Genomic DNA, 142,098 nt, shown 5'->3' on the forward strand with positions numbered 1-142,098 from the left:
TAAAATATTTCGTCTGTTGGAGAGTGTTCGTAGAACAGTCTCTTGTTGTCTCCAACTGTGTTTTGGGACGCCTTTCTTCCCCTCGGCTCTCCACATGCATCTTCTGGCTCTCTGTCAGGTGTGCAGCTCCTGAGGAGGTCAGCAAGGTTGCCTACTGCTAGACTAGTAATTATCTCCCTAAGGTGGTGGGATTCGAGTTGTTAAGTAAAGGCCGTGATGCTACTTTAACAAGTCATGCCTTGGGATTTGTAGCTCCTTTGGGGAGTAATGTTGAGTGAGTGTATGATGTTGGCCTCTTAATTGGCTTCCTTTTAAATCTCTTAGACAGGCATGTTCTTTAGACATGCCATCTTCTCTCCTATTTGTAATATCATTGATGTTTCATTGACTGGCCTAATAAACGAGCACCTCTTTCATGTGTGAAGCGTCCATCTTCTTGGAGAGCATTCTAAAAATCGGAAACTTCTGGAATGTAGCCTTCTCCAAAGTGCAGGAAAAAAAAAAAAAAAAGGCATTTCAGAGCACTTGCCTTACTAGGAAAATGTTGTGAAAGGCAGCCTGGGACATGGAGACTTCACGTAAATCCTGGAAGGTCATTTGGAATTTTTAATTTTTCTGTTTGTTGCCAGTAGGGGGGGCGGGAAGAGAGGGAGGGAGGCATTAACTCTTCGTGGTAGAATAAGTCATAAACCAGCTTGAATTCTGGAGTGACCTTGAAAAGTGGATGCAGTAGGCACACCGTGTTTTTCTCACCAACGTGAGAGGAAGTTGGGACCGAAGCACCTGGGCCTATCCTACTCCTAGTCCCCTCAGTCCAGGGATCATCACTGATAAAGGAATCCCACCGACAAAACTTATATGCAGCTCCAATGGGATTTATACAAGCAAAAACACTTTATGAATTCTGTACATACTCTCTTTTTGCTATTATCTTTGAAGCCATTTGGAACATTCAGTTCTTCCTGCTCCTGTGCATGTTATATTAGATCCATATTAGATCCCCTATAGGGCAGAATCAAGGCTGGTTTTGTGTCGTCTGTGGTAGGCATTAGTACTTTTCTGCTGGGAGCTGGCCAATTTGATTAATATTGAGAAAGATTCTTTCAAAGAAAGATAATCAACCCAAGCCTAAGTCTGTATCAGCCTCTTAATGCGAGAGTCATAATGGCTAGTGCTGCCATCAGAGCCACATTTATAAATCTGTACAAGGGATTTGCTATGAAGGAACAAAACCCAGTGATATTAGTGCTTATGCTCATTACTGGGAGAGCTGATGCAGCTGAGCAGGGAGAGAGCTTGAGACTATCACTGAAAACAGATGCGGTTTTGGTTTCAGCCCTTTTACATGGTGGGCAAAATTATACCCCTTGTACAGGCTAAATGAGGCAGTTCTATCTTTTCTCCTAAATCTAGATGAATTATTTCAGCATGGTTCTGTCTGAAGGAATACCTCTGCTGTATTGATAATGCAAAGGATAATTACAAAGGATTCCTGCATATATCCTGCAAAGGATTCTTTCATACACAATTTTTGTTTGTTATTTTTCATGCATCCATGAGGGAGCTTGAACATAAATCTATATCTAAGAACACCCATTTTCTGATCTTCAGAGTGGGCATTGTCCATTTGAGGACAGATAAGACAGTAGTAAAAGTGCAAATTTCACTTAAAATTTAATTCTAACTCAATAAAGCAAAATATGAGGATAGAAATGTGCCTGAAAAAAACCCCATCATTTTAAAAAACAACTTTGGTGTCATTTACTGTTATCATCATTTTTTTTTTGTCTTGAAGATAAACAACAGCTTCTCCCAGTTGACAGCCATGAAATTATATTACCAGATAGTGTTAGGCTTATTTTGTCCTGAACCACAGGCCTGAACTAGAATTGGCAGTTTAGCTTTGATTATTATTTTTTTTTAATTGGCTTTCTCCTTCAGACAAAATTGTTTCACAAAGATACAAAGATCTTGGTCAGCCCAGGTTCTAGTGACACAGGTAAATTTTTCAGAGCCCCCATGAGAATTCCGTTCCATAGCCTTGTAGATTGTCACCATTAAACATTTTTTTATTTTTTTCCATGCTTAAAAGTCTTAAATTTTCCATTGGTTAATTTTATTATACTGTTCATCACTAGTGTATATACATATATATACATAGCATTCTAAGTATTACTTATTATTTTTTAATACCTGTTTCCTATTCCTTTTAGCCTTCCTTTAGCCAAGTTCTGTGCATTCAAGTTATTTCCTTTCTCCATAAATAAAATATTATTTTCCACTTGTTTTGGACTTGAATAAATGAGAGCTTAAATTGTGGTTTGGGGTTGTTTTTCATGAGTTTCTCTTCAGTGATTTTGACCCTACCTTTTTTTGCTCTCCCTGAAATTGTTACCAAAGGGAAACCGCTTTCGTCCTGTAATTCAGGTAGCTTAGATAAATGTATAGAACTCTTCCTAGTATGATTAGATCCTAGATGAGTAATTACTAGTATCCTAGTATATCCTAGATGAGTATCCTAGATGAGTAATTACTGAGAAGACAGGTATCACATAAGATGTAACCCTCAAAATTTTTCGGAAAAGTGACATTGAGAAAACTGGATCTCAAATTTTTATGTGTATTCTAGGACTTTGCCCATTTTTTCTTCTAAAATTTGCAGAGGCAGCTGCCTGCCTTTGAAACTGTCTAGCACCTTTTAGAAGTCTGTACTTTGGCTTTCCCAGCACCAGAACACAGTGAAACTACACCGCTTTGCAGAACGATGACCCCTAAAAGAAGCTGCTTTCTGGCTTCTGTTGGCCCATCTTCAAAGACAGCCTCATTTTCATTGCCTGGAGATCGGGAAACCCAGAGGATATCCTTTGAAGCTTCCCAGGGATTTTTGTATTCCCCACCACTGCTTCAGCCATCCAAATCCCTTGCTGTTTTCTGGCTCAGTAGTTGGAAGCACAGCGAACAGCGGTGTGCCATCCAGGGGCAGCATAGCTAATGTGGGCTTGCAAGGAAACCGGGATTATAGTAGTTTGAAGTAGTTTGTTTTCTAAATGTCCGGGATGAATGTGGGCACTGAGAGATGAAGTTCATGAATATTTGTGAAGTACTTAAGCTCTTGGAAAGTACGTTATGATAGAAGTGCATGGTAAGATTATTTTCAGAGGAAAAACTAATCTCTTTGAGGACCATCTGTGCTGTGACAGTAGAAGTCAGTCAGTTAATGATTGAGAGGTTGGAAGGCACCTGAATAGAAGAGAAAGAGAAAGATAAAAATCAAATTAAACTGTATATTTGATACACGCTTTTCCTTTGGTATTACTGGCCTTAGATTGAAAGGTCTTCTAGGCAGTGTGTTGTCTTCATATGTATTTAACAGTGTTTAACAGAGCAGGACCTTTTCTACTTGGTACTGCGAGGGAATATTAAATTTAACGTGGAGATAACTGCTTAAAACAAACATTGCAAAATTACAGTTTTAATAAGGTAGTGCGTATAAGAATTCAAATAGAGTTACAGTCTTCATATATCCTTCCTGATGTTTTACATTGCTCCTTTCGCTTAAGGTAGGATCTTGGTCAAGAACAAAAACCTGTCTCAGCTCTGAGCCTTTAAATTTATTCTGTCTCTTGAGTATTTCAGCTGGCAGTGTCAAGACCCAAAGAGAACAGAAAACGCTCTCTAGCATATAAAAGCTAAGGTATTTTTACCTTTTTTTTTTCCCCTCCTTTCTTCTTAAACTTATTTTCCATCCCTGAGATGCTGGTAGCAGCAGGCAGCAGCAGTCCACTTGATTCCTGCTAATACCAGAGTGCCCAGGGAAATACAGGTACAGACTTCTCATCTTCCCTCTTCTCCCCAGGCCATGAAAACGGGAGGAGGCTTCTGCATTCGCTAGAACAACAGGTCTGAGGAGACCTTTGCTTATTATGCCAGGGAAGTAAAAATCCTGTCATCAGTGTGGCCAGAGATAATAGTTACATCAGTCAGGCAGTTCGAGGGAGATTGCTTGTAGCAGTCCATCCTGGTTGTGTTTGGGTTTCTCGTCTCACTTTTGCAGTCCGGGCTGAAAGCTCCTCTGTGTACCCTAACGGGTTAATTCAGCCCTTCGCACAAATACATGCAACACACGGTGTTGCCATGTAGGCTCTCCTCAGGATGTCAGGAACAGAACTAGGATAATCTTCCCCCACAACACCATTTTTAAACAATTTTTCAGAGAGCTGCTAAATCTTCCTGGAGGAAATTTTCCCTGGGAGGTTAGTGCCCTGCCCGTACCCACCGATCTGCGTGATCCCACTTGTCACCGTTCCAGAGATTTCTTTTGTTTGTTCCTTTAAGCATTCTTTCTTGCCTTCATTGCAAAGTTTCAGTAGCCCCGGAAATCATATCCTTTCTGAAGGGTTGGACCCTCCTGCACATTTCATAGCATAGCAACGTAACTCTATTACCATGGATCCCAGACACAGGCGTGCAGAATTTATCTAACTAATCGAGTGGTTAAGGGACACCAATTCCAGCTACAGGCAGCTTGTAGCATAAAGTGGTTACAGCTAAAAGATATTCTACAAGCACTTCCCAGAGAGGCAAGACGTATTTTTTTTATTATTATTTATTTTTAATGGCGAATATAATGGGTATAGTCTTAGTAAACAAGAGGGCAGAGTTACTCATTCATCCCTAAAATGTTTCCCACTGAGGTAGCACACCTGCATGTGGTATTTGAGAGCTGGGAGCTCTTTCTCTAAAATATTGCCATGCTGTAGAAGTTTATTATCCAGCCTTTACTCTAAATGCGATTATTATGCCTTGCCATCTTTTGCCCAAAATCACAACACTGTAAAAGAAAGATGCGCTTGGTTGCTCTCCGCAAGGCAGCTGGCATGACTGGTGTCAGATGGAATATATACCTCTTGGTCTGTCTTTTGCCATTTAGCAATTAATGAAAACGTATCAAATCCCAACAAGCAGATAATTGGAAATCTGAAAAAAAGCCCTCTATAAAGCACAGACATAGGTCTTCTACAGTAAAATAAACCTGATAAAAATATAAAAAGCTTCTCATCCAAGGAAGAAATCTGTTCATCTGCGTTCTCTGACTTCTAGCACCTTTGGCTAGACATTTGGGACTATGTGCTGAGCATGTTATTCAAAAGGTACAGTTGAAATGAAAGGAGAGGGGTTTTATTTCTGTTTTTACATGCACGTTGAAGCCCTGACGTAAGACCTACTTGTTTAAAAGGTCCAGAGTCTTGCACAAGGAAGTCAAATGGATGCCACGGTGGGCAAATCTGCTTTGTACTGACTTGCAGAAAAAGAAGCGTCTTGTAGAAGTATTTCAAATGGGAAGGAAAGACACTTAAAGCATTGCTTTGAAAAGTACAAAAGGATAATTCTTACCGAGTTGAAATCGCAAATGCATTTCTCATGAGGAAAATTTTAGAACAGAGTTGAGACCAGCTTATAATGAACCTTGCATTGTAAGTGTAACCCTTCTTCATAGTAACAGTCTGCATCCAGCAGTGCTGTTTGGTCAGCAATGGGTTCTTTTGTTGTTGGAGATGGCTTTGAATTTCACGATGTTGCAATCGGAAAGCCTTGACCGTTTCAGGATCAGCTCTAATATTTTCCTGTTGGTAAGCCATTTTAAAGTCAATATACGGTTTATGGTTATTTTCCAAACACGGTTCCAAAACAAAAAGCCCAAGAAAGCCCATCCCATAATTCAGGCTGATGCTAAGCGTACCCTTCGCCAGTTTTGGCAAAGTATGTTGTGTACACTGGTTGTGTGATGAATTAACGTTTCCTCTGAGATTCTTCTGTGCCTTCCCTCCCCTGAGGTATTTCTGTTTTCTGCTGTTTCTCTTTTGTGAGGGCCTCGATACTGTTACAGTCATTCATGTTTGACTGGGTTATGTGAGTTGTGAATGCACAGCTAACACTGATCAATATAACTGTGGTCTTGAAGGAACACGGAGGTTAATAATGCAATGGAGGCAAATCCAGGCTTTTAACTATTATATCCATTGCATCTATTTTCAAGGTATTGTGATTTATTTTATTTTCCTTGATCATTTTTTTTTCTTCATGTTTTCCATTTCAGATCCTCTCTATCTTACCTTTTCCTTCAGAAAAAGTTACAGTATTTTTTCTTGGTGTTTCAGCTTAGATATTCAGTATGCCTCTCCTCAGCTGGCTGAGGGAAAAAAGCCAAAACTACTAATTTGCCCTGACAAGTCTTCACTCTCCGTGTTTTTGATGATTGGTTGTGCTCTGTGCTTGACTTCAGCAGCAGCTAATAAGTAACTCCTGATCCAGCAAAAGCTTCCAAAGGTTGACAGATATCACTTGAGCTCTCATTTCAGAGGTAAGTGACAGCCCTTTAACCCAATTACAGTACAGTGCAGCAGAACTGGGCTCACTTGTGATCTTCTCCCAAGCAGCTGCTGCAGTTACGTTACAGGGAAAGGGGCACTATTCCTTTCTCAAGGGGAGTTAAGATCTGTTGTGCTTTAATTATCTATCATTTGGAATGCTCCAAATCCACCATAGTGCCATTTTTTTTTCCATTGCTGCATCTGCTTGTCATTTCCTAAGTCCTTTTTTTATATTGAAATCTATTGCCCATGTACTAACATGTTTAACAGCAGTGTTCACTAAGACATTTGCAAATTTTACTTTTGTCCAGCTAGCTTTATCACAGTGTTCCTCTAATTACTATGACCGATTTTGCCGTAACATCAGTTACTTTGTTGAGAATGTAGCTGTAACTGTGACCATCATCTAAAGCTGTTCCTTATCATGGTGGTAGCAATCCAGCAGACCTCTGTCACTAGCACCAAACTTTCCTGTAATTCTGACATCATCGTGAATTCCTCCCCAACTGGCAATAAGAGGGTCTTGTATGGCTTTTTCTCCGCTTGAATTCTCTGTTTTCTGGATTGTGAAATTGCCCTCTGCATAATTCAAGAATCATTTCATGATCTATGTTTAGCAGAATTTGTTACCCAACAGATGTCTGGACAGTTAATGACCTCTGTAAATACAGCCCTGTGATTTCTTGCTATTGATGGCCCAAGAATTTTTAATCTCTTCTGCTACAAGTCAGCACTAAGGGCAGCATGTCACCTCTTACTTAAAAAAAAAAAAAAAAAAGGCACAAAAAGTGTATAATTTCCCCTTCAGAATAATTATGCCTGGTCAGAAGTGGTATTTCTTCCTTATTCTCTTGAATTTTTATGTTCATCTATGTGTACATACATAAATGTGCATACTTACATTTTTTTCCAGTCAAAAAAGGACATGGATAAAAAAACCCTGAAATGAATCAAAATATAATTCAAAGAAAAAGTGCTGCTATAAATACAAGCCAGAACTCACACTGTCAGCCCTCAAGCTGGGGAAGGGGTAAATGCCTAGAAAAGTCCACGTCAGGAAAATCTTTGACTGTCACCTTTATGTGTCTGGCAAATGTGTTACAAGAGGATTTTGAGGCGCTGGTGCCAGATCATTAGCCCCGGGTAGTGATGTGTACACACTGTAATATTGCACTGCAGCTGCACAACCACCCCCTCTGTCCTCCTCACCATTCGGATCAGGAGCTAGCTGTGCACAGGAAAGTTGTCCTACCTTGTTTTTATTCTCTCTTCAATTGCCGGCACTAGGGAGCAGAAAAGTGTCAGGCAGGACTGTATCAAAGAGGAGGTAAGAGAGTCCCTAACATCTGGCATTCGTCTCGCAGGGGAGGGAACAGAGGAATTGAACGCTGACTGGTCAGACATCTCTACAGGGGGACTCTGCAAGCCAGATGCTGAAGTTCCTAGAACATGAATACGCACAGCAAAGTGCTTGAGAGGACAGCCCATGCTTTGCTGTGTGCCACTGAGAAGGAGCTAACTCAAGACTACCCACACAAGTGCTCCTGGAGCACTCAGGCTCCTGAGCAGCTGCCTAGGATTGCAAAAAACTTTGCTAGATGTCTTGCTGGTCCCCCCTCCTATGGTGGATGGGTATCTGCGGCCAAACTGCTGGGTTGGGAGGGACCAAAACTATGGAGAGTTTCATCATCTAGATCTATGCTGGTAAACTGCGGAGGCCAATGCTCCAGCAGTGCTATGCAGAGCTCTTAAAACTGAACTGTGGGCACGTTACCTGGCAGTTCTGGCACTTGACTTTTGGCACTCTCTCAAAAGGTATCTGGATATGGCCTGGAGAAAAACATGGGGGGCTGGAACTAGATGATCTTTGAGGTCCCTTCCAACCCAAGCCATCCTATGATTCCATGATGGAATAGGGACCATTCCCCACAGGCAGTTTTACATCATCACACTGTCTTGGGGGAAGATGAAAATTTAGTTCTGTGATGTTAGCTGGGCCACACAGGCACAAAACCAAAAGAGCAAGGTTTGGGGGGAAAAAATAAAAATAAAAAAAAAGAAAAAAAAAGGTCTGGTTTATTAACCAATAGAACTGGACCTATCCTGGAGCAAAACTTATTGCTGCAGTTATGGCCTCAGGCTCTCTGGCCTCTGGGAAAGGTTTCTTCATTTCAATGTGTTTAGGTATGTGCATACATACATACATATGCATGGGGCTTTTCAAATGAAGAAACCTGTTTCCAAGGCTGGCGCATTACAACTTGAGGGTCTTTACATGTTTGTAATTACTCTGTCCCTTATCCAAGGTCTTCGCATTTGAACACTTCAGCACTAGCATGGCCAATTTTTACAGTGTTTCTTGCCATGGTTCAGTAAAAAATAACTATTGCCTTGTTCCCTCCCATTACTGGGAGCTGACCTAACACAGCAGATGAGTTCTTTTGACCTCAGAGCATCACTTGCCCTCACATGGAATCTTTTGAGCACCTTCTTGTTGACACTGATATCTCATTTAGAGCCTCTGTGTGTGAAAATTTTCTTGTTCTGATATTACATATGGAGGCTATTCTGGTGCCAGTTAGCCTGAACTCAGGGGCTAAACTTCTGAGAGTGTCATACTTTTTTTTCAGTTGGTACCAAATGGGCCAACTTTTTTTTTCCCCTCCATTTGGACTTTCCTTATCCACTTTCAGAGGTACAAGATGCACATTCACCACATTCACCTCAGTCTTCACAGAGACAATTCTTCTGAGTCTTCATTGAGGTAATTGTCAGATGGTATTTTTACACAAGTCACCAAGTTACAGATGAGGACATGACTGAATAATTGGTTTTCCTCTCCAAACATGTGTGGCCTCTGTCTCTAGAGCATTTGCTATTTTAAAAATAAAAAGTATTGCTCCCACTTTCACAGATTTTCTCATTAGGTGTCTGCCCTGGAGCGGGCCAGTGCTTCCGCATTCACTCTTCTCCAAAGGACATCTCCCCAAAGCAGCTAAATTTGAGTTAGATACGGTTATCATTTCAAAATCAAAGTGCACTCTGTAGATTCTGACTACAGACATATGGGCCTACAACTGTGCAAGATGTCCAAGGCAATCAGATATTCCGGCTGTAATCTATCTAGAATAAAAAAGATGCTGATCAGGAATGGCCATGAGGTAATCAGAACCAAATGCTCCACAGCACCATCTGCAACAGTGCCATCTGAAGCTAGCATCACTGGGATGTACGTACACGCTCATAGACTGAGAAACTTCTTGCTTCAGTGAGGGCCACAAATGCCGGCTTACCTGCTAGAGTGGAGGTGACTCATAACATTTACACAGAATAACACATGAAAGAGTTTGATTAGATGATCTGGGATGCTTTTTTAACTCCACAAACAGCCCTATCGTACTGAGTCATAAGCTGCCTCTCAGGACGTTTTTGCAGGAATCCTTTTCCACTTAAAGGATGACTTTACCCAGCCTGGTTCAGAAACCACAAGCTTTTAAATAAGTCTTTTGTTACAGGTTTGAGTTGAAAAAAAAATGACATTTTAGAGAAGGTCTCCCTATTTTTTTTTTAAAGACTCAGATGCTGTTTTTTTACAATTCGAAGCTTTCCGTGTAATTGCAGTAAGAGGTAATCTACAAAGTGGTTCAACTTCAAGAAAACTGCTCAGCTTCATAAAACTTCCTATCAAAAACACAATAGCACTGTTGGGACCTTTTTGTACCAGAGTTCTTTGCCGTTTTTTTTTGTTTGTTTTGTGGTTGTTTGGTTTTAGTTGGTCGGTTGGTGTTTTTGTTTTTTTGTTTTGTAAAATATTCCACCATTCTACTTCTAACTTTCAATATTAGCAATCAAAAAAAAAAAAAGTTGGTTTTCTCAAACCAGACTTTTATATGCTCAGCATCCTGTCATCCACTGTTGGGCCACATGACTGGTAGTAGAGGTAAGAAACTTGAAGAAAATAATTAAAAGACACAAGTTGTAAGAAAATGTTCTTTGATATTCCCTAGACACATTCTTAATTGTACACTTCAGGAAAAAAAAAAGAAAAAGGAAATACTTCAAAGCTTTCATATAGTTAGTGTATTATGTAAGAGAAATTTATTTACCTTTCAAGCAAGTTACATAATTTAATCCATTTTCCAAATAGAAAATATATTTATTGATGCTATTCCATGATTCTTCAATATCACAGAGGGAAGGAAGATTTAGACAAGCAAGTTCTAGAGTCCCGAAGCCTAGAAAAATACAAGAATAATGATCTTAGAATTAGTGATCAGAGAGTTCCACTAAAAAGACAGTGAATAAAATTAGAGAGATTTTTGACAGCAAGTTGGAAGCCCAAAATGTGAGTAATACTATAGCTGGATCAGTGAGGACAAAGGAAACAGCAATAAGACTGCATACAATGCCAGAACTGCTTATGGGGCAAAATGCATGAGCCAGGAGTTCTCATTTGCAGCCCACACACTGACACAGCATCACTTTTTTGTTCTCACATGTTCACAGTCAGTTACAAAGCCAACAGCACTTGCACAGCAGCTAGAAATTAGTGTACTTCTCAATAAGGTTCTACAGAGTGCCATGCACGGTGCCTTGCCCATATTTTAAAGCTAATCAATTTTTTCCAGAACTTCGACATACAGCAGATTGAATCCGTTTATCAGTTTTTGATAGGTCCTCATTTTCTGAATGCCAACATGAAACAAAAACTAAAGGTCCTCATTTTCTGAAGGCCAACATGAAACAAAACTCATGAAATACAGAAGAAAACTGTCATAATGAGCATGTAGGGTTTATTATCAGAAATGTGATGGGCAGTGTTATTTGTTGTGTGAATGATAAATACCTGGAGCAAAATAAGGGTGCATTTTCATAAGGTTTTGTATTTTTAAGCAAGATGGGCAAGTGTATTTTCCACAGAACGCTTTGGTACTCTGTGAAGTTTGCCTTTCTATATAAAGAATGGATCTATATTTGTTTCCCACATGCTTCTAAGAATGATGTAGCATCTGAAATTAAAAATATTTTTTAGTAACTATCTCATGAAGGCTATCACTACTGACAAAACAAGGGAACTGCAAAGGAGAGTGTTTTAAGCACAAAGCTTTGCAGTTGCATAGCTCATCGAGTTTTGAAGAAATAGTAACTCCCATGTACTGCAAAGTGGGAAAACATTTAATTTACCAACAAGCAGAGAAGAAAAGCACGGGAGAGGGTAAACCGCTGCTGCATTCGATGGCTATTGAGAGGTGGCTCTATTTGTTGCCAAGTGTTCTTACCTTTTTTATGTGGTTATCCTTTGTGTGTACAGGCCTTTTGGTTTTGCATGGGTAATTGAGGAAGAGGCCTCAGAAGCTGAAATCTGGCTCGCTGTCAATGGAGCACTTCTGAATCTAAGCACCGACGCGGGCAATGTGCAGTTTCTCTCCCACACTGGTCCCCCTCTTGCAGAGGGAGAGCAATTGCAATCGGTTTATGTAATGGCTCAAAGGGGCACAAGTTAAATAGTTCTTAAATTTTAATCACCATAAAATAGCTTTTTCTTTATGAAAGGCTTGTTCTTGGGAATATAAATATTACTCTAATTATTGTTGAGCACTTTAGAAAAGGACAGTTTTTGTTAGTACCCGCAAAGATGCCAACATATTTATTAAATTGTCCCACTCCTACTGGGTGGCCCCAGTGCTTGCCAGTTTTAGCTGAAAGGTTTGCAAGATGTCACGACGTTGCCAGATCATGTCACAAAAATTGTTTTGCAGAACAGTTACCCTTATGCCAAAGCAGTACCTATTGCTGTGCTTTTGGGGCTAGGGATTTCTCCTCTTGTTCTAACAAGAAGTAACAACCTTGAAGATACAAGTATCCAAAAATAGGGCTGACAGCAGAGCTGGGAGAGGTCCAGGTCCCTCCTCCCCGGGCCCCCTGCTCACCTGCACGTCCAAATCCTCTCCATGTTGCTGCAACTGTCATGTGAGAAGTGATTACCTACTTTTCAAGAGAAAATTAGTTCCTAAAACTCAGAAAAATCTCACTCGGATATACCGAAATGAGAAAACAAAACCAAAAGTCAGCAAACAAGACAAAACGGAAGATGGAGCCAGAGAGCAACTTTTAAAGCAAAGTGCCAAAGATCGGGAATTGAATTTGCTCCAGCTCACAAGACTGCAGAGGAGGAACCGGAGAAAGTAACCAAGACTCTGGTGTGGTACGAGGGCATGGAAATTGGCTCCGCTGTGTGTGAACACAGTGATCCAAAGCAGCACCCTTTCCCAGAGCTATTCTGTCCTCACCCAATCCAAGAAGATATGGACCAGTCTTATTGCTAGCAGGCAGGCCGGTTCAATCCACTCCATCCAAATCAAAGGAGTGAAAGTCAACCCATACCAAGAAAAAAAGGCTGAGGAGAACGCTTCATTTACCGTGTGGCATGCCAAAAATGCAGAGCAGGAGGAAGGACGCTAAGAAACAAAGATGAGGCGATATTAATTTGATATAAAGTTGCCTTTTTCAGTTTGTTTTTTTTTTTTTCAACCCATGCTAATGGCAGATGTATTCTTACAAGAAAGTTCAAATAATCCAAGCATATCACATTTTTATGGAAGTTGAAAAAGAACTGAATATGCTTGCTTTGCTTGGCTTCTAGTTCAGTTACAAGGAGTCATCCTAGAAATATTTTCAACCCATGCAATTTTACCATAAAGCTCTGATAGAAAATGAAAAAAAATATATCTGCTAATAAGTAGTGGTAAGATTTATTTTCTTGATTTTTTCCCATTATATGGGGAAACACTTTTCTAAACTACCCTAATTTTGTTTCTGCAGGTAGTCATTAAAATTGATGACTACAGCTATTCTAGCTTGAAGTCTTTTTGTCCATTAGTTTATGTGGTTATAAGAAAATCGTTGCTAAAAAGTGAATCATTTTTGATTGGATTGTGTGTGAGAATGGTAGATCTGGGAAAACACTCAGATCTTGTTGGTAATTTCAATGCCTTTTCCACCATTACAACCACATTCTTTTAGCCTGTCGGGTACAATGCAGGAGTAAGCTCCAGGTTTCTGGCTTACTGTAAAATCTTATTTCTTCTCTGCTTTCCTTTCTCCTTTCCCCAGCTTTTCAAGCAATGCTCTTCTTCTCTCAGTCACAGCAAGACAATTATTTGTGCGCAATAATTTCCCAAGCATATTTCTCTACCTTATAAGGGAGATGAGAGCACTGACCCCAGATTTGGACACCTGGTAAAGTGATGTACCAGAGCTCAGGATTTCATTTTCTATTATTTAAGTACCTTCCTGGTCTTGCTGAGGAAGTAACCATTAAAGATAAGCTTTAAAATAAGCCCTTAAGATTTTTATCTTGACTGACTCTAAGCCCACTGGAGCATCTCTTGCATTGTGGGCTTTTCTTTTTTTTAAACGGTAAATCATTACCAAAGATTAGACCTTTATATAAAGCATAGATTTCATTTCAGAGTGTCATTATTTGGCTTTGATCCAAATGCATGCCCCTGGCGGCCAGGCTGTTGCTGCCTGTGAAACCTGCATTCAATGGGTGCACCTGAACAACCATGTCATAGCCACCAAGTGGAGTATCTTCTGCACCTTTTTAGAAACAGGAAAGTAAAAGAGAATGTCCATTTAGGACTGTTTTTAGTGTTTTCCTCCAGAAGGGCAGTGTATTAGATCTTGAAGGAGTAGTGTTGTGTCCAAGAATGTTTAAAGATAAGGGAGAGGCAAGGGAAATAGAATTTCTCAATAGGCAATTGATGAAACAAACAAACAAACACCAGCTAATTTGAGGGATGCATAGGACCAGCTCCGGGTCCTGTGAACCATACCTTGTTAAGATAATCATTTCCCCCTTACTCACTTCCTTGAAGGTCTACTGGGCAAAAAATATTCTACGTCTCCCTAGAGCCTGCAGTATGTTGCCTCCAGCATACTTTCAGACCATGTTTATCTATGAATAGTGCATAGTGCCAAATCCTGAATGCAAACAAACTGCAAAGACAGCAGCCCTTGCCAGATTTCTTCAGACTTTAGTTTTCAAAGACATTTTAAGGTATACATCCATTCTGAAAATTGTCAAGTATATCAGCATCTTCAAAGAATATTTCATACATCATGTAGCAATGCAAGCTTTTCTGGCTGTAGGTCTAGCTGTAGGTCTAGCCTAGGACCGCAGGGTCATCTGTAGCAGTAAGAGGGCTGGTTTCCATCTTCAGTTCTCTAGTAGCAGTTCCCTTCTAAGGATTGTGAGAAAGGGATGTTATCTAATGTGATCATACATCCCCTGGGAAACAGCTTGAGATTGCAGATGCATTTCCTACAAGCCATTATCTGTTGCTGACCAGACATTTCCCTCCACAGTACACTTGTGAACTTCAAATAGTTCAGTGAAGTACAGCTTAAATGCCTTGCTGTGGTCCTGCAGGCCTCCAGACCCTGTTTGTCTAGTATAATATGTTCAGTTTACTAAACACTATCTAGAATTTAGTTTTCACTTCTATACGTGACAGTCTTGTCACAAATTGCACAACAAATATACGCCTATCTGCTAAACTCATAAGCCTCCTCAATTTCTCTGCTGATGGGAAGGACTTTTTTTTTTTTTTTCAGAGAACTGCCGCACTTCATCTTACCATGGGTAAGTTTAAAGTTATACTTGAAGTAACGCTTTCCAGCCTGCAAATCACTTCTGCGATGTAGGACAACTGTTCAGATACCTAGAATTGTTTTCCGGAGTTCTCCAGACGGATTATGAAAGATTGCCTTTGGCATACACTTCAAGAGAAAGCGTGTGTTTGTTTGTTTGTTTGTTTGTTTTGCTGACGTTAGCACAGAGCTTTGGGTAAGTTCCCTGACCTTCTTGGACCTCAATGAACCCAACAGGAAAAGTGAGCAAAAAGCAGAATCTCGCTGAAAAGCAGTTGCTGGAGCCCCATTGCATTTCCCTTAGAAATTCACCACGAGAGAGTTCGTAATCTAAATACAGACAAGCCTTGGTATTGCGAGCGAGGAGCTTTGCAACCAGCCGGCCACCGTGTGGCGACCGGGCAGGGAGGGCTGCCCTCCGGCACCCGGACCCGCACCCCCGCTCGGGAAAGCAGCCATCTACACCCAGTTTTTAACCACCATTACCTGCTCAAGGCCTCCCTTTAGCAGCCCGGCTCCTGACAGCTGCCTGCAAGACCCGAGGTTAATCCTCCCCGCAGCGCTCAGGCAGGCTGGCCGCCGGGACACCCCTGGGGGCGCTGCGAGATGGCGACGCCGCCCGCCGCCATTTCCCCCCTCAGCCCCCCGCACCGCCCGGCCCGGCCCAGGGGGGCGGCCCGGCCCGGCTCGGGGGCGGTGCCGCCGCTTCCTCGGTTCCTGCTTCCCGGGGAGCCCGGGGGATGAGCGACAGAGCCCGGCACCGTGCACCGAGTCCCTCCTTCTCCTTCTCCTCCTCCTCCTCCTCGGTGCGGCCGCCTCCCCTCGCCGCAGCCTCCCCTCGCCGCAGCGGCGGTGCCCATGGCGGCGGAGCCGCAGCCCAAGGCGCTGACCCGCAAGCCCCTCCTGCTCAACAAAGTGGAGGGCTCGCAGGAGGTGGTGAACATGGCAGCGATCGTGCCCAAGGAGGACGGGGTCATCAGCGTCTCCGAGGACAGGTACCGGGAACGGGCAGCCGGGCGCTGGCTCCCCCGGAGCAGCCGGGTTGCAGGGCGGCGGTGGTGGTCCCACCCTGGTGGTGGTCCTGGTGGTCCTGATCCTGATGGTCCTGGTGATGGTGGTGGTCCTGGTGGTCCTGGTCCTGCTGGTGGTGGTGGAGGTGGTGGTTCAGGTCCTGTGGTGAGGGTGCTGGGGGTGCCGCGGGGATCCTTGCTGACCTTGCCTGAAGGTTTGCGGTGCTGCTGGCGAAGGCAGTTCTCGTTCCCCTTTCCCCTCTCCCAAGTGTTTCTCGGTGGTTGTTTAAAAATGCCCTATCGCGGTGATAAGATCTTGGAGTTCAGTCCCGTGCTGTAAAGCTGCCAAGGAGCAGAAGGTTTTCGGGCCCTTCAGCTGCGCGGCGTGGGGTGAACGCGTGGCTGACGCTGCTCGGAGGCGATCCGCTCTCCCCTGCAAGAGCCTGAGCTTCATGCAGCCTTCCAGCTGAAGTTTCACACTGAATTCTGAAGGTGCCTTCCTTTAAAGTCAGAGCTCAGTTTTCCTGCACAATCCATACTTAATTATTTTAAACAGAATTTCTTTACAACTCAGGTGCACCTAACCTGTGCCCCCAGCTGTCTGCTTGAAAGGCAAACGCGTGAATATGTCGCGATTCTCCAGGTTTTTTGGGGGGACTATTTCTCTTGGACACCCGTTATCCTGTTCAGTGTCTGTTTTTATTTCTCTGTCAGCTTTCCTGAAAACTGTGAGTATTTCTTTCATCCTGTCGTTGTCCTCACTGTGCGTTAGTTTCCAGCTAGTTGTCAGACATGTGAACCGTGTAAATCCAAGATGATTTAAGTTCATCTAAGCCATGGTCTCCAAGTAAGTTGTCATGGCTCACAGCGAGAAGAGCTGCTTCAAACAAGTACACTGTAGAAGCGTCTTTAAACAGAGTTTTAAAGTGCTACATGGCCATGATTTAATTTTCTTTATGTTTTTCACTTACTTGTTGTGAAACTGAATAGCGCTTACTCAGCTAATTCTTTTTATCAGTAAAGACGTATTCCTGAAATTAATTTGCTCTCATATGGGTCTCTCTCAACTTCTGTCGCTCCCCCCCACCACAGAAAACAATTAGTATCTAGCTTCCGCTATTTTAGCAGGTATGAATTGGTGAGAATAGGTGGGTGCCGCAAGTCAATATTTCTTGGTAGAGAAAGGGATTGGTGACATGCGTTTGCTTCACTAATAATTGAGATGTTAGGTTCAAGAAAACAGCGGTGAAGCGGAGCCCAGAGGTTTGTCACTCAGCAACTTACTAGTTTGACAGCAGCACCCCCTCTCTCCTGTCCCAGCACTAGCCGCTAATGTAGGACCCTAATTTATGTCCTGCTTGCTGCTGCAGCTGGAGAAAGAAATCTGCTGCTAGGTGTCTAAAGGTGATACAGGATAGCTCAAAGGAAACAAGAAGTACTGTGTTAAGTCTGGGGGCTCCCAGGTCATTTTCTGTATAAAGGCACTAACGAGGTAACCTACTTGCTCACGGGCCAGTTTGTGGTGTATTTGAGGTGCTATAAGCTATGATCTTGCCTTTTATTTCTTTAGGCATGAAGATATTGATTGATCCTTTCTCCTTTCATTTTCCATCTGCATTGGCATTTTTATTGTAATTAGAAGATTCAGAGACTAAAACTTATTTGGAAGGAATAGCAGTTTGGAATTCAAACTTGGAGGCTTCCAGATACCTGGGGTTGGAGAAACGTTTACCAGACTCTCAATACCTGTGCCTTATGATCAGGCTTCTGCAGATCCTTCCTGTTTGGACCTGCCTCCTGGTGTTAGTGTTGAGGCTGTTGTTTAATGGCCTTGGAATGTGGAGGGCTTTTAGAGATTCCTGGAAACTGCAAAGGGTGGTTATGGAGATGTTATCTGTCTCTTTACTTGGGGAAATTAAGTGAGTTTTGGCTGAGTTTACCAGCCTGTGATATGTTGGTCATATGAGAGAGATGCTCTGAAACTTTTGCAGAGGACTTTAGCTGGAAGGACTTGCTGTTCCCAGCATGTGCTTTGGACTGGGGAGGTCATCTGGAAAGAGAAGGCAATTCTCTGTTGGCTTGCTAGTTAATAGCTGAGCATATCGAAGTTGAAGCTGCTGGTAGTCTTTTAACATATGCAACAAGTAGGCATCGCTTTGCAGTTTTCTTTAATGCATTATATGGCTCTATAGCTGTAAATCCTTCAAAGCAGGAGCTTGGCCTCCAGTCTGTATTTTGTGTGACACCAGTGGTTTTATCTGGTTTTAAAAGACTGCGGAAGTGGTTCCAGCTATAGCTTGCAGACATAGCCACGCATTATGTAGCCCTGAATTGTTTGTGTTTATAGCACATACATGCACATATTTTCAGGAATAAAATGAAAACTGAGTAATAAACCAGAGTATGGTCGTTCCTCATGAAGAAGGGCATAGATGGGAAAAGAAGGAACCTCAGGAGGGCTTATGTATTTAATTAAGACTATCTAAATCATACATAACCTGCAGGGTTAGAGTTTGTTTTCAGCATGCATCATCCGTATCCTCAACATAATTTTTCTTCTGAACCCTACTCAGAATCACAGTAGTTAAACAGTATGCATCGTCTCCTAATCTTAATTGTTTTAGCTGATTCCTTGTTAGGGCAAAGTAGATTGAGCCAGTATCTCTTTGCAGGACAGCGGGCGTACATTGGGAAGGATAAGATGTAATTTTATTTTGTATTTTCCTTCTAAGGAAAAGGGATGCAGCTGTCTAGGCAGGTGAAGGTTAAAGGAGTGGCAGCATTTGTTGTCCAAGAACGTATGTATCTGATGCAGTAGGGCTATAAGAAAGAGATTATTAGCTTTCATGCATGCTCTTTTCCTTGGCAGTGAATGGGTGGAATTAGCAGGCACATACATCAGACATGTAGAGTCTTGAGGGATCCATAGCACTGAACACACTAGATTCTACACGGGGAGCTAAAATGGGATTTTCCTAATGTGCACAGCTGGCCCTAGGCTATCGTTGGCTTCCTATGTTAAAAGCATGCACCACCATTTCAAAATTGCTGAGTGGCCTCGTCTTTTGTTGACTTCAGAGGGAGATGTGGGTGTTGGGCACTTCTGAAAAGTAGGTCACCGGCATGTCATGTTCAGGCACATCCACTCGGTGCTCCGGAGAAGGTTTAGTATCACTAATCTCACCTGAGCATGGGGATACGGTGGGAGAAGTGTACTGACTCACCCAGCTTTCAGTGCGAACAAGTCTGCTTGGCGTTGACACGTTTCTGTATTTCCCACGAGCCTGCCAGGGGTGCGAGTGCTGTTTCAGCTGGGTGCCCGATGTGCTGGTCCAGTGACACCATGAAGAACTGGCAGGAGGCGGCTAGGTGTCACGGTGGTAATCCTGCGTTTGCCTTCTTTTTGGGGTACCACTAGCTATATTGTAGGAGAGGAAATCAGATATATACTGGTGTAGACAGCTTCCCTGTAAATTGCTAACTCTGGTCTGTGCCCTCCTTTAGGTGGGACGTTTGTGCTAGCTCCCGTGCTACAGACCTTTAAAATGTCGGTGTTGCGGTCAAGAATTGTTTCCCGTAAAGTATTCATGGGAGGCAAAAACCTTCATAGTCTGCAACTGAAAGTTGTCAAAATTCTTCTGGATTCTTTTTTAAAAAAAAAAAAGAAAAAAAACAGGCACTCTTGTCTCCTGGAAGGAGACAAAATCCAGGAGTAAATTTTATGCCACAGGAAATAGTTCTGTATTTTTAAATAAGGGAAGAGAAACCTTTGCCTTCTGCACTACCCTTTATCATCTGAAGTTCCTTGTGTGCTGGGATGTCTTGGCTTCTTTGTGTGGATCACTGTATAAACACAAGTGGCAGCGAGCCCAGGCTGTTTGTCATGTGCGTTCATATTAGTGTCTTTGTCTCGCATGGAGAAAACGGCACAGAACTTGTATTGCTAGGTTTGTTTTGCAGTTTGTGGCTTCTAAATGCAGATGCACACTTAAGCTGTTCTTCTGGACAAGCTGACCGGCATTGTTTTTAGGGTTAATAAACGTGAACGACAGCCTGGAGTTATAGTTCATGCCCGGGTGAGGTGGGATTCATCACGCTGTCCTGCATCCAGGCAGGAATTAAGGAGCAGCAGGCTCCTGGTAAACTCTCTGGATTTCTCTTCTCCTGCACGGGAGCGATGCAGAGCAATTGCTTTGCAGAGCAGTGGTTGCAGAATGGGTTTATTGTGCTCTTCTAAGCACAGGGTTATGCCACCGACAGCAGTTCTGCTTTGCGTGTGGCTGTTGGCTCGCAGCAGAAGTACAGGTGGTGCGAGAAGGGATTCTGATGGGGGCTGTTTGTGTGTCTGTCAGTCCAAGCCTGTAGGTTTCACACACAGTTTATTGCAGTGTGAACAGCAGTACGCAGGTTTAGATGTTCTTCACAGGTGTAAAAAGACTTGTCCCTGCTGGAGGTTCTTTAAATTTTGATTAAAATCGTCAGTCGCAAATAAAATTGTTGAGAGGAAATGGAGGAACTCTACAAAAACGGTGTCAAAGTTTGAGGCCTGTTGTTGCAGATGCAAACTTGTTTGCTCAGACTTTTTGTTTCAGCTAATTGGATGCGTTGCAACTGGACGGCTGCGTTTGGACTAAAGCTCAGGGTGGAGGTTAGTGCTGGCTGCTCGAGTGGATGTTGGCAAGGCGCTTAAGAGAAGACAGGAGGCCCAAAAGCTCATGGAATCCAAACTGGTTCCAGATGTTGAAGAGCGTCTGTTCCTGATTTGACTAACATGTATCCTGTGGAGATGCCAAAACCCTGGGACTAGAACATAAAACGTTTCGCTGAGCACTTGCTGGGGATGATGAACTCTGCTTAGGAACATGTAGGGTACTGGGTGACCTTGCAACGCACTTTGTGCCACCGGCAGATAACTTGTTGGAGGTTGGCAAAGCTTGCGTATACCTTGCCTTATGATACTCTCCACTGGGTATCATTTAAAGATTTAAAGCACAAGGATTCCGTCTTGTTTTTCTGACATGAGCTCTCCTGCTACTGCAAGCTCATGTAGGTCAGTGCACAAATAGATGCAGCTCCTGCAGCTGTATTAAGTTCATGCCTTAACTGCAAGGTGGCAGCTGCAAAAATGTGATGTGAAAGCATGGCTTGGACCACAACTCGTACAAACCCAGCTTCAGCGCAGCGGTTGGGCATCAAAATACAGTGGGAGATTAGGCGCTTGAGCATTTAGAGTCGGAGATGCGGTGGTTTTTAATCCCCTTTCTGATTTAAAGATTATCCTTTATACAAAAAGTGTAGATGTGTGTTTCATATCTGAAAAGCTCTGTTTGAGATAGAGAGCTGCCTAATACACCTTCCATTTGCCTGACAGCAGCCTAGTTTTCTGCCACTTGCTGCACAGTGCTCTTGGGTTGCAGCAAGTTCTGGGATGGCACATCCATCTCCCACGTTAACTGGGTTTTGTTTTTCTTTTTGTCTTCCCTGACCCCAGCTTAATTTCACTGGCATCTCTTTACACAGATCTCTCATCACCGTGTCTCGCATCCGTCAGGCTTCGCTCTGTGGCTCGGTGACCTTCCCCTGCACTTATTCCAGCTCTGCAGCCGAACAATGCCCCTTGCAGAGAGGGGACAACACAATGCCACCTCTGTGCGCCCTGAGCCCTTGGCAGAAAAACAAATGGGCGTTACGGAGTGGCTATGCAGCACGGGGCTGGCATGTAACTCCAAAAGAGACTGTTGCAGGAAACCTGTTGGTTTTTCTCCTAAAGCTGAAGATGTCTAGAGGAGACAGTAATGCCGCAGTGTTAAATAACTGCAATATCATAACATTATGAATTGCAATGTTTTTGAAGCTACCAGGCTAGTTCGGTAAGGTTGGCTTTTCACTGAAGGTCAGTTAGCGGATAGAAGCTCTCAAATAGCAGTGGCAGAAGCTGTGGCGCCATAAAAATATGTCAAAAGCCTGTCTGACCTGCCCTGAAGGATTTGGGTTGTTGAGGCAGACTCCTCTTTTCTTTCCCTCTCTCCAGCTGCACTGGTTTCTACAAGCTGTGTATTGCCTGTGATCTGTGCACAGCAGCTGCCATGTACATGATAATGTATGCAGGGAAACTGCTGAAAAGTAGTGCAGGAGGGCTTCCAAAAACCTGCTGTCCCCTGTTTTGCAGAATGCCATTCGTAACGGTCTTAAGTCAGAATATGCTTGGCGTCTCAGAGAGCAAATGGGGAGGAGAATACGGGACAGCGTAATGCGCTGCTCCTGTGCTAGGAAGCTTTGAAAGCTTCGTACGCAATGGACAGTGCCCCAAGGAGAGAAGCTGGCTTTTGCACAAATATCCTCTGTACATCACTGCATTCTGTGCACCGTAGCCTCTCGGACGTTGAACGGCCATTCACATAAAAACTCTCCAGAAGCTGTGTTTAATTGCCTTGCCCATGGTTCTTCCATCACACACCTGCCAAATACGGGTGGCATAATGTAAAACTCTGCAGCTATCTACATGATCACACAGTAATCCCTACCGTAAGCTCTTGCAAAACAGGAGTGAGGATAAAAACAGCTGTTTCCCTTCTGCATGTGGTTCGGGGGAGTGATGGATGCAGCCCCGGTGCTGTAGGATGCAGCAGGCTGGGATGGTGGTGGGCATAGCCTTGTGTGGTGGCAGGCAGCCTGCTCAGCTGAGCTTCATCCCACGTCGGTCACTTTAGCAAAGAGAAAATACAATGGCCTTCTTTATATTTTCATGAGGTGAGGTATCAAATGCAGTAAATGTTATCCAAGGTTGGGTGAGTGGCTGGAGGAAGCCTGGAGAATGGGAAGAACAATTATGTGAGAGGAGAAGCAGGCAAGGGTGAGTTTGCCAGGCAGCCCTCCAGGGAGGGAGCTTTGCATAATCACAAAACCATATGCATCTCCTAGGACTCTTGTGTGTCATAGCCTGTGTGCCTAATGACTTGAAACTGCAGATAAATAATGGTCAAAATGAATATCTGTGTATCAGAAAGTAGATAATAAGCTTTGAACATTAGGCTGTGCTGAAATTTTGTATAGTCAAAATACAGCCTTTATCCTCATTAAAGGGAGAACAGTTGTGGGGGCTGGGTTTAAAAAAAAAAAGTGTTGTTTTAATTTTTCTCTTAGTCAGGCTGCAGGAAATAGTGTTGTGTAACTAACCTTGGCCAGACTTTGAACATATGGGCTTTGCTCATCATACCATGTGTATTCTCCATCTAAATCAAGTTTTTCAGGGAACTCTTAAGGTTTTGAGCACTGAATCTAAGGCGATGCCAAAGCACAGTCCTGGGTAGAAAAGCATGGCTGTTCTGCTGCCAAGTTAACTTTAGATCAAACTTCTCGGTAGTCTTTTATTCTTCAAATTCTGCATCGTTACGTCTAACTGTGAGGTGAAAGGTCAATGATCCTAGCAGGTTTTTGAAATAACAGTAGTGGTCGATCAACCCCACAAGGCAATGCTTTTGACCTTTACCAGCCTGTAGCAGCAGTTTCCTTCATGCCGAGTCCTGCAGAGAGAAATCTGAGAAAAGGCTGTCCTAATGTGAATTGGCCTATTTTGCCACCAGGTTGGATTCTCTGGATTCAGATGATAGAGCAAATGCGTTGCGCTGTCTCAAAGGGGCACAGAAGGAAGATCCATCCCTGTGTTTAAAATGTGATAGATAATGAGATTTTGCACCTCCAGCAGTGAGTACAAATTTGATGAATTTACCTTCAGCTTCAAATTCACTTGAAATAGCAAATAAAGGCTTAATTGTATTTTTAAGCAGGCAGTGCATCTGCCTTGTGGAGTACTTTAGGGTCTTAAAGTAAACAGCTTTTCTGCTTTTGAAGGTCTAGTGAGGTCTCATCATGAGTTGGTGCTAAAGCTTTTACTTAGCTTTAAAGGTAATAAGGTAGAGCAAACACATAATTACGTTTAGCCTAACTAATGTATGCCAGCAGATGAGTGATTAGAGAAGGCTCTGGTATGGCTTCAGAACACCAACAGCGGGGCATATCCTCTGCGTGCAACGATTTCAAGATTTGGAGATATAGGTACCAATGGGCTCCTACTTCGACACTACTTAGCTTATCCATGGTTTGTAGGGTTTTTTGTTTACCAAAAAAAAAAAAAAAAAGATTTGGGCAGTGATTAAGAGAAGAAATTGGTATGTTTATTGTGATACACTATAAGATGAAGCAGGAGAGCACTGAAAATTCATCTGCTATGATGCTTTCGTTTGGGTTGCTGCTCAGCCTTTCTGAAGCAGCACAGCAAAGCTTATCTTCCAGATGTCCTCTGATTTACATGCATCTCTGAGAATGTACGCATTGAGGTTTCTTTCTTTACAGATTCTGGCTGAATATATTGTCAGACTCAATAATCTGTAAGGTATTTGCCTATATGTGTTCTTTCTAGGCCTGTTTATTATTCAAGGATCTAGAAGGGATTGCCTGCTTATATCATCGAGTTGCCTCTTATCTCAGAAAACCATGTAAAGTAATCTCCTCTAATAGATGGCTCCTTATTAAGTGTGTTGCCCCCTTTATGTGTGTTGGAAACCTGAGGAATTTCAGTGCTGTGAAACTGGAAATGATGGCTTACATTTCATTTGTAACTAGTTTGCACCCATTTTATTTATATGCTGAATTAACTTTAAATATTTCTTCTTGGTCCTTAGTGTTATTAAGCAGTGTCTTCTCATTTTTTTACTCCATCCCTGCTTCTGTGTTTGACACAGGGTCAGTCTGGTTCCCCCTTCATGTTGCTAGAGCAGGTGTAGGCTACAGTGGCATCCAAAGAGTGGTTCAAATTGACATTGTGAAAGCCTCTTGTTCTACAGCAGCACATGCACAGGATAGTTTTCCACACACAACATAGTAAAAATCACCCACAACATTTTGGTGGTGGTGGGGTTTCTCCTCATGGTGTCTCGGTTGGCATTACGGATCATGTTGTTCTTTCCCCAGCTATTTCAGCAGCTCTAGCACCAATAACCTCCTGCCAAAGGCTGACCGCACTTCCACAATTGCCAGGTGACCAGTAGGAAATCTTGTGCTTGGACATGTAGTTGCTGGGGCCACTTTTGTCCCTCAGGTCCTGTCACTTCAGGATCTCCTCAGCAGCCAGCGGCCCCCCCGAGGCCTACTTTTGCAGGCCGGCAGCTGAGGGGGAGGTGGAAGGGCCTTTGCTGAAGAGCCCTGCGTTTGGCTTTCAGAGCCAAATGACTGCTTTTAATAAGCCGTTATGACAGTTGTTGTTTGTTTGGTTGGTTGGTTTGTTAGTTTGTTTGGTTTTAATCAGTTTCTGCTTGTGCTAAAAGCCAGGGGGAAGAGAAATAAACTGGCTCTATATTAATCCTTCTGAGGGAGAGGGGTGAAAAAATAATGTATCTGTCAAGTCAGAATGGACACCTTTGGCTTTATTGTATCCTAAGCTTGGGCTAAAGTTATTTAATGACTAGAATTAAAAAGTTGATACTTTTTGCTTCTGGGAAATGATGCGTTTTATTCTCTGCCACAGAGCCCTATTTTATGTTCCATTCAGTCAGACTGTCTGAATTATAAAGCTCCAAAAGTGTGTGTTAGGTCCACCAGAGCCTTGCCCCACCTGTGCTGTGTGCTGCCTTAACAGTTAAGGCTTTTAGCGCTGTCTGAAGGGCAAAAGTCTGTCTAATGGTACATCGTTTTTCTAGGTTGCATTGCATCCGAACTCGGGAGTAATAGGGGTTTTGAAATTGTATTAGCTGCCATTACCAGCTAAGAATAGACATATGCTGGATTTCTTCAGGCAGGAGGGAGCAGGGGAAGCAGTTAGCTTCAGCATATCAGCTCTGATGCGTGGTAGACCACTGTAATTGGCACAGTATGTTATGTAGAAGGGGCTGGTTACACAACATATAGACACTAATCCATTTCCTAAGAAGAGCGCAGGCTCTTCCCTTCAGGAAATGAATCAGACTTCATAAACAAATCTCTTCTTGCTGACTTCTGCAACTGCCAGTAAATGAACGGGAATAGTTGAATCTGTTATCATGCTTCCAAAATACCAGTTAGCAAATGGTTCTGCCAGACTTCAGCAGGGGCATCGACTTGGTCTCATAAAAAATCTTACTGAACTACATCCTTCAGGTTCATATTCATGTTGTCGTTACATTTATTTGTAGCCAAAAAGCAAAAGCACTGAAAAACGTGGAGAACCTGTGGTGCTTGGAGTCCTGCAGCAGCTGAAGCTATAAAGCATGGGCAGATGAGGAGCCCTGTTGAGTGCAATGAGCCATTGCAGGCATGGTTTCTCCAGGCTGCACAGATGGGCATGTTGCTTTGGGAGGGATCAGTGGGGCTCTGACACTGATGTTTGGCACCTTATCTTCCCCTTTCTGTGCTCTTTCCTCCCTGTAGTTGCTTTTATGATGAGGGAGCACAAGACCAGCAGGAAGGTAGGAAATCCCACAGTAGCTTGTAGCACTACTTCTGTTCCAAAATCTTCATTTTGAAGGAGAGGGTTAAAAGTAAAAATAGGGGGTTTTGTTTTAACCAGAAATTCTGTGAGTACTGGTTGACCTGGTACTTCAGTTTCCAGTCATTAATTTTTTTCTCAAATGCTGTGGCTAACCCATATTAGATACCAGAGAAAGCAGTAGGGAAGGAGTAATGAATGTGCTGATTGTTTAAAAAAATACATGCTGTAATGCTTGGAAATGCATCAAGTTTATCTGAATTCTGAAAGGTCCTCTATTATTTAGGATGCTTTGACACCTCCTCTCTTTCTTTCCCAATAGGTTCTTTGGTAGATAAAAAGGTGAGCATGGTGAGGATTTCCCTAATAAGTTTTTATTAACAGAAAATCTAAGAAGTCTCCATCCCCAACTAGTTTCACCCACAGCATCCTTTTGGTCACAGCTTGTATTTGTCCTTCTAAAGCTCTGATGACTTGAAACCTGTTTCTGAATAATCAGGGATGAACATAGCTGTCTGCTTTTTACAGGGTGTAAACAAGTCTGAATGAATGGCCCAAGTCCTGCAAACTTTGAGATGACCAGCAGGAAGTTTGGGTAAAGCTAACAAATGGCCTGGGGTACCTAGGTCAGTGTCTCCCATCGTCTTGCCTTTGGTTTGCTCTGAAGCTGAGCTTGTGTTCACGTGCACTTTTTTATGTGAACAGACACTTTTACATGGCTTATAGAGTCAGATTCACTTAGAAACAAGTATAATTGTTATTCATCACTTAATTACAGAAATGTGCCCATTAATATGTAGGCAAGTGTTTTTCTATAGTGGGTGTTATGGAAGAAGTAGGTAAATGACCATTTTGACCAATTAAAAAAAAATGGATGTGGGAAAACAAATGACATGGGTTTTTTTGTGCTTAAGAGTTTTGCATGCAGATTAAAAAGTGCAAAGTGTGGTTTCAAAAAGTGGTGTGTGTGCATGAATTGACACCTCAGATTCAATGGTATTCTTCTGTCTGCTGCAGGCTCCTGATTTGCAAGCCAGCTGTTGATACTCTGAAGCATTATCCTGGCAATGGTCTGCCCTTCTTTTGTTGTTGTTCTTGTCTGATTTTTCCCTTTATGGCTGCGAGTCATGACTCTTTTTAATCCAGAAATTGCTGCTTATTCAGTTGCTGGCTTATACCTTTACAGTGACCTCAGGCTAATAAAAATGAAGGAGGAAAAATGGGAAAATAGGGACCAGCTTGGTGTATTACTGTGGTACAATGTAACCAGAAAAGGAGGGCTGTTGTGGGTAGAGACAGTAAACCCCAGGTTGTTCCAACTTTCTAATTCTTGTACATGAGCACAAAATTGCAAATAGTGATACGCATAGGAGAGAGTTCAACAAGATCAATATTGCTCCATCTTTCCAGTAACTACGTGAACTAGCTGGGAGAAACAGGCAGCTGAACCCAGAGCGAGTAGCTCTAATGGCTATATTGCTAATAAGTTTAACAGCGCCAGTGTGTTTTCAGGCAGGGGAATCTGGCTGTCCGTCCTGCATAACTGTTGGTACCAGGCAATGTTCGTGCTGTGAGCCAATTCACTTGGTCGCAAACCATCCAACCATGGAAATTAGGTTGGGCCAGGGACCATTTCCAGTCCACAGCTTGGATGCAGCCACTATTTTCTGTGTCTGATGGCCTTGCTGCCAGAGTCTTGTCCCAGGCCTTTATCATTAATTAATCTAGATATATTTCACGCATCCAGGGCACCCACCTCATGTGGCTGCCCCCGTTGTTGAGGTGTCAATTTGCCTATGAGATATTGCTTCTGTGGTTAAAAAATAAAACAAAATTGCTGGTTTAAACAAGGCCTGGGCCTTAAAAATGGTCAATCTGTAAGCATTTCTGCTGTTTTGAGATCTGTAACAATAAGTTTGAAATGCCTGAATCTGAGACCAAAAGTAGCTTGAGATTCTTAAGACTAACTTTAACCAGATGTCTGGGGGAGGGCAGACCTTTGGAGGCTGCAGCGCTGAGCAGAAGTGCAGGCGCTGCCAAATTCCTGCCTGTGACATCAGCCAGCAAAGGGAACATCTCTCCGTGAGCCCTTTCCTCTGATGTGATACCCAGAGAAGTACGGTTGACTGGTCTGAGCAGAGCATTTCTTCATCGTGTCCTGTAGATAAGGGAGAAGAGATGTGAACTCATCTTTACGTACCAGCTCATGCCCTGCTTACATCATCCTCTGGTGGCGTCTTCACGGCAGTGGGGCTGCTCTGAGGGCTGCCAGTAGAAGAGCCCAAGCCTCGTTTACAGCTAGGGTAACAGCCCCTCCAGCGTTTCAGAAGATGGAAGTTTTGGTTGTGTGTTTTCAGGGCAGCTAACAGAACAGTGCCAAGCTGTAGTACAGACAAATTTTTGAAATAAAAGCCACTACTCATCCACTCCTTTGAAACAAACGTACAGTTTGGGGTTGGGTGCTGAAGGGAGAATTCTTCATCAGGGTGATCCAGCTGTAGAGCAAAGCTTGGAGAAGATCTAGGATGTCAGGAAACCCTATACGGGGAGGCTTTACCTGAACTTTTTGTCTTTGAAAAGACCTCTGGCCCTTAAATTGATACTTCTGCTCCTTCCAGTCCCTAAAATTTTTGAAATATGTTGGGCATGGAGTATCCACAGGCCTTACTCCAAGCATTGTTTTCACCTCAAGCATCTCTTACTGTAACTCAAGGCTTCAGTAAGATCTTTGGTTTTGCTGCCAAGTGACTGTAGAGAACTCTCGTACATAGGCTGTCCTAAAACTTCAAGATGGACAGAAGATAAAAAAAAAACTTTCATTTCCTAGTACAAGCTGGTAATGCCACACAGGAACCACGAAAAGGAAGTGTGCAACTTCCATGGCTTGTGAGCTTCTCTACCTGAGAAAAGCACAGGAAATTTTGAGTACATTTAAATGAAGTATTTGAGAGTGTGTTTGCAATAGAAAGCACTGTCCAGGTAGAGAGACATGTTCTGTAGGTTTTTCTGCCTTGTCCAGTTTGCCTGCCACTGATAAAATTGTGAGGATAAATTCTCTTTTCTGTAGTCTTCCATAGCTTATTTTTGTACAGGCTGCTTTCCTACCCCCACACCACTCTATTTTGCTTGTTTGAATTTTGTACTATTAGAAAAGAGTCTGGGGGTTGGGGAAGACGCTATCCTGAACTGAAGCGTGCTTTATCCGCCTCCCATCCCAATAACCCTGATGTGTCTCCTGCTAGGAAGAACAACCAGTTTGCTTTGCTCCCATATGTAAACAAACACGAGAAGTACCACGGTTGGTTTCACCCCCCTCTGATGTCATTTGAGAGTTTTGCTGCCGACCTCGTGAGCAGGATCAGGTGAGGGCTGCTGAAGCACAGCCGGTACCTGCCTGACTGGGGGAGTGCAGCCACAGCTGCTGCACGAGGCAGTGGTGGTAGGGGTCCTTACCTGCCACTGCCACGGTGGGGTGTTCTGCTCTAGGAGCCTTTCGTGTTGATTCCTCTTCTATGGAAAGTTTCTTGTTCATTTTTTAGTATCATTTTAACTGTTCACAGGACGGCTTATCTGAAACTATCCTCTGGTCTGGGTCCTCTAGTACCAAGGAGATTGTGTGAGATTATTTTAGCTCAGCCAGCTACAAGACTGATTGCCTTTTTAATGTCCAAGATCAGAGGATCAAGAAAACAAAAAGACTTCCTTAGAAATATGTGTACCCTGAACACCCAGGTGATAATGGTTTTACAGTAGTTTTTATAGCATTTGTCTCCAAAATCTACCTCTTTTGCTGTACCACAAAATTGCACTTTCTCCCTCCAGATACAAATAGAAGTTCTGCTGAGGACCCATTGCATCACATCTTATGGAAACAACTTTAACCAGCTACTAAGGGAGAGAGGAGAAGGTTTGGAGTCAGATATACTTAACTGGTAGCTACTCATAATTTATGCATAAGTAACATGAAAATAAACAGAACAAGATGTCTGACTTGGCTCCCCTTCCTCCTATGCAACTAAAGTGATATGATTTGTAGAAATCACAGATCAGAGTGACACTGGTGTTGCTGTTTGGCGAGGTTATCTATTACCTGAAAAAAAAATAAGCAGCGTGGGTGAAGAGGGGTGGAATCAATTGCTGAAACTGAGAGTAGAAAGTTTCTTTGCAGAGGGAGGAAAAAAGGGCAAATATATGGTTATCCCTCCTGCCCAAGAGATAAATTTAATTCTTGTTTAATGGGAGCATATCCAGTCTTGGTGTTATGCTTTTACCTGCTGTTGGTGGTAACTGCAGCAACCTTGATGAGTTTGTGTAGCGGCTAGTTGTTGTCATAAAAACTTAGCTGGCACAGGTGACCTCTGGGTCTCCTGGGCTAATGGCCATCCTGCCAGGTGACTTAGTATCAATTACTCATTTCATTTATTTTTACTCCCCCAGATTGTTTGAGCCTTGATTCTGGGGGGTGTGGTGTCAGTGCCTGCACGATGAGGAGATCTTACAGCCCTCCTGGTCCTCCCCACTCGGTGTTCTTACAGCTGAGCTGTTGTGGAGTAAAGGTGTCACGACTGTCAAGAGGAGGCAGGTTGGGATCCCTGTGCTTATGCAGTCCAAGCTACAGTTGTAGGATGTGTCAGGGTCTGGGGAAAACTGTGGGATTTCACATCTTTTAGGCATTTTGCATTGGTTGGCTTGAACTGCCCTGTTTATTGAGCCCCGTTTTTGAGAGCCTCCCTCTTTTGTTGGGATAGTGCTACCAGATCTGTGCACTTGGTTAGACCTGCTCATGTTTGGTATCACTGTGCTTAAGTTCTCTTGTGGAGCAGAATCCTGGTGTTTTTTTCTCTACCCACCCGGGATTGTTTTAGAAGAATCTCAAATATCTATGCTTTGATTTTTTGTTTATTTTTTAAACTAATATTCATGTTTTGTAATGTTTCCTAAACAGGACCAAGTCTGATTCCATGGTGTGTGGTTACTTATTGTTAGCTAAGCTTTTTTGAACAACAAAAGTTTTTATTCTTGAGTCTCAATAGCAACTTGACTGAATCTGGGAGGGCACAAGAGGAGGAACTTCCTAACAGCCAGTGCTGAAACTCGAAACTTTCCGTGAGCCCTGCAGAGGAAGCCATTTAAACTGAAGCTTTTTCTCTCCCTGAAAAAATGCACAGTGAAAATGTTTTCTTTCAAGTACAAATTCACTGTTGGGGCAGAGGGGAACAAACCTTGAATTTGAATTTGGGTAAATAGTCTTCATTAGGCTCCCTTTTTCAAACTTTAAACTATTGCTTAATTTTCTACATGCTTATTTCACAATGGTGGATAGTGAACCTTTGTTTGCCTTAAATCCCGTTCCCCCTCTCTCCCTCCCCTAAAAAAAAATTATTCTGTTAACCAAAAGCTAATACAGCCTAATGTGTTTCCTGTCCCAGGTAGCAGTGTCAGAACCTCCTATTTATGAAGTACTGAGGTAAGTGCCAGTGCACCATGTGGAGAAGCCCTAATGGAGGAAATACTTTCCATGTTACATATTTGGAGATTACATGCAGGGAAATATTCAGTTGTCGAGTGCAGCTGGAAGGGTTTTCATTACCACGTCTGTCACCACCGGACTGCTTCATAAACACAAGTTGAGTCCTCCCTTCCTTCTGGTGTTGGGTTGACCTCACACAAAATACCTTCTCGATGCCCCAGCAATCTCAGTAACTGGGGTGCAGGGAGAGTTTTGGGTGTCTTGAAGTGTTTTGTCTGCAGCCTGTTGCCTCAGTTGGATAGGTCTGTTATTATCAGAATACTGTGCTGTTTTAGTTTCCTTGCCTAGGGTTTGCTAAATCAAACGCTCACTGCCATCCTTACTGCAGGCTGTGTGTCATTTGTAGTTTATGACCTGTTCCCTACTGCTTTTTCTTCCCATTCATGTTCTATCAATAATACGTCTCCTCTCACCTCGCTCTCTCCTTTTCCTCACCTTCCTGTTTATTCATTCTTTCCATGGCTCTGTCCTACCAATTTGAAATTCAGAAGAGGCAGGCTGAAAAAAGACTTCCTGCATGAAGTCTTGGAGCAGTTGCACATCCTTGGTATTTAACAGCATTCAGCATTAGCAATATTCAGCAGTCATCTGATACGAAAGTGAGATGGGACAGCTTGGATTGGAAAAACACTGGCACCAGAAATCTGGTTTGAAAACAACACAAAAAAGCCTTGTGCATTGGTGATGTGAAAGGTATTTGGCATGTTTAGCTGTTTTTATCTGCCAGATGTCGCCTTCTGAAAACCTGAAGTACTGTTGCATCTTTGTGTTCCAGCATCTCTTTTCCCACCAGCAGCCCGTAGTAATTCCCAGTTTAGCAATGGACTTTATTCAACCTGTTTATTATTGAAATGCATTCAGTTGTTTTGAGTAATTGAGAGACAGCAAACGCGTGATGCCTCTCAGGCAATGGGCAGTGGGCTGGGATGCTGAGCTGTGTTTTTCTACTGCTTTTAGATGGGAAGAGATTTTCCTTTGCAGTAAGATGAAGGGGATGGCAATATCTGCCTTTGCCTCGTAGCTTCCAAGCCACGTTTGACTTGGTGAGGAAGGGGACAGCAGCTGCTGGAGCAGGTATGGGGGCTACCGCTGCGGTTGTTTGGGGATGCACAAACGCTGAAACCTCGCTGCTGACAAGGAGAGGGGTGACCTTGGTCATCTGATAGCTGCTGGTTAATGGGCACTGCTGAACACAGGAAGGCTGGGATGCAGAGGCAGTGTCTGCGCCTTTCCCCCATGTACACACACATCTGAAATCTATGTTCTTGCCAATAGTGTGAGTGTTTTTAAATGGCCAAGCCTAGCAGGACGTGTAAATCACTGTCAGCCCTCGCATAACCAGAGTGCTGGAGCCAAAGCTCTGGGGAGAGGAACAGCATGGCTGAAATGTGCGTGAGCATGAGGGGTGCCAGAGGAGCAGGCAGCGTGGGATGACTGGGAGAACTGATGGGAGTCCAGAAAAATGTCTCTAAGCTTTTAAGTGATTGATTTGGAAGGGAAGGAGACTAATGGACTGTCTTTGGTGCCTATATGTCTTAAATACAAGTTAGTAGTCAAGCACTTGGGAAAGTCAGGATGTAAATCCCTAACAGTCAGTGCCTTCTGATTAGCATGGAGCTGCCATACCATGAGCTCTCGTTTCTTTACACTGAAGTATTTTCCTTTAAACACTTGATCAAAATAAACTTAAATTCTCAAGATAAAAATAAAATTAAATTAAAAAGTGAGTGGGAAAAGCAAAGACAAACCTTGATCTTTCAGACTTACGTGAGCGAAGTAAGTATTTAAAGGTGCAGTGCAAGGAAGGGAAAGATGTGTTTGTGAAATCGTCTGGTTGCTGCATTTCTAAGAGCCTTTGTTAGCTTGCATTTAATTATACTGTGCAGTGCAGATGACGAAAATCTGTGTGTATTTCCAAAACAACCCATTTGTTCACTTCAATGTTCAAGGTCATAACTGTTTTGGGTCTTCCTTGTAAACTTGCAGTTGCTGTTTGTTGGTGTAATTTAGAGCAAACTGTCCAGCTGATCTGTTTTAGGGGCCAGATCCTACCCACGGGACAAACAAAAATGTTTAGCTCCCAATGGCCTCTGAGTAAATTATTAAAATACTTCCACCACCCCGTGCATTCCCTCCCTCCAGATGCTGTAGTTGGGACATCGCTGAATTAAGTAAACCGCTTAATCTGCTGAAGACTGTTAATGATTTACGTCTTTGATAACTGCTCATGGGTTACATGTATTCCTCCAAAGCTCTGTGTGCTCTCGATGAGACAGAATTCACTTGTGTTAGTTATGAAATGTGGAAGAGGCTGACCGGACCGTCAGGTTGTTTCACCTGGATGTCTTCGGCATGACTCAAATGCCAGAGCAGAAGAGTGGGAGGAGGGACTGCTCGATACAGCAGAACGTGCATGGATTTTGAAACCCAAAGGGTGTTGTTTAAGCTTGTGGGAAGCACATCTCCTGGCTTGAGATAACTGGCTGTGTCCTCTCAGTATTTTTGCATGGTAGCTTAGCTGTCTGCAGGGAAAGCTGTTCCTCTCCCCCGTGCCCTCCACTTAAGAAGCAATCCTGTCTGATCTGTGAAGAGCTGAGCCAGAATTACAAACCTGACTTAGTTTTTCAGGCAGTGCTGAACCTGCAAGGCAGCAGAATCGTAAAGTACCCTTCCCATATTCATTGCCTTTACCTCCTCTCAGCTGATTTTTCCCCCAGCAGATGCTGTGAGCTGATTTTGTGCTTTAACTAACACCAGGATTGACTCGCCTACTGGGTGGTCTCTAGCTGGCTTCTACCTTGCATTACCACTTAAAATCTGGTGTCCTCTGGCAAGGTCAGTGGTGGATCAGGTCCGCTTCGATCTGCTACTATCCCGTGGTTTTGATGGCTCTCAAATACCCCATGTCATTACTTTGGGCACTTTTCTTTGCGTTTCTGTGCTAACTAGTAGTCTTCTGGTGGAAGGCAACATCTCGGAGTAAAGTGGTGTGGAACAAGCTGTGTTCATCTGCATGCAACATCTCTTCATGTAATTCCAGCCACCGTGAAAATACTTCTTAACCCAAAGATCTGTGTTGTGTATTTGTCTTGTTTTACGCCACGTTGCCCTTTCCTAAAAGGAAATCATACAAGTCATCCTCCAGTTGCTAGTAAAATAGCTGAGTGTCTTCAATCTCTACTTTTCTTTCGAGAGGACTGCCTAGTTTGTTAATAGCAGTAACAGGCATGGCACCACGCTGACCATGCTGTGGATGAAGCTACGATGCTGCCTCTTACAGCATTGCACAGCTGATGATGCGCTGTGCTGCTGTTACAGGCCAACTCCATGCTATGTGTTTTGAAGTAGTTTGCATTTGTTGTGAACTGTGTATCTGTTAGCTCTCAGCGTTTTTATGTGAGTTCAAGAATCCTTATCTGTCTGAATTTGGACATGTTGGGAAGGGAGCTTACTGAAAGTAAGCTTTCTGGTGAGGAACCTTGTCTTTATTCAGGATGGGCAAAGTGGATCAGATTTCCCCTGAAAATGTGTAGTTGCTCAGGAGCTAAATCAGCAATGAAGCTGAAAGTCCTTGCTTTGAAGTGCTCTGCCTCAAATACCTGATTCCTTGCAATATATAAATATTAACACCTTTATTGTTATCCCCACACCCAGTAGCATGCCCTTGTAAGAACTTTTTACTTTTGAACTTCAAGATGTTACCTTTTGTATTAGCTTGGAATAAGATTTAAATGCGAAGGGCTGCAAAACAAAGAGGAAGATTTTTCAGAGCTGATTTTATCTTGAGACCTCAAATCTGTTTCTTCCAAGATAAGACCAGTACTTCCCCAATGAATGGCAGCAATCAAGACGTGGAGAATACAAGCAGAGACAGCATCTGGACAGGAACTGCAGAGGATTCTTCTTGTAACCCTCTAGAGAAAAATAATTCAGGAGAGTACAGTAGTAACACAGTGCAGATTACAAGGTGTAGTAAGTAGTAAAAAAAAAAGTAACGAGGTGCAGGGAGGCTTTAATAATGTTTAATGGTTTTGCCGTGAACAGGAAGCTGTCTCAGTGCAAAGCAGTAGTTACCTGTAAGGTAGCAATCGGATAAACGAACTGGAGCTGCTGCAGGCGTTATTGGTTTGGTAGAGGGGTAACAGCCGCCCAAGCAGTGGCCTCCTATCAATAGACAGTTCCCCCAGACATCTTTACAAAGCTGCACTGTAATGCATTGCACCATTTCACATGTTTAAATGGTGTATGTTTCCAGACCTGATGGTGGAGTCGGTCTTGTGTCCTCCTTATGCTTATGCAACAGACTTTGCTTTCTGGGCTCATCTTTACAAGGAGAAAACATGATGTATACCGTCAAGGTTTTCCCTGGGATGTGATTGCCTCTGCCTGTTGCTCTCATTTCTTATTTTCTTTCCACCTTTCTTGCAAGGAACATGTGGTTCTGGGATTGCCCCTTGGGGCTGTAGCTGGTGAATCCTCTGTTTCCTGCCAGCCTAATGCAGTCTGGGCCAGTCATCTGCCCCAAATTAGCAGATAAGCTGATTGGGACTGGAGAGTTGGGAAGAACTGTGGGAGAACATAGCGAGTGGATGACAGCGTATTGCAGAGAGAATCTAACGTTGATAAATATATCTTTCTTCTTCTTTCATCCATATGCTGTAAGTTTTTAAATTATGCAGGTCTGAATAAAAAAACATGCGCAGCCGCTGTCAAATAAGCAAACACTGCTGGGGTACATAAGGGAGGGGGGAGATGGATAAAGAGAAGAAAGATAAAGCTCTTACAATTCAGCAGGTTCATCTGTGTCTGGATGGCTGTGTCTGATACAGAAGATGCCAGTTCAGACTGGATATTGCCTGGTAGAGGGATTGGAAGACGGGTGAGGAGAACAGGACACAAGAACAGCCTTCCCAAGAGACTGGAAAGATCAATTACATTAACGAGAAAGCATATAAGAAATTATAGGACTATACGTAGCAACTAGCATATGGAGATAGTGGGGACAACAAACTTCCAATCTTGTAACCCAAGAGCAGGAGGATGTTCCGTGAACTTAGCAGTTAACTAACTTCAAAGGTGATAAAATAAAATTAGCTCACTATGAAATGGAATACCGCAGGGTGGGAAAGCTGCAGTGGGGCTGTATGAAAGAGGTGTCTGGATGTGAAGAGGCATCGCATGTTTGAAATTTATTTATTTTTTTTAAATAGTAACGTCTAAAGTTTAAGGTGGGATGTTCAGTCTTGCAGTACAGGTTTAAAAAGTTTCTGTTTACGTGTGTTGTTTTCCATTCCTGCGCGCAGCCCTCGTGGGAATGCTGAGGTGACAAGCTGTGACTGCCCGCTAAACCCTCAATGTCAGATCACCTCTGAGTTACACACGCAGAGGCCTGGGCTTTGCTGGCACCTCACAAGGCACTTTTCAGTCTGTAAGCAAAGAAGAAATCTGAGAACACCTGGCATGGCACTTGAGGGCTGCAGTTCCTTTGCAGCTGAAGAGCAAACCCTTTAGGACTGGGCTGGGTTTGTGTTGCTTTGCCTGCCTTTCTCTGTTCCTTTTTGCTGGCACTGAAGCTGCTGGGCTTGCTTCTTTCGTTCCCAGATGATCACTTGAGTCCCCAGCCAAAGCTGTGCTGCTGATCGGAGCTTCTTGCCTCCTCTGGCAGACCAAAGCAGGTAGGAGCTGGGTTTGTGCAAGGACAGTGAAAACATCTCTGAGTCAGGCTGCCCTGAGAATGAAGCAGCAATGAGCAGAAAAGCTGAAGGAACATTTTATCACCTGTGAATCATGGTTCAAGTTCAATGGCAAACTGGACAAACTGGAAATGGGGGGACTGCAGAAAGTCCTTGATGCCCCAAGGACAACATTTCCAGAGGCATCTTGGTGTGGTGCAGAGCAGGGCAAACACATTCCAAGAAGATGTGTTTGCTGTCTCTGGAAAAACAGTGCCGTGATTGTTCATTACTATGTGAGAAACAGAGCCCAGCTGTTCTTACAGAGGGCATTTCAGTAAGCCTTCAGCAGCTACAGCCACATAGGACAATTAGCTGGTCACGTTTGTTGAGTAAGGAACTTACCTGTACAGTATAGGTATAGGGGTGTTCTTTTTTGCACAGAGAACAAAACCAGAAAAAATGGTTAATTAAAGTTCATAAAGTGACAGAAATACATGTGTAAATTGGGAGATAACAACTTTAATGGGAGCTATGTGGGTGTTAGGACTAAAAGCTCCTGGATTGAAAAGGAGTTTGTTTGCGCCAGGGTATGATTGATGCTGTTCTTGAAATCTAAGAAACTCATGGAAACAGGTTTTCCCCTACAACTTTGTTGTGCTCTCCTCTTTTAGAGGCCAGAGCCCTATTTCTGGTACGCTTACGCTAGTACTCTCAACTATCTGCAATAAATGGTCATACTCTGTTTAATACATAAAATATCCTTCAAGAAGTGGTGAAGTAGTTCACGACTTAATTTACTCTTTTGCAGCAGATGATGCAGATGACTTACACCCAGAAATTAAAATGCTGAGAGAGCATCATCCTGTGGAAGTGGAACTGTGGGTTCCTTCCCCCGCAGTAAATACATAATTCACCATGTGCTGCACTGTATAGTTAACCAAGGGAAACATTTATATGAAAAATAAATTGAGGCCTAAGGGTATGGCTGTTTGAGCCAGGATCTCTCGTCGTCCTCCATATCCCTTTATTACTTGCAAGCTTTGTTCTTCGGCGCTCATCTCTCCTCTCAGGTGCTGTGCTGTTTTCTCGCTGATGCGGTGGTATCATTTCAGAGCAGAATGGGAATGAAGAGTAAAACTGAGGCAATTCTTTCTGCCCCATCTGTCAGTCATTTTTGTTATAAATTTCGGCTAGGGACTTCACTTAGTCCTTGCGATCAAATATCAATCTTCTCCCTGTAGCCCATACACAAACACTATTTCTTAGAAACGTAATGCTGATGGTGTATATATTGAAGTAGGTATATCCAACTTTCTCTGTAAAGATTTAAAAGCATCTTCTTTTAAATCTGTTGTGTAATGAATTTGTTTTTTTCAGAGTGAAGCATGCATAGATGACGAACTTAAAATTGGTCATTAACTTAGTTGACAGCTCATAGAAGCTCTGAAGGAAAAAAAAAACCTGCTGGAGAGGTGTTCCTGCAGGGCAGCGTAGAAGCAGGCTGATCACCTGGTAGATTCTTAATCTTCACCTCTTGCTTCATGGGGAACGTAGAGGAGAGTTGGAAGCTTGCTTTCTTGCAAATCACTGATCCTCCAGGTATTTTTAGCGTGGTTCCACTGAGTCACTTATTGCATAGCAGCCCTCTGTTCTAATCTAATGAGGATCTTTCTAATAACTTCCATTACTTAGACGTTTGAATGTGGGAAGGAGGTGAAAGTAATTGGGTTGAAATAATTAAATTATCCAATGTGATTACCTTCAAAAGGTTGTGTGTTTATGCTTCCCAAATGCAAACAGGAATCGATCAGAGCAAGAAGCACCAAAACTGCATCTGATCTGGAAGAAAATCGTTCAGTGGGATGCAGAGGGGGGAGATCTGTGGGTGAGTGAGTGATGAAATTCATTTTGTTTCCCCCAAAGACCTGTAAGGAAGATTGATGCACAGGTCTTAATGAGGGAGTTAATTCTGAAACTTTGCTGGAAAATAATTCAAGCGTGATATAACACTTTGGGTTGAATGGTTTCCCAAGCTGTAGGCTGATGCTTACTGAGAACTTCATCCCTGCATTTACCTGCATTTGCAGATAAAATTAGTTTCCCTACAGCATTTATGCAGGAATGTGGTGTAGTCACTGCACTGCTTCATGTGGTATGTGATTTACAGTGCTTCTGTGGAGCTGCTTAAGACCTGAGGCAGCTCTGCATCCTGAACTTTGCGCTGATAACCTCAACATAACATTACTTCTCTGTGGTTGTGACTTTGAGTCCATTTTGGTCAGTCTTTGCTTGCCCATATTCTCTGCAGTGGAAACCGGTCAGAATCTGATTCTGGTCCAGTGCCTGAACAGCAGAGCACACACAGCTTCCAGGCATACATGCTCCAGTAACTGGAAAAATCACTGAACTGCGCTGCTCGTTGTCCAGAAAGCTGAAAAATGGCTGGAAACTCTTTCACAGCTGAGTAGAAAAACTGTCATGTTGCTATCATTTTTTTCTGAGTAATAAAATTCCACTTCTCCTGAGATTGACTAGAAAATGAAGGAGACACTTTCCACAAAATAACAACAACAAAAAAAAAGAACTAACAATCTTCTTTGTAAACTGAACTGTGTTAAATAAAGAGGTGTCTCTTTCTCTTAGGTCTAAGTACCGCTGATAGTCTTAATTATTTCTGTGATACGTAATTCCATGGTTGCATATAACCTACCAAAACTCTGAAATTTTCCCTATTATGCAATATGCATTTGCATTTGGTTTACAGCAGCATGAATTAAATGGGGAAATATCTTGAAAAGCAAGCTTTGAGTTAGAATATTGTGTCATCTGAGTGCGAGTTGCAGCTGTTCTTGAAAATGGCTCGAATCCCTCCAAACAGAAATTTGTGTGAAAAAATCCCACCTTTTGATACATCTGCCTGCTTGCTTGGCACGCTGCTTTGTGCAGTGTGTTTTTTCTGAAGATAGGTGGTGGATGTACAGTACTTAAATTCTGCAGTTTTCTTCCAAGTGCACTTCAGCGCAGAGCTTCATTCCAGGACTCTTCTGTTGCTTCCCTCCTGAGGGGAGAGGAACTAGCAAAGTGCTTTGCAAGGTCAGTAACCTCTGAGCTTACTTTTCACAACTCTTAAGTAGTTCATTCCCCGTCTTCTCAGCAGATGTTGGCTCAAAATGAGATTATTCATGACCAAAAGTTTCATAAAACATATGTCTTCTGATTTTTGTGGGATCCAGGGTCTTGCTGTGGTCCATGGCAAGAAATTATGCTAGTTACTCGGAATGCATGAAGCAGGAGACATTCACAGGAGGCAAAGCAAGGAAAACAAAGATTTAATAATGCTATTTATATTTCATAAGGAGAATCATCAAAGATAGAAAAAATCACATTCATTGCCACCAGCTGGTGGTCAAACCGAGTACTTGACTAAATCCCCTCGGCCGTTTCTACCCAACCCTACTCTTTGCACCAGGCTGTAGGGCTGTAGTGATGAGCCTCACCTAAAAATCACAGAATTGTAGGGGTTGGAAGGGACCTCAAGAAATCATCGGGTCCAACCCCCCTGCCAAAGCAGGTTCCCTAGAGCAGGCTGCCCAGGTAGGTGTCCAGACGGGCCTTGAATATCTCCGGAGAAGGAGACTCCACAACCTCCCTGGGCAGCCTGTTCCGGTGCTCCGTCACCCTCACCATGAAGAAGTTCTTTCGCATGTTGGTGCAGAACTTCCTGTGATCCATTTTGTGGCCATTACCTCCTGTCCTGTCCCACAAACCACTGAAAAGAGGTTGGCCAAATCCCTCTGTCTCCCACACTTCAGGTATTTGTAAACATTAATAAGATCCCCTCTCAGTCTTCTTTTCTCCAGGCTGAACAGACCCAGGTCTCTCAGCCTTTCCTCATAGGGAAGATGCTCCAGGCCCTGTATCATCATTGTGGCCCTAAAAAGTTCTCTGCTAGCCTGGGTATGGACAAAAATTGGGGCAGTGGGGTTTTATATCACTGCATGGGGTTCACTGTGTGCTTGAACATTGAAGGAGTCATCAGAGTCCTTTCCCTGGCAGAGCTGATCCCTGTGCTACTTCTAACAGATCCAGCTCTTCACCTCTAGGACTGTGCACAGCAATTCTTTGCTTCGGCTCCCCGGCAGTGGTTGCGTTTCTTTGGTGCTGAGAACAGTCCTGCACACAAGGATTGCTGGACTGCTGGCAATGGTGGTGGGAGTTTGGATACACCAGGAGGATGTGCAAGGTGCTGGCTGCGGGGAGTTGGCCCAGGTCTTACCACTCCTACAGCTTTGTTGCGGGGCGGGAGGCACACAGAGTAATGAGTGCAATTATTGCTGCTCGAAAGTCTTTTGTTTAATAGGAAGCCTGATGACTGAGTTACAGATGGAGTTTGCAACAAAGACATTGTATCTTCTCAAAATGTATTTCTGTAGTCAGGTCTGAGAGAACCTCTCTCTAAAACAAGACCTGAAATAAAGCCAGCTTTTCAAAACTTTTATCTTTCTCCCACCCGCTGTCTCCTTTTCCTGAACCAGTGTTTCTTGCACTACATTTTAGAAACCAAACCTGCCCTTTTATTATGAAAGGACCTATAACAGATCTACAGGGATGAATAGCTGTACACCATAACATACTCTTAGAAAGAGTCCAGTTAGTAAACCTTGATGAGTTCAGTTTAAATCACGTTTGTTCAACAAAACCAGTGAAAATGAATCGGAACATGAAATGTGCCCCAGTGTTGTATGGTTCCTGCAGAACCATCCATCAGAGTTGTGTGATGGTCTTCATGGGGACCAAAATAGGTGAGCCTACGAGGGACAGTCGTGTGCTTCACTGGGATGGTGGTGGAAGTGTTGGGGGGGTTTTGTGGGGTTTGATTTCCTTCCAGAAAGACAAGAGGATTGAGGGTCTATAAGATATACTCCTCCTGGTGCCTGAGGTTTTGGCTCTCAGCTATTGAAATTCTTTCTGTTTTCCCCGAAACACAGGCTGCTTTGGAAATCGGTTCTGGTTTTGGCTTTTGCTTTCACATCTTTACTTGCGAAATCTATCAGAAATGAAACTCTCTGTTACTGGTCCCGGCAACTGGCATTGGTCCATGAGCTGCCACTAAACATGAAAGGTCTTTTTATTGTTTCAGAAAACCCCAGCAGTGGCTCGTATCATTAACTGACAGGAGCCAGAAGCTCTTCACATCTCACGCCCACAAAAGCCCCTGGAGAAGTAAGGGGGGAGGAGAGGGTTATAATGCTGCAATATCTTTAGTGCAGTGGTTAAATATTTTTCTTTATCGTGCTTCTAATGACAATGTCTGTCTGTTAAAGGCAGTAAAACTGTCAGTGCTGTGCTTGGATTTTTGAATACTACTATTGTCATGTTTATTTAATGACAGCAGATAAAGCTTTTGCTGTTTCCAGTCCAGATATTTTTTTTTCCAGAGGTGTGGCTTTGGAATACTCCTAAATTGTCTACTATTGGATATCTAGGAACAGGTAGTCTTTTTAGTTTTTTGTTTCAACACTAAAGAAAACTTAAAATACTGGTGGTGGGAATATGTGCTGATACTCTACTAGGCACACAGAAAACTTCACAGATAGCACTAACCCTGGATGTAATGTTATGCTAAACTCTTCTCCTGTGTTCTGCCAGTTAAATATCTAGCTACAAGTTTTAAAGAATTTTCCAGAATAGATCCTTTCCCTGTTTGCAAACTTGTCTGTACGTGGGTTAAATCAGCTCTGTGGTTAGGGCAGCTGGCAGAAGGGGATGCCTTTATTTTTAACCATGTAACGTCATTAACACCGATGACCTCCCTCCCTTTCCAAAGAGCAGCAACAGGGCAGGCTTTGATCTCTGGATGAGCCTGACGCCTTAGAAGGTGACAGGTTAAAATTTCCTCTGCTAGGCACTCACTACAAATGGGAGTATAGCTCAGTCCATACCTTGTGTTGGGTCTGATGCTTACCTCTTCCTTCTCAGCCCTTTGGTAAGACAGGAGGTTTGAAAATCACAGAATTATCCAGATTGGAAGAGACCTCCAAGATCACCTAGTCCAACCTCTGACCTAACACTAACAAGTCCTCTACTAAACCATATCACTAAGATATATAATACACATATATACAATCATGTACAGATTGTATATATTTGTATTTTATATATATATACACACACATACATTTTATTTATATACACATATATACAATCTAATGTATAAACAATGATGAAGGGTATGTTAAAATGCTATTCAAAATGCCTTCCTGAAGCCCAGGAATACCTACAAATATTATAGTAAATAGTATGGGGTAAAGGTTGCCCCTGCTCTTTTGCACAGCTGGCAGCCAGTGTGTCCCTGGGGCAGGAAGGCAATGGTGCATTACACGTGTGCATCTCCGTGAACAGAATCGTTTAAAAAAGGCAGGAGCAAGGAAGAAAAATGTTCACAAAGAGGAGAGGTGGGATCTGTTAAACAAAACCCATACCCTACATTTCTGTACCTGCAGTCTGTATGGCTGGAGCCAGTGTTTCTCTGGGTATTCTGGAGAACTGGAGAGGACAGGATAACTCGTTTCTCTAGGTAATGGTGGCACTGGGCCTCCAACATGCAAACATCCAGGCACAGTGCTTAGACATGTACGATGTGGCAATACTGCATGCAGCACCCGTATTTGTTTTTTCTCTTGCCCTCACCCAAGGCAACCACTAAATGAAATCCAGGAGCCCTGCCTGGGAGTCAGTCCCAGAGGCTCAGCTCCGCAGCTCCAAGTGACAGGCAGCCTTCCAGCAGTGAGCTGACGAGGACCTCTGGCCAGAATAGGGATCGAGGAGAAAGTTTTGCATCCTGGCCAGTAGCATTGTGCAGAGTTTTGTGGAGGACACTGCAGCCTGAATGCACAGACTGGGCAAAATGTATTTATCCGAAAGAAGATACCATAGTACGTACAAGTACTTGTATCAGTTTTTGTAGGTGATGAAGCTCAGAGCTCCTACGCTGAGGTGTGCGTGTTGCTGTAGATGTAAGCACCTCCTCAGCAGCACCATGACTAGCACCAAGCAGGTAAAGCCCAACTCCTGCACATGTGCACAGCCGAGCAGTGCGTTTGAGACCTGCTGGTACCACCACAGTAACCTGGACTCGAGACACCTGCTCTCAAGTATAACAGAGAAAAAGCAATTTTTAAAATATGCATTATCACATCCCATTAATATACGAAGACTAAACCCGTCTTTTGTATGGTAGGGTTACTTCTGCGTAGCCTGGCTCATTTAAAAATAAATCATCTCTTTTATAAAAGTGGCAGAAGAGTATCCATTGATTTGACAGGTTCAAAAAAATCTTTCCAAACCAATTCACTGGCAACAAAATGAAGGGGCAATTCATTTCCATGGTGATGCCAATTGAATCACTCTAGAGCAGTTGAAGGATGGATCCTGACCTGGGTGGGTGCTGGGTTGCAGTCCAATAACCATGCAGCTAGCAAGTACCCTTCATTCTATATATCCATTAAAAAAAAGGATGTTTTCATTCGCGCATTTTTTCTTTGCATTCTTTAGAAGCTTCAAAAGGTCAGGCTTTCACATCTACTGGGTAGTATTGTATCGAGAGGTATACAAAAATGTGCAGAACTTGAGCTGAAAAAAAGATGCTCCCTTCTAAGGGCTTCTTCTAGCTTCAGTTGTTGGTGCTGTTTGTTCTTCAGCCTGAGCCTACTTTTTTGCGAAAAATGTCAATTACCCAGAAAAGATTAATGAACCAAGGTCAGTTTTTCTTCTTTCAATACAAGTCTTTACCTAATCCAGTCATCTAAGAGAAGAAAGTCATGATTCGTCGTTTCCTGATGTGAAGATTTTTATATTTTTGTATCTGCTTATACATAGGTATTAGAAGTCTGTTATAATGCTTAACATAACTTTTAAATAGTTGTTTTGAAGCTATGCATAGTAATCATCCTTAATTTAAAAAATAAATTGTTTACAAGACCTTTTGTTTTTCTTTATTTAAAACGATTTGCTGGGAAGATGAGCATTTCTGTAATGAATTACATGAACTGACTTGCTGATTATGTTCCCTTTCAGACACCTTAGAGGAAGATAACATCTTTTCATACTCTTTGTTCTTACAATATTTTTTCTCATTTTATATGAGCAGTCACTGAATAGAAATACATTTGACTGTGTAATGAAATGAATTTACTATGTGCCTACAGAAGAGGCATACGCTAGTAAAAGCAGTTTCACTCTTAACAAGGAACCTCCACCAGTTATTGCATTTTTTAATGTAGGCAGAAAATATATTTTGTTTCAGTATAACTTGGTTAACAGTCTTAACCGTGACATGATTGTCAAATTAAACAGTAAGTCTACAGTGGGTACAGTTTCAAAAACAAAAACGCAACCACCAAAGCATCCAAATTATTGCTATTTTTGCAAATAAATTTGATTTTTTATCTCTTGCCACTTTTTTTTTAACAAGTTAAATAATATGTCATATGTCATAGCCCCCAGATTTATTATTTGCCAGAACCCTAAAGTGGAAAGGAGAGGCAACCTTATCTAAGCCTGGGATTTTGGAAACCAGTGGCACTGAATATATGGATTGGGATGGCTGAGAGAGACGGGTCTCTCACAGGGAGCGTATTGGTGCATTTCCTCAAGGCAGTTTCAAATCGAGTTATTTCAGTTCCCTGTGATTCATCCCATTATTTTTTTGTGAGTGCAGGTTCATTCTCACAATAAACTCGGTTGTGGAGGATAAACGCGTTGGTGAGAGCTCATCCATTTGTGAAACAATGGCTGATCCAATTCCTGAATTACCGGGACCTTCTCAGCAGGCTGTGCTGGACGCATCCCAAACCTGGGGCACAGCTGCAGGGGGATGGTGTGTCTAAAGCAAGGAGTGACAGGAGGATTTGGTCCTCTCGCTATCAACAGTACAGTGGTATCGTTAGCAGCTGATGAAAAAGTATTGGTAGTTTTCCTTCAGACCTGCTGCTGTGTTTATTTCCAAAAGGACATTGCAGTTAGGAAGCAATTACACTGAATTTCTTATGTTTTGAGCAATTGTGAGAGCTTTCTAACAATGGGGCTTGCTGACCCAGTGGAATTTTATTTTTTAGGGCCACATACAATGTTGAAGTGTACAAACAAGACATTTCTAAAATGATACAACTTGCATGGTGATGAGATATGCAGGTCTCTGAATTATCGGCTCAAAAAGCAGTTTGGATTCAGGGCACGATGAAGAGAAAACTGATTTGGGATATATGTAATCCAGGAACGGAGAGTAATGCAGCCCTTAACTTGAAGTTTGCACACTAATTTGTTGACAGGACAAATAACTAGTTTTTGAATTGCATTATTTTATCACGTGGCATCTCTGTTCAGACGTGATTTGTACACATAACATTTCAGATCGATTTATATTATATTAAAGTATTGCTCTGAACTTTTACTGGGTAAAAAGGGATGAAATCTGTTTTTTCAGGGAAAAAGGGTAACAGTAAGAATAACAATGTAGTCCTCTCCATAACCCCTTATTTCAATGTGTTTCAATAACTGGAAAGAGCCATTCTTGACTGATATATATATATGTATTTTTAATACTATCAAGTGTAAGTTATAGACTTGCTGCTAGAGAATAAGGCTTATATTTAACAATAGTTTTTTTAGATCCTTCTTGTATCTATTGTTGTATCCTAACTTTGGTAGAAAAAATAAACAGGCATGGATTAAAATGCATTGTGCTACACTAACTTGATGCTGTCTTGGATAACTAAGTTGTCTAGATAAGGTTAATACATTTAGTGTAAATCAGTAAACATGGAATACAGGTTTAGATGGAGCAATCACTAGTTAAAACTAGTGAATATAAGGCTCTGAAGAACAGTAAGGCAGGTAAGAGTTGGCAGAAATAGAGATGACGGTGATATGTGCAGCAACAAGCAGGAGATGACTGCTGAGATTAACTAGGGACTGACTGCCAGCTGTTTTAACTAGTGACACTATTAGTACCCCTGTTTTGATGAAATTAGCAGATGTACTAAGTTTGAGAGAGTCTCATTAAGAAAGAAGTTTTAGAGATTGGGTCAAAAGAAGTAAATGATACCGAGAGCTGAAATAATTAGTCTTTAATGACCTGGAAGGTGCATCAGTTCAGTCCTTGGTTCAGGAAGCAACTAACAAACGTCTCAGCTGTGCGAAGGGCATGCTGATTGAGTGACAGGGGGCTGCAAATATGATACGAGCATGAGAAACCTAAAGCCTGGGAAAGTTTTCTAGCTAAGGAAAACCACTGATGTGTTTGCGGAGAGGCTGGAGCACTTCAGTAACTCCGTACTGATGGATCAGAGGAGGGCTACCAAGCAGCCAACTGTTACGAGGCGTTCAGCTTAGTACTGCATCATGCCAAGGAATCGGCTACCCTCATCGCCATCTGAGCTTGATATATAGGCCTGCTGTAGGAGTTTGTGCATTTATTGTTCTTAGTGAAATAATTCAGTTTTGAAGATGGTCTTCCACATTCATCACCACCACTTTGTTTTCTTTCCTAGTTTTCCATTCTTCCTCACATGCGTTGTGTTTGTTCTTTTGTAGAACTGTTCGTGTCTGGCTGAAGAGAGACAGCGGGCAGTACTGGCCCAGCATATACCATGCAATGCCATGTAAGTATAAGGAAGCATTCATTATCTACTGTGTATTTACAAAATGTCTCTTCTGATTTTGATGAAGCTTAATGTTTATGACCATTTGCAAGCTTACCAATCCATATTAAATTCAATGCTTGAACAGTCCCCTTGGTTTCTGTGAAGCCTTACCAAGTTGTATGCTAATGCTCCCAAGAGACATCAGGGATTACAGCAGCAAAAGAACACAAATATGCTAGCAAGGGATGAGCATGTAATGCAAACATAGATCAACACATGTGGGAGCTCAAAATGTAGGCTTGCATTCTGCCTCTAATGGAGTCCATAAAACTTTGTAAGTCTCCAGTATAAATCACTCTGCCCTTCCTATTTCATGTGCTCAGTCCATTAGAGTGCAATGGTAAATGGTTTTATTTGATAAGAACTTAATATCCTGTAGTAGCTAATATGATAGAGGGCATACTAGGCAGATTTTCCAGTGGAGGAGCAAAATCATTTTACCCCCGCAATTAGATGTGGAAAAACCAAGTCTCCCTGATGGATCCTTTCAGTATGATCTGCTGTAGGCCTCCTCTCCCAAAGAGTGTGTTCATGCTTTAAAAGAAACTGCAGATCGATGTCCATTTTTCCAGGAGGCAGTTGAAGAAAGTACTGCCCTGTCATAACCTGTGTTGAGTGCAGGGGTATAACTCCTCAGGTCACCAACAGCAGGAGTATGCTAATATTCTTCTGTCGCCTTCAAATGTGCTGGGTTAACCCATCTTTAGAAATCAAACAGATCAAGGTGCATTTATCAAGTCCCATTGAGGTATTCTGTCTGGAGAAGGTAGTATTTTAAGCTAACATGGCTAGATTTGGAAAAGGGCATCTGCCTCCATGATGCATAAAATACTTAATAGATATAAATGTTAAACAGTTTTAGTAGCACAGCACCAGCTTGGGGCCACAGAGTGGCCCTGATGTTTGCCTGCCCGCCCTGAGAAAGCATTCATTTGGTAAATGGAGAGGAAGATCTCTTTCCTTTGGTGATGGGCAAACTCATAAGAATATTTGAAGCCTCAAAAGTATTTTCTGTTCAAGATTTTACTGAAAAAGGTATTGGAAAGCAACTAATGATGTGGCAGTTTGTGGATCTCTGTCAAACAGTTATGAAATGGTTCTTCTCACAGTTAGGCATTGATGCTTCTCTTTTTCCATGTGGTGTTTTTGCATATGCTTGCATTTTAAAATCTTGTTAGCTCTTCCTCTGGTCTTAGAGAGGCCGCATTATTGCCAGTAATAACAGCTACATTGGAAAAGATTGAGTAGATTCAGACCCACTCAAAGGGGGCTGTTATAAAGTTCCTTCGTGAATTTGAACACCTGACACTGTTCCTTCACTTAAGGCTGGTAAATTTTTGAGTCATGAGACATTTGAGTTATGCTGAATTATTCACTGGTTTTAAGAATGATCAGGTATAATTAAAGACTGGAGCAACGTCAATTACATTGTTATCAGCCATGGCTTTAAGCTTGGAAATCATAGGAAGGGCTCCAAGTCAGCCTCTGGACATGTTTCCACTTGACTGGCAATGATTGTTTTGATTGTTTCTGCATGGATCACCTTTTTGATGGTCCTCCGCTTTAGGTTCACATTGTTTTTTGTTGTCTAGAGAACAACAACTGCCCAGAGGTTCTCTATGGAAAAAAAAAAAAAGTAGTAGCCATGGTGGTGTTTTTGTTCTGCTTGGCAAGCTGTGAGTGGCGGTCCCACCTGCAGATACCCCATTAACATGATTCGTGACTTTGGTTACAATGGCACATGACCCACACACCCTTTTATAATTTTTATAAACTGAGTTTGTAGCCTGGGTACTCTGGAAGGTGAAAAGGATGAGGTGTTGGGCTGAGCCAGCCACGTGCTTTGGTCAAGCTCTGCACCCTAATGGGGCCATCAGGGTGTTCTGACTGTGAAACCCATTAAATAGCTGCAAGAAAGATCAGGCTTGCAGATTGCTTCTGACTAGGGACATTTTCTTCTGTTTAGAAGTGGGCTTCCCCAATTACAGTGTTATGCCCTGCCTATGGGTGTTTCTCTGATCGGAAAACTGTGGCCACATTTTTGATCATTTCCTCCAGCCCTCGAGAAAGAGTGAGCTGTGGGTGTTCAAACCAGATCGCTGAACAGCCAAGCCTTTACAAAGAGAAGGGGTAATGGAAACACCCTGCGGTGGATATAGTTTCTGTGGTCTTTTGCTGGCTTTCTCAGCCAGCGTCACAGAAGTGTCAAGCACCAAAAGGCCTTTTGGGAGCACTGCACAGAGCATGGTCACGGAGACTGGTGGCTGGAGTGGGTTGTATTCAGCCATGCTGAACCACTGGTTGAACTCGGTCTGCTTTCAAAAACCACCACAGGCAGAACCCCTATTTAAAAATACACGCTGAGTATTGTCAGTATGGCAAACTAGCTGAACTGGAAGTCTCACTAATCTATTCTCCTTCATGTCAGAGTTGTCTCAACATCTGTGTTAACAATGGACCTCTGATGAGCAAGTTAATCCTCCTCATGGATATATGTGTAACCTTTAAATTTTTGGGTGGTATCTGTACAGGAGGGAAAAAAAAAACACATTGCTTTTCACAAAATTACGAAAGAGCATTGTAGTCTGTAGATATAAGCTTTGCATAAAAATAAAACACACAGAAAGACCCAAACCCAACTAGACAAAAAAACTCTCTCAGATGGAGAACTGACTACAGGTTTTATTGAGGGACAGTAGAGGACCTAGGGTTTGAGTCAGATAATATCTTATGATGTCTGTCTTACGATGGTTTTCATAGTTAACACTTTGTTTTGAAGAGGAAGGTCAAAAACTGTGCAAAGCAAAACATGCTTCTTAAACTATGCCACTTCTGGCAATTCATGGGGGCGTCCCTGAAACTGCAGACGCAGAGTTTGTATTTCTCTTCTACTTCTGTCAGCCTCTAATCGAGCTGACGCACTCTTGGGTGCATGAAGGACATCATGTTTTCTTTTCCCTGCATAATTCAGTTTCCAAATACAAAAATCTGAGCATCAGTCTGTATTTGCCCTGTATTTAAGGTAAAGAATACACCCAGACCTCTGTGTCAGGAATATCCCACCCATCCTCTGTCATAGTTCACACCAATCTTTTTCTGGTCTGAAATCCAAATCATAGCTAGGCATTAAAGTCGAGAGCCTTCAAAGTGCTATTATTTTTCATGGTTATTATTTTGAAAGGTTCTTAAACATCTTGGAAGCTTAGGGTTTTTTACATTTTACCCCTCCTTTTAATGAGCCTACATGCTTAAGTATCTGAATGTCATTGTCTAATTTTCATCTGAAGCATAAGCTGCAGCAGTCTGGTCACAACTGGTATCACTTTAACCACATTAGTGTAGCTAGTGTGGACATAAGCTTAGTGCTGACGTGTTATTTTTTCAAGGGGTAAATGTTACTGAAGAATTCCCTTAGGAAAACGATTATAGCAAAATCTCTTTATGCTGCTATGACTATGTACACGTGGGTTTGGAACTCACAAGTGACTTTTTTTTTTAGCAGCCTATCTCAAACAGTTGCTTGCACCTTTTGTATCTGAAGTGTTTCAGGCTATTTGGAAAAAAGCATACTTGAAATAGCTTAATTTACCTGAGACTTTTTCTTTGTGAACTCCTCATCATCTTCAGAGTTACTAATAGTTCTTTCAATGTATGCACACTGTCTGGCATTTTAAAGCTGGAATGTAGAATATGCCTGTTCTGGCATAAAGTGCCTATTAAAAGGATTTGATGTTTACTCTGCTCAGAATTGCTTTGTCTCTCTAAGCTTTTTCTACAGCTTTCTAATTCTCTACAACCCTAGAAGTCTGACTATATAACAGTAATGCACCACCATCTGAAGGGAAGCTTTGAATTTGCCTTTTCTGGGGAAGGGGTATAGAAATGAACAATTTCATCACTGCTAGTAGCCATAATATACTGTTTCCATCCTGGCAATTTCCTTGAATTGAAGCCTTTTCTTTGGTTTAATTCAGTCAGTCTGGATGTGAATCTGGTAGGCTTTCTGCTTGCAGTTAGTTGTCCTTTAGGAAATGTACAAGGGGGATAGAAGGGGAACAATAATGAAAGTAGAAGATAGATAGATAGATAGATTTTATTTTTTTTAAACAGTCAACATAGACTGTCCTCTTCTTGATATAGCTCTGTGGTCAACTAATGAGGATGAACAGCTGACTTATGAAGTGTTTAATCCTAGGTGAGACATTGCTCAAATAGAGAATATACCAAGTACAGGTTACCGGGAAGAAAGAACTCCAAACTTGCTAGTAACTGAAACACTGCAAGTAATCGTAATGGAGAATAGAAAACAAGGGGTGCAGGGAGCAGAACTAAAAACACACCTGACTGTACTCTATCACAAGAATGCGGTTTAGAAAGCACTCTTATCACTACAGAAAGGGCAAGAATGCGTGCCCCTAGCTACCTGTGGCAGCTGATGCTGAAAAATTATTTCTGAAGGTTTTGTTGGGACAGCAGGACCCCCAGCTGCTGTTGCTGTGCTGAGCAGTAAAAGCAATCCCTGCCTCCTGAAAGCAGCTTCACAGTTTCTCAATTAAGCCAAGCATAGCTCTTGAGTTTTTACAAGAAAAGTCTGTTATACCCTTGATACATACCTTTCCAGGTCCTCGAGGGACTGATGACTTACGTGCAATTTAAGAGTGTATCCTGATGTTTATTAGAGTAGTATCGATGTAAGAAACAATGGCTAGTTTTCAACAGAGTCTTGGCCACATATGTGCTACTTTAATAGTGTTGTTTGTGGTCAAACTGGAGTAGGGGGCAGCTGGACTCACAGTCCATATCGGATATTGGCTGATGGCTGATTTCTGTTAACACTGATTCAAGTCAACTTTCTTACCGCAGGTATAGGATGGGAGCCTCTGACATATTACAGTGCTTTCTTTTATTGTTAGCAAAGTAAAACAAAAACAACAATAACAAATTACCTACCTAAATTATTCAACTAAGTAACTCTAAGATTCATACAGAAATGTCAGGTACTGCTTATATCAAGACATCAGCACTGTTCTTGTATGACATACCTCATGACTGTTTTCAGATAACTTTAGTAAGGAAAAATGAAAGAGCTGGAGCAAGAAATAATAGTTATTCCATGTCCTGATAGGATAGGACTGACTGAATTGCACAAACACTGTTTTTTTTTAAATGCTTGTGTATTGGAAGGGGGCAAAATGATGAAGCATCATGAAGCATGCTAGCTACTTTTAGGCTTTCCAGAGCTTCAAGAAAATGAGAATCGCAGTTTTGTTAACTTCATCATCATGTTCATTTTTTTCAGCTCCATGTTCATGCATGTCTTTTAACCCGGAAACCAGAAGGCTGTCCATAGGTCTAGACAATGGTACAATCTCAGTAAGTACATACAAAGATTTCTAGTTGAAATGCTTCCCATGTGTGCTGTGGTGAGGATATTTTTGCTAGTGTTTGGGAAAGATAATTTTTACTGCTAGTGGAACTGAAGTTGTCGTGTGGAAAATGGTAGATTATTGCAAATTTTGCTCCAACCCTCACATAGAGATTGAGTGGAGTTTGCAATAAGTTTGCAACATTTATTAGGCAACTAAATAAACTGTCTTAATTTGCATACATCTTAAAAAAAAACACAGACAACAACAACAGAAAACAGCTGTTGTTTTATTAAATGAGTGCCTTGTTAATCATGTCATACCAAAGTTTTCTGAAAGCAGCAATTAAGAGAGGAAAAATAATCTTCTGAGAGGCAGAAGGTGGTTTTCTGCTCCATATTTAGCTGCTTTTCCAAATTTCAGGGTTCAGATTTTGTTTTCATCTCATTTCCTTCATAGGAGTTGGCAGTGCTGTTGCTGAAAGATTTGGTTCATTAGCATCTAAGAAAGATCTGTGTACATGGAAAGGAAGCAGGATATTAAAACAAGAGTCTGTCTTTTAGATATGGGACAGAGAGTAACAGTTGATCTTAATCATTGGATTTTTTCTTGTGGAATGGTTGGTGAAGTGCTGTGTCACCTTGTAGAAGGGAGCCATGGGTCAGAGAGGGTCTCACCTATGCCTCATCAATAGACTCCTCCTTCAGTTTAAGAACATTTTATCCTCATTTCAGACTCCTACTACTGTTGTCTCTGTCTCATGGGCTTTATAACTGAATGAATGTTTGCAGGTTGACATAAAGGCAGCTGTCAGCACTAAAGCCAAAATGGCATTTGGGAATCGATGTGTGACCCTTTTAGCTGTTGCCTGTGAGCTGTATCAAAGATGTGATTTTAACCTATAAAAATATTAATGGCTCAACACCAGAGATTTTGGGTGCCTGTAGGAGATTTCTTCATTTGTATCTAGGAGGTGGGACAGCTGCCAGAGAATTCCCTGAACTTCTGAAATTCCCTCCTTCCCACTCTCTGAAGTAGCTTTAATTTTCCAGTCCTACTGGAGACATTTGTTTTTACCAGGCCTTTGAGGAATGTGAATGTGACTGTAAAGAAAGCTTTTAAGTACTCCAGTTCGATGGAAGAGATGCGTCCTTTGTCTTTGGGGCATTTTGCTCTGAAGAGTCAGAGAGTCTGAATGGAGTCAAGTATTTTCCATTCTAAAACAAAAGAATGTGAATGAGACATGCAGATGGTAAACCAACATGTTACTTAGGGTACTTATACTGCCATATCTGAGGCAGATTGTATTTGTTGCCATGCTGCACTTTTCTTTTCCCCTCTTCTGGATACAAGTACATAAGATGGGGAAGGGCTGGTCTGTGTTGCTTCATTTAGTCCCTCCTAGCTTTAGGCAGTTGTGTGGTGGAGGCTTTTGCAGAAAATATGCTCCACAAATTTCCACAAGCAATTAAAAGTTTCCCACTGTAGCAAACCTAAGGCTTATAAGAAAAGCCACAGCTGTAATATGCTATAAGAAGTGCTGAAGGTGGTGATGGAAGCAGAACAAGGAACAAAGGACTCCTGGTAAGGGCTGTATAAGCTAACATAGTTCACATATTGTCAAATGAATCTTTTTGCAGTGAGAGGGAGTCCTGATATTACGTTCAGATGTAAATAGGGATAAGAAAGTGAAACTGCCTTTTACATGAAACTTTTGAAAGTCATATGGCTTTTGGTTAAGTCTGGTGCTCCAGAAATGTTGATGATGCCTTTCAAGATTGATGGGCAGCACTGCTATTGTCAGAGAGATGTTCCAGCATTGGCACCGTGGAGTGAGCTTTTATGCCCTGCTTTTCCTTGTGAAGCAGGGTGACAATTTTTGCTCCTACAAAGATGAAGATTGTTTTCAACCTTTTAACTTCTCAGCATGAAGCTGCACAAACATTTGTGCAGCACAATGTACTGTTCTCTTGAGTGAAAGTTTGTCAGGCATCTTACTTGAAAAGCACTGGTACCTAAAGCAAAACCAACCAACAAACAAAAAGTCTCCTGTGATCTTCATATAGATATATATATATATGTATATGTATATATGTGTGTATATATATATATATATATATATGTAATGTACCTTGCAATCCCTTTTTGAGGAGAAATGGCACTCTGTTACTTTGTGTCTTTGGGACTGTCTCTTTTTGGAAGCCAAAAGATGCTACAGTGGTCATAAATTCCTTGCTCTGAATGGGAGGAAGAATACTTTAATGGGTGCAAAGTCTCTCAAGAAATCACAATGAAAAGCAACAGAGGAACGGTCTATTGCTTGGAATAAACAGGAGGCTTCCATAGCCACGATGTAACTCCTCACCTAATTTCATCCAAAAGTCAGCTTCCTAGACAAAGTCAATCACTAGGCTCTGCTGCTGGTAGAGAGGTGAATTGCCCTCGGACATACCCATCTTATTTACCCTTGAAACTGTCATAGAATGGCATAAATCTCCCTTCGTATTTCTGGGAAGATTTAACTGAGGCATTTAGGTTTTAGATAGACAGAGCTGAATGAAAATGATCTTTCTGGCCCTGCTTGTGTCCAGCTGAAACTATTACACACTTTGAGAAGGGCCACAAGGAGAACAGGGCATCAGAACAGCCCCCTCAGAATTCTTCCTTGGGGGTGGCACTTAAGATAGATTCATTGTCCACATCATTTGATCTTGCAGGTGTCCACAGGTTTGCTGTAAACAGCACTTGAATACCTAGGCTCTACCTGCTGGTATACACCTCTGCCACAGTGGGAAGTTTTGTGTTTTTTCCCCTCAAGAAAACTACATAATAGTTTCTATCCTCTTCCACTTTTTGCACTGTATTAAAGTGAAAACCCTGTAATCGTTTTTTAGAGCTTTCTTTTCAACAGATGTAGGCATGGGCTCTGGCAGCAGATTTAAGGGTCTTCATTCTCCTCCATTTATGAATCCAGTTTGCTGTTCTCTGGCAGACGTGGTGAGAGCGCTGTCAGTCACTTGTGTTAATAGGATGAAGTCAAACCTCTAAGGAGATCCACACTGTGCTGTCGAAATGGCATGATATATCAGAGCACAGGCTGTAAATTCCCTGGGGTGGAAACTCAGTTGTGAATGGGTAACACACGGCTAATATATAAATATTATTGACTCTCAGAGGGATTCAGTTGCCTGTGCAGAGGTCTCTAGTGCTGTTTTGTGATACATCACTTGATACCCACCTGCAGCTTTGGAAGGGCATGGCTCTTCTTTAGACCTTGGGTCATATCAGTCAGCCCCGTGACCAAGCCCTCTGAAAAGGCATACGCGCGAGAATGGGTTTTGTTTACCTTAACAGGAATAATTCATGTTAAAAAGATGTAGTCAGTGTTTTTGTAGTGTGGACAACAATGTATGTGCAACAGGGCATGAATTTCTGGAGCAAGGTGCCCCGTGTTAAAATACCTGTCTGTTGACGTAACTAAAACATTTGGCCTTGAGAGGGATAGGGGAATGAGGGCAGTGAAGAACATGTGACAGCGTACAGGGGAGCAGGAAGGAAAAGAACCGGAGGAAGATTAGAAAATGCAAAAACAAGGAGATGCCTCTCAAAGTAACATGTGCTTTCAGGGGAGAAAAGGAGAAGCAAGGAGTCTTTGGGGTCATAAAAAAGAACACGTGATATCCAGTACTCGTGTTATTGGGACTGCGTTCATCTCTTTGTAAGGAGTGGTGTATCAATAGTGTGGAACCATGGTTTGCATTACAGCAGACATAGCTAGTCAATACTCAGGTAAACCTTACTAATTGCGCTTGTGTTTTGATTCACTGCATTGCAATGGGGAGTTTCAAACACCTTTTTCAGTCTTCCACTGCAGGTAGCTGAACAGACCGGCCACATCAAGTTTGTCAAAGGCAAAATGCCAAAATAAAGTGAGAATGCAAACCACATTCTTCCTCTCCTCTGACGCTCTGGTCACCAGCATCCGTGCGTCACCACAGTGAAATCTGGGGGCAGTACCAGTACAGGCACGTCGGTGGGGAAAGCAGACATGATCTCCCACCACACATTGCAGCAATTAAAGCTGTTGTTCTTCAGGCGACGACAGCAGACAGTTAATGTTCGTGGCAAAGCGTGTTGCTTCAATCGGGCTTTGTAGCGAAGCATTTCATGTGGTGGCTTAGCATTCTGCAGGCGGTGGTTAATGAAAACCACTTCCCCCATAAGGAGGCAGGGAGGTGCAGCAGATTTTTAACGCTCTGTAGTTTGTAGAGTTAAGGTGACCCTGCTATACAAACCCAGCTGACTTAATTGATTTGTTGCTGCTGTTTAGATAACGCTCCCCGTTGTAGGCCTCGGCTGCTGGAGGAAAGCTGAAGGGAGGTAGATCAGAAAAAAGGAGGGGAAGATGAAATAGCGCAATTCAAGAGGACGTATTTATAACTAATTTACAAGCAGAAACCTAGTAACAGCAAAATACATAAATGCCTCAACCCACTCACAGTTGTTTTTCTGGAAGCTGGGCTCTGTAGCTTTTCAAAAGATGGCTATGGTAGCCTCTCCACATTGATGGCAAGCATTAGGTGTGATGTGTTAGGGATAATCCTGGTGCTGGAAAGTCATGCTAGTCACCTAACGACCCCGCAGGAAACACAGAGTGACCGTTTTTGTTCCAGTTTAGAAAATGTGGGTAAATACCAGCTTTCCAGTGGTTAAAATGTCTTCTCATACTCTTCTGCACGAAGCATTTGGTTTGCTATAATAATAGTTTGTAGGCTCATGAAGCCCGGTCCTCTCTACCTGTCTGCTGCACAGTGCTTTTGGCAGTGCTTATACATGAATATTTCACAATTGTGTGCTTTAAAATTTAGTTTATCTTCTGTTTAATGATGTTCCTCTTGTTTTCGCTCTCTTTCTAGATTAAACAAATTAGGTTTTACTTCTGTCCCCTAGGGAGATTAGCCCAGGGAGTTTCTGTATAGATAGTTTATAAATAATTAATACGATGTGTTTCCAAGCTCCTTGTTTTTTCTTGTGTTTCTCTGAATATGTGGTGTGTGCACACAGATACCTGAGAGTGGTTTGAAAGCTAATTCATGTGGTGGTGCCGCAGAGCCTACCCTTTGCCTGGGTTTTTCCTTCAGAGTGACGTTGCAGGAGCTGTATTGTGGCACTGTTTCCAGTGCTCTGAGCAACTCCCCTCCCCAAAACAAGTGGCAGAAACACCCAGGTGCTCCTTCAGTGTAACCATACGGGATTTTTCCAGGAGCTGAGACTGCCATGCAGACTCTTTACTGCTGGTTCTCATCATTCCCTCCTCTGAAAGCAGGATCAGTGGTTAAACCAAGGCAGCAGGAGGGCAGACCATCTCCCGTTAGGCGTGCTCTTCCCTGGCAGCCGGGGAGCAGGATGGGTCACCCCAGGCATGTGTCCCCAGGCAGCTGAAGTCCCCTCCCTAAGCCACCCTCCCTGCCCGTGCACAGTTAGCCACAGTGGAGCAGTAGCAAAGCAAGAATGTCTGCTTCTGAGATACCAGAGTAAATGTTAGCCAGCAGTGGCATGAAATCAAGGAGGAAAAGGTCTGGGTTTATTTGCCTGAAGTATTGAGAGACTTCTGAACAGAAATCTGAACTGCATCCCCCTCCCAGATTACTGGTATGTAGTTTGGAATGAGCAACTTCAGGGGGAACTCGCGCATACCTAAATTGATTTTCCTGTGTGTACAGGTGGGGGTGTGCATGCACATGTGCACACACATGCATTTATAGCTGGATGCACATACAGATGTCTGCCCAAGCAATCCTGAGCCAGGGGGTGTTTGCTCTGTGCCAGCCACTTTTGGCAGCTTTTAGAACTTCTTTTCGTTAGTTCCCCTCATGTCTCCACCATCCTGTTCAGAAGCACTCATGAAGAAGCATTCATGAAGAAGCTTTTTTAGGCAGTTTAAAAAAGTGAAATAACTTGTGGGGTTTCTTTTAGATTGAGTTATCCCATATTAGCAAAAGTGTAGGTAGTACTGTGGTTACAAAGGGAGAGCTTACATTGGTAACAAATTCAAGTGAAAACATTCCCAAACACTTCACATAGCTAAGCACTGTTTCTTTGTTTTTTGTTTTTCTCTTCCTTCAGGAATTCATTTTATCAGAAGATTACAACAAGATGACACTAGTGAAAAGTTACCAGGGTAAGAACTCAGATCCATATTAATTAGTCTGTATTGTCATTAATTTTTATTAATGTGCTCTTAAGGTCTATGAATTGAAAGAAGTCTTCTTTACTGCGATTTTGTTTTTAAACTAATATAAATGCTGTTTTTACCAGTGGATCAATAATATGCTTTGTTCTGAGATTGCAAGACTTTTAAAGAGCTATTTCATGTTCCATGTTTCATTTTAAATGTTCTTTAGGAATATTATTCTAGACAGCAAACTGTCCAAAATCCAGGCTGTGCAGAGGGAAAGGGAGCATTAATTTTTAATGTTTAGTAATATAGTGTATCTAATGAAGCAATTTAGAAGACTAACCATCTTTTAGGACTGAAGCATTTAAGACTGTAGCTTTTGGGGTCAGTCTGGTTATATTTCAATAAATGTTTGCTTCAGTAATCTCAAGATTGGATACCTGTCATAGTAAAAGGCCAAGAAATATTAATCCATAACTTCTCTGATTGCATTCTCATATTCAATAATGTGATGCTTTAAGAAGCCTGGCTATTTATCCTTGTTAAACTTCTAAAGGATGCTGCACTTGGGGTAGGTATTCTTATAAAAGTAACAAATACATGCTACAATTTTGTCTTTATCTTTTATCTCCTTTGCTATTAGACTTGGGTGATATATGATGAGCATTATGCTTCCGTACGAAAGTCTCTGTATGAAAATCATAAGATTGCTGCAGTCTCGCTGTACAAGTCTTTAGTATCTGAGTTTATGGTTTGCTCCACAGTCACCAAAGTTTGACCCGGCTGGGTTTCATGTTTGAATTGTTGCAATGCAGAGTCCTATTATCAGTTCTGCAACTCCTTTTGCAATTAGCTTATCCACTTGCATGCTTGGATTCAATCCTGCAGGCTAATCACATCCTAGGAAGGGTGAGCTGAAGTGAGTTTTTCTGTGTATCCCCTTCACACTGGAAACTGGCAGTCCATCCCTTTTATTTATTACTACTAACTTCCACCTCTCTGTTGTTGCTTGGTGTTGCTCTTCATTTCTGCAGCCTTCCCCCAGCAAAACCTCTTGCCCTGCACTGTGCATGGCTACGTGCTGGCTGTGTTTGTTGGCTTTTTTCCTTTACATGCAGTGCAGAACCTCGTGCCTATTTTCTCCAGGCATGGCTCTTCCCCTTTCCATCTTCTCTCCAGCCTGCTCCTTGCACGGTGCTTGCTGCTGCTTTCTCTTAGGAGTACAATTCAAATCATTTTTTTTTGCACACCAACAGTGGTCAAACCTGCGAATGAAGGACCAGCTTTCTATTTTTGCTGCTTCATGTTCCTGAGTCTTTACTAATCCTAGGGCTCAGACTTTTTCCGTGCTCTGCTATCAACTTCCAAATGTCTGAAATTTTACTTCTTTAAGCCTCACATGGGCCAAATTCCTTCAACTTCTGTACCCAAATTCCTGTAGGGTAGACAGCAATCTTTCCATATTGTTCCGAGGAACTTCTCTGCATTTCAAATGGAGAGTTTGGGGTGGTTTTTATGCTTCCAAAGACGTTTAATCTTTCCAGAGTGTCAGCTTTTACACAAACAAATGTAAGCAGCCTTCTTTGTGCAACACATGTTGCTGGGTCCCAGAACAGTAATAAACCAGTAGGCCTGTGGATTGAGGAGCGCGGCAGTCACTGTTCATTTACAGCTGGGAATAATTCAGCACATCTTTCAAGCCACTTGTTTTATTAAAATGTCAGCTCAATCAGCACTTCACAACCAAACCCACTGGTCATTCATACAAAAAGCCCTCTCTGTAGAAGCCTGGGTTCCATTGCTTTAATGAAAAGCTTTTGAGGGCTTTATTTAGGTAGCAGCAGCAATTTATTCATTCAGCTGGTTTATTCATCTTGCCCAGCTGTGATCTTTTCCTTTTTTATTTGTTATTTTTCCCATTTTCTTTTTAGCTGATTCCCATGCAATGCTAAAGCTTCCCTCTGGTGTTGGGTTGTGCCTGCACGTAACTCCTTATGCTGCTGGGGTATGGAGGAGCAGCAGCATGCTGCCACATGGGCATCTGCTGTCATAAAACCAGCTCAAGACAGGTTTAAACAGAGCCTTTTCCACAATGGCTGCTTTGTTGGTGATGGTACAAGGATGGAAGAGAGACTTGGGCTACCTTAAAAGATAGATGGCTAATGTAGGCGTGGAAGGAATAAAGTTTTGCTTCTTCTCTTCCTCGTGCAAACATTGAATGTGCAGGGGAGGAGTCTTACAGGCTTTCATGGTATCTCATGTCAACAGGGTTATCGAACAGGAGCTTCTTCTGTAGGGAAGGGCGAGCAGATGAGCAGGGAATGGCAGAGCTGCGTGCAAGGGGTGCTGTTTCCAGTGGTCTTCTACCTGCGTGTTCTTTGCGGTGCAATTATATGTCTGTCTGCTTAATTTTATGTCTGTTTGCTTAATTTTCAGCTCATCAAAGCAGGGTCATAATGATTCTGTTCGTCCTGGAGATGGAGTGGGTGCTGAGCACCGGACAAGACAAGCACTTCACGTGGCACTGTTCAGAGAGCGGCCAGCGCCTGGGAGGGTACCGCACCAGCGCGGGGGCCTGTGGCCTGCAGTATCCTTTGCTGAGCTCTTTGGCACTTAAACAGCCTTTTTGTTTGTTAGCTTTCTTTTTTTATTTCCCTAATTGTCCTCCGACTTTTGTGCCCTGTGTAGGTTCAGTGTTTTGTAAGAGAAACCGTTATCTAAAGCCGATTAAAAAAAAAACAACAACCCAACACTAACTGTTCTCCTTGCTTTGTCTCCTTAATACGTGGTGGCATATTTAGGTCTTAGCATTTCTGAGCAAAACAATGGGCAATCTGCAACCTGTTGTGGTCTGCTATTGTAATAAGTAAGGACAGGGCCTTCGTTCAAACATGCAGTGTATTCTTTTTTTCTAAAAATTAATGGTAGCAAAGTAGGTCGGCGATCAGGTCAGTGTGTGTGTGTCTATGCATGGTAAGAATTAAATGACTTTAATATGAAATAATGAGTACTTGTCTTTCACTCTGGAACAGCCCACTGTGCATTGGGAATTTGGGCCAACTAAAGAATAAATGGCTCCAGAAATGGCACTCAAGTGGCTTATTCACCTAGAGCTGCCCCAGCTGCCTGAGAATAAAAGAAATATTAATTCAGCTTTATTGCAAATGAAAAGGGAAGTAGAAAAGTATGAGCTCTTAGGCTGAAATCAGGGGTTAGCATAAACAGACCTTTTAGTGCCCCGTAGCATATGTGCTAGAGATGATGTGTGTTCTGCTAGTTCATGGGAAATGAGACTGACTCAAAATTACACTCTGAACAAGGGAAATATAAGCACTTGCTTTATATCTTCTGGTTGAATGAAGGGCAAACTAATCTAAATGGCATAGTGTGTGAACTCCATTTTTAATTAATTAATAAATATTTTAGAAAGTGTGATATAAAAATTTGTTCTGCATTTCCTAAAGCTCTCTAGAGAGCAGACTGGTTCAAGTGATTGCAAATTTTGGAGGACACTTTAATTTGGGTCGTTGGGTCATGCTGGTGGAGGGCCAGGGAAATGACAACCATTGACAAATACTGAAAAACCTTGGCAGAACCAGGAATGTTTGGGTTTGGTTGTTTTTGTTGTTGTTGTTTTCCCCAGTGTCCTGACTGCATTTGATCAATGTGAAGGAATTGATCCTTTAATATGCAATATGGAATCTAAATGTGCAATTAAATCAGATGAAGAGGTCAGAATCTGTTGAGATAGATGGCTCCAGTAAGTGGCTGAATGGGTCTGGATTTTATTCAGTTAAGAATATGGTGTGTGATACACCTGATGTAACTGACAGTTCCCCACATATGTTATAAAACATAGACTGGCTCTTGCAACATGAGCATTGCCACCAAATTGCTATTAAAAACCGTTTAAGGAGATAATCTTCTGGAGGACTTCTATGACACTGGCCAGTGGTCTGGAAAAAAGATGAAAGTTTTATTTGTATACATAAATATAACAAAGAAGCAGGAAACAAGTAACAGTTATTTTAAACACTTTTATGGAAGGAAAGAGGAATAATAAACACCATGAGACTCTAGCACCTAAGCTAGAGAGCCTGGGAAGATGAGACTCCTCTGTTCGTGGCAAAGGGCTACTTCCAAGGCATTTCATAATTTGTGTTTTTATTATATTATTATATCTTCAGGAAGTCTCTTTTTTCTTGCTATTTGGTTTACTCAGACTGCTTTATTAATATGAACAGCTATGAGTTTGATATCTAAAAGTACACCCTGAATACCTCCTTGAAACTGGAGCACTATTCATGAGGTTGCAGTACGCTCATGTTAAAAGCATTAACAAGTCATGAAAAGCAGTGCATTAAACAAAAATTGTGCGCAAACAATGTATATTCCTCAGCATTTGTCCATCAGATTCGATGTGGAAACTCGGCACGTGTTTGTTGGTGATCATTCTGGGCAAGTAACCATACTCAAACTAGAGCAAGAGTCCTGCAGCCTTGTTACAACATTTAAGGGACACACAGGTAAGGCTTGAGGAGGAGACCCTATTTGGTTCTTCATCTGTGCTCAGCATCATGGCAATGTAACTCTCCTGTGAAACAGTAAATAGCATGGAAAGGGAGCTCAAACTGTCCCTATAGCTCAGGGAAGTTTATTCTTTATTGCTGAAAAGAAGAGAGGGATTAGACTTCTGAAAAGTGCAGGAAATACCCCTATCAGTTACTGCTAATTAAAGTAGAGTGAGGACAAAAGTTGCAGTATCTCTGGGGGTGGAAAAGATGCTTCCTGGGGAAAGACCCATATTGGTACACATTATTGCCCAGGTGGGTTATGCACATCCAAGATGTGCTTATTGGAGGAGCTGAGTGGTGGTTTTGCTACTGGGGCTTGTGCTCCATCATGCTTTAAAAACAGCAGCCCTGGGATGTGAACTTGCTGTCAAACAGAAGAAACGATCATTCCTCAGCACCTTCCCTTCGTATCCCTCCTCTGTGACTGAATGCTGATAACTCGAGCACAAGGCAGTTCAATCCCCGTACTAAGAAACTGTGAAGATTTCTGTAGATTTCCCACTTCCTTCTGTTTTACTGTAAAATCTGTCACCTGGGAGTGGTGGAGATGAAAAGCTGTGCAGTTACACTGTGACCATCATATGATGGCTTTCCTTCTGCTGCTCTCTGCTGCTCAGTGGGTTCATCCACACAAGCAAGCAGCAGCTGAGCCCTCTGGCTGCAGAAGAGCAGGGTTAGGGCTTCAGTAACATTTCCAGGCTGCTGCTTATCAGATGGGCAGTACAGTGGCTGCATGGCCCTTGCTAAAGAGACCACTTTTAATCACTCTCTCTCTGGTTTTGGTGTTATATTTAAATATGTATCTGTGTATTTGGTGATATCTTCAAATATGTACCTATATATTTAGCTACATTCTTCTGTAATAAAATGACTGTTCTGTGCATCTCTTATTTCAGGCGGTGTCACTGCTCTCTGTTGGGACCCAATACAGCGAGTTTTATTCTCAGGCAGTTCTGATCATTCCATTATAATGTGGGATATTGGAGGAAGAAAAGGAACAGCCATCGAGCTGCAAGGACATAAGTACGTTCAAAGCCCTTCCTCCTGTTTTTATGAGAGAAAAGCTGAAGGCAGAAGCCACATCTGGAAACAGAAACAGCCCAGAGGTTACGGTTTTCACATGCCTCAAGCTTGTATGTGTGACTCCCTGTGGTCCATATACAACCAGAGTAAATTGTTTAAAGTGAGTTTTTCAGTTTGGGGCCCACAGGCTGCTTTAAAAGTCTGCAAAGGGTAGTGAAAGAAAGCACAATTATCTGCAGTCCTGAATGTGTTATGTGAGAGTGCACCTCTGCTGGAAAGGAAGGGTCCTCAAATGAAAACAGCTGCAGGGAAATTCTTGCTTTTTAGGTGTCAGGTTCTTTCGTTCCCCTAGAGGGAGCATCAGGCTTGGACAATTAGTTATGTTTTACTCCATGCTAACCAGGTGTTTTCCATCTCACTTTACCTCCAGCCTGAATTACAAGTAATATGCTTTACCCATATGGGCTTTCAACATCTCTGTAATGCAAAGAGGCTTCATCTCTGCACGTACAGACCTCACACTTGCATTGTACAGTAGATGTCTTTGAAGAAGAGTAAGCCTGTGCTGGGCGTTCATTAGGCTAGAAGTAGAATGGCTGTTGTTGCAATGACTTCTGAGCCTTTTAAATGCTGGCATACATGTTAGGTAGGTATGGAGAGGCAAAATCCCATGGTGGTTTTGGTCTGGCAGTATTTACAGCTTCTTACATATTCATACATTTCCCTTGAGTGATGCTGTGCTCTGCTGAGTGGTTTGGTTGGGCCACTGGGACTTCGGAGCACTGTGGAGTTCTTGTGGGAATTCCCAGATCACTCTTGAACCCTAACGCTGGCACTTGCTAATGCACTTCTGCTATATTTATTGCTGGGGAAACAAGTTCTTCTGATACGAAGTTAGCCTCTGGATCTTAATGGGTAGCATGGCTGTTGGCAGGCTCCATGCAGTATAGAGACCTGGTCCTAATGACAATGGGGATCAGGAAACATTTCACTTAATGCAGGTCAGCACTGTGAAGGTAGACTGAAGGAAGAAAGAATCAAAAAATTCTTTGTGGGTTTAAACCATATTGTTTCTTAAATGCTGCTTTTTCTTCAAAGAAGAAGCAAAAGCACCTAAATCATCCACCTTAGCTTGGGAAGGCTTAGAAACAGTTTAGCAATTCCTGTATTATTTTTGAAACTCTCCATGCTTGTTAGTGCTAAAAGAAAATCTTCAGCAGTTATTTAGTGCTTTGTTTCTAGATGTTGCAGAGTGTTACCAAAACACAGAATCACAGAATGGTTGAGGCTGGAAGGAACCTCTGGAGATCATCTGGTCCAATTCCTCTGCTGAGCATGGTCACGTAGAGCACATTGCGCAGGATCACATCCAGGAGAGTTTTGATTATCTCCAGAGAAGGAGACTCCACAACCTCTCTGGGCAACCTGTTCCAGTGCTCTGTCACCCTCACAGTAAAGATGTGTTTTCTCCCATTCAGCTGGAACTTGCTGTGTTTCAGTTCGTGCCCCTTGCCTCTTATCCTGTCTCTGGCACCACTGCAGACAGTCTGGCCCCATCCTCTTGACATCCTCCCTTCAGATATTTATAGACATTGATAAGATCCCTTCTCAGCCATCTCTTCTCCAAGAGAAACAGGCCCAGCTCTCTCAGCCTGTCCTCATGACAGGTGCTCCTGTCCCCTCATCACCTAAGCAGCCCTCCTCTGAACTCGCTCCAGTAGTTCCATGTCCCTCTTCCACTGGGGAGCCCAGAAGTGGACACAACACTCCAGGTGTGGCCTCACCAGGGCTGAGAAGAGGGAGAGGATCATCTCCCTCGACCTGCTGGCAACACTTCCAAATGCAGCCCAGGACACCGTTGGTCTTCTTGGCCACGAGGGCACATTGCTGGCTCATGGTCAGCCTGCTGTCCACCAGGACTCCCAGGTCCTCTCCAGCAGGTCACCCCCCAGCCTGTACTGGTGGTTGGGGTTATTCCTCCCTAGGTGCAGGACCCTGCTCTTGCCTTTGTTGAACTTCATGAGGTTCCTCTCCAGCCTGTCAAGGTCCCTCTGCATGGCAGCACAGCCCTCTGGGGTATCGGCCACTCCTCCCAGATCTGTGTCATCAGCAAACTTGCTGAGGGTGCGCTTGGTTCCATCATCTAGGCCATTGATGAAGAAGTTGAAGAAGACTGGTCCCAGTACTGCCCCCTGGGGCAACCACTATGTAGAGACCTTCAACTGAGCACAACCCTCTGAGCTCTGCCATCCAGCCAGTTCTCAGCCCACCTCACTGTCCATTCATCTGTCCCACACTTCCTGAGCTTGCCTATGAGGATGCTGTGGGAGATACCTACTAAGCTTCTGAAGAGAAGCCGCCTTACCAGGGCACTCAGATGTGAGCGGGCGAGACCCTGCAGTTGCAGCCCTGTTCTGGCTTCCCAGCTCAGCTCCCAGTCTCAGGAGCAGTGAAACCAGTTATCAGGACAGGTCCTTGCTTTTGTGGATGCTGCCCAGGTGAGCAATGCTCTGGCTCTGGTCCCACCTGGACTGCAAAGACTTCAATTTGCATCCAAAGAATACCAAGAAAATTCAAAACAGGGAAACAAAAAACACACAACATACAGGCAAACGAGTGATTTATATTGCTTTATTGTACGTTTTGTGCTTACTTTTGTGCCAGCCTTAAATGGTTGATTACTAACTGTCTTGTTTCTTTTCCAGTGACCGAGTTCAGTCTCTCTCCTATGCTCACCACACTCGGCAGCTCATCTCGTGTGGTGCCGATGGGGGAATCGTTGTCTGGAACATGGATGTTGAGAGACAGGAGGTAGGGACCTGTTCTTGCTGATTCTGTCTGAAACAGTCTTGGGAAGAAGGGGTCTTTCTAAGGTGTGCAGCTTTCCATTCAAACAAGATCTTTCCAGGCATTAAAAATGTTGTTGGACATGCTCCAGTTATTATACAGCAATTATGCCATGCCTTTGATAATATGGTACCGGGGAAATTATCTGGCAGAAAATGTGTATTAAGCTGCTAAATGGTTTCTGTCCTTTACTGCTCTGAAAGACATCCTCTGAGGAGGGTATCGTGAGATGTTCTGCTTTGTTTTTCGGGACATCATGAGAAATATTTCAGAGGTAAATGGATAGATTAATTTTTTTTTAAGGAAACAGAATAAGAAAGCTCTTTGTCATCTCTGAAAACCTGCAACCCATGTATTTTTTTTTCTTTTCCCTTTATTCTTGCTAAAAAGGCGTTTAGTTATGGCTTCAGTCTCGCCTGCTACCGGGTCTTGCTCCCTTCTGGTATCAGCACATATAACTGGATAAATGATGACTTTGGTGATCCAGACAGTAAGATTTCACCCACGCGCTCCCAATTCCTTTCATGCTGTGTGGCCAGCAAATGCAGACAGGTGCAGAAACGTACCCTGGGTCTTCTGTGCTGTGGGAGCTGCCTCCGCTCGGCAGCTTCGAAGACCTGACTCAGCGGGGTGAGCGAGTGAGTCAGGCTTCAGCCCTAGTGGTGAATGTGGCACATTCTGGCAAAATGAGTCACGGCAAGCCTCTGCTCTTTCCTGCACGGAGGCAGCAGCCGTGCTTAGTGCTGCGCCCTATTCCCACAGGTGGGCAAGGCTGTGGGTGGCACCACGAACACTCCCAATGCCCGCGGTAGGCAGGTTGGGGTAAGGAGAGGTTACTCCCAGCCAGCGTGGGGCCGTGGCTGCAAGGGATTCAGCTGAAAACACGCTTCTGGGTGCATTCCTTCACCTCATCCTTTCAGCACGTGGGGAAGACCGCTGTAATTAGAGAAAAGCGAGGAGGGATAAGGGCGGTGAGTTTCTCCCAGAGCAGCCTGTGCTTGTAGCAGCACCGTCTGTAATCAGCTTTGCTGCTTCTCCACGAGGGTTTTGGTCTCCCCGGGCTGTGCGTGTCTCCCTTGAGCAAGGAGGAACGATAAGTGGAAAATTGGATTTTAAAACCGACTGAAATAGGCCTAGGCAGGAACCGAGCTACTCCTGCTCCCTTTTTTTTACGTGAATTAGCATTCCAGTTGGCTCTCTTTAATTGCTAATCTAATGGCCAATTATGTCATCAGCTCCAAAAGTGAAACGAAAGCAAAGCAGGTTCCTCCCTCCCACCAGATGTTTCCTTTTTGCTGCAGCCTGAACATCCAGAAGTGAAAACCTTACTTCATACAAAATGAAAACCTTACTCATCCGCCGCCTTCGAAAGGCTGCAGGAAGGGGTTAAGATTGGTTTGTTGCAAAACAGACAGAAGTGGTGTGAGAAGACTGGTTAAAGAGTGGAGGAGAAATATAATTAGCTAAATGAGGGCTTAGCAGCAGGTGCTACTGGGTGCGCTGCTTTCCCTGACTACAGCTATTTGGACTTCTTCTTGTTACCCCGTAGCGCAATAGGGTGTCCATTGTGCTAAAACGCCTCCAAAACATAAACCTTTGAGATCTTAGCACCAGTTCTTGTTTGGGGGGTCCTACAGCACTTTCTTTTGGATTTTGGCTTTGGTATTTTTCCCCTGATTTTTTTTTTTTCACTTGATGTTTGCTCAGCATTCACTTTGATACCAGGTTTTCCCACATCTCTGAGATTGCATTAGTGTGAATTAAGCCATTTTATCCCTCGATTCCTTATTTTAATCTCTATTTTTAAAAAGCGGTGAGAAGAGAACATCTGAAAAATGCTAGCAGTGTGTCTCTGTTTGATTACAAAGCAATTCCTTGTCATGAGCAAAACATCTTTTTCATGTTTAATGTTCAGATGCTGAAGAGATGAAAACTTTATTCATGCAGATCTGTAGGCATTAATCTAAAATGCTGTTGTGGGTAGAAAAGACAGATTTGCCCTTGCAGAGTGAACAGCCTTCAAAGCAACTGACAGAAGAAGCTGAAGCAGGCAAGTTGCTTCGTTGTTGGAGGTCAAACCTATTGTGGGAGTTGAGGGTCTCCATCAGCCTTACCTTATCTTTGCCTGGCTGTCATAGTATTTAGGAATATGGAAATACTTTCGCAGTATTTAGGAATATTAGTACTAAATACTAATATTTAGGAATATTCCATAATAACAATTTAGGAATGTTAATACTAAACACCATGGGGAGAAGGGTTGCATGTCCACCACCAGCTTAATGCACGACACGTGTTAGGGGATCCAAATGTAGGGGAGGAGGTCGTTTGCTCCCTCCACGAGCCCCCCTCTGCCATTTCAGGCATTTCCTGAGATCTTCCAGATCTGACAAGTCTTGCTTCCCTGTGGGGAGTCTGTTCCTTGCTGCTCTTCACAGCAAAACCTGGCTGCAGGAGAGAGAAAGGCCTTTGACGTTTTCCTTCTTTTTCTTTAAATCTTTTTACCCTCTTCAGCCACAGCGTGAGTGCCAATCTATGCATTGCATTAGGAAATGGAAGGCTTTCCTTTCATCATCTTTGTGTGAAAGCAGGGAAAAAAGCTGTTTTGGGTTTTAGGCTTGTTCAGGAGACTCTCATTTTGCCTGCCTTGTGTGATTTGCAGCACAGATACCTCTGACAGCAGGAACGCCTCTTACAGCATTAAAAGAAAGAAAAGGAAAGAAAGAGAGGGAGAGGTGGAGGGAGAAGCCAAATTTCAGATACCTCCCCCTTCCCTCCAGATAAGTAGCTTGGCTATTGGAAGTACTCATTGCCTCCAGTTCCTACCAGAGGCATCAGCAGATGGTAAATGCTGTCCAGACAGGACATTCATTTTTAAAAGCCTAATTCCAAAAGTGAAGAGGTGGGGGGACGTTTGTTTCTTGCTGGGTTATTTTTAGGGTCTTATAATCAAACTCTGCTTCACGTGGTGGGTGAGAAGTGTTCCTCCTGCGTCCTTCAAGGCTCAGAGCTGAGCCCAAATAGATGCCCCCACAAACAGGTAAAATGGCTTCTTGTGAAAATGGTTTTTAATCCAGTTCAGTTGACAACATTACTGCATGCCAACACGTCTTTCTTGCCCTGTCTCTGCGCTCTTATGGAAGTTTGTTGCTCATTCCTTCTGTTTGTGTTGCAGACCCCTGAGTGGCTGGACAGCGACTCCTGTCAAAAATGTGACCAGCCTTTCTTCTGGAACTTCAAGCAAATGTGGGACAGTAAGAAAATAGGCCTCAGGCAGGTTTGTATGGGTCCTTTGGTGCGTTAATGTGATGCAGTTAGGCTTCTTCTCTCTCATTATGTATTTTGGTATTTTTTCTAGTCCCTAACAGCTTGAGAACTTGCACTTTGTTCTTCTGCTGAGTGCTCAGTAGTGAGCTGCCCTCAGTGATCAGCCTTGGATTTCTGGTTGGGAGGAACACACTGAGAGCCAAAAACCTGGCCCGTCAGAAGCAGAAGCTTTTTCTCCTTTTTTTCTTTTTGCAGCCAGTTCCAATAGCCAATGCACATAATAGAGCCTGGGCTGAATAAATTGTTTTGGGGCTGTCTGTAGCTTTAGCCATGTGGGATTTTGCTTATTGTCAGTTGAGTCTGTTGTAGAAAGAAATTTGCAGATGATTTTTGGAGATTGTGCTGGAAGCAAAGCTGTTTTCAATGGGCTTGGGTAAACATCTGTAACTGCTCAGGCTGTGTTGGAAACGGCTTACTGGTCTGCTTGGAACACGCCGCTGCATTTCCCTGCCCAGCAGGAGGGGGCTGTGGATCCCAAATTTTTAGGAGGATCAGGGAGTAAAAAAGCTGGAAGAGATGCTCTTGTGGAGCTTGAAAAGTCTCGAAAAGTTTCAAAAGTCTCAAAAGGTGTCTGAGCCACAGCTGAGCTGCCTTTTCCTCTTTCTTTTTGCAATGCTCATCACTACAGAGCCTGACCCTCTTATGGCAGGCAAGGCAGCCCTGCAGTCCTACACAGTCCATGTGTGAGAAAACCCAAGGCAGGTGGTAACAAAACGCAGAAACACCAGGGCTTCTGGGGCTGAAAGAGGCCAAGGGGTTGACTGGGATGATTAGGTGATACGTGTTAGGGGAGAGGCTGGGATAAGGCTCTAGGATGACGCTGCAGCACCGTAGCCCTGTCCTGCTGTGACCTGGACGTGCTTTAACGTGGCATGCGTTGCTCAGTGGTGGTGTAGTCCCCTACAGCCCCAAAGCGAGACTCAAAAGATGGGCATACCTAGGACAGGACGGACATGCTCCTTGTCCTGTCTTCCCATCTCTCTCTCTCCTAAGAAAAAGAGGACAGCTTGGACAACTTTTTTCACCTTCCACCCTGTTAAAAAATCCTGTAGTACTGGTCACTCGGTGAAGAAATTGTGACCCACAGATGCCAAGCACCTACTGGGGAGGAAGCAGTGATTCCCTGGGCATGTGTGGTGTCACCATGCAGCAAGGGGGAGAGAAACAGGGCCCCCCTGGCCTGTGCAGTGCTTTAACTGCCAGTTCCCGGTGTCCAAGCTGATGATCAGCTGCTGCTTGCCCCAGGTAGAGGAAAAAAAATTTTTTTGGTTGGTTGGTTTTGACCTATTTATTCTGAAGCCCTTGCCTGTTCTCTTTCATCTTTCCTGGAAAAGTAGCTTTTCTGTTTGCTGCAGCCTCAGCTGTGTCCTGCTAAAGTGAGATGGCAGAGCCGGCGCGGCACGAGCAGTGCTCTGTCTCTGGGCTTGTGGCTGAAGAAGTCTTTTTGCCTGTTGTCTCCTACAGCACCACTGCCGCAAGTGCGGGAAGGCCGTCTGCGGCAAGTGCAGCTCCAAGCGCTCCTCCATCCCGCTGATGGGCTTCGAGTTTGAAGTGAGGGTCTGCGATAGCTGCCACGAGTCCATCACGGATGAAGAGTAAGTGTGGACAGCCTGGAGCAGGACAAAACTCCCCATCTGGGAGGGCCTGTGGGGCTGTGGGAGGGAGCAGCCGGTGGGGTGGTCCCTGAAGGAGGGGCAAGAGAAGCCCCTGAAGTCCCTCACAGTCCGGGGGGGGGACAGACGGATGTACACCCCTGCTCTTGTCGTGCTGGAAAGGTCTCAAATTGCAGTTTACAGAGAGGTTGCTGAGTCGGTGGCTTACAGAAGCACTCAAATGCTTATTTGAAAAATCCTGCAGACACATTTTTTGCTGATTTGGTATCTCTTTCTTCAGGCGGGCACCCACAGCTACTTTCCATGACAGCAAGCACAACATAGTTCACGTACACTTTGATGCCACCAGAGGATGGCTCTTGACCTCGGGGACAGACAAGGTTATTAAGGTAGGAGTGAGGAGATTGCTCTAGCTCCTCTATTTCATTTCCCCTTTCTCTCCCATGTGGATCCATGTGCGTCCTGCCTGCCTTCTTCCACCCAGAGCTCTCTCTCACCAATTGATGCAATTCTGTCCGGTAAAGAGGAAAGAGGTCCTGGTCTATGAAGTGACTGCCTGAAGGGACAGGGACGACACTACAGCAAAGTCAGTGCTCACAGTGACTTCTCTTCAAGGAAGACAGACTGCTTTTTGATGTGGCTAATTAGTTTGTGTGGCCGGGTAAAGAAAGGCCCCACAGACATCAAATCTCCGTATGGAGAAATAGTTAAAGTGATAAGTTTGTAGCAAAGCTCTAGCAATTAAAAACAAAAACAAAACAAACAAACGAACAACAAACACAACCTCATAACCATAGTATGACTGCTTATCATTCAAGTTAGCAATACAGCGTGGGTTTTTGTTAGTTTCTCTTAAAGCCAGTTATGAACTCAGCTTATTAGAATAAAGTGTAAAGTGACATGAGTGTTAGAAAATGAAATTAAACTTTGTTGGACCATTGGACCTGGTGCATCCAGCTCTGGCCAAGTAGCCTCCCGTAAGCAAAAATAAAAAAGTGCAAATTCCTTAGATATGACATTACATACTGTATTTTATTGTATTTGCCACTATTCACTATGTTATTGTATGTTGTTATATCAACAGTTGTGGGATATGACACCAGTAGTGTCTTGATGATGCACCAGTGGAACTTGAAGGGTGACATTTACAGAAGAAACAGATTTCCTAACCCTAATCACACTGCAGAAGATAGATAACGCTGGGTGCATACGGCAGATGAGAAAGGAACTAATGTGTTTACAACGATTTTATGTCCTCTGCTTGATCAAGGCTGAACATTTGCACGAAGACTCTTTCCACTTATTCTCAAAATATCCCAGAAGGTATTTTTTTAACTAATGGTTTGTACGATCTGACTTCAGTTGTCTTGAGTTTGTTCGGAAAATCCGTGTGCGGTGCAATTTTTAGTTTTTGTATTTCCTTGTGTCAGGATACTTGCTGCTTTGTACAGAGGGTTCTGGGTTTGTGTCTTACCACGTACGTTTTCGGTATCGACAGACTGCATAAAGGCAATCAGCTCTCCCCACAGCGAGCACCTCTCTATTTGGGATGTTCCTGCTGACGATGCTCTCTTCCATGGAGGAATTCCAGGCATGGTGCTGCACGTTCTCTGCGTTTGATGCACTTGCCGTTCCTAAAAACGGCTCTGCCGTCCACTTGTCCTCGCAGACATCAGCCGGAGAGCGCTGGATTGTTTCGCAGGAGCTGAAGAACAGCTTCCAGCCGCTCTCCTTGCTGCACAAGTTGCAAAACCAGGGGGCCAGGTTGCATAGCAACTAATTTCTACAAAAGCTGAAATAGTTTTCCAGCTCAGAGCATTGCAAGGAGCACACAGACCTGCTTTGATGAGGCTGCAGGCTGATTCTAATGAAATTATTGACAACTGTGAGCAGCTTTTGGGAGGGTGTGCATGGGGGCGTGGGGAGCGGATCTAAAGCTGGTCTGGGTCTGAAAAGTCTGTTTTACCTCTACCTCTACCTTGCGCAGCAACATTTCAGCATTTATATCTGTCTGTGTTGTTGAACATGAATTTGTTTTTCCCGTTTTCCATACGGTTAGTCATATTTATTTTTTAAAATGCTGATGGTTTTTATTAATTTCCTCTCTAGATCAGAAACTGATATTGCTGAATGACACCCATTGTCCTGTTGTCATATTTGACAGTTTCTTTTAAAAAATAAAAAGTATTTAAAAACCTGGATTACTAACTTACCTTTTTAAAAGGAAATTGTCAAGATGAATAAAAAAGAACAAAAACCCACGGCTTTTTTGTTCCAGAGGGATGTTATCTGAGGAGTCATCTTTGTGTTCCTCTACATCCATTTCAGTGTTTAACACGCTATTGTCAATGCTCTTGGAAGAAACTGGCACGGAACAGCAGGCTGGGAGTTTCCTGTGTCTCCTCTTTAAGCAGGGTTGTTGGTCCCTACCTGCCGTGACACAGCAGGTCAGTGGTGCTCAGTCTTGCCCCATTTTGTACTTTACTTTTCCCTGCTAAATGGGAGGTCACGGTGTCTAGGACTACAATGCACATTGCTACATAGAGAAGAGCTTTATGCTTTCGCAAAAGAAAACAAACCTTCTCCTTTGCTTGCCTGGCAGTAATTCACTTTCGAGGAAACAAAAAGGTAAACACAATCCATGGCATTAATGTCAGACTGATGAGCTGCCTCAGTAAAGAGTGCATGGACTTTCACATGTGCGTGGTATGACAGATACATGTTTTCAGGGACAATTCTCTATTTATACAACCTATAAACGGGGCTTAAGCATTCTGCAGTTGTCTGAAATGATGCCACCCTGGCTTTCCTGGTCATACAGCCTGGTGTCAGCTCCCCTCCAGGCAGCATTTTTAAAGCATATTTTCAAACATAATTCACATAGCACTAAAAAGACTTTCTTTCCTACTTAAATGTTAATATTTTTGTAAGCCCGTATATATTTTTGTAAGCCCGTATACTTTCTTTCCTGGTGACTGGATTTGGGAGCAAGGTTTGTTTGAATTCCTGCAGTAAACTCGCATCCCTATCTTCTCTTCCCATGCAGTTGTGGTTTTAGTGTTGCTTGTGGGTGGATGTTGGGTACACGAGCCCATTTTGCAAAATTTCCTCTGTTATTCTTTCCAAATAAACTATCTGGAGGGTTATTTGAATTTAACATGAATGCTCTGTTACCTTGCAATCTCAGGTCAGACCGGTCGCGGCTTATAAAATGATTTAAGCTGAAAGTGAAGCTGGAGAGGAAAGCAGACTGTTTTCCTTTGCTCTGACCTTTAGAGCTATAATGTAGTGATATGAAGGGAAAATAGGTCTGTTTAACAATAATTCCTCTACATCCAAAATGAAACAAGGAGAGTTTGGCAGTGGGAGAGGTAAAAATACTTACCTCCCTGTCTTGCACTGTTTGTGTAACCATACTGATTTCTTTTGTCTTCTAGATCAGCACAAAAAGGGATGCCTGTTGCCTGGTACTTTTCTTTTTAATTTAATTTTAATTGCCAAATAATGACTCTGAGCTGTTTTTCAAGAATTACATTATTTTGGGGTGTTGGGGGGGAGAGAACGGAGGGACAGAGGGTGCAGTGTCTTTTGGTACAGATGTAAACCATGGAATACACCCACACACACTCAAGCAAAACAAAGTCTCTCATCCCAGGGGCTGCTGAATTACAGCAGCAAGCTTTTAGTGTTATCTCCTGCTGTGCCAAAGGGCACACAAACAATGCTGGCTTTCCCCTGCTCTTCATTTTTATAAAATTTGGTTTTCATTTCTCTCTTAGCTGGTATTTCTTTGGGGGAAGAAGCAGTGTTCTTCAGAGAATCTATCTGCCCTTCCTGCTCTTAAAGTGAGCGGTATCTGTCGTGGTCGTGCAGGTGATGGGGCAGGATTGGGCCACGCACACAGTGCTTGAATGGCTGATTTGAGCCCCGTGCGTTCTGGCTGGCTGAAGGGAGATGGACCTGAGCATTGATTCTCTCCCCAGCCCCCAGCTTCAGTCCTTTTAAGCTGAAAATACTTAAGGGAAGGGAAAAGTATGTGGGCAGTGCAAGGATGGCACTGATGGTCCTTCTAAGACTAACGCCATGGTTAGACATTTTAAAACAGGCTAATGCACGGGGCTGAAAGTCTGACGGTGTTGGAACAGTCCTGAGTGGTGACAGTAGTGTCCTCATCTGTTAACACTTGTTTACTTACTCATTACAGTGAAGCCCAATTGACCTCCCCACCTCATCCTCTTGATCTTGAGGATATCCTATTGATGAGGATATCACTGTCAGAAAGGAATAAACAATGTTTCCCCCAGCTCTCCAGTTCTGGGCATACTGGAGACAGTGCATGGTAGGGCCACCCAGGTGAGGAAGGGCCTGGAGCACCTCTCCTGCGAGCAGAGGCCGGGAGAGCTGGGACTGCTCAGCCTGGAGAAGAGGAGGCTCAGGGGGATCTCACCCAGGGCTGTGAATCCCCGCAGGCAGGGGGCAAAGAGGCCGCAGCCAGGCTCTTTTCAGGGGTGCCCAGCGCCGGGCCAGGGGCAGTGGGCACCAAGGGGCAGGCAGGAGGCTCCCTCTGAGCACCAGGCAGCACTTGTGTGCTGGGCGGGCGGCTGAGCACTGGCCCAGGCTGCCCAGAGAGGCTGCGGGGTCTCCTCCTGGGAGAGCGGCACAAGGCGCCTGGACGGGGTCCTGGGCACCCTGCGCTGGGGGGCCCTGCTGGAGCGGGGCTTGGGGCCGGGGGCCTCCAGAGCTCCCTGACAGCCTCAGCCATTCTGAGAGTCTATGAATAAAAGTCCATGTCTACAACTACTGCATGACTTAGAAAATTAAAAAAAGAAAAAAAAAGTATCTTGAAATATAAAATACTAAGTGTACTAACAAAGCTGGAAGTGCTACATGTGCATGTCCTTGCTGTTCACAAAACAGTTTGGGTAAGAACAACCAAAATTCTGTTTAGTAGCACATAGCGGGTAGTTCTACAATGAGTGGTTTTGCAGGGCTGTGTCCTTACCAGGAAGCCCCATTGAGCAAATAGGATGTTTTAAATTAGGACCTAAAAGACTTTGTTTCTATAGTAGTATGCAACGGGAAGAACAAATCTGATCCCTTTTCAAGATGGATTAATGTGCTGAGTCCCTTCAATGTTGACCTCTTGTTCAATAATGAGGAATTTCTCAGATTTTCTCTTTAAAATCAAATATGAAATTTTGCAGGAAATCTTTGACCCTCAGAAGAAGGAAAAAAAAAAGTTCCCTAGTCTGACAGTAACCTGAACTTCTGGAATTTCAGTTTCAGAGATTAACCCTGTGTGGTTACACGTGATTTTTCATTACATTTTCCCAGTTTGTGGGGATTTTCCACTGTGGCTTTTTGGCCATATCTGAAATTGTGTTTGCTGCAGGACAAGAGGTTGAACTCAAAGACATTGACATTTCTGCCACATGTGGACATCGAACTCAAGACAAAATGAAAACAAGAGAGACCAGTCTACCAGCAAAGTATTTGCAATTATATATATATGCTAGGAATGAACATTATAAGCACACCAAAAAAAGCCAGTAGTGTTGAAATGAGTACTCACCAGAACTCTAGAAAGCTGAACCATCCCCTGTCCTAGCGTTATGAGCTGAGCAGCAGCCCTGGTCAGGATCCTTAAGTCGGGAGGAGTATGCAGTCGTTCTGGTGATGGGGTGGCAGATGGAGTCTGTGAAGATCTAACTTCAGTTTCTCGTTCTTTGTTTTAGTTGCCCAGTAGTAGTGTTTATCTACCTCAAGCAGAGCAGTAAGAAATGCAGTAGATATGGAAGCACTTTGATATTTCAGCGATGGCAGAGAGCCCCATCACTGCTGCGATGGTGCTGAGAGGTGTCAGGCCTTATGGAGGTATTCGTTTTGCCCTTCTCCAGCTGCTTGTTCCCTATCCGTTAAGTAATCTGAACTTATTAAAGGCTTTATCACTTTTGAACTTTCCAGGCTTCTTTGCACAATTTTTTCATCCCTGTTAACTGAATTTGGCATTTTTGCAGGTGCTAACTAAATACAAACATTTTATAGTGGGTCGGGGCTTCCTTCAGATGTGAAAGACCCGTTGCCACCTCAGCTGTGTCCTGTCCCAAGAAAATTCTGTGGCGTTGCCACCACCAAGTAACTCATAAACTTTCAGCAAAAGCGAGTGCATGAACTTGATTTATCTTTAGTAATTAACACCAGGTACAAACTAGTTTCTTGAAGCTTTCACCACTGTTCTTGATATTGAGTAAATGCTATTTCTTCTCCTCCCCCCCCGCCTGGAGCCCATACCCTCGTTCCCTGGCTTACAGCCTGGGGCAGACCCCGCTGTCTCTGCTTTGGGCACTGAGGTTCCCTGCGCCATGCCCAGACAGTGCTGTAGCAATGGGGATGTACAGGATGAATTTTTCATCTTGACTACCTGGAAGTGGGCCAACAGCCAAGGGAAGCAGGATGTCTGGGCAGTGAGCTAATAACTCAGTTTTCTGCACTGCTCCAGAGCTTCCTTTTTCCATTTCCAATTCCTGATTGTGGATTCGCAACTCTTACTGTACCTGGAAAGCAAAGGGAAAACAACCAAGAGGATTTTTAACTGGCAAGGCAAACCTCACTTCCCAGCAGCTCCCAGAAGTTTGTACTTGTTCTGGTTCTTCCACTCTTCTGTTCTTCCGAAATTTTATCTGTGCAGTGCCACTGGCATTGCTGGCACGGCAAATACGGCTGTTTCTCTCGACAGAAGGCTGAAAAGCTGGCTGGCTGAAGACCTTTGGCCAGGCTGACGCCGTGTCTCTCTGTAGGCTGTGCATTAAATTCTAGTTTGGTAGAGAACAAGTTTTCTTCATAAGAATACACCATTTTCCTAACATTTATCTGATGGCTCCCCCTAGGGAGAGAGGAACACAAATACTGACCTACTTCACAAGTTGGAGCTCTTGGATTCAGTCACTTTTAGTCCCAGAAACGCTTTTGTTACACTCCTCTCCATTCGATTTCTTGCCTGTTCAATGCCTTCTTTCTCTTTCTCATTGTCTAGCTCAGAGCTAGGATGAGTGCTGCTGGAATACAGATTTTTTCAAGTTATCTTCTTTGCATTTCAAAATTATCTTCTGTAACCAGCCACTGGGTCTGCCCATATGCACCCAAACCACCTGTCCCAGCAAAACATGAAGTGTTAAGACTGACAAAGAGGAAAGAGGAAAGAGGAAAGAGGAAAGAGGAAAGAGGAAAGAGGAAAGAGGAAAGAGGAAAGAGGAAAGAGGAAGGGAAGGGAAGGGAAGGGAAGGGAAGGGAAGGGAAGGGAAGGGAAGGGAAGGGAAGGGAAGGGAAGGGAAGGGAAGGGAAGGGAAGGGAAGGGAAGGGAAGGGAAGGGAAGGGAAGGGAAGGGAAGGGAAGGGAAGGGAAGGGAAGGGAAGGGAAGGGAAGGGAAAAAAACAAAAAAAAAAAAAAACAAAAAAGAAAAAAAAAAAAAAAAAAAAAAAACAAAAAAAAAGAAAAAAGAAAAGAAACAAACAGGGAACTATTCTGAGCCAAGAGAGATTTGAAGCTTCCTGCTTCCATTCAAAGTGTCAACAGCTCATTGAAAAAGCTGCTGGGTGAATGTTGACCAGCGCTAACTTTACGAGTAGGATCTGGTATCATCATCAGGAGACCTTTAGTGTTGCAGGGAATGTGAGCTTTAAGAGTGACTCTCAATATTGTGTCTTAAAAATGCTCTGTCATTCCAAAAAGACAGCAGTTGACTGAATTGAAAATTGACATGTCTGGCCCAGGACTGTGTTCCACCAAATAAATAGTTTAGGTTGAGTTTTTCAGCACTGACTTAGCTGTTTACATTAAAGTCTATAGAAAAACTCCCATCAATGAGCTGCCCAGGGAAGTGGCTGAATCACCATCCCTGGAGGTCTTTAAAAGACGTTTAGATGTTGAGCTTGGTGATATGGTTTAGTGGAGGACTTGTTAGTGTTAGGTCAGAGGTTGGACTCAGTGATCTTGGAGGTCTCTTCCAACCTAGATGATTCTGTGATCTTTGGGCCCAAGCACAGCATGGTCAACATCATGCTTGAATCCTGTTTAACAGGAAGGGCTGGCCCTGCTTGAACCTTTTTTACCAGCGAGTGGAAACAATGTGAGTGTGCACAGCTAGGACAGCACAAATGCTGGTGAACACGTTGGTGCAAATGCAACAGTTGGTATTTGCAGTTTACTCCAAAAAAGAGATAGATAGATATGGGCATGTCCTGGCATTCAAAGACAGACTACAAACAATTGTTTATACCTTTAACCAAACATAAATTTGTTTTGTTTTTAAGAATGAATAAACATGGCCCAGCAATGAAACTTTAGGAAAAGAGGAAATGCCATGTACATGATCATCTGTTGCACGAACCTCCTAAAATTTTCACTGATGACTGAGAAACGTTTCAGTGGCAACTGCATCGCTGCGGTCAGTCCTGTTCACTGCCGATGGGGCAATGTGGGGAAACGACTCTACGTGTGGTCTGTGCACTCTGGCTTGTGCAAAACCCCCAAGAGCAAAAACCTTCTGATTCAGTGACATTAAAAAATGAAGAAAAATGAGAAAGCCTTCAGAATGTGAATAATTAAAGAACTGAGGTCAGAGTCATATAAGCTCGAAAGCTGATAGAAGAAGTGTTGGGCTGAGCATAGAAAAGGAAGGAAGAACAACTGTTGTGCTTCTGTTTCAGCTCCTATAAAGCAGGTGTGTACCAAAGTCCTTAATGTGCACTGCTCAGCAAGAGTCTGTGCTACCTTGCATTTCTGATGTCGTCACCAGATGCCATTTTTCTCTTGCCCCTAAAAATTTTACAGGTGACACCAAATGTATTTGCTTAAACAAAAATTTATTCAGAATTGCATTAACACAAAGCATCTGGCTGGCTTTATAGGTACATACCTCATTTGCTCTTGTGGAAAGGGGTGAAATAAAGCAACACTGTGAATATAACAGCAGTACTGTGGGAGATTCCAGGTTTCATTTCTAACTGCTGTCCCGTATTTATTTAAAATCACAAGTGCTCTTAAAACACAATAGCTGGCTATTTTTAATGCTGTGACCAAACTTTGATTAAAGCAGTTTTCTTACTGTTGGCCTTATTTCCAACTTAAGGCGTGACTATAATGACAAATATAGGATATTTAAATACATTGGTAAAGAATGTGGATTTAATATATGTTAAGGTGCATTTTTGATTATTTTTATCAACTTTACAAATATCATTGTCATTGAACTTTTCTTCTGCAGAGCAGCAAAGCAACTTGGCTTAGACACACAAGTAGACAAACATTGTCTTTATTAGCTTTGCAGCTACTAGATTGGGAAGTGCAGTTACTAAATCCTTTTTCAGCTGTGCTTTTGATTTCAGTAGCTGTATTTAGTTCGAATAATCTAAAATTTTGTTAAAGACTTTTGGAAAATAAATGTCCAAGCCTTGCCACTATTATCTTCCAGTGCAGTGTACGAAGGAGTTAAGTTTTTAAAATAAAGCAACAGTGTGAATGATGTTCCAGCCTCTGCAGGAAGAGCTGTGACAGCCTGAAGTATTTCAGTGCTGCTTATCATGGGAAAACTTATTTCAGTGCCTCTCTGACAGTAAAGCCATTTTTCTGAGGAGACTGACAGAACGCTGAAAAGGGAAGTTTTTTCTAAATTGATAATAGAATGTTTCTGAATAATGAGTGAACGCAGAACTCTGTGGCATTGGCCAGGAGGATATCTTTTGTAAAACTAAATTATGTAAAGCGGACATAATGAGTTCTTTGTCTATCAGCATGGTCTTTAGCTACCAGTCATTGTAGAGAGCCCCAAAGAAAACCCGTGGGTTTTTTAATGTCTAGTCCTTTTGCACTACCACATTGGTCTACAGCCACGTATAGAAACAGTTGTGCAGCTTTACTGGGTTTTTATTGTTTGTTTGTTTGTTTTTGCCATCAAACACACTTGGTTCAGGAGAAAAACATTACCACTACTGCTATTAACAATCATGGCTTTGCAGTATATTTGCAATATATAAGATACGATACTACAAATGTCTTTGTCTGAGCTAGTTGTCTTTACAGTAAGCAGAAAGATGTAGGAATGTAGGGTTGTTTCTTAAAACAGATCCAATAAATCACAGTGAAAGAGCCTGTTTTCTCTCTACTGATTTACGGTGAGAATCCCAATGAGTTATTCAAATGTCCGCAAGTCAGGTAAGACAAATCCGATCCTCTGTGTCTGGAAATAAAACAGTTCCAGGCAAAATACAACCCTCTTATCAGGAGGTGGATTTCGCCTCTAAAGGCTGTGCCTCCCAGCGTTCCCTTCCCTTTCATATTCCATTCACAATGACAAAGCAATTCCCTGAACCTTCACAGAAATGACAAGTGCATACAGCTTAGCACCTTATTTCTTCTCATGTGCAGTCTTTCAGCCATTTCTCTGCTTCCTGAAGGGGAGGGATCCAGCCCTGACTGGGTGCAGTATATATCGAAGCTTCCTACTTCATGGTGTCTTGACATTAACGGGGTAATGCTCAGCCCTGGCTCCATAAAGTAATGTGGAAGGCATTTGGCAGCGTTCCTAAATTCCTGCTGTTTAAACATGAGGAAGCAGATCACTGTTGCATACCAGCATTGATTTATAGAAACCGAAGGCTGTGAAGAATCCTTCCATTTAAACTAAGCAGGCGACGCAGGAGTTTTTGCGTTCCCAGTTACATGTTTGAGCCTAGTCACCCACACGAAGGAGGCCACCAACCTGTCAAATATAGTGTTTAAACGTTGTTTAAAATATTAACCACTTCTTTGCTAAGTCCTTCATGAAGGTATACTCCTTTGCATTTGCGCATGTGCTGAATGCTTTAAAGATTTTGGATAACTTCACAAAGCTTAAGAGTTAGCACTTGGGTTTTATTTTGATGCCTCCACATTTTCCTTCCAATTCAAAGACCACAACCTTACTGAGTCTTGAGACAGCAGCCGCGCATTGACCATGGTCGATTCTCTCAGAAAGAAAACAGATTTGCAGGCACCACTACTCCCCATGATAAGCACACCTGAATACAATTTAACAGGCCTACAGCATCCTACTTCTCCGCTACAGCACTGTTACTCTGTAATTAGAAGCTTTGTGGTTATGTTGCGTCAACAGTGCTGCTAAGTTCCTGAAGAAGGGGATTTAAACTTCTGGGAGAATTCTTCCAGCAGCTCCATTAGCTTCTCCTCGTCTCCTGGTGGACTGTGGGTGCTTGCTAACGGTAAGTGTGTAGGGACTGGTTGCCTGTCTGGAAGACAGAAAAAACAAAATCCTTATGAATATATTTAACTACCTCTTCTAGCATCACACAGGAGATTTTTCTGCTAGACTTTATATTTTCCAAACATATTTTATGGACTTGAAGCCAGAAAATTTACCTTCTAGGTTTCTGTAAACAATGTTAGTTATGTATACCTTCCAAACCAGAAATTGAACTACTTTCATTTGTATTCGGGAACTAGAATTACTGTCCTTTTGCACAATATGGCTCAAGAGTGGGAAGTGAGATCTCTTTTGCAGCTGGGACAAGATAAAGGAATGTCTTGTGGGGTTTACACCTGCTCTCTGTCACTAGTTGAACTCCTGTAGGACCAGTAACTTGAGGTTACTGTTGCAGGAAGAGGTTGCTTTTTCAACATCAGACATGAATTTTCCTTGTCTCATGCATAGAGCTTCTAGTGCTACACAAATTCCCCAGCTGCGACGTTGTAGCTTAGATTATTTTCAGTCTTAAAATGCTTATTTTCATCCTTAATAATAAATGCTTAAATTCTAAATGCTGAAGAACTGCTAATTACTCAACTGCCAGAAGTAACATATATCCAACATAAAGGTGTGTGACTAAACTCAGGCTGTTACTTCGATTGGTCTTCCAAATCTTGTTCTTCTCATTCACTCAGTGTGAATATATCACTGCCCATAGGAGGGGATGTTTCTCTCCAAAAGCACAGTATCTAGAGCCTAGGAGCCTAGTGGCAATGCTCTTAGATGTCTGTGAAGCAACTGTCAGGGCACTGGTGCAGTGCTGTTACTCTGTTTAACAAGTCCAAGGCCTGCAGTAGCCAGCTGAGACTAGAAGAAGAAGCTGTTCCAGCACTGGGCAGCAGATTTCTCTGAAAACCTATCGAGCTTCCCAGGGGAGCAGAGACGTTCGCTCTCTTAAGAGCAAATGTTATAACTGGCTGCACACACCACATAGCCTCTGCTCGTGGAAACCTGAGGAGAGAGAGACATGCAGAGGGACGTCCCCTTTTCAACCACCAAATATGAATTGCTTCCTACCTGAGCGGAGTGTTTCAAATATCTGGTGCTAAACTTTGGGAACTGTGTGTGAAACCCAAACTCAGCATCACAGGAAGGATGCTTCCGGGCTTTGGAAAGCAGGGCTCCATCAAACATTTTTTTATTTATTTTGGCAGATGCAGAGAATTCTGCTTGTACAAGTTCTCGCTTCCCATATTTATTCGTCAGGAGAAAAAAAAAATGCTGGTTTGCACTCAAAGGGAACAGAATAAAAGGGAACAGAGGAAGCAGAGAAAAGGTGTTACTGATTCAGGGAACAGCCGTCTAGGACCAGAAAAGCAGGGTCTGTGCTCAAGTGCTCCAGCATGCAAAGCCCTTTACTGAAGGGGCCCAGAGATCCTGCACTCTGAGCTGGGGCTTCCATAGGGCAGCTGGAGACAGAAAAAAAAGTCTGACTTCATCCCTATTCAGTAAGCACGTAACAAGAAACTTCTCTTCCAACCTTAAAAGCCATCACGCAAGCACCGAAGCTCTCAAAATCACTACGTACAGCTGAAGAGCCAAGGTGTGCTCCCTGTTAACTAAAGCTGGAGTTAAACAAAGGCCGAAGACGGGAGCCCGGTGGGATTCCAGAGCGGGATGAGCTGAGCAGAAGCGTTAGGTCCAGAAGGAGGTAACAGGAGTAGAAAAAAGGCAACACCTGGTTCTACAAAGCAGAATGACCAGCTAGGAGGTGTGGTTTCTGCACGCGCTACAGGATGAGATGAAAAAGGTCTGGTTAAGCATGCGATTGCCTGGAAGGAGACAGAAAGGATGAGGTCAACCCAACTCAGAAAGCCCAGACCTGCATGCTCTGACCAGAAATCCCAGTGAATCAGGATTTCACAGCCAACAGCAGTGCTGGGCTCCTGTGAGCAACTACCCCGAGCTCTGCCTTTCTCCCACTGGACTGACCCGCAGCACCATTAAAAGACAGCTCTGCTTCCAGCAAGATGCCTGCAATCTGCCGGGGAGAAAAGGGGCTCTGGCCTATTTTTTCCACTTATGCCCCATATTCTAGCAATGCCAAAAAAGCCACTGTGTTCAAGCCTCTGCCCAGCTTCGGAGAAAGAGGGAGCTGGCAGTTTCACACCAGCGTGGAGAGGCAGGCAGAAGAGCCAGTTAAAACAAAAGCAACCCTCAGTGCTCTGTGAGAAGGCTGCTAGCTTCCCAGCATCGTGAAAGATGCTGTTTGACTGCTGTGATTTACCTTCCCTTGGCACAGTCCTGCATGCAGCCATCTTCATTTAAAAAAAAAAAAAAACAACTCCCTAAAGAAATGCTCTGAAGTCCTGCATGCAGCCATCTTCATTTAAAAAAAAAAAAAAACAACTCCCTAAAGAAATGCTCTGAAGCCTGTATCAGATGATTTAGAGGACAAAAGCAGGAACATAACAGTTTAATACAGTCTTCCTCTGGTTGCACAGTGCTCACTTAAACCTTTAGTCTTGGAACGACTTTCTGAAACACTTGATCCTTTGACAAACTGTTGCCAGGCCAAGCCTTCATCCCCTTCCAGGCCAGATGGGGATCCTACAGTTCCAGGCAGCTTAGCTGTCTCCACTGATATGCAAAGGAAGACGCTGCTGCCTCACCTTGGAAGAACAAGCCGCTCGGTAGCTTTGTTGCTTCAGATGATACTGCCAGCCACACAACAGTGTCAGCTCCCTGGGCCTCTGTGCGCAAGCTGTTCTTCATCTTCTGATAGAAATCTGGCATCGAGGACCTCACAGCTAGAAAGAAGAACAATGGGATGTGGTCTGCCATGCAAGGCTTTTATGATTTAAAAGAAAATGCTAAAAAGTGCCATTGTGAGTTTACAATGAAGAGAAGGCATCTCGAAGTTTATGAAGAAGTATTTCCACATAGCGAGGGGTATGACGGTGGTGGGGTAACAGTGCTATGGTGCCAGGTGATCAAACAGCTGTTTGTTTGGGTCAAATGGCAGGGAGAAAGCTACAAGGAGGTGAGAACAGGATTGGCCAGAGGTTTCTGATCCAGTTCCATTCTAAGTCCCAAAGAAGTTAAACATGGGGGAAACAGAAATACCACAACACAGGTATTCTGACAGGATTTTTAGCTCTTATTTTCACACCAGTTTTAGGAAAACAATTGCAGCATAGTATTTCAAAATCTTATGCTGAGCGGTACCAACTACATTATCCATGTTTAAGCACTGGCTTCTTTTTATTTTGTCCAACAGATGATGATTGAGGGCCTGTCCCCTGCAGCTGTTTATTCTGGGGGGCTGGAGCGGCCTTGAACTTTGAGGTGGCAAAACTTTAAAGCTCATTAGGTTTGGAAATACATGAACGATGGGCAAGAATAAAAAGGTTTTAAAGAAAAGGCAACGCTAAGGTATTTATTTTGAAAGCATAGCTTTCAAGCCTGAGTAGAGGGGTTTAAATGCTTCTGTTATCAGAAACAACTCTGGCAAACTGTGTCTCCAGAAAAGACCTAGATATTGGATTGCTAGTCCACGTCCCAAGCTTGGGTGTTAGAGGCTGGGAGCACGTTGTGGTACACAACCTGCATACCGGATAACTCATGCTGGCCCTCCTGCTGAGACACAGTCAGCAAAGAACAGCTGCAGCTCAGACAAAGGGCTGTCCAGCCAAACACACCGCTTCGCGAGGGCCGTAAATGTCTAGAGGAAGAGCAGAGGAACAAGGCACGCACACCTCCTTTTGCACTGCCCTTCCAAATTCCCAATATCTGCCTGTTGGTACTCACAGAGGCAGAATCTGTGTGTCCCACTGCAGAACTTAAAAGTTAGCTTAAAGCACTCTGGCTTTGCTGTGCATTTGCCCACGTGGGGCTGCCATCATTCACAGCCCTTTATTATTCTCCAGCTATACACAGAGGGCAGATGCTGTGCCCTCTGAGAGAACAGGGTTACCAAGTGGTACCACACTACTGTAAGCACCAGTTTAGAGCCAAGAAATCGCTGCACCTGCTAGAGGAATTTACCAGAAAGTCTCATTTCTCTTTGCTTTTAGATTAATCTGGAAAGAAAAAAAAAAAACAGAGTGTCACGCAGATGATACCTGGAGTGTCTGCCCAGCCGGGGTGCATAACAGAGAAATGGATGTTTCTGTGAGTTTTTGCCCATTGTTCTGTCAGGACAACTTGCTGTCTCTAGGATAGAGCAAGAACAGCCAGACTAGCATCAAGTTCAGTAGCCTGTCCCCGAGTTTGTTCCCAGGGAAATAAACTACATCAAATGTGCTGTGAATATCAGAGCATTTACGTATAGCAGAGAGATACCCTCACTCACCCTGACTGGGATTAGTGGGTGATTCTGTCAGAGACCAGCACAATCATTGCAATCCATATCCTAGCTGCAAGCTTATTTTTACAGCGGTTTCACTGCTTTTGCTCACCAAGTCCACTTGCTGCAGACTGCAGGGAAGAGCTGAGCAAGCAGAAAGGGCTTTTCAGCAAAAGACAGTTCTCTCCTTTGAGACTTAAATCAAATGAAAGCCACGCTCCCCGTGCAAGATGATATGTGCTCATAGTAAGCGCATGACATCCACTGAAGATTACTGCCCGTGCATCTCTGTACAGGTTGGATGCAGTGGAAAAGCCACAATGATTTCTTTTTTTATTATTTTTGCAAAGCTTTCTGCAAAGCAGACGGTATACAAGCCACCTAGCAAAGAGGTTGTGGGCTTTGTTTCCAAAACCATGGACTGTACCTTGTTCTGGGCGTACACCATCGTCCCATCAAATGTCCCACTTCCTGACTGCAAATCAGATACGTTCAGTTTTTGAACTAGCATGCCCCCAGAAGAGACAGTTATCTGTAATCAAATGAATGATAAACGAATGAACAAAAACCCCAAATCAACAACTCCCCAGCATGATTACTCATGCATGCAATGTGATCTTCAGGACATATTTTTAAGTTCCTCAGGGCAGGAACCCTCTGCATACTCTTTGCACTGTGCTTGTACTCATAGAGGGAGCTTACCTAGAGATGAGGTGGAAGAAATATTTTTTTAAAGAAAAACAACATTGATTTTCATTCAAAATGGTGTCAACCCCATCAGGGATCGATTTGTCCTTTTTCTTTTTGAAAAGCAATGGGGAGAAAGAAAATAGCAGAATATATAAGCTAATTAGAAAACAAGAGATACTATATAAAACTTGGGAAATTTCATTTTAACAATGTACTTGCTGGCCTGTTTTACACCAAGTCCTACGAAATTCTCTTATGCCTATGCTCCTGCTGTAAGTACTTTGCACCACTGCAGGAGACAACTTGCCCCAGGGAAAGGAAAAGGAGAAGTTTCCAGAAGTGTTTTACTCCGCTTTCCAACGAAGGGCTCAGGGCAGCAGGCAGGACCTTTGCCCGGGAGAAGGAGCTTGTTGTTGGCAAAATCCAAGAGGATTCTAGAGATGCTTATAGCATTATAAATAATCCTGCATTGCTAACATAGTCAAAGGGATGCTGTCACAAACCACAAGGAAAGAACCCTAAAATTCCACTTTTCAACAGCATCACAAACTCACCACTCTGGCGTCAGCTTCTTTTTCCAGGAGGGGCAGCAGGGCCGTTGTCAGAATGTACGTACCTACAAGACAGACAGACATGAACGTTAATTTATCTTTTTAAAAAGCTTTCTTTTCTCCCTGCCCCCTACGACAAAAATACAAAGTCTTATTTCTGAAACTTCAGTGGGGTTTAATGATTTTGGTGCTGCTTTACTTGTATTCAACTCGTAGCTGTCTGTGTTGCTTCATACTTCTCCAAAGGCACATCTGTTATTTTACAGACTTCTGTGTGTCTCGTACCTACAGAACAAACTGCTGGGTACACTCCAGCCCGACCTTTGAAGGCAAATACGGATTTCCTTGGGGAGGGGAGGCGACACCAGGGAAGAAACAGGGAAGGTATTTCCCCTCTGTGCATGCCATATACACATGTCTACGCTGCACAGCGAACAAGAGAAGCAAACCACGCTTCTCGTATGCACTGGAGACTCATCCATCACGCCAAGCGACTTCACGGTGAAAAGACAAAAACATCACAGAGAACCCCAACACTTCAGGATCCTGCTGCACATAAAAACTGCCTCGTAAATCCCCAGCATGACAGAAGATCAGGAGCCCCTGGGGGGAAAAAATATTCATATTGTGTGTCCGAGGCTGAGCTAGGTTTACTTGGGGAAACTTAACTGTATCCTTCCCCACTTCAAGCACGTCCAAGTAGCACAAGTTGTACGCACAGCCCAGATATATTCCATCACAGCTGTTACCATGACCAGCAGTTTGTTATTCACAACACTGTTCATCTGCTCATGTGTTTGGTTCAGACACACCTAGTGCTGTTTCACCCATTCAGTTGCAATACAGGGATTTTTGCTTGTTTTTATCTCTTACGAGCGATTCTTTCTTTTTTTTCCCCCACTTAAAACTGTACTTAAAAAGTTCTGTTTAATTGAAAATGAACCCAGCCTCACTTAGTCCAGCATTTCTGTGTTGAGTACTACACTTCTCCCCTGTCTCTCCAGAAATGGCCCGAGTTCAACAACTCTCTGTCAGCTACAAACGTATTTTTTTCCATGAGCCACCGAGGCCGTGTTTTTCACTAGACATGAAGACTTCAGCATGTGTCTTTGTAACCTCTCTTCCACAGAGGCAATGAGATCACCCAGTTGAAATACAGCATGTTTATAAATATGCTAGTGAAGTTAAATGCTTGGTGAACAAACTCCTTGGTTCCCCTGTCAGTCACAACAGTCCTCATTTTCTCTGTATCGTCAGCGGGACATCCATATTCACACGATATATTTAAAACACAAGCAAATGAAGCAAAATGAAGGCACAGCAGATGAGTAAAGGCAGCTTGTCTTCAGCAGAAGATGCAAGCAAAGGCATTTATTTGCCAGTGAACAGAGAGAGCCCACGTGCATCCCCTGGGAGCGGCGGGGAGACCGTGCCCGACACTACCACAAGGACGAGGACTACTGCCGATTGCCATGGGGACTGCCGCGGTGTAAAAAAAATAAAACGGCAGCACTCCAGCACACGCCAAGAGCCTGGATTAAGTTTTGATTCGCTGTGGCTTCTTCAAATGCAAAGCGCCATCACGTCCTGCTTAAACCCGCTGCCTTTCCCGAAGGCTGAGCTGCAATGCAGCAGCCATGCCGATGCTCAATTTTACCATCCCACGGATTAATTTACACTTCCGAGGGGCATCAGTTTTGTTTGGTAATCCTAAAGGGATGCAAAGACAGACGCATTAACACCGCCTCATTAATGGTCGGGCTTCGTCTTGTTTTCCAGATGGATGAGAGAAACGCTCAATGCCAAAAAATCCTGCTTATAGCATCCACAGCTTGTCAGAAGTTTGTGTGTTTATTTAAAACCACAAACGAACTGCAAAGCCGTCCTCTCTCCCTCAAAATTATTAGGAATTCAGTAAATCCCCCGTAGCCAAAATATTCGGACTTTGCCCTGCAAAACCAGTCACTCATCTGCTTTGAGACAGCGTGAAAAGACTGGTTTTGATCCCAGCCTCCTACGGTAGGCATTAGGGTCTCAAAGTACTCACAGATGTGAAGCATCAGGCACTACGACTGAAGTGTTTCATTCCTCCTCCTCCTGCCCCAGTCTTAGGCGTCCAGACACAAATTCCTTAGTATTTGAAAAAAAATACTTTCAGATGTTATATATTCATATTCGCATGGGCTGGCCTGTCAGGCAAAACAGCCTGCACAAGAAACTTAGTGGCATGAGATTAATACAGCATATTAGTGGTTGGAATACATCATTCTCAGTTTAAACCTCTGCATTTTTACCCACGTAAAAGCTGGTGTGTAGCTTGACTGTCGTGTTCAAGTCGATAAGAGCAATGCTAAATCCAGCCGGTCCTGTACCTCACGGCACACATTTTGCCAAGCACGGCTGTGTTGCAGCATGCAGCAATACAGGAATGAATTTCTGAGTAAAAGGGCACGCCGAAAATGAATGATTTGCCTGCCGCAGTCCTTATAAAAATATGAATTGCACTGACAGTATAAAAATGAAAAAGGAAAATGTTGTTATTTTTAGTTGTTTGGGTTTTTTTTTGTCAGGAAAACCAAGGTACTGATTTGGTAGGAGAGATGACAATTCCCCTCCTCCCACCCCTCTTCAGGAAATCAAGGCAAGATCCAAATTATTTATATTTTTGCTAGTAACTGATTATTAATATCAATGTACTGGACATCTGCCTTCACACCTGCCTTCACATCTGCCTGCATTCTAGGATGTCTTCGACACAAAAATTTTTGTCTGTTAAACCTCCTCCCCCAAAGTTTAGTTAAAATAACTGTTTCAAATATGATTAATCCTTAATTATCACTGTGTTCAAACTGTACAGATTTTTTTAGGTTTCTTTTTCTTTGTTGTTTAAAAAGACCAAGAGAGAACCCAGAGGGGTATGGAGGGAAAGCTGATGACCACCACTGGAAAAGCAACGAGCATTGGGCAGCCTGGCGATCCTGCCCCTCCACTGACGACCTGGGTGATTCTGCCAGAAACAAAGGAAGACTTTTTTTTTTGGAAAGACAAAAAGTTTCAATAATATTGGGGCTATTCTGGTGAAAACGTGCCCTTGTCTCAAGCAGATACACAGTAAATGGAGCTGCTTGGCTAGGACACAGAGCAACCAGGAACGTTTGTGCCTGAACAGCTCGCCTGGACCACGACCCATTTCTTGCACAGGTCTCCGGAGTGCCCGTGGAGAAGAATTACTTTGAATTACTCAAGCAGGAGCCTGTCTCCATCACCCAGCTCAGACCTGGCAGGCAGGGAGCTCTGAGTACACCCACTACACGGTGCTGGACACCCGTCTGCGCTGCCTGCATCGATGCACGTGTGACGGAGGCCAGACTTTTCCCACCTTTTGAAGGTATATTGCCTGCGTTGGCCTGAAAGCTTGGCTCCCACTGGTGTAAAGGTGAAAAAAAAAACACACATTTTTGCAGTAAAACGGTACATAACACTTGCCTTTGAAAACGAGCATTTGCTGTGCCACAAAGGAGCTCAGCAAGACGAATGGAGGAGCAGCAGGAATGCGGAAGCGGGTGAGTAAGCGTCCGGTCTGTCACCCACATGTCCAGGATTTCTTCTTGCCCTCGCTGATCTCTGCTGAGGTGAGGAAGCTAGAGAAGCCTACTGGACAAGCGACAGCCCTGTTCCCTGCAATGAGGCTTGACACAGTCCTCACTGGCCACGTTTTCTCGAGTTAAAGAGGCTCCTGGGATCGTTGCACAATGTCTTGTAAAGATAAACATCCCCTCTGCATTTGCTTTTCTTTGTAAAAATTCCTGTAAGTTTTACGTCTCGAAGCTGAGCTCACATCATAGGAAATCATGGACAAACCAGTGTAATTCAAGTCTTTCCTATAAGGATACGGTTACCCCACTATCACAAGCCATTCAACCGACTCTGTCACATGGTAGATTAGAGAGAGTGGGTTGTCAGTCTGTGCATTACACGTGGTGATTCCAGTAAAAATGTTGTGTGGCACTTCATCAGAACACACTTTGTTCACACACACTCCCTCCCAAGTGCTGATCACAGTAATGTTTATTTAGGTTTCATATTTACTTGGACCCAAAAAAAAACCACCAAAAAAACAAATTGAATCACTATGCATTCCCTTGTGTAAATGTCCCACTAGCTTTGACATCTTCTCAATTTAGTTGAGTAATCAGATACCGTGCTCTAATTTGCAAGACCCATTTTTAACTCCATACAGTGAACTCCTCTGTCTACGTGTATGAGCAGCAATTTTGCGTTTCACAATCACAAGGAGAAACCTCAATGGCGGAAGTGTAGAAAATGAGGAGCTGTTATGGAAATAAACATCCAACTCATACACAAGTTGTTTAAAAAATATATTCTAAAATCAGCTGGGCTGCTTCATAAAGTCCTCGATAAAATTAGGCTGCCTTTCACAAGACCTGGAATAGAAGTTGAGGAACTGTGGAAAACTCAGGTCTTGCTGGAAGGTAGCTCTGCTTGTTCTTGTAACAGATAACTCACCATGGACCTCGTCCTCTCCACAACAGCATAACCAAAGTGAAATCCACCCCCCTGCAATGGACAGAAGCCTACAGTGTATCAGACACGGGTCTTTCCCACACAAGGCTACGCGTCTGTCTGTATTAGAATACGAAACTAAGCAAAACACAGAATAGCCATAACAGAAAATATAAACTAAGACCGTGAAGGCAGACTTCCAAAATGCTGCTGTTGTAACTCATCTGTAGCCTGCTAAAATCTGGAGGAGTCCTTACGATTCATATGCTGACATGCTTTATACGCTACATATGCTTTAAAGGTTTAAAGTGACCCCAAAACCTGCACTTTAAATTGATTTATAGTGAAAAATATTGTTTCAGCAGAACTAATACTGTAAAGCCATTACCTGTTTATAGCATCAAATTAATTGATGATGCAAATTACTGCAGACCCAAGTGTCTTGGTGGAGTCTAGAATAGTTTTTGCTTCATGTTCTATCTGGCAATTAGTGGCAAATTGGTGGTGAGGTTTTTAATCTGCTAACACTCAGATAAGGGCAGGCAGCCAGCACCACACTCTGGAGTTTTCCATCTGCCTGAGCTTTGCATTATTATTAGGAACAGAGCTATTTCAACTGTGAAAAAAGTGGGAACAGAAAAAAAGTTGTATTGTACATATTTTAATGGCTCATTCATCTGGTAAAAATCAGTTAAATAAATTGGCCTGCTTTTCTTATGTCCGAGTCTTAAAAAAAAAAAAAAAAAATCTGACTTTCCCTTGACCTGGTTATCTTTTCAAGCCTTCAATTTATGCAGTTTCAAGTAAGAGACATCCCTGAGCCTGTTTCCTGAGTACAAGATCAGGAATGAAGATTTTAGTGTGCTGTCTCTGAGGGCCAATTCCACCACACTACCAACAACTGAGAGAGGATGGGAAGAGCTAATGAACATGAAAGACAAAACTAAGGCCTCCATTTCCCCTGAATTACAAAGCTCAGCTCAGTAAGGGCTCCCCTGTGTCCTGGGAATCTAGAATTCAGTACTGTTATTAGTTTTACAACTATATTCAACTTCATTCCTCTATGTAGCACCTCTCATCAGTAAGTCTCAAAGCTCTTCAAAAAGAAAACCGGTATCGCAGTCTCCTTTTCACAGGTACGGCTGTCTGCAGAGATCAAGCACTGACCCTATGGCAGATCCAAGCTGCCTGACTCCGAGTAGCTCAGACCACAATCTGCTAGGCAGCACTGGCTTGGGTGAGACACCGGTTAGTTCTGGTTTATGTGGAGGGAAGGGACTGAAAGATATCCATGCAGGTTAGGCAATTTGCCATCGATGAGCTGTACAGCTGTTATGGGAGAGAAGCATTTATTTCCTCCGTCCCTACCCCTCCTTGCACACAGAGCAAACACGTGCAGCTATATTATTAAAACAAGGGAGCAGAGGAGGTTTCATTAGACTGAGAAAAAGATGCATACTGGGAGCATCATTTATTTATCTCTGAGCGTGTTTTAGCATCCCTTTTGCTGGGAAGTAGCAATAAAATGTAACATATATGTCACTTCTCCACGTCAAGCACAAAGATGAGCTAAGTAAAACTACAGCAAGGCAGGCCCCAAAATAGAGAAACAAGGATTGTTTCAGCTAAATTTCCAGTGCTTCAACAGGAACACACTTCTGTTGCAACCAACACGGACAGTTTTTTCTAAAATGACCGAATAGTCTTTGTTTGGGTTTTACTAAAACAAAATAAAATACAGCAAGTCTCATCAGAAGAAATGATTGCTTGTCGTTGCCCTGCTCCTGGATGCTGCCCTGAGTACAAGGCCAACCCACGGGAGGAGACGCAGGGGTAACAACACACAGAACAGAAGGACAAAGCACAAATACAACCTGCCCATCAGCAGCTGCAGCTCCCCAAGAAACCAGCCTGCGTTACCCCAAGGCGCTCACTCAATTTCACGCTGAAGGTGTGATTCAGTCCACAATGTGCCGTTACAGACTTGTGCCTGGCTAGCACTCCCACATTACAGCCCGAGTGCTCCACAGCTTACTCTGCTCGCTACACCTTCATCGAGCTCTGGTAATGACAGCAACAATCCCTGTGGATCTAGCAGGGAAAAAAGGCAAGGTATTTTGACAGCAACAACAGAAGCACAACGAGCCACGCAGAGTTTGTGCCTGAGCCCCATTTTAAGGATGCCAGGCGCCAGCACAGACCTGTGGTGGGTCAGCACAGACACTGTAGGCTCAAAGCAGTTTACAATTTACAACTCAGATACTAAACAAACCCTACAAAGGCTGGGCCATCGACCCACGTTTCACGTTTTTGTGACCTTCACCCACCTGCATATTCCACCAGAGAGGACTCTGCACCTCCCAGTTCAGCAAGCTGAATTAGCCAGTCAGTGGCGTTTCGCATTGATGGGGGTTTACTTCCTATTTTAACCAGCACTATTTTTGTGCATAATCCATCTTAGCTATCAGAGGACTTTTACATTCATTTTTGCCCACTACGTCCAACAAAAGGTCAGGCTATAAAGTATGTTTCACGAGTCAGGTGATCAGTTAGGACTGAACTCTACCATCCATTTTGCAAAATATCTGAAAGCAGACTAACAAGGCAGTCAGGAGGAAAATACCCCTAGCCTGGATTTAAAAGTTTCAGAGCATTTTAGACCCCCAAATGAGCAATTCTCCAGCTTACGTAAACGTTAATCAGGTATCAGCTGCAGAATTCACAGACTGTGCTCTGTAATTAAAGCATTTTATACTTCAGAGTCTTGCATTCTTAGATAGGTACAACCTACACACTCCTTTATTAGACCAGAGCTAAGATTCAGGGTAAAAACAAATAGTCAAAGAAAGATGAAAAGAATGCCTGCATGTGAAAACCCGAAAAAAAAAAAGCTTAATAACATTTCGTCTTATTTTTGGAGAAATCAGGCAATCACAAGTTATTGTTTCTGTGCTGCTGACAAGAGGGGGAAAGCTGCAGATTTTCAAAACATGGGCCAGGCTTTAGCTTTTCTGGGGAGAAAGGCAGGGAGAGGAATTCAGTTTGTTCTCTCAGACCACATCCTGGTTTACAGCCAACCTATTTACCAGCCATGCCTAATTTAGCCGAGGATTTCTCTAGGAACCTATAACCACAGATAGTTACTGATCCGTAAGTAACTTCTCCAAAGTAAAGCATGCCCAAACGGTACACAGTGCTTAGGGAAATGACTTGACACAGCATCTACCCTGACATGCATTTTTCCATAAAACTTTCTCCTACCGTGACTCCGACAGGCATGATTTATTACCCCACCTCTGGCTTTGAAGGAAAAAGCCTGTGCTGTTTATAGCACTGGTCCTCCAACGTGTTTGACTTACAGGCACAGAAGTTTAGCACAGAAGCCTTCCCTTGCACAATCTCCTCCAGCTCAACGAAGTCTCACTCTATTCTTTAGCTTCGAAAGTTAATTCTTATTGTTGACAAGAGAGAACCAGCCCAAGCAAACAACTCACTCCTTGTTCGAACTCTGCAGAGGTTGGACAACAGAGGATGACTTACCTGATTTACCTCGCGCTCAAATGTGCAGTCACCTCCTTGACCTTCTTATACACTCAGGCAGCAAGTGGTACACAAATGAATAAAGATCTGTACATAACCTACTCAGGAGACAGTACAAGCACTTTCCTAATTCACAACAACCATAATTCAGCTTCCTCTACCACGTTCCTGCAGCTTGATTCTGCTGCATACTCCTAGTGAGGCTGATTTACAGCCAGGAAAGCAGAACTTGCTGCTTCTACTTGTGTGATAAAATCTGATTCAAGTGATGCACCAGCACAGTACCTTAGCAATCAATTTCCTCAGTGTTTAAAACGACACAAAACCATGCTTTCATGTTCAAACTGTGGCACTTGTTTCACTCTGCTTCTCTCTGCAAGAGCTACATCTTCACACACTGCTGAATTTTTGTCTGACAGACCACCGGGGAGTTAAACTAATTTAAGGGGAATACATTTTCGCGAGGTAGAAGTCGTGGTATTTCTATAGCCAGGGGAAAATTGATGGCAAAATAAAACTCATTTTGAATTCTGACCACAAGAAACAGAAGAATGTTAGTGAAAGATTAATTCGAAGAAAATGAAAACTCTGCTTTTACGCTTGAATTTTTAATTGTCAGCTTAATGTACTCGGACTTGCAGAAAAACAAGCTGCGTGTGCCGTATCAGCTAAGCACAAGATATTTATACCCAAAATGTTGGTTTTCAGAAGTAAATAGGAGTTAAGAAAGCTACGCAGGAACAAAGCTACGAATAAATAAAACCCAACAAGGGTTTCCAGCCGCTGAATGCTTAGCTCTGTAAATGTCCAATCTCTACAGCCCAAGATTCTCCCCTTCCTCATCGCAGATATTGATGAACAGGAGGAAACCACAGAAACACAGCACAGCTCCTCCTTCATGTGTCACTTCTTTACATACTAAAGCCAGTCTCCTGGGAAAACTACATCCCTGCGTGGAAGCAAAGGGAAACGAGAGTGACAGGACTGCTGTTCGATGCACACACCGCACCTCTCTTTGCAAAAAGCGCAGCTTTCAGCCTTCCAGATATCAGTGGCAGCAGGCAGCTTTTCTCCCTGCTGGCTGCCTGTGTGCTTGCATCTTGCCATGTTTTTAGGGGGGAACTTGCTGCTTCGCTCAGCGTTCCCTGCTCAGCCACACCTCCCTCCACTTGTTCTCCTTAATTTGTCCCTCTTACACCTCCACCATACAGCCCATTGGATACACCCCTTATATATGGAGTGCTTAAGACTTACCCCGTACTGCTCAGTCACTTGGCTGGGTGTTGTGTCTGCCTGAGGGTGCCCAGGACACTACAGAGGGTACAGCCTTCCTATACAGTGCCTCCATCATACGAATAGGGCTGTTCAGGACTACCAAAACGTATGAATGTCTCTTTAAGCATCTGAATGTGCTCTGAGCTCTCTCCAAGCCACAGGAGCACACTGATTACACAGGCTATCGTTAGTAGCACTGCTTGGAACGAAGTTTCTTATCAGATTTCAGAATCAATTGAATTAAATCTTATCTGTATTTGTCCACCGCTGCAATGATAAAGGCACTGATATGAGAAAAACTGAAAAATGGAGAAATTCAACAGTGACACTCCACACAAGCTGAAATACTTCTTTTCTTTCTCCCTCCCTGACAGAGCAACAATATGAACCCTCGTTGAGCAGGAATACACACCTCATGAACCCAGCTGTAAAGACACACTTTTGTAACCAAAAACAAGTACCATTTTTCAGAACTAAGCCTCCAACACTCACCCAAGGTGTTTGTTGCAAAGTTTTTCTCAAGTCCATCTTCAGTTAATTCTCTGTTGTTCACCATACATCCTGCATTGTTGATCTGTAAGACAACTCCTGTAAACAAAAGCAATCTACACAAGCAAGACTAAACATACAAGCAGCCCATGCTAGTTAGCTGGGTTTTGACACTACAACACAAAGCTACAGATTGTTTCTATAAACCATGAAACAGAAAACATGTGAGAAACTCAAAAGATGCAACTGAAAAATTACTGCATTTATCCCTCTCTCTTTTATAGTTAGATCTGTGCATGTGAACTGAGAATGGACAAGAGCAAACAGACCGTGGAGACTTCTGCAGCAGCATTTAGGGGAAATTAAGCAGAGAACTGCAGTAGTGATTGTGAAATCTGGACTACTTGCTGGATAAGTTCAGAGGACAGGCACTCCAAAAACAGACACACGACTTAAGAATGCAAACTTACCAACACGTTTAATTTATGTTCATTTTTGAATTGTTCAGCAAACTTCCAGATTTCCTTGGGATTAGATATATCCACAATATGCAAGAAGACGTTCTAAATGGAAAAAAAAAAAGTAAGTTACAGTCAGCGTCAACAGTGAATAGGCCTTGTTCACCATTAAGGCCCGTCGAGGTGAAAAGCATTTTAAGTCATATGAAAAAATATATATATTCTCTCCAGAACAGATCTAAAACACTTCTGGTTAACATGCAAAACTGGGAAATCTAATTCTTGTCCATAAAACATGTTTAGTGATTTCATTCAGCTGCTGCTAAGCCATGGCTTTTTAATGTTGAATGCCTGGTTGAAGAGACCCCAGCTTTTATTTCTGCCTGGCAATCCTGCATGGGTACCCCACCCGACCCACGTGCTGCATGGCACAGCACAGATTCACCGTAAGGTAAAGCCCAGGAAACAGTGAAGCTCACAAGCCACGTGCAAATAGCATACTCAGACAGCCCTGCTTAGTTAAAATGTATGTGATGGACAGTCAAGCAGAGCAGAGAACTAGAAAAGTACTGCAAAGCTTGCAAAACCTGCGTTGAAATGATTCATATAGCAACTTCTTTAGCTGAAAGCAACTTTCCAAAGCAATGCTCAAGGTCACAGCATTTGAAAAAAAATAGGTTGGAAGGGACCTCTGGAGGCCCCCTGGGCCCACCCCTGTTTCAAGGCAGGTCACTGGGATCAGGTTGTGCAGGGACATTTTCTTTATCTCCAAAGAAGGAGATTTGCCAGCCTCTCGAGGCAACCTGCTCCAGTGTTTGACCACCCCCAGGGTGAGAAAACAAAAATCCCTGCTATCTAATCAGAACTTTTCCCTGTGTTGCAATCTACATCTGCTGCCTCTTGTCCTTTCCCCGCACACCTGCCAGAAGAGCATGGCACTGCCTCTCTGCACCCTCCCATCACGCGGCAGCAGACCACAGTAAGACCCATCTCAGCCTCCTCTTCTTAATACTGAACAAAACCAACCCTCTCAGCCTCTCACACGCCACATGTCCCATCTCCCTTGTCACTTTGGCAGCCCTCCACTGGCCCTGCTCCAGCACATCAATGACTGCCTTGTCCCGGGGAGCCCCACACTGGACACAGGGCTCTTGCTGTGGTCTCACAAAGGCTCAGCAGAGCAGGGGATGTACTTCCCTCATCATGCTGGCTATAGTCTGGCTCATACAGCCCAGGGTGTCCTTGGCCTTCCTTCCCCTGGGCACGCTGCTCCCTCAGGGTCATCTTGTCACCCCCAGGGCCAGAGATCATATCGTTTACTTCTCAGAGTCAGAGATCGTAAAGGCCAAAGACAAAGTGGCACCAGCTGCGTGTCCAGGTGCTGACCTGCAGGGTGTGTATGCTCCTACCCATGTCCTTGCCTGTCACTGGAAGGATTTAGGAGTACTGCTTGGGTCCCTACGTCCCTCACCCCCTGTAACTGCTCATGATACACCTTGTGAGGATGTCACTCCTCACAATGCCACTGGTGCCTACGTGGTTGTGCAACAAGGTGTTAGTCTGAGGGCCACACAAACCTCAGCAGACTCCCCACAACACCCTAGATTTGAGTCCTCAGCAAGTGACAAACCTCTCAGGACATCAAGCCGAGATGGCAGACCGGTGTCTCCATCCCCCACAGGACGGAGCCTCCAGCCATTATCACCACCTCCTCCTGGTGCTGACAAGGGCTGAGGCTCTGCCAGCTCCAGTGCCTCCCCTGACAGAGCTGCTTCCTGCCCTGTTACCATGGCGCTGCACCTATCCTGCAAACGCCCATCTGCAGGCTGACAACAAGCCTGCCTTCTCCTGCCAGCAGCCACAAACCTCCAGCCTTCCCCACCTTAGGAGTCTCCACCCACTGCTTCGTTGAGGACAGCCCCAGCTGTCCCTCTTCCACGCAACGTGGGGTTTGTGCCCTCCTTCGACTCCCTGCCAAGACCCTGTCCACCTCTCCCTGCAGTCCAACATCTGCCACGTCTTCCCTCTGGAGAGGTGCGTCACTGTGCCCGCTCCGTCAGCCTCGAGCAGTGTCGGGTGCCTTCTGCAGCACCTTTCCACCCTAAGCAAATCGCTAAGTCCCCATTAGCCACCCTACATTTTGAAATACTATGGGCAGGGATGTGGATGCAGTAAAAAAAAAAAAAAAAAAAAAAAAAAAAAGTTTGACATGAGAGCAAAGTTATAATTTTCCAACCCACTAAAGCCAGAAGTATTTTCTCTCTCCAAAACATCTACCAGCTTTTACTTCTTGTTAAAGGCAATTCTTTTGTTTTCTGTAAATTTCTGTCACCTAACAGAAGCACGGTAACATTTATCAGCATGCAAAAGCAATGTCAAATCCTACCCCTCTCCTGCATAGCACTTAATCTCAAAGACATACCACAGATAGTCTTATGGCGTATCCCTGGAAAAGGCAGTTCGAAGATAATTATGCAGAGAATACGAGAATACGTTCTCACTGAAAACAACAAATAATCATTAAAGGACCTCCTCTTTTCCCAAACTGTTTCTTTAAATACTCATTATACAAGCAGAAGAGATAAGTAAAGAAGCTGGGAAAATTATAAGGCATCGCTCCCAGCCTATAACTCTGCTTCCTTGAAGATAAAAACACTTGGCTTTTTCTCTTCAGCCATTGTATTTTAGCTCCTTATTTGAATTAGCTCAGAGTTTTCTCATTGTAATGCTCATTTTTGACCAAAAACTTGACTCTGTTCTCCACACCCGATACCTCTCTAAAAGCTTTCTACTTTTAGAGCTACTACAACCAACTACTGGAACAGAGGAGTAGGAGATTTGGGGGCAGATGTTCAATATTACAAGTGATTTCAGAGAGTGAAAAAGATCTAAAACAACACTTATCTGCTGAAGCCTGTCGTGTTGACTCAGAAAAAGGACCCACAGATCTGTTCCCTATAAAAGTCCTTGATGGCAGCAAAGTCATTCTCAAGGTGAAACCTAATCTCCATGAGTAGATCTAAATTAATAGATCAGGAGACCTTCCTAGTTCCCAGGTCAAGGTGCAGGTGCCTGCCAAATAGTAACTCCTTCCCAGCACTGACCTTTGGCATGTGTTGCTGTGGAAGCTGGAAAAAAAATTCAGGTGTATATTACAACAGGATCTCTGTCCAGGTGACCAGGAAGAGTAAATTAGGTCTGGATGTGGCTTGTCAAGTTGCAGACAAGGCATTTTCTTAACTCCCTGGACTATTTCTGAATGGGTACTTGTAAAGAAGGATGTTCTTGTGAACAAATTATTAAACTGACTCTTCCCAGTGCAGTCCCATGTCCTACAGGTTCATCTCGTACAGCTCATCTAACACTTCACTGAATGCTCCTTTCCATACAAGCGCCCAGTCCCCAAGGTCACACACAAGTTCTGCAGTGTCCTCATACTCCTCCCCCACTAGAGAAACTACAGGCTTGCATCCTGCCAAAGCTGGATGTGCAGTAGACGTGCTGCTTTCAGAGGAAGAACCCTTTTTGTCTCGAGTTGTGTTTCACCAAATGGTAGAGCACAGCATGTGAAGGAACCTTCAGAGGTCATCGAACTCACCCCTCTTCCCAGACTGTCTGACTGCAGTTAGGAAAGGAAGTAACACGGATAATCACCAGTCCTTCCACAACTACAGCCAAGGGATTATGCCTTCATAAACAGCTGGAGAGTACTTATTTCTGCAGAAGGACTGATCTAATTCACCTCCATTAAAGAACTGAAGTGTAATGCTGGTTGTGTCACGCTAGGGAGCTGAAACCAAAGAGCAGAAATTTAGTCAATATGTTATCCCTAACCATAAAAAGTCTTCACGATTTTTGATCCATATTAAAAACTATTACTGGAATCAAAATACTGTGTTCGAGAGCCAAAGCACCACTTAAAATGAAAACAGCTCTCCACCCAAGGTAGAAAGTCACTGACTGCACTTCTCCACAAGCACACCCTCCTGAATAATTAGCAAAGCAACACTGACAGCTACAGGGGGCTACTGCAGAGTGATATATGCAGAGGCAAAAAGAATCTCTAACAGACGGCAGGAGACAAGGAAGAGATCCTACAAAGAGCATGGGGCTAGGACCACATACAAGAGTTCATAAAACAGGAAAGCCAGCCTTAGCAAATCAAGAACATGTTACTCATGCACAGAAAACCTCCAACACTGCAAACTCATAAATGTTATTGCAAGAGTGTTGCAATGAATTAACTTTGAAAAGCCTCGGCCACATAGCCAGGAATAGTAAGTAGGGAATGACCAAGCATAAAGACAAAAAACACTAAGTAACACATGCTGCTGGTGATGTCATTAACCACAGAAAACTGAAAACATCGCCCAGTGAAATTAAGTTACTTCAGACCGTGTCAGTGATAAGCTACTGTACGTTTCCATGTCTGTAGGAAAATACTATTAAAAGCACAACAGCAAAACAGTGAAACAGAGTATCTCAAGGCCCCTGTGGTAGTAAAAAAGTGAACTAAAGACTGAGTAACAACTCACCTGATTGCCCGTTTCCGTCACTATTTCTCCTTTGGCATCCTCAGCTCGTTCCTTATTCCGGCAAACCAGGTGAACCGTGCCACCTGGTGGATTTCAACGAGAAACACATTTGACAATTAATTACTAAATATGTCATCAGCGAAAAGAAAGGGCCAGAAAGGGATTTCCAGTTTGGAGTTCTTGATTAGGCTTAGTTTTTGGTACAAGTAAGAAAAAATGAGAAACCTTTTGCGACTGCTTCCAGTCTGTGGGAAACCTGTAGCTTTCCAGTAGCAGTGGCATTCCTGGCAAGGACCACGGGCTATTAAGGGTGTTTCAACAAAACATTCAGGACACAATGAGTGGATGTACAAAGAAATGTAACAGGGTCCCAAAGTAAGGCTGTACATACAGAGAAGGCCACTGCAGCCTAGGCACTATCAGCTCAAACGATTTTCTGTTACATTTGCACAGCATTTTTAGTGTTGATGAAATACCAGGGCTGCACTGGAAATTAAAGCTAAGACATCTGTATCATAAATGCTTGCTTTGGCGCACGTCTTAGGAGGTTTAATAAAGGGCTTGAACAGCACAAGTGACTGGAATTGTTCTGTGAAAAGGGAACACAAAACACCAGGTATCAAAACTCTTCTCAGCAGTGGAAGATGAAATGACAAGGACCACGGACACAAATTGCAGCTTGGAAGGCTCAGCGCAGGCATTAAGAAAAAAGTTTTCACAAGGAGATAGATAACGCGGTCCTGAAAGGTGGTGGAATTTCCTTCCCTGGTGGGTTTCAAGCTCCAGCTAGACAAAGCAACGGCCAATTTGATCTAGTGGCTCAAATGGGATGCTGGATAAGATGACCTCTAGTAGTCCCTCTTCCAAATAACTTTTCCACGAAAAGAATACAAAAGACAAGGGTGTTCTCAAGGGCCTGGATATGTATCATGCCCTGATAGCTTAGCCGCATTAAAGAGAGCCTACGAAATCAGTACAGGTAGGCATCACTCTTTTTAATCTTTATGCTTTGATTCCCTGATTATTACAGGAAATTTCTCAATCTCAGTCACAGGGACACACGAACTCTTCACTTTTATCTGTTGTTGAAGGTGTTTTAAGGTTTGCTAGCAGCCCACTGCTAGAAGGCTTAAGCAATGCAATCCCAAAGGAGTGATGACTAAAACAACCAGAACCCAAATGCAAGACACCAAGCCTATCGTAGGCATAGAGCAGCCATGTAGTGCACACCCACGTAGTGCACGGCCCAGTGTGGGCTCTGAAAGCGCAATTGGCAGCCCGTGAGAGATGTTTTTCCATGGACCACAATTATAGCAAGCATACTTGGCACACAGCTGATGCTTTGAGGCTCTTGTGAAAATTTCTAACAGGGTGCAATTCCTCTACCACCCTGCCAGAGTTGGTCGCACTGCTTTTTCTGAGTGCACAACTGCAGGCAGCAGTAGGAAACTCCTGAATCCAGGATAATGATACGAGCGATACTAACCAATGTTTAAGACACTTTTCTTCTTCGACCTGCTTGTGCTACACAGATGCTGTGCCTTGAGAGTACCCTTCACAGTGAAGCACTGAATACAGGCAGATCGGAATGAAAGACAGACCGTGCCCCAGTGAGATTAGATCTCACCAGTGAGAGAAAAGACAAACGTCAGAAGAGGCAGCGTACAACGCTCATCTGTTTGGCCACTCAGCCACTGTAGGCTTCACTGCAAAGGAGGGCTTTGGTGAGAGATCTCAAGGCAGTTAAGGATGTGCATTTCCAAGTGTTTAAAGAGCTCTTCCTGAAGCACAAAGGAGAGGACAAGTAATGTGCACTTGTATAAATTAAACACAAGGAAGAGATGGCTGCCCTTCCAGCTGATCATGAACATTCTTACAGTCCATGGTATAGTCCCAGTGGTGGGTTTGCAGGGCTCTGGATACGGACATTTTCTTGCTGCCAAGGACAGGGAGTTGTTTCGGTATGATTCATGGACTACAAAAAGCATTTAAATGTATTTTCCATGGGAAAGGTCTAAAATTATCCAAATTTAAACAACACTGGGAACTGTCAACATGGCTGGGACAAGACCACATCAAACCAGAAGTGTTCATAAGTCACACAGGAAAGCCCAACTCCACAACACCCATATGTACTGGGTCTGGCTGGGATGGAGGTAATCTTCTTCATAGTGGCTTATACAATGCCATGTTTTAGATTTGTGACTAAAACACTGCTGGTAACACACTAATGCTTTATCTGGTGCTGAACAATGCACAGTGCCAATGCTTTCCATTTCTCACTTTGCCCCTCCAGTGAATAGACTGGAGGGTGCAGATGAGGTTGGGTGGGGACATGGTCAGGCAGCTGATCCCAGCTAAACAGAGAGAGTCTGTGCTGTATATCATCATGCTCAACAGTAGAGGGAATACAGGGGGTTCAGGAATTGCCATCTTTTGCTTGGGAACTGTCTGCGCATCAGTCTACCCATGGGAGGTGGAAAATGATTGCTTTTGCATCACTTGTTTTATTTTCTTTGTCTCTTCACTTTTTCACTTAATAAACTCCTTTTTTTTTTCCTCTTCTTTTAAAACTGGTCTCACAAGTTCTCACTTCTGTTCTTCCTTTCCTCTTCCTCCATCCTACCAGGGGTGGAGGGGGAAGTGAGCAAGCAGATGTGTGGTACTTCGCTGCCTACTGGGGTTAACTCACTATGCCATATGACACTGATTCAGAGAAGAAATGAAATCAGGCTAGAGAAGGTGTCATCTCAAGACTGCCATTATTTACAAAGGTATGATGTGCATGAACATAAAGCCAATATAGCTTGTTTTTTCTTCTGCTAAGTCTGAACTCCTTAATTTCTTGTCTTGGTGCACTTCAAGAGATTCAACTAGAAGCCAGAGTCCCGACAGCTGACATGGAGTTTCAGAGCAACACACGCAACGATGGCATCAGGAAGACACTTATAAAAACATTTCAACTTCACATGCACAGCTGTAGCCTAGAAGGGTATCAGACCAGAAGTCTGAGTCCAACATTATTATCTGGGTTCCAAATTCAAGACATGACCAAATCCTATGAGTATCTGTTCACCCTGACAGCATGCAACACCTGGCAGGCAGCTCCATTTGTGAGGAACAGCCACCAGGCAAAGCAATAAGGCTATTATGCATAATGGCAGTAGTGGGAACCTGAGATCAATCACATATTGGCACTGATGGGGATCTTTAACCCAAAGGCTCTTTGATGCCAATAATTTTGAGTTAGTTTAACTAAGTCCCCACTCTCCTTTATATGACAGTTGCTAGAGCCTAAACAGGCAAAGAAAGCGACAAGCTCCTCTATTTTATTATATATGCCCAAACTCCTGTCACTCTTGCACAAGGAGAATTATTTTATCAACTCCAAAAGGGATTCGTTTTTTCCTTAAACAGTAGCTAGCTTCAGTTCATACCATCTCCTTGCTTACAGATAGCAACAGAAAAAAAAATAAAAGGTCTGTATGTAATCGGTTAAGGGGCACAAACCCCAGGTTATTATCGTCAAGATCAAGTACAATACTTTACTCTCCCATCTCCAGCTTGGCAAAGTCAATTTGCTTTCTTTCATCATATGACACATTTGTAAGTTGTTCAAATAGTTCAAATTCTGCCAGGCTGCTACTTGTACTTAAAAAGACCTTGGTAAGTCACTGACATATTCAGATGACATTATAACATAGACAATATTGGTAAAGATGCACTTGAGAAACTTTGTAGGTTTTCTCCACTTATTTTTTTGTTCCACTATTTCAGTTTTCTCACACTCAATCCTTTAACCCATACTAATAGCACTGTAAAATAAACTGCCTAGCCTTTTTAAAAATGCTTTTTCTGTAAGGACCTCCTGGGGTTCCTCATTTCTGCCTTGGCTCACCTCTCTTTGCTATCTCTTTGGCTGTGGCCTTGCCGATGCCACTGTTTGATCCGGTGATCAGAAAGGATTTTCCAGCCACATTCACCTCGAGATCTGCTGGGTTGAAGTGCTTGGAAGCAGATTCATAGCCGCCCCTAGACAGACCAGAGACCACTGTGAGGAACTGGAAAAGAGCACAGCCAGCTAACCGCAGGGAAGGTTGAGGAGCGCTTTCCCTGCACAGCTCAGATACTTTTTTCCCCAGCAGATGCAATGCAGGCTTAACTTCCCCCTCTCCCCATTGCTCCCTGTGCTCTTTGGACAGGAAACACACAGTGCCAGGGACTGTTCCAGTTTATGTGGCAAAAACTGGAAGCGTTTTGCACGGCACAAACCGCGCTGGGGACGTGGGGCGGCTCCGATTTGGCTCAGGCGTGCTCCCCCCCATCTTCAGGCAGCTCCCAGAGATAAGGGATTGAAATTCGCCTGCCCTGCTGGAGAAGTTTCGGTTTCAAAGTGAAAATAAACGCGGAAAGCCTTCAAATAGTTAACACCTTCCCCCACCAACACCGCCCCGAGAAACGCCACAGCGCGGCGCCCGCCCCGAGGCAGGGCAGGGCCCCGCCGCCGCCGTCCCCGGGCCCTGCCGAAGGGTCTGCGGCCGCCGGTACCTCGTGTACTCCCGCAGACCCTTCACGAACCACACGGTGTTGCGGTACCAGGACATGGTGGCGGTGCTGCTGCCGCCCCCACCACGGTGCCGGCCCCGCCTCTGCCCTTACATAAAGGCGCCCGGTGCAGCCCTGCCCGCCCGCCGTTAGGTGACGGCCCGCCCGGCCCGGCCCCGCCGCGCCGCCATTACGGGGAGAGGGGTGCGAGGGAAGGGGGAGCCGCCTCGGCGGTCTGGGGCTGCTTCTTCGTTATACTTTCATATTTTCTGTCCCTTCTTAATCAGTCAACAAGCAAAGAGGCTCAATGCTGTGAGCCTCTGGCATATTGTGCTGGAGGCTGCTACAGAGATGAGGCTATGGCTGTCAGTGGCTGCGGTGGCTGGCAGGGGCGATAGCAGTGGGAGGAAGGAAAGATGGAAAGAAAGAAAAAGAAAAAAAAAAGAAAAAGGTTTGCTGAGGCATCTGCTCAGGACAAGTGCTGCTGTCAGCCTCGCTAGGGCTGGAGATGAGATGTCAGGTTTTGCTAATAGAGGCTGGGACCTGCATACTGTGAACCCATTGCTCTGCAAAAAATGTTAAAAGGAAGCTCTTGCAAAACCATAAACAACCATATTGCACCACAGCAAAGAGTATTTTAGGTGACGGATAAGCCCATGAATCTCCCTGCCTCTACTAATGGGGTAAAGCATGGCTGTAGGAAAGGGTATGCAAGTAGCCATTACAGCGAGCGAGTGAAGTTAAAAGATGTTTTCAGTTCCTGTGGTATGTGTGTTAACGATGTTAAGCCCAAGACAATCATCTGTAATGGCACGTCTGGACAATCTATGTTAGCCATAAAGAAATTGTCATTGTAAGTATAGTTTTTAAGCAAGGTAAGGACTATGCATTTACAAAGTTCAGTGTATAAGTTTAGCTGAGTTCACATTTTCCTATGTAGCTTGCAGGGCCACACACACAAGCTGCTTTGGGAACACTGTTTTCAGCATCTTAACTTACCTGGTTTCAATAGGAGAGACAGGGAGAAATGTTCCATCTTTTTTGACCCTATCAGTAGCCTTATACTTCCTTTTCTAAATCTCTTCACATTTGTAAAGAGCTCCTACTCAAGTACTCAACTTTCTCAGCATGTTGTGTAAGTATTAGGCTCTCATACAAAAGGTACTTCCCACCATGAAGTTAAAACTTTTGAACTCACTACTGTGCATGTACTGGGTATCGTGCATGAAATAAGATTTTTCAGAGGGCAAAAAGACACATTTTCACAGAGATATCTTCTTATTATCAGATATCACAGAGATATCTTCTTATTATCTTCTGGATGGTCCCTATAGAGACCATCCAGGTAAATATCCTACCTTTGCACCAAATCTGAAAATGCGTGTTCTTACAAAACAGTTGAAAGAATGTATTTAAAACCAGCAGAGTGAGTCAGTTTTAACTGTTTTTGTTCTTGGCAAAGTCTAGGACTTTTTGACTGAAGCGTTCCTAAACAATTCATCCTGATTCTGATGCTCAAAATGGAGACTTCTGGCCCAGAAAGGAACAGCTTGGCAGTAGTGTAATTGGCAGCACATTATTTCCTATAATAAAAAGTGAATGGCAGCCTGAACTATAGTTATGTACTTTGTAAATGTAAATATATAATTGTGAGCTATATGGAAATAGTTTTGTGATCGTCACCTACAGCCTGCAATTAGCAACCAGAACTGTACAGCCTAGACTGCTATAATGATGTTAGATAATCACATTCACTGTGAACAGAGCAGATGTTAGGCTTGTGAGAGTCCTGCGTACAGTCTGACATAATGTTCCCTCTTCCTGCTTTGAACCCCTGGCCCTGCTAGCCCTCCAGCTTTCCCCTTTCCCTCACAGCCTATACAAATCTGTCTGGTTACTCTCCTTGAATGCTGGTTCTAGTAAAACACACAGCACAGGAAAACCAGAGAATTATGTGGGCGTGCCTGCCATTAGGAACATCCAGTGTCGCCCCACATTTTTATGCTAGTTGGAGAATGTCTCACCTTGGGCTTTTTAACCCTTGGTGTGTCTCAGTATGCTGTTACAAGAACAGTAATGTTCCACGGTCGCTTACCCTGCAGAATTAGCTGCATTCTTTACAGGAAACACGGTTTCAGTTTGAAAAACATTAGTGAATCTCAAACAAAACACAAACTCTGTAGAAGTTCCTGTGAGTAAATGCAATAAGCCAGGTTGTGCTTTATTCCTTTATCATTTCTTTTTACCCATGTATTTATTAAGCACTCAGACTATGGCTTAATACAAAGCAGAAGAGTCTCTGATACATTTTGTTTGTAGTTTCAGCCTATGCTCTCAAAGATAAGCGGTGCATTTCTGCAGTCTGCAGACCTCTCCAAAAGTAAATGGGGAGTATGCAGATACTCAAGATTCTGCCTTTTTTCCAGGCTAAACCATTTGAACTGTAATCAACAAGATGCTGGGTGATGCAGCACTGAGGTACTAACCACTGTGAGTATGCATGGCAGAAGCTGTCCACTAGTCAAGCACAATAACACATTGAGACAGCTAGACAGTGAAAGTAGCTTATAATATTTGGGGGTTTAAGTGATGATGGTAAATGACAGCATATTGCTTCTGTTATTTAACATCAGGGCCTTGGAGAAGATATGATTGTTAGGAAGAGATTTGAATGTAGAGATGGGAACGGGTGTTGCCCTGGTACATACACAAGATTCTCTAAGGATATTATGTAAATACAGTAGCACCACTACGGTGATGTTAGGCATACCCTTTTAACAAATACCACTTTCAGCAGATTCTGTAAACATAAAGAAATGGTGCCCTGGTCATTGAAGTGTTAGTGCAACAATCCCCAGTTCCCTTAGAATCACTTGTTTTTTTACATAGTGAGGGCCTAAGGTAGCACCAAGAAAGGAATTGTGACAGTACTGTGTTGATACATCTGTGCATGAGAATTTCAGCCGCGAAACTTCTCTCTCATATCTGTCTGAACAGCTTCATTTCAGAAGCGAGCTCTTGCACTGCCCTAACGCCTAGACGTTTCTGTCACCTCATTGCACCTCCCCTGATGTTTTTGATTTTGTACTCTTGTTCCAGAGGCAGGAGACTAGAGACTGAACGAGTGCTCTCAGCTAACCCAGCCATCACAGTGGTAACGCCACAGGGGTTGTGTGAAGGAGAAAGCTGAGACAGTTTTGCCAAGAGTTACCTGGTGTCAGTGAAGTGCCTGCCCGGCAGTACTCTCACAAGCAAAGTTTCCACCCATATCAAGACTTCTGGCTGCTTGTTGCCTTTCATACTGAATTCTAGGTCGATACACTTTGTTAGCTGACTCAGAATACATTCTGGAGTTTGGGAAATATGGGAACTTACAGCTTTTGGTTTCTTTCAGGGTTACCGCTAGCTTAGCATTAAACTGAGATAGGAGACTAATCGGGATGGGAGGGACTTTTTGGACAAGGAATTCTTCTTTTGGATTGGCAGCCAACATCTGAGGTAGTTACCACAGCCAGCAACTGTGAGGGAGAGGGAAGGATCAAGAAAAGCACAAGTCTGTTGAGCTCCTGGCATTTCCCTCATTTGAGCACAAAACAGGATGACTTCACCCTGTCAGTGCTTAGTCCTGATATAATGTACTCATATTAACTGTTTCCCTTGAGGACTATAACACTTCAGGCATGTCTACGCTGTCAAATAACTCATGGCTTATTCCCAGGTCCTGATCCTCATATTGCCCACACTCCACAAATACTTGTTGATGGCTTTCTTTAGATATTAATTGTTATGTCTGTCCAAAACAAACTCAGAAAAAAAAATTAGACTTGATCCATCATTATATCTGTGAAAGAGCAAGGAGTTTTAAGCAAGTTTTTAATTGCCTCACAACTCAAAAGAAGAGTTGAAAATACTGATTACTGTTAAGGGCTCTGTGTTTCAGCATGTTTCATATTTTCTTCCCAGGGGACAGATCTAAAAGGTAGATAGAGTACTCAAGAGCTGAAGAGCAATTATGTATTATGCAAGATGTTTAAGAGCAGCTTCAAGGCCATCCTGCCAATCTCTTCTATCATCTTTTTTTTTTTTTTTTTTTTTTTTTTGAGAGGCTGAAATCTCTGTCTTAAGCACAACCGGCTCCTTTGCTTGCTTCCTACAGGAGATCCAGCAGGCTGTTGTGCATCCCCTCCTTGCATTGCAGCTACCAATTTTCTAATTAAGTTGCTGTGCCTGCCTCCATTAAATCAATCAGAGCCTTGCCACTGATTGCAACGGGAATGGGAGCAGGCTTTTGCAGCAAGGCTCAGCATCTGCTGGAGCCAGGTTTTCCAAGTGGCACCATGTGCAAGCTCCCGTCCCTGGGGGAGCCACCCACGAGTGAGCTTTTGCCGTGCTGGCCTCAGCTCCGGATGCGGAGCACTTGAAAACAACTTGAGCAACCAGCAGTGCCCCAGTGAGTGTAACAGCAATTAAGAGCTGTCAGCAGCTCCGGGAGAGGCAGTCAGCACCCTTCCCCTTGCCTGGCTGAAGCTGAGGGTTTGGTGAGTGGTTGAAGAGGAACATGCAGGCCCCGAGGTCCCAGGGACACGTCTGAAGTACTTATGCTATTAACAGGGAGGGAGAAGCAAAAGCTGCTCATCCTGAACGCAGGGAGGAGTCGAAGTTCTGACGGGTGGTGTTTTTAGGAACAAGAGTGTATTTTCTTTGTTGTGTGCTCTTATACCCAAGCCATTGCTAAGTTTGCTAGCAGCTGTCATCAGCAGGGTTGTTTTCAATGAACTGTCAGGCTTTCCCCGGACCGTATAGCCTTTTGTTCTCAAAAAAAAAAAATGCCAGTATGTCATCATCTCCTCTCAGTGGCCAGTAAAAGGAATCTCTTACTCTGCCTTATCAGAAGTATAGATTTTGCCATCAGCTGCTGAGGGCTCTGGTCTCCAAGAGCCTGTGGGGTCCACCAGGGACAGGAGTGTCCTGGCAAAGGAGAGGAACTGCCGAGTGACCTCCCAAAGTGAACAGAACTGTTGGGGTACAGCAGGTTTAGTTAATTAATCTCCTGGATATCATATAGTTTATAAACGCTTCAGTATATAACTGTTTTAAGAAATAATAGGAACTTTATAATTGATTTTCATCTTAGAAAATCTTTTTTTTTTTTTTTAGTCAGTAAAATACCGATTTTATGATTCTCCTGACTGAAAAATGATCTTGAAAAGTGTGTCCTTACAGTGCACAACATACTCAAACACATACATGTCTGTTGCTCTGCTGTGGCAGTAATGCAGTTATCTGCACTAATATTTTCTTCAGCTACCTGCTTCTCTTCTTGCTACTCTTCTACTGGATCTTACTGTTCTTACTGCTGGCTCTTGGACAGGGATACTACTCATGGGCTTATTGACTTGGGTGAGTTCTGCCATACTCCATTCTTTTCTCTTATTTTTATTCTGCAAATCTTACAGCTTATTAGGGTTGATTATCCAGCTTACTCATTTATATCCATGCAGCCAACCCCTCCCCTGCAATTAGCCACTAGACCCATTTATTCATTTTTATTTCACCAGTTGTTGGAGGAAATTTTTGAATGCCCATTAAATATAATAAACACTTTTTTTTCTGATATATTCTGCAAATAAATAAAAAGTATGAAACAGTAATGTGTACTGAAGTTTCCCTACTTGGAGATCTTCAAAAGCCAGGACATGGTCCTGGGCAACCTGCTCAGGGTGCCCCTGATTGAGCAGGGGTTGGATGATGGCCTCCAGGGGGTATTTCCAACCCTAACCATGTGTGATTCTGTAATTTTTTTTATGTTTATTTTTATTTTCTGACGGACTGAGAGTCAAATCCATAAGATAGCCAGGTAACTGACTGACATGGAAATCAAGAAGACCTTTTTACAAAAAAAGCTTTCATACACGTTGGCCTACCAGCCCACGGTTTGTATCTCAGGGCACCTCTCACATTTAGCTGTTAGATTGCAGCGTGGGGAAAGGTATCACAGATTTCCCCTTTGCCTGAGTATTAGTGGTCATACAGAAGAGTCAGTATGGCTAAGATTCAAATCTGGGGGGCAAATCGGCCTCTGAAATAATTACTCATCTCAGTGAAATTGCAGCAGGGTTGATTATAATTAGCATGACTAGTAGATGTAGCGTTCCTTAGTTTTTAACCTCCAACCACATAGGCTCATGCGTTTACATTGGTCAATATCTTCCTCCCTGTATTTTTATTCAAATGAGACATTTGATAGACATTCACTCTTATGAGCATGTATGTGTGATTTCTCAGCATTTCATGCAGTTTTCTCTGAAACCTGTTCTAGCAATATATAACATTGTACTTTTCAGCAGTTTTCTTGTACTTTTTCTTGTACTATGCAATGTAAGATTGTACTTGTCAGCCTTTTTTATTCCCCCTCTAAATATGCTTTCTAAAAATGTTTTGGTTTTCCCCTTGTGGTTAACATCTGTGGGACTTTCATGTACTCCAGTAGTGATCAGGAAACATAAGCCAAGAAGCAACAATTTCGGATCGCATTCCCTTGTAACAATCCTGTCTCTGTTATAGGTAGAACACACATGGGTCTTCATCGTGAGGCAAAGCCTGTATCAACTAGAATTCAGGGAAGATGAATAATCAGAATCAGAGATAAAAATCAAGGTAACTTACAGAAACTAATCTGTTAAAATGCTGTGCAAAGTATAGGAGTTGTCACTGGTTTAAGATTTGTAGCCCTTTGACTGTAAAGCCCAAGCATTTAGGTTCATTTATACCGACTGTTCACATTTCAGGATCTGAGACATTTAAAACAGCTCTTGAAATAACCTAGAATAGCTTCTGCTTTTTTTTTTTTTTTTTTTTCCTGCACAGTCACCTTGTCGTTTTAAAGTCTGGTGTCTTGGGACCTCATAAAGCTCAGAGAGCAAGTGCTGTGTGAGAACGATCTCCTGCTTCTCCAGCAGTACAGAGCTCCTGTTTCTACTCCAGAGGAGACGAAGTCTCTGATATGGCTGATGTCCATCTTTCCCTTCTTCTTTGGGTCAGCAGGTAGGACTCCAGAGCTGTCTGTGTTCAGCATTTGAAATGAAGGACTGAAATGTTTACTTGTCTGGCTGTGGCTTTTAGAAAAGCTATGGGAAGCTGCTCCTCAGAGCTTTGGAATATTATGCCTATTGCCAAAGAAGGTGGAGTAGAGGGAGGAGAAATATTATGTGGGCAATAAAATGTAACAAGCATAATGTGTTTCATGGCTGCTGCCTTTGCATTTATGGTATGTATATGTCTATAGTCTTTATGTGCAAGCAGAAACGTCTTTGTGTCTTTATATTACCTGATACTAGCAGTGCACAGGCTATCTAATCCATTGAAATCATGGTTATTTTTTCCTTTAAGAGCTAGAAAGAGTGCTTTATTTCTCAAGGGGAGGTGATTTAACTAGAACAGTTGCAGGTGACTTCCTCCATTGTAATCAGTACATTTCTGAGTTCATAGTGATTGGTTTAAGGGTGTATTTTGTTCAATTTTCCCAAAGACGTTTGTATTACTGTAGAAAAAAAAAAGGGTATTTTTCAATTTGTAATTCTAGTCTAGTGGCAAAATGTTAAACAATTTCATACCGAGGTGTATATTGCATTTTCAGCCATTCAACACTTGGACTGTAATGACTTAGTTCCCCCACAGTGGTTTGCTGAGGGAATGTGTTTATTCCTCCAGGGACTGAGCATATATATGCCTGGGACACCGTCAGTCTGTGGCAATTTAAGAAGTTGCTGTTTGCAAGATAAGGTGCTGTGGACCATGCAAATATTCCTAGTTTACCCCAAAGTGAGATAAAATTCCTTCAATTAAACTACCTTCCTTTGGGTTTAAGCTGCGTGCTTTATTTAACCATTGGAGCAACCCAAGAGAACTTATTCTGCTGGTGGTAGCGGGTCAGAGAAACAGTGAAAACTTACTAAGCCACTATAACTCAGTTGTGTTTAATCATATGCCCAAAACCAGGTGTCCCAGCTCCACACCTGCATCATTCCACCCTGCTGAAGAAGGCAGTGGCAGTGAAAATGCAGAAGGCATACTCAGATCTGTCTGGATGGCTCCAGCAGTTTTGAAGGTGTTACTCATGTACACAAGTAAAGGTAAATACTGTCAATTCAGAATTTTCCTCTCCGGATCTTAACAAAGCTTTCTGTTTACTCTATAGAACTTTAAAGTATTTTACAGCTGCCATTACGTTCTGTAATACCTCCTCCATCATTTTCCACTTGAATCAACCGTGTACTGAACACGAACAACGTGATTTGGCAGCAGTTTCCCAAGAAGTCTGCGAATACACTGGATTCTCATACCTAAAATATTAAATCTCCAAAGTAGACTGCAGAGAATTATTCAGTCTTAGCCTTCCTTGAAAGAGACACGGGCCTCAGGCTCACTGCTGTATCACTGGGGTTTCATAAATCATTGCTTGTCTGCTGAGCTGCTGTAACTGTCCTCACACAGGCGCTCATAGCTTAAATCTCTTCTCTTGTGCACTGAACTGAAATCCGCTCATCTTTGCGCGGGTAGGAGCACACGCATCATCACTTGCTGCAAGATCGCTGGGTGCACAGTGGCATAGTGATCAGTTCTGACTCGCTTAGGAGCATGAGCCCTTAATTCTTTGTGAACAAGAACTATCCTAGCAGCATTTTGCAAGAACAGGGACATTTTTACTGGGAGTCCCATGGAAGGAATGTGTGTAGCTACTTTCTTGAAAAATTTCCTTTGCATTATCAACTCAGTATAATTTTCTTTTTTATGGTTTTGGGTGAAGTTCCTGTGTAATGTTAAACAGCTGCTTTGTTACATTCAAGTGATGGATGGAGTTATTCCTGCTGAGATGCAATTTCTTAAACACTTTGGCATCTTAATGAATGAAAGATGCTCTCCACTGAAGGTAAAATCACTTAGATCACTTCAGAACTGAGCTCTGAATATATGACTATGCTGAAGTCCTGAAGACCAAGTGCTGAGCCACTGAAATATTTGTGGTGGGAAGGAGGAATTCTAGCATTTCACCATTAGCTAAAGTTTTGTTTCCGAAATGTGTAGTGCCTTCAGAAATGTGTAGTGCCTTTAGAGAGGCAGTAGAGAGCGTGGGGTGGAGCAGCTCATGGAAAAACACAGCCTGTGATTTCTTCCAGACACTATCTGCAGCCCACTGCTAAAAGGAAGGGCTGCTGTTGGTCCTGTACCCCCAACACACAACCATGGCAGTGTTAGCGATCCCCATTCCTTGTATTTTTGGGCAGGGACAGCCTTAACTGTGACTCTGAGTGGCTGCTACAGAGCTGGGGAATGCTACACTGCTGCTTCCCTCTTGGCAGATTATTCCACCCTTTATCCTATCTTCTTTCTGAGATTAGCTTTCTGGAAATAAATAATTCTTAAAGTCAGGACATGAATTAAAATCTGTATGGACCAAATGCACCCTTAGTTGTCTATGCAATAGCCCCTGAGATAAATGTTCATGGCTGATGACAGGTGATTCCCACAGGTGTTGTACTGTTTAGCCTCAGTCCCAGGGTGGATGGTTGAGCAAAGCCTGTTCAGCTATGGCATTTTGTTGTTCTTGAACAGATCTTGCCCTTCCACAGGTGTCCTATAACTCAGGTTTCTCTAAAACACAGGCTGTGTGGTTTTTAACAGAAAAGATACCCCAAACAGACATCTGCTTCCTCCGTCTGGGGCCATCCCCATGCTCATGTAGCGGGGAGCCCCTCCACTTTGACCGTATCAACAGAAATGCATAAAAGCAAAAGCAGAAAGAGCACTTTTACACTGCATTCGTCAACACATTAAAAAACAATCTACCAGGACCGGTTATGGGCTTGTTCCATTGCATGTCACAAAACAATTGTCTCTGTGCATGCCTGTGCTTTTAAAGCTGACACTGCTGTTGACTTAAAAGCTGTTTTCATTACATCTGCCCATTGAGCATAGATTTCCATAAGTACAGCACCACGGTGAACAAATCAAACGTACACTCACATCACAACCAGAGAACTGCTGTAGTAAGCACGTCCACCTGAACTTCTCACATCCCTGCCCAAGTCTCATCATTTTCTATATTTAAACTACCAACATAATGTCATCCATTTTTCTATGAACTTAATCATAAAGGTTTGACGAGCATCTTTGTGTTGGTGTGACACTGACAGATTACTGTTATACAAAAAGTGGAGAAAGAGGAGTCTCCCCAAGCTGGGGAACACTGAGCTGGTACTCGGTAGCTCAGTTCCTCGTTCTGCCAAAGACTTGCACTGTGGCCTTGGCTCCGTTTGGATGTATTGGATATGTATGGATATATTCAGACCACTTGCTTTAGCACCAAATATAGATACAGATGCTTTCTAGTCCAGGTTCAGGAGAGACCTTGGGGCCATATTCAGGCTGCCTTTTATATATGCTCATATTGCTATCACAGCTACTCCTTGGCTGGTCTAACTGTAGCCCAAGAAGCTCTTTGATGGCCATCTAAATTCCTGTCACAGTCCATGTGCCATGCAAGGCAGTCTGAACACAGCCCTTCATCTTTTGTGCCTCATCCCCTTCATCTGTAATGCAGGGACAGTAACAGCAAGGCTACGGAGGTGTTCAGGTCCCAGGAAGGAGGACAGCACGGCTACTTTAACAGGCAAAGATGTACTATGCTGAAATAACATAAGGGGACCTGGTTTTAGAGGAGCTTGTCATCTGCAAGGGCTTACTGCAGAACTTGACACTACAAATAGAAAACCCAAGAGTTAAAAAAGAGATATAGAAGTTAGCAAGAGTGCACCCTGGCATCTGCAGCAGCAATTTTACATCGAATGTGCTGTGTTCCAGCTTAGCTATTTCCAGATGGCACTGGAATGTATTTTACAATTTCCTCTTGCAGTTGACTGCTAACATACATATCTATAGTACAACAAAGATACACACAAGGGTGAATTATTGCCTTTTCTTCATTGTACACCCTTTCTCTAACATCTGGAGCTTAATTTCTGTGGCCTTTAGTCTTCCTCAGGAGAATATCTTTGCCTGGAAAAACAGTATATGCAGCAGCTACAAAAGATAAGGAGAAAGAGAACGGTGTGGCTAATAATGAGAACACCAACAGCAAAAATGTACAGGGTTTTGTCACAGTAATCCTGAGGCTGGTGGAAGGGTGGGATGAAATTTGGCAGATACACAGAGAAAACCCAGTAGTTCCCAAGAATGAACCAGAGGAAGAGGAAGAGGCTGAGGGTTAGATGGATGTAGTATTTGTGAGCGTTCTGCCTCCAGGGATATTCGTCATCGTCATCATCATCAATCACAACAGACTTGGAAAGCAGCTGCCTCATCCTGGTTGAGTCGTACAGCAGAAGGGTCACCTGGAGACATTGGGGGAGAAAAGGCAATAAGTAAATTGGTTGTGGAAAATCTGAATACCTTGTGACCACTGCCATCTTTTCAGCCAAATTAAAATTGAGTGTGGGGACATGACATAAGAGAAATCAGAGGAGCCACAAATGAGGCAGATTCTGCCGGAAAATAATAAGTTTTTCCATACAGTTGATTCACCAATGAGATTTAGGGCAGACATCGGAAAAAAACTTGCCAGTGGTGAGGATAGAAAGGCATGGGAACAGACTATGTGGGGAAATGGCAGCAGCTCCCTCACTGGAGATTTTAAAGAACAGATTAGAGTAACTGCTAGATGTATTGAGGAGAGTAGTTCCTGCCTTGTAGTGGGTGGATTTGTCTCTCCTAGCTCCATTTACCATTGCCATACAGGTGAATCAGGTGGGCATCCTGGGAACAGGATTCTCTTGCTCTTCCCTGTAAAACTGATTGCTCCATGCAGCTCTTTAGCTTTGAGGTGAGCTCAGTACCCAGGCAGATTGCTCAAGCCTCATCATGCTCAGTGATGGAAATGGGGTTAACTGGCAGATGAGCTTCAGTTTGGAGGAAGTCAGAAAGCCCTCCCAGCTGGATTTATAGATCTCAACTGCATCTAACAAGTTTTGGGAAAATGCATTTAAACCTTACATACATTGCCTTGCCAAGCTGTGATTGAAGCACATTCTGGCTGTTGCTCACATTGTTACTAACTGCAGAATATCTGCTTATGAAGCATGACGACATGAATTCAGCAGGGCTCTCCAGACACTGTAGGATGGCTCAATTGCCTTGGTGAACACCTACAGGTTACCACTGCCTTTAAAAGACTGGAGGTCCTAAAGAAACAGATGAGAAACCTACCGATCTGTCCAGATCCTTACAACCAGAATGACTTGTCATTAAATTATGTCCATCACGGGACAGCATTATTTCAAGACCTCATCCTACAACCATTCGCTGACCTTTTAGGTCTCTGATTTCAAGCTAGCCAGATGTACTGCTCAGGCACAGCTCCCATAACCCAGTACCAGTCAGTGCAGGCTCATGAGTTTAACAAGGTAGAATTTAGGCAGTGGAACTTATCTGGAGATCAAGTGCTATGAGATGACATTAGTTAGGCAAATCAAATTCTGATTTTTGATATTGAAATTGATATTGCCAGGCTGCAAAATACACAGTCCTGCTGTCAGCTGAAACCAAATTTAAGCCATCATTTGATGTCAGCAGGAATATTAACCGACCCACTTATTTTGGTTGAGAAAAACTGGATTCAAATCAGCAATAGCTAAGAAATAGTCAACGTTTTTGATGAATGCTTCAATTCATTAGCCTGAAAATTTCCTTTCAACTCTGATCTAATCTTTTCTAAACCATTATTAAATGAATCTTTGATTACACAAATAGGCCCAATGCTGTGATTGAATGACTAAGCATTTGCCAGGAGAACTCACAGCATAGCAAATTCATATAGCAAGATTAAGCACTCTCTTTGTTCTCCATTTACTTATTTACTGACCAAAGGTCCTCAGAGTGATTATTCATTTCCCAGTGAGGTACTACAGTTTGGGTACCACTGCGAAAGAGCGCAGGGGATGTAGAGACCTGCAGGGGAATATTCTTTCCCCCTTTTTTCAATCCTGGCAAAGAAAAAGAACCAGAAACGTTATCAAAGGGGCATGGCACAGTGGGGGCCATCCTTCGTCCTGGAGTTTATGTAGAGCTAAAGCTTTGTTGTAGTGCCCAGGGTGTGACAGATATGGGGGTACCTGGACTTGTCAAGCTGCCAGGCTCTGGCTCAGCACAGATAAAAGTGAGCACAGTCCACTAGAAAATGGGTAGCTGTGGTTAGAAAATACTGTGCCTAGATTAATAAACCCTGCTGGGAGGCAAGGATGCAGTTATTTTGGGAGGAAGCCTTGCTACTGCGTAGTCATCGCTCCTAGCCAGGCCGAAGTGTGAGTAAGTTGAACTTGTGAAGCGCGATGTGCAAACACCCGTGAAAGTGCAGGAGAAAGGTCTGGCAGGCTCGGAGGGCTGCTTGAGGAAAGAGGACCCCGTTTGCCACAGCCAGCCACGTTCTGTAGGCATTTCCACCGGCAGGGATGGTAGCACAGATGCTGTGATGTAGGAGAAAGTCACACCACACTGTGTGGGACAATGCTGAAGAAAACTCATTAGCATCTCACTTGACTGATGGGAGCTTTAAGTGCTGGAACAAGCACGGTTCAATCCAGATAGCTGCCTTCAGTGCTGCGTGCACATAGCTGTCTGGAGCCATCATTATGTCTTAACTAGCAAGTCAAAGTCTAGTCACACAAGATATTTTTCACACATACGAGGCACATTACCTTTAAGCTGCCAATCACGCCACCCACCAGCAGATATAATGGAATTAGTGGCTGAACTGGGCAGTCTTCCAAAAACTTCATTCCTGAACGGCAAAAATTGATAGCGTTTGTTATCTCGAGTGATCAAATAGTGCAACGAGCTATACAGTGGAAATTAAAGGTGCTGCAAGAGAAGCACAGACCCGAGACACGTACCCAGCATCTATGGAAATAGGGGCTGAATGAAATGGGGTTTGCCTCTCTCACTACAGGACTGAGGGCCATGAGCAAACAAAAGGCAGGAGGAGAGCAAAGGGAACAACAACGCTGGCTTCCAGCGTTACTAATCCGAGACAGGTACGCTGCTTGTTAGCATCAGCCACCTCATTTTTGTTGAGTGAACAGCTGAATGAGCTGGGTCAGGAAATTTTCATCGGAGGTAGAAAATGGAAAATTAAAACCATCTGTGAAAAAATGAATTCTGATAAGTTTCTCCCAGGTCTCTTCTGCTCATTAGCTCCATGCGTGCGGCATGTTCCCGAGTCAGATGCCTCAAAGCTTGGGTGCTAGCGCCCGTGGGAGCTCCTGGAGCCATTTTAGCTACCCATACAGCTAATGGGGAACCAGAGAAGCTCAAGTTTCCCGGCTGTTTGGGTTGCTGGAGGCTAAAAGCACTGGTTGTTATGGAGCCAGGGATCCTGGCAACCCTCAAATCTACTGCTAGAAAGCTGAGTAGGATTTAGGGAAGGGAATATATGGCAGCACAAGGATGATGTTGGCATTAGACACAGAAGCTTGTGATACAGGTCTGTGGCAGTGAGACTCATCTGTCCAAATTTAGATGTCTGCAATGCAGGCATCTATATCTGAACTAGTTTCCTAGACTCTCTTTATAGTCAATAGGGAGAAATAGACACTTCTAAAATTCAATTCCTCTCGTCCTAAGATAGGCGTTTAAAATAGGTCAGATGAATTGTGCCCTGAAAGTGCCTCTTTCTCTTTATAACTATACAAGGAATCTAGACAGCCAGCTGTAAATACCTAAAGTTAGCAGAGATGAATCATTTGCCCAAGTCTCCTACCCACTGGCATCTTTAGTCAATTTTAAACTGTTCATTACACTGTAATTTTATTGTCATTGATCCCATATTTCAGGGCTTCTGCTGATCAGTTGAAGAGGCCAGAAGAGATTTTCTGTTTTCTTCTTGGTGTATAACGTGTTTTCTAGGAGCTTTTTTGACTTCCCTCTTAACAATTGGGGTTCTCTAGATGCAGGACACAGAAAGCAATATGCTGGTCTTAGTGCTAAACGTCTCTCAGGTAGAACATCTTGCCTCCATGTTCAGAACTACACCGAAAAGGAGGATTAGGGTAAGAAAGGAGGTACTGGTGTTTTCTAGTTTTTGTTTGTTTGTTTTGCCTGATTCTGTAGCTGTGGCCCTCTTCAGCTTTTCAATTTGCCCACCAAATCCACTCCTGTTGCTGGTCCAGAATATTGCTGATGCTCTGAACGTCTCCCACACATCTTTCATAGCTTAAATAGGTGTTCTGCATTGTGGTTGCTTGCTAATCTTAGGTTAGTCGTAGGATGCAGTGATCTGCTGTGTCTCTGGGCTGCGGAGTCCAGTGGATTCTTCTAAATATTTATTACCAGGCTTCTTGAAATTGAAAAGGGCTGGACTTGGATGGACTTGGACTCTCTCCCTTTTTGTCTGCTAGTCTCAAAGCTGCAATGTTTTGTCCATTTTGCCACTATCTAACACCGAGGCCTGCTCAGACTTCCAAATGTAAAGAGGTGGGCAGCGGGGATGTCATTGAAAATTGTATCTTTTTCAGAAAGCAGCTGCCAGTGTTTCCAGAGTCCTTGGCCCTGTAATAGCCTGCCTCAAAAGCAGCTGGGCAGGGAACTTGGGGAATATCTTTCAGTTTAGGAACCTAGGCAATTGCTATTTCCAGTGTATTACTGAGATTTTGATCTGAGGGGAAAAAAAAAAAAAAAAAAAAGGAAGAAAGGAATCAAGAAAACATGCCAATACTTTTCATGGAGCTAAGATTCTGTTTCCCAGACCAATCTGTTATGGGGTCCTTTCATATATGTAGCATGACAGCAGTCAGTCTTGGGAACAATTTGAATGACAGGCAGTGGTACTGTAGTTTTGGGGAGAACATTCCAGGCAGATATGACAGGAAAAGAGGAGGTGAAAGGAAGTAATGCAGCTGTAACTTCAAAAATACAGCACTGTGGGTGAATAGGAAATACGGACCTACTGTTGGCAGATGGGCAGTGCTGCATGTTACAGTGAAATCTAGGTGCATGCACCTTGTGCCAGCCAATTCACACACAGCATATGCGTGATTTATTTGGGAACACCAAGATGAGCAGGAGCTCATTTTGGCTCTTAATGATGGGGTAGAGGGACCGTGAGAGATCAAAGCTCTGCTTTGAGTCGAGTGCTCCCTGCAACTTGCCCTGGCACCGAGCATTGCCCTCATTTTAATTGCCTTACTCTTCTCAGGCAGCTGAAAATGGCTGAAATGCACCTCGTAGCAAAGGAGGGTGGCTTAGTGGCACTGAGGGACATGATTTAGTGATGGCACTCAATAGGCCAAGCTGATGGTTGGTCTTGATGGCCTTGAAGATCTTTTCCAACCCAAATGATTCTATGATTCTAAAGTAAGATCAATCTGATGTCTGCTGCCTGCTCCCCACCTTCTCACCAGGCCATTTTCTCTTGTTCCTAGAGGATGGCTGCAGCCACCATCACGTAGCCCAGCTCTCTGGCAGGCCCTGGACTGGGGGCCTTACCCTAGGATCTAAGTGCTGCAGTGGATTTATTGCAAAGTGAGTACTCTGGGCACCATTTTATCAGAAAACGTATCAGCAATTCAGAGGAAACTCACAGTAAGTGGCTGAAGGAATGAGATGCAAGGAAAGGTTATGTTAACAACAGCCATTAAACAACAAGACTGGCTAAACACAGTACAGAGTATCGGAGCAGTCTTCAGACAGCTATTGGGAGCACTTGAGGGTTGAGGAATTATTTAATTTGGTATAGACTTGAGCACAAGGAGTAGTACTGTGTTAAATTTGAACAGGGGAAAACTTAGACTGGCTACTGAGACAATGATGTCATCAGCCTTCAGATGTGATTTAGCTACCCCTGGGGAACACTGCACATAAAGGCAGCCTGGACAATGCACAAGAATGTGTTGTTGGGAGCAATCTTTCACTGTCCGGAAAACTAGAAAAAATCCCCCAGAAGAAAAGTCTAGGAGGTCTCCATCACTGTCATTATTTTTGGAGTGTTTAGTGAAAAATGTATCATCCCTACTGGTAAAAGTTAATTTGCTAATCAAATTTGCTAAACAATCCATGGCTTAAATGATGTCACAAGTCTGGAGCTTGGAAAATTTTGAGACTCTTTTTCATGTATCATGACTTATACTGTGATTTACAGTACTACCAAAATTTTAAAATGTATGTTGTTCATGTATAATTATTACCAGAGCTACCAGTTATTCATCTCTGTTTTTTAACTAATATTATTATAATTTATTTGTTAACAACTGATAATATCTCACGGTTTTCCTCTGCAGAAAGCAAGAGCCAAAATGACTGGTGACACATCAGCAAGTTATTCTCTGAGATCATGGTAACAGACTGTTATAAAAAAATCAGAGGCTTTTGCTCAGATAATAAATATCTGCATTTTCCTTGACATTTAATTTTCCTAAAAATGCCTTTGCAGATATGTAGCTGCTGGAAACCAATATCCTCTGACAACACTATATTACGGTGACATTATCTCTTAATTTCAGTAAGTTGTGAAAAAAAGGGATCTGTATCTGATGGAGGAGATATCCGCAGCTCCAGGCTAATGTCTTACTTTACGCTTTCCACTTCTCTCTGATCTTAAAGATATAATGAAATATTCCTAAGAAATGATATTTAAAAGTGGTCAGATTCCAGCCACGTATTCATTTCCAGAAGGCTAGCTGTCAACATGCGTGCAAGCTGTACAGCACTTGAAATTATACCTTCCCACCCCTATTCCACAGCTCAGGCATATTCAGCCTAGGGAAAAGCTAAAGCTGAAATCCTCTTATGGGATAAATAGCAATTTTAAGTCACGGATAAGCAGAAGAGCCTATGTGTTGAGATGTAACAGTTCAGCCCATCTCCCTAGTTCCTAATTGCTCCTTAATCCCCAATTAGAACTCCCTAATTCTTAATTAGGACTCCCAAATCAGAGTCCTGCCACAGTTGTCGCTGGTACTCAGAAGGCCCCAGCTAAAGGAAGCAGTGCCAGCCTTTAGCTGAACACATTTTTACAGGTCTGGCCAAATTATAGATGCCTACAGTTAGGCTGGTTGTGCAGCTCCCTTGAAAGCCATCTCATCCCAGCGCAGACATCTAAAGGAGGCCGTGGGACTTTCACTGTCTGAAATGCCCATCTCTCTTAACTGGCTGCAAGGGAAACAGGCAGCACTGAGCTTGGCTACAGATGTGTACAGCCCAGAGCTACATGGGATGCATCCCGCCCACAGCATCTGCACGTAGAGCTTGTTTGCACCATGTCATCATTAATAATTAGGCAGAAGGTGGACAGGTTCTCCAGGACACCGAGCCAGAATGATTGTTAGGGCTTCTGAGGACAAGACTTACAATTTAAAGTGATCTGGGTACTCTGGAAAAAGACATCCAAAATCTGTGAGATGACATCTGATAAAGTCAAGCACTACATCTAGGAGAGAAAACTTAAATGTAAGTTAAAAAAAATGAGAAATGTCTGATAGGGAGCAGCACTGCCAAAAAACATCTGGGCTTGCAATGCACCATAAACTAAATCAGAGCTAATGAGTTGGTACGGAGAGCATCCTTCATTCTGAGGTGCATTTACAGGAATCCCGCATGCTAAACAGACGAGGTAATTATCCTGCGCCACTCGTTCCTCAGGTCTCAGCTGAGTCTTGTGTTCTGTCATATTTTTTTTTGAGGGGGAAAAAAATAAGTTACTTTGGCCAGAGGCCAAAGGAGGGAGGCAAAAGAGCAAAAGAGCTCCAGAAAAAGTGACCTGTGAGGTCAGGCTGAAAGAGTTGGGTTTTTGAGATCTCTGGGGAAAAGAAAGATGGAGTGGGGTTATAATAGGAACCTTCAAATACTTCAAAGCTTCTCGTGGGTAGGACAGCGACCAATCTATCTTTGTGATCACGGTGCGTAGGACAGGCTGTAATCTGTTTCATTCGCCATGTGGAAGATTTAGATTAGATAAGGGGGGAAATATTTTGTCTGTGAGAGCAATGAAATGCTGAAATAATCTCCTTGGGAAGCTGTGGCATTTCCTTGAGTAAGGACAAGTCCGACGTCTGCTGGGGTGCCCTGAGCCTGTCTGAAAGAGGAGGGGGCTGCTGCCTCCAGCGACGTGTCTCAAGGGTTGGGTCACAGCCCCTGGGGAGGAGGGGGAAGGCCCAAAGGAAGCAATGAAGGGTTAGAAAATGCATTATTTTAAAATCTATCTAATCTAAAAAGGAAAAACTGATGCTTAGGGAAGAAAAGAGTCTCATGCAGTTTAGCAATGTATAAAATTATGCAGCTCGAAGTATTTTTCTTTCCTTTCTTAAATATTTGATCTTTAATGCTGCTTGCAAAACCAGCCTTCGGGAGGTTATAAAGAGACAGATGGGCCAAAAAAACAGGTCGCGCTTTCAAAAAGGCAGAGAAATAGCAGACTAGATGATCCTTTCTTCCCTTCCAGCCCTATGCTTCTAGGATTTTTGCAGCGCAGTTAATACAGAGGGATCCTGATTAATGAAATCTTCTCGTGTCTCGGATGCTGAGCTTCCTCCCACAGTCAGAGCCAAAACACCCACAGTCCTTTGCCAGGTGCTGGTAGCCTAAGCAGCAATTGAGCTGAAGTAAATACACCAGTATCAAAGTGAATTAAAATAGGTCTGAGGCTCAGAACATGTCAGCAACTTCGTGGTAAAAAGAAATCGCAGAGCAGTTTAGGTTGGAAGGGGCCTCTGGAGGTCACCTGGTCCAACCCAATAATGGGAAGTGTTTCAGATGCCCCCGAAATAATCAACGTGCAGCCAGAAAATTCAGAGTTATGGGTAAATATAGAGAAACTGAAACCTTGTTAGACTCCAACATTTATCAGTAAGGCCTCCAAATGTCCTGACCCCTGCCCTGTGCCGAGGTGGCTCACACTGGAGATGTATTTAAGACAAACAGGATCAGCATTCAAGAGCTGCTTGCTCCCCGCCATACAGTGTGGGCTGTGCTTCTCTGTCTGAAGCTTAAATACCAACACACAGGTCTAACAGTTGGAAACTTTAAGGTTGCCTACTCGTTTCTTCCCACGAGATAACCTGCTTTGCAGTGCCAGGAAATTCATATTATTAAATTGCTTTAATAGTCGACTTACCTGTAAAAGTCATGGACAACGGTAAGGCAAGGAAAGCAAGGAGCCCAAATATAAAGCATGCTGTGAAAAAAAAAAAAAGAAAGAAAAAAGAAGGGAGTGTTATTGGGGCTGGTTGAAGTTTAAAGATCAGAAGTCCCATCCAGAGCTTTATGGGTGCTGTTTATCCATAAAGATGTGTAGCAAGAAAAGCAGTGCAGTGGGGGGATGTCGTGTTTATTGTGCAGTGACCAAGAGGACGAGACCAGCCAGCGGTTTGTTGCCCTCCCGGAGCTCAAGCTTCCATCTTTTAACTAATACTTTGTAGTCCTTACATCAGTAATAAAACAAGGAGAGACACGAAGTGCTTTTGTTGCTGCTGCTTCCAGATGTCTCCTTGCTAAGGCAAGGACCCGGCCACTGCCCTTAGCCCGCACCAGCTCCCAACACCACCAGGTGACTGTGCGCTGACAAGTAACTTTGCGTGAGCTAACCCATGGCAACTGATGAGCCGTAGCTGTTGGCTAAGCAAACAGCAGCTTTAATGCCATTACGCTCACTTTTCCTTAACAGAGATGGTCCTTGTTGCAGATGTGAAGAGTTTCTGACTGGTCTAACTCCCCGGAGCAGCTCAGTGCATGCAGCCCTGCTGCTAGGAGGGGGACTTGTCACGGGGATAGAGCAGCTCAGGCTTCACGGAGGGATGCTCTTGGGGCTGCACATAAACCCTTCCCTTGAATAAGTGGATCTGAGGTGCTTAGATACTCCTCAGAGAGCTGCTGGTGTGTCTGAGCCCTGGTACTTTCCCAGCACAGTCTGCTGCTGCAGAGGATGAGTGCTTACCTTTGCAGAAACCCAGAAATAATAGCGTCAATAACAGTGCGAGCAGCCTGTCTTTTACACGAGCTGTCACCTCTGTGCCTAATCACGAGCACTTCGCAATATTAAAGTGAGCTGCTGCTCCGAAAAATGAGGAGGAAGCATAATGAGGAAATTCTGTGGCGAGCATCCCTGCAGAGCACTTCTGTGCGTGGCTCGATCTGCAGGTAGCTGCCCAAGGAGGCAAAAGAGCAGTACATGGAGGTAGGCATAGATTGCACAGGGGCTGAGAAAAAAAAAAAAAAAAAAAAACAGAGTAGGATGTCTCCTGGGAAGCTTATGAAAAAAATCCGAGCTCATGCCCCAGAACTGCAGCCTCTGCAAAACAATTTGCTTCCTCCGTGCCGCGCAGGGGTGGACGCACTGCCTGCACCCTGCCACGCAGGGTGGATTTGCAGAGCTGCCACAGCACCGCCGTCAGGGTGCCAGCATTGCCTCCGTCTTACAGGAGGAGAAACTGAGGCAGGGGACACAGGGGCACCGTCAAAATTCAGGTTCTCCACCTCGTGGCCACTTTTCATGGGAACACACCCCCCACCTACACACTGCTTGTGTTTTCTCAGCAGGGAACTAGGAGCTCCTACTGCTGCCCTTGAGAGACACCTTTCTTTGTCAGAAGCAGCACATTTATTATCTGTATGAATTGGTGGAGAATGAAGATCTTTTGAGCCGAAGAAAGCACTTGTGCTCCTTTGTGCCACCCCCTCCTCCTCTTGCTGTTGGTCGGTCTCTCTCACATACACATTGCTCTGGCTCTCCTGTCTCCTAAATTCTGCACGGAGCAGAAATCCCTCCTCTGCTTGAGTGCTATCCTACACTTGACTAAGCTCCTTCAAACACTGACAGCCTGGAGCCTCCCTTTTCACCAAACGTCCCATTTCACGCTGGATCCTCTTGCTGTTGCATTATCTGGGCTGGTATTTTCATAGCCGGGAGCAGCGTTACTGCCGCTGAATCAGCCTCCAAGCACACCCACGCACATCCCAGCTCACGTCCCTGTAGCACCCAAACGAAAGCAGCTGAGCTGGGCAGGAGCTGCATCAATCACTTGGTGTTGCCCTAAGTCCTGTGATCATGGAGTGGCGTCACCCATGTTTTTGAGGCTTCATCTCCTCCTCCTGTTTCCGCAGGGGCAAGTCGGAGGAGGCACCCTGCCATTTCTTCACCGAGTGGTGCGTGGTGTGCTCGGTCAGCGGGGTGGGACGCTGTGGGGAGCTTTGTAAAAGGCTCGGCAGGACCCACATTTATGTGGGGCTGTGCATCTGGCTCACAGGTGGCCGGGTTTGCGTCTACCCAAAAGCTGGATTTTGGAGGAGAAATGGGAGGCAGGGACCACTCGCTGCTGCTCGGGAGAAGAAGATAATGGTTCATTAATTCTCCTCCCAGAGCAGTCGCCGGGAATGTATTTACTCATTATCTCCCCATTCAGCTCCAGCCTCTTAGGTCTGGAATTGGAAGGGCAGATGCGTAGTCTGGGAAGGCTTCCAGCTCCGTGCTCAACAAAGTGAGACGCAATTGACTACACAACTGGCAGGGCTCTGCGTCGCTCTGAATGCTGCTAGCAGCACTAAAAAGCGTTTCCCCCAAAATGTGTGCGTGTAGGGGCGGTTCGCAGAAATGCTCCTCAGGCAGGACACACGCGCTTTGCCTGGATTTGCCTGGATTTTGCTGCCCCAGTCTGGTCTGAAGACAAATTGCCCAGGAAAATGATATTTGCCACAAGGTAGTGAGGGCAGCCCAGTGCTGCAGAGAGGGAGCTGCTGTCTGGGCAGCCTCACACATGGCTGGTGATGGTTTTAAGTTGGGGGTCCCACCGCACCGGCTGGGCAGAGATGCCCCTGGACTTATTCCAAGAAGTAGCAAGAAAAAAGAAAAGAAAAGAAAAAGAAAAAAGAAAAAAGAAAAAAGGAAAAAGAAAAAAGAAAAAAAGAAAAAAAGAAAAAAAGAAAAAAGAAAAAAGAAAAAGAAAAGAAAAAGAAAAAGAAAAAGAAAAGAAAAGAAAAAGAAAAGAAAAGAAAAGAAAAGAAAAGAAAAGAAAAGAAAAGAAAAGAAAAGAAAAGAAAAGAAAAGAAAAGAAAAGAAAAGAAAAGAAAAGAAAAGAAAAGAAAAGAAAAGAAAAGAAAAGAAAAGAAAAGAAAAGAAAAGAAAAGAAAAGAAAAGAAAAGAAAAGAAAAGAAAAGAAAAGAAAGAAAAGAAAAGAAAAAAGAAAGAGAAAGAAAGAAAGAAAGAAAGAAAGAAAGAAAGAAAGAAAGAAAGAAAGAAAGAAAAGAAAGAAAGAAAGAAAGAAAGAAAGAAAGAAAGAAAGAAAGAAAGAAAGAAAGAAAGAAAGAAAGAAAGAAAAAAAGAAAAGGATAGTAGAAGCCAGTAGCCGCTAAAACCACAGGTGGGTGAGGGAAACGGCATTAGACATGAGCCAAGTCCCAATGTGCGATCACAGCAGAGAAAGAGGAGAGGAGATAGCTTTATATCTTGCACATTCCTTGAAATCTGTGGGTAGGAAAATCAGCAGGGCGGGTGCAGACTGCCTCCTGCCCAGCAGGACATTTTGCTGCCATAAATCCACTGTTCAGTGGAGCTTTCAACCTCCTGCCAAAGCTCCCCATGCTCTTCCACTGCAAGAAGTAAATGAACTTGAAATCGCCATCGACACCATGGCTGTGTCACGCTCTCTCTTCTGATCTGGAGTGATTTATGAGTATAAATCCTAACCTACCCTCTTCTTCGATGGCATGCTAATATGGCAGTAGGGCAGCCTACCCAGTAGAGTGCGTGACAAGCTCGCTGACACCAAACACAATAATAAATGAGGTGTTGGGTTCTTTAACCATCACTCTCAAATGCTGTTTGTTCTATGGCCTGCCATGTTTTTGCCATGAATCTATGTCCTGATAAAAAATGAATTATTATTATTATTTATTTATTTTTAATGAGCTGCTACGAGCTCCCAAACAAATTTGCATTTATCCCTGGGTTTGTCTTCATGGGCAAGCTGAGGAGCAGAAGCCCGGCTGTAAATTCACATTACTCCCTTCTGACACCCCACGGGGACTCTGCTCTGAAGGGGGCTGACTCACAGCAGTGCAGATGGCAGCAAATTCGGGTCCTGGGACCTGGGATGGATCATGCCTTGAGGCAGATGCGCGTGGCAGTGTGGGTGCAGCCTTGGAGATGACTGGAAATCAGCAGGAAGCTGGCAGCGTAACAGCGTGCTTACATGCAGCAGGTATCTTCATCCCCATTTTATTCCTTCGTGGTGTCTGCAGGAATCCCCTACAGTATTGAGAGGGGCTTGGGAAGGACTCCAGCCCCAGTGCAAAGCCACCACTGGAAGCAGAGAGGTGTGTCAAAGCTGACTTGCAGACCAAATCCAGCCTCAGATTCTGCAGCTGTTTGCTGCATGCCATCACTGTCTGCTTATAAAAGCTTGTGTTGCTGTGAAATAGCACCTTGGCACCCAGGTAAGCAATGCCAGCACCACAGCACCTAAAATTCAAGTTGCTGGCTCCTGCACTGACACCAGCAGTGCTGCTCTCACCTGCAGTGGTGTAGAAGAAGGAGGTGCCGATAGCCTGGGACCCTTCAAGCTGATGGGGAGGGTGTCTATGGGTTGTAGGTACTTTGGGGGTTAGGCAATGCTGCCGAACAGCTTGTCTGAGTTTTATGGCAGGTCTCTAGCTACTGAAGTAGAGCTATGTCACATTTTCAGTTCTTTATTTGGACCCTTGTGATTAATTTCCAGATGTACTTTTTAAACCAGATGTACTTTTTAAACACAATACAGGCATTACATAAAGAGCCATCGGTTTGCTTTGCAATAGACCCAGCATAGTGAATTAGCATTTTTTTTTTCTTTCGGTCAGTTAATTAAAACTGCCCTGATGTTCTGAACTTAAATTGCTGTGCCGACAATGAAAAGAATTTAGAATGATGCTGCACAAGTAGGTTGTCTCTTCAGAGTCGTTTAAATATCAGGAGACCATAGGTACAATATGGGGCTGTGCTGAAAGGCAATCTGAAAAATATACCCAGGATGATGAGAAAATGTGAAATTAAGCATCAGTGCACTTCAGAAGGGCTTGCATTTTAATGAACAGAAAATCAATTTGGGACGCAGTGGCTGATCCATAGCTAAAGCTGAGTTGATTTCAAACCTAAACATAAATAAAAGCTAAAGGTGATGGATTTCTTGGGAGGGTATTTTCCGTATGCATGGGTGACCGTGTATATCCAGGAGGGTGCTCCTGATGTAAAGGAGCACAGATGAGATGAGCTAATCCCATTCTTTCAAAAAACTTTCAGAAAGATCATTTGTTTTCTCAGGCATCCTTAAAATCCCAGTGGCAATACAATACCAGCAGGGAGCAGTGACATTTTACTGGTAGAAACAAAAATCCAAGAATACACTGGTTTAGCTTTTTTGCTCCGTGCACCCCTGGGTGCTCCTCCAGTGCCAGACCCAAGCGCAGCCCCAGCTGCTTGCCTGAATTTTGCTCTTCCAGAGCCAGTCACGCTAACATGCAGTTAGGAGTCTTTGCTGATTTCTGTTTTGTCCGAAGGACTGCAAGGCAGCGAGGAGCTACGAGGCTGGTAAAAGTTCCTGGTAAAAGTTCATTCTGAACTTGGAGAGCTGTTCAGGTGAAGCCAAGGCATTAGTACAAAAGACCCCGAGGTAACAGCTATGGGCTGACAAGTGCAGTTGTTTGTGTGGGTGAAGTATCAATTATGGGGAGTGGTGGAGTGTATTAAGGAGTTTTCTTCTTTGCATATTTGAGTGGAATTAGAAGTTGTTACTACCAAAATCTGAAAGCGAAAGGCACTTGTGATTCAGAGTAAAAAGGAGATACAGTCAGTGGGAGTAAGTTGCTTTAAAAACCTTGCATTTTACCCTCCTGCCAAATCTACTCTGATCTAAATAATATAGCTCAGGTAGGTGGTTTAGAGATAGAGCTACTACTGGGTGCTATAACAGCACCTAAATTGTTCAGAAAAGAAAGCAGAAGGGGAGAAAGAAAAAGAAACTTCAGATGGGACTTGATATTATCTTAATTTCGTTATATACCTATATATTATCTACAGGTCTGTTTAAATACAGAGGGAGGTTTCTCCCAGAGCTGCCTTACCATTGCTGGCAATTTTGGATATGCACCGGTGACAAGCTTTCTCCAGGCCGGCTGGCATTGTGAAGCACCTTTTGGGGTGTCTGTGGGGATACAGAAATGAACACAGTTATGAAAATCATAAGCATTGTCTTCAACTGACTCAACATCTTAGCCCAGAGTGACTCACACACTTCAGCAGGCTTTCACTACCCCAAAAACCCACAAAGCCATCCCAAAACCAGACAGTAGCTGTTGAAGCATTTCATACCCAGAGTCAAACACTGGCTGGGAGCTGCTTCCCTTCTCCTGCCACGCTGGCATCAGCCCATGCCTTCACAGCCTCCTGCCTTTGGTTTTCAGTGCTGTAAAACCTGCTTCCCCGTTGCTCCCTGCCTTGCCCCTTGCTTTTTGCCACCCTCTTCTCATACAGTTTCGCAGTGCTGGGTCCAGGTCGTTATGAAGAAGTAGAGGGTATACATGGAAAATGCCCACACCTGCCAAAGGTGCTGTGAAGCGGGGGGGGGGTGGGGTCGTCCCCAGAGCCCTGCTTTTGGTTGGGGTTGAGGCAGCACAAAGTTTATTTGACTTTGTGAGAAAGCCCAGTGAAACAGGTACAGTTTGCTACACGACACGAACCTCTGTGAAGATTATTTGGTGAGAAAAAGTGAATTCAGGGGAGAAAAGGAGGGCGAAGAGGGGGGAGAAAACAGTTTTAAGATCAAGGAAGGTTCTGAAGAGGAACGTGGAATAGAAACTGCAAACCCCAGGGAGCCCAGAACAAGATGCCTTTGATTAAAAAGTAGCTGGATTAGAAAGCAGCTCTTTGTGATGAAGAATTTTTATGAGGTGGTGCGAGGGATGAGCAACCAGCTAGGCATCCAAGGCCGGGGCATAAGACACCACTAGACAGTTCAACAGCATCCAGTGTCCATGGGAGTGTTGAGGGGAGTCCAGAAAGCTCCCACACACACACGCACATGCTCCAAGCCTCCAAGACACCACAGGTCCATCGCCAGCACCAGCGGCATGAATAGGTGGAGAGAAACAAAACTGGGGATGCTCTGCGGTGCAGGAGAAATATTGACCAGAAAGGGGCATGTGTGGTGATGGTACAGGAAAGAAGAGCCATCCCAAATCACACCTCTTCTCCCTGTGGTCTGCAGGACCTACCAGACCAGCGGGCTTCTCCTTCAAGCACCGGGGCCCGTGAGTTTCAGCGGCCCAGGACGCTCTGCTACCATGGGGTATGGGATGAGGCCTGCTCCCTGCCCATTGCCGATTTTATTTCCTATCACATCAGGTGTAGCTGCTGTAATTAGCCTCGCAAATCTCAGTGGGCATCACTGTGAGTACTGAACAAATTCGGGGAGCACATATCCCCCGTCCAGGCCTTCCTCAGAAGAGCAAGTCCTGGGCCTTTGGACCGCAAGCATTGGCAAATGTTTTCGGGAAGGAAATGAGCTCTGTTGCATGCTCAGGGAAAACAGGAGGGAGAAAGGGAAACTGGTAGCTTTCACAGCCAAATTACACCTTAATTTTAAGCTTTAAAACATTTGGTGAAGATTTATTCTTGAAAGTACACAAATAGACATTCATTTTGAGTGTACTATTGGCTACTGACATAAGTGCTCTAAATTATGCACAGAGATCAATAATATTTATCTTTATACATATCTTCATGTCTAGAGTTGCCTTTGTGGCAATAAGTCTTACAGAAGCCCCATTAACAAAACCGATGCCACATTAAAAGTTGGTTGAACACCAAATTGTCATGAGCAGATCCGTGTCTGGATAGGAATGCTGTATTTCCATAACCAGAGGGTAAAACGTATGTTCTGTCTAAATTTGCTGTTATTTTACGCTACAGGGGGAAAAAAATGGTGAAGACAAACCGAAGGAGGGCTCGGTGTGTGTGAGCATGTCCCCACCTAGTGATGGAGCCCCGAAATGACGGTGAACCAGAGCTCTGGCATGCAGTTGTAACAGGTAAAACCGAGTAAAATCGTGACGGCTACACAGAAAACCTGCTCACACAAGGGCACAATACACGTAACCACTAGGAGATGGTATCGACTCATTCCTCAGACCCTGGGTTTCACTCCTACAGGACCGACAAATCCCTCGAAAAAGGCAGTGTTTGCTGGACAAATGCATTTTGCCCCTTCACCCCAGCTCGTCAGTGACTCTGCAGGAGGTACCGTGAGTGTTAAAGTTAAATATTTTCCTGCTTGCCAGTGCACGAGGGTGCTAAAGTGCAGTTCAGCTGGCAGGCAGCTTAGGAATGGTTTTGCTGTTGTTGAAAACTATCCCTGCCAAAGCTGAAATGATGTCCGAAACTCGCAGTCTGCAGACTTGTCAGATGTGCCCCCACATGGTACCCAGTCCTGCTTTGCTGGAGAGTTGGAAAAGCCACATACAAAGTGGAAAACTCAGCCAAAAGAAAAAAAAAAAAGAAAGTGAAAGACAGTCAGCTTCTGGACCTTCTCCCAAAAGTTGTACGCTGGGGTCACTTCCAGAAGGTGACAGCACCTACCCTTGCATTCAGAGGTGCTAGTGATGGGGGGACAAGTTGCTGAGCCCCTGCATCTCTCCATGTTGCCACTTTTTGGGGTGGCAGGTTGCAACCCAGGGAGCACAGAGCATGGCCCCCTACGCCTCCCACAGCCTCTCCCAACACCGCTCCTCTGCTCTGTGCCCTCTCTGAAGGTGGCCAGTGGCTGCTGCCCGCCTGGCACCAACGCCGTGTCCCACATCACTGGCTTCTTTTGTAACTCTGCTCCTTGTCCCAACAAGCAGCAGCGATAAGTCTCTGTAGCACAGACCCTCCAGCCCAGTTCTTTTCTTTATTTCAGGCAGTTTGGGCTTTGAAATGTTGTGCCGGTCATTATTCTCACCCTAAATGTTTAGGTTACAAGGATCAAAAGAAAAGGAGCACCGTGACCCACAGCATCAGCCCAAAGGAGGACCACTTCCACACCTGCCCTACAGCATTCAGTCTCTGCTCAAACTTAGCTCTGCCCTCTCCCAGCTTCAGGTGCCCCAGACAGGACTCAGGAGCACAGCAGGCAGATTCACCAGCACTTCCTAAAACCCCAGCACCCACCCAAAACTGTTGAAAGGTGCAGGGTCCTGCTGGGACACAGCTGGTGCTCATGGTCCAGCCAGCCCCTCCAGGGCAAGGGCTCTTCGAAGGTTGCTAAAGAAAATGTTTTTTCCTTAAAAAATTCACAGCGAAGTTAATGCTTAGAGACCATTCTAAATTAATGTAATTCTAAAGTAATTCCAAAGCCAGTTTCCTCCTGACAAACCCCACAGCCCCACACTGGCTTTTACCCCCCACACCTTTCCAGAGCATCCTCCACCTTCCCTCTTACCTGCGAGCTCCGCGGGACCCGAACCCCTTCACTGGCACTCCTGGGAGATGGGGCTGGGAAACCACAAAATCCAGCCTTGGGCAGAAGCCAGGCGGGAGAGCGTGCCGGGACCCTGCCCGTGGGGATGAGGTGTCACAGGGGCTCTCCGGTGCTTTTCTTCCTCCTCGTCTCCTGTTCGTGCACCTCTTGGCAGCTGGAGGGGCTGCGGGATGCGGGATGTGGGATGTGGGATGAGGGACGTAGGATGTGGGATGCGGGATGCGGGATGTGGGATGAGGGATGCAGGAGCTCTTGCCGTCGGAGCCGATCCTCCTTCGTTTCCCCACTCCCACGGCTGGCTGCAGCCACAGCCCACCCGGGCGGCTCCACAGTGTCAGCAGGGGGAAGCAAAGGGCCCCACAGAGCTGTGGCTGTGCCGGAGGAGAAAAGACAATTCCTTCGCAAAATCTCTTATTAAAAAAAATGAATAATGCTTTCTCCTACCATCAGTAGTGAGTATTGAGTGCTTTGTCCACACTTCATGCAATTTCCCCCCTTCCTATTGATGCAATCGGTAGAGCTCTTTGCATAGCTGAACTAGCTAGGAAAGCTGGCTGCTTTTTCTTTTGTGACTACGGTAGAGGTCTGTTTGTTAGGTGGGTGCTTGCGTCCCGTCAGCAGGTGAGAGCTTGCTACCTCAGGTCTAGTTCTGTGTGTGGCATCACCTCCTGGACAGCACTTGTTCGGTGCAAGAGAAAAGTGGATCTGAGGGACAGCGCTTCACCAGGGTAAGCGACAGCATTGGTGAAGGTGGATGTGCACTGTGAATCCTTCCAGAAAGGCCCCGCAGAGAAGGGGCAGGTGACCTGCTGCACTGGTCACCGGCAGGGAGCTGGCGAAGGGACTGCTCTGCCTCAGAAGGGACAAGCCAGCCTTTGGCTTTCAGGGTGGTGCAGCTGTAATTCCCAGCTTACAGCATTGATAATTGTCAGCAAAATGTACAGGTGGGGGCACAGACACAAGTGCTGAAAGCAATCAGAGAGATCTAACTTCCTGCACCTGCAGCTTGGCACCTTCGTGAGCAATAAGCTCCAAGAGGCAGCAGCGAGTCCTAGGGAAGGAGCTGGGAGCACAAGGTGGGACAGCAGCAAACATGGGATAAAATCCTGCTGTGAGCCAATTCTGCAACTGTAAAGCCGGACAATTTCAGAGAGAAAAGGAAGATTTTTGCTAACGTGGCTTTAGATACAAGGCTGGAAGCTTGGAGAGTTTTGGTTAAGGGACTTTGGCAGCTAAGCAAAGAGTAAGACAGCTAAGCAAAGAGTAAGACAGCTAAGCAAAGAGTAAGACAAAGGCTTTTATTCACTGCACTCAAGCAGGAGTTTGTCTGAGCACTTAAGCAGGAACCCAGTGCCTCTGTATGGTCAATAAGAAAACTCTCCCAGAAGACTCTTGATGCTCTCCACTGTCCTTGAAGAGGTGCAGCATGAGGGCCCTTGGACATATGGGCTGAGTGGCCAAACCAGGCAGCGTGGCTTTGTGCGGTCCCAGTTCTTCTTTGCTATAACCTAATAAAGCTCCTTCTTCCAACAGAAAGCCGCTCTACCCAGCTGTTCCCAGGCACTGGCACATCACTAGAAATAGCTGGAGCATCAACAAGTCTTGAAGTCACCACCTTGAGTCTATGCCACTCACCTCTTTTGGGGTCCTTTCTCGCACCCTCACCAAAAGTGAGTACTTTTGCCATCGGGCTTTCTCCTAACTCACTGACTCAGAAGTCAAAATCAACACAAAAACAGTCCCCCATCTCCTACATTTGCTGTTATTTTCAAATTGGAAGAGTCTGACTTGGTTTTCTTAAGTGCTGCATGTGATCAGGGATGTCACATTTTCTTGTAAAAAATGTCCTCATACATTGAAATGAATTTCTTTCCCATGGGAAAGAAATGCAGTTTACATTTAATTTCTTCCACTGTTCAAGGCAAAGAAAAGCATACTTATGTGCTGAGAAGTGCTCTGCTCGCTCAGGGGAAACCAGCCATCAGTACTGACTTACCAGCTTTTTAATGACCAACTGTAGGGATCCCAGAAATTATGGCATTCAATCATCACAAAAGATCACGGCGAAAAATAGCTGGGACCAAGAGTCCCTGTGGGAAGCACCACCGGCGCTGGTTCTAGCTAATCAGCAGTGACGCTTTGGGGTGCCATTAAACTGCTCGATTCTGGTGGTTTTAAAGGCAGATTTCAGGTAGCCTCGAGGAGATGCTGACTGTGACCTGCTGCTAGTGCTGTCGGGATGGTGAGTTGTTGTCCTTGGTCCAAAGTCTCTGGGAAGTGTGAGCCAAGGGGTCACCGTCTCCATCTCCTGGGATGTCTCAGAGCTGCAGAGCTCCGTGCAGGAAGGACTTCGTAAAATGCTTCTGCCTGTTCACACACGCAAAATCAGACAAGGCACTTTCTTCTCACCCACATCACTACAGAGATTTTTGTGTGTGTGACTGTCACAGTAAGTTACAGAGCGGCTTGAAGCCTGCCACTGTGGCTATTTCAATTCCTCATCTTCTTCCTGAAAGACTGTCTTGGGGAAGCGAGCGTTATTTGCTGGTCTCCATGGCAGTTTACTTGGCCAATGCCCAAGAGACAAAGCAGAAAATGAGAAAATATCAGACTGTCTGCTTCATGCTTCTCCTTACTCAGGGCAATTGATCATAACGTAATCTAAGAAATGGATGGAGAAAGGACCAAATGTGCTGGATAACCTATGGGAAGAGTAACTTCAATAAAGTCCGGTAAGGGATAGCTTCAAATATGTAACACACAAGCAGAGGAGGACTACATTTGCCTAGGAAAGTAGATTAAGAGCCACAAAAATACCAGCTGTGGCTAAGGACATCTGCAAACCTCTAGTCCTGGGTGCTGGGAGATCATCCTAATAAAGTAACTGGAGGTGCTTCCTGGGTCTGGAGCCAGGGTCCAGGCCAGGGTCATGGGCAAGGTGTTCTGACCTCATTTGCTTGTGTCTTTGATACTTCAATGACTCCATCAAATGGGATTGAAATCAACAAATGGATTCAGAAGTTATTAGAGGAAACAGCCAGACAGCAAGAC

General features: G+C 43.7%; 3 protein-coding genes and 3 long non-coding RNA genes across 17 annotated transcripts in view; 3 read left to right on the forward strand and 3 right to left on the reverse strand.

The window, feature by feature from the left end:
- Positions 1 to 10,445: 10,445 nt before the first annotated feature.
- On the reverse strand, positions 10,446 to 15,653 carry LOC136789405 (uncharacterized). The gene is made up of 2 exons (XR_010828178.1): positions 15,513 to 15,653; positions 10,446 to 12,829 (listed from the first exon to the last, which is right to left on the reverse strand). It is a non-coding gene; the product is annotated as an uncharacterized lncRNA (long non-coding RNA).
- Positions 15,654 to 15,837: 184 nt separating this feature from the next.
- Positions 15,838 to 75,532, forward strand: WDFY2 (WD repeat and FYVE domain containing 2). Of its 2 annotated transcripts, none has more exons than XM_013179669.3 (12): positions 15,838 to 16,021; positions 48,294 to 48,361; positions 53,703 to 53,776; positions 59,896 to 59,950; positions 62,384 to 62,534; positions 64,361 to 64,473; positions 65,418 to 65,544; positions 68,250 to 68,355; positions 71,567 to 71,668; positions 73,183 to 73,313; positions 73,612 to 73,720; positions 74,416 to 75,532. In XM_013179669.3, exons 1-12 carry the CDS (start codon positions 15,885 to 15,887, stop codon positions 74,443 to 74,445), a joined length of 1,203 nt encoding a protein of 400 aa, XP_013035123.1. In that variant the 5' UTR covers positions 15,838 to 15,884; the 3' UTR covers positions 74,446 to 75,532. The 2 variants fall into 2 exon arrangements, with proteins under 2 accessions (XP_013035123.1, XP_013035124.1); XM_013179670.3 differs by lacking the exon at positions 15,838 to 16,021 and adding an exon at positions 31,892 to 31,962.
- Positions 75,533 to 83,231: 7,699 nt separating this feature from the next.
- DHRS12 (dehydrogenase/reductase 12) lies at positions 83,232 to 109,685 on the reverse strand. Of its 9 annotated transcripts, none has more exons than XM_048068362.2 (10): positions 109,529 to 109,684; positions 108,879 to 109,012; positions 104,981 to 105,063; positions 100,458 to 100,550; positions 99,991 to 100,072; positions 90,163 to 90,224; positions 89,346 to 89,450; positions 88,695 to 88,785; positions 87,243 to 87,380; positions 83,232 to 84,613 (listed from the first exon to the last, which is right to left on the reverse strand). In XM_048068362.2, exons 1-10 carry the CDS (start codon positions 109,582 to 109,584, stop codon positions 84,486 to 84,488), a joined length of 972 nt encoding a protein of 323 aa, XP_047924319.1. In that variant the 5' UTR covers positions 109,585 to 109,684; the 3' UTR covers positions 83,232 to 84,485. The 9 variants fall into 9 exon arrangements, with proteins under 9 accessions (XP_047924319.1, XP_047924320.1, XP_066845610.1 ...); XM_048068363.2 differs by having other exon boundaries at positions 109,640 to 109,660; XM_066989509.1 differs by lacking the exon at positions 108,879 to 109,012 and adding an exon at positions 104,044 to 104,235 and having other exon boundaries at positions 109,529 to 109,594.
- LOC106035110 (uncharacterized) lies at positions 109,507 to 127,303 on the forward strand. Of its 3 annotated transcripts, XR_010828197.1 has the most exons (11): positions 109,507 to 109,678; positions 111,952 to 112,015; positions 112,625 to 112,837; positions 112,920 to 113,023; positions 114,830 to 114,925; positions 116,090 to 116,182; positions 116,393 to 116,569; positions 117,524 to 117,657; positions 123,525 to 124,058; positions 125,995 to 126,094; positions 126,850 to 127,303. It is a non-coding gene; the product is annotated as an uncharacterized lncRNA (long non-coding RNA). The 3 variants fall into 3 exon arrangements; XR_010828193.1 differs by lacking the exon at positions 109,507 to 109,678 and having other exon boundaries at positions 110,561 to 112,015; XR_007165072.2 differs by lacking the exons at positions 109,507 to 109,678; positions 123,525 to 124,058 and having other exon boundaries at positions 110,561 to 112,015.
- TMEM272 (transmembrane protein 272) lies at positions 119,222 to 139,369 on the reverse strand. The gene is made up of 5 exons (XM_048068370.2): positions 139,009 to 139,369; positions 135,656 to 135,735; positions 129,681 to 129,740; positions 123,274 to 123,356; positions 119,222 to 120,915 (listed from the first exon to the last, which is right to left on the reverse strand). Exons 2-5 carry the CDS (start codon positions 135,711 to 135,713, stop codon positions 120,553 to 120,555), a joined length of 564 nt encoding a protein of 187 aa, XP_047924327.1. The 5' UTR covers positions 135,714 to 135,735; positions 139,009 to 139,369; the 3' UTR covers positions 119,222 to 120,552.
- A 1,177-nt stretch (positions 139,370 to 140,546) lies between these two features.
- The window catches only part of LOC136789475 (uncharacterized), a 6,603-nt gene continuing 5,051 nt past the window's right edge, over positions 140,547 to 142,098 (forward strand). The window contains exons 1-2 of the long non-coding RNA XR_010828212.1: positions 140,547 to 140,717; positions 141,688 to 142,098. The exon at positions 141,688 to 142,098 is cut by the window's right edge and continues 1,628 nt beyond it. This is a non-coding gene — a long non-coding RNA (uncharacterized lncRNA). The remainder of the gene's footprint in view (positions 140,718 to 141,687) is intronic.

The sequence above is a fragment of the Anser cygnoides genome, chromosome 1 (genome assembly GCF_040182565.1).
Source record: "Anser cygnoides isolate HZ-2024a breed goose chromosome 1, Taihu_goose_T2T_genome, whole genome shotgun sequence".
NCBI classification, from domain to species: Eukaryota; Metazoa; Chordata; class Aves; order Anseriformes; family Anatidae; genus Anser; species Anser cygnoides.

Excerpts from the sequence above, each read along its gene's own strand:
- WDFY2 (XM_013179669.3), top strand. The coding sequence starts at position 15,885 with ATGGCGGCGGAGCCGCAGCCCAAGGCGCTGACCCGCAAGCCCCTCCTG. Across the intron at positions 48,362-53,702 it reads CATATACCATGCAATGCCAT|CTCCATGTTCATGCATGTCT; the intron begins GTAAGTATAAGG and ends CATTTTTTTCAG. Across the intron at positions 65,545-68,249 it reads ATCGAGCTGCAAGGACATAA|TGACCGAGTTCAGTCTCTCT; the intron begins GTACGTTCAAAG and ends TTTCTTTTCCAG.
- DHRS12 (XM_048068362.2), bottom strand. The coding sequence starts at position 109,584 with ATGTCCTGGTACCGCAACACCGTGTGGTTCGTGAAGGGTCTGCGGGAG. Across the intron at positions 109,013-109,528 it reads GGTCTGCGGGAGTACACGAG|GGGCGGCTATGAATCTGCTT; the intron begins GTACCGGCGGCC and ends TGGTCTGTCTAG. Across the intron at positions 100,551-104,980 it reads TGACGGAAACGGGCAATCAG|AACGTCTTCTTGCATATTGT; the intron begins GTGAGTTGTTAC and ends TTTTCCATTTAG.
- TMEM272 (XM_048068370.2), bottom strand. The coding sequence starts at position 135,713 with ATGCCAGCCGGCCTGGAGAAAGCTTGTCACCGGTGCATATCCAAAATT. Across the intron at positions 129,741-135,655 it reads ATCCAAAATTGCCAGCAATG|CATGCTTTATATTTGGGCTC; the intron begins GTAAGGCAGCTC and ends TTTTTTTCACAG. Across the intron at positions 123,357-129,680 it reads GTTGTCCATGACTTTTACAG|GAATGAAGTTTTTGGAAGAC; the intron begins GTAAGTCGACTA and ends TTTGCCGTTCAG.